Here is a 144,179-nt window from a genome sequence, read left to right on the forward strand (position 1 = left end):
GTAAATTCGCCAAGTCGAACTCCCTCATTAACACTAATAAGACTGCAAGAGGTCATGCTTCAGCTCAGTGCAAACTCTGCAAACCCCAGCTGCCCCTCTACACACACATACACAACTGCGACTGGTACAGGCAGAAGCGCTTCACACACAAATATCAGAATCTAATCATTAACACTAAAACTAATTAAAATTAACAGTTATTCAGTAAATCAGTAATTTGTGTATGTAAACCTTCCTTTCCTAATTCTGTATTCTAATTTTTGGATTCCGCAAACTCTCTATCACTCTTTCTCTCACCTACCTACCCGCCCCCTCTCTTTTTCTCCCCATCTCTGACTGTCACTTTGTAGCTGACTCTATGTGAATTCTCATGATTTACAAATCAGTAAATAATAATCCAACACACACACACACACACACAGATGTTCCCTCACTCACTTTGGCAAGTGAATATACAGTATTTCCTTATGGAATATGTTTATAAGAGTAAATACAGTTTCAAAATATAGGAGTATTGTGTGACTACGCATATAAGGTGTTAGGTTAACTGAATTACCATTAATCCACAAGTTGAACAAGGTTACTGTCAGAGTTATCAACCCATATGGAAAACACAAAAAGCCACTAAATATAACACACCATTATAAAAGCAATAGGAATCAATATAAATCTGTAATGATTATTAGTAGGGTGCTCATTGCCTGTGTGTTCTATTAAATAAAAACCATGAAGTTGTCTCAGAAGCAGAGTGTGTGTTTGTGTGTGTGTGTGTGTGTGTGTGTGTGTGTGTGTGCATGCATGCATGTGTGTGTGTGTGCGTGTATGTGCGTGTGTTTTGTCACAGACCTTCATACAGCATGTCCTTACCAGACCAGACTGTCATCTTCATTCAGCACAAAGCCTTTGTGTAGACTTTTATTTCACTTTTAATAAACTATAAAGGGCCTGTTACTTTTTCAGTAAACTATAAATAAGAAGTCTTAAAAAGGAAGACAGTTAGGACTGCAGCCAGGCCCTGAAAAACACTGTACTACTTTACAGCATGAGTGTGTTTTACAGAGAGAGGGAGAGAGAGAGAGAGAGAGAGAGACAGAATTGAAATTTAAAAATCCTTTATTACAATTACTAAAACATTGTCCCATTAATTCTCAATGATATATATATACATATATAAAATTATAAATTGTAAATTACCATGAAAGGGGACACAAAGCCCCTTTATATCACCAAATCAAATCAACAGAAACAAGATCATTCATGGCTTTAGAATACTAAAAATCAATTAGAATTCTAGATTTCACAAGGTTAAAAATATTATTTCTTTTTTCATTATTTCTTTTCTCAATTATTAAATTGTAGCTTGAGTTTAGTTTAATTTTATTTTTCCTAGTATCATAAATATAAAAGTATATATATATATATATAAAAGTATACTTAAACCACAAATAAAGATTTCCAGTGAGAATGTTACATCAAAAGAATCAAATAGACTCTTTAAAACAATAAAAAAATTAGTTTTAGTCTATTACAGTACATAAAAGCACAAAAAAACAAAATGGACATTCATGGCTAAAGCCAATGTTTACAACTGAAACAAATGCATTAACCGCAATTGCACATTGAAGAATTGTCCACTGTAAGTCTCCCACGTTCTTAGATAAGGCTCTCCACTCTGGTTTCACATTCTTCCGCAAAAGGAGGACAGTACGCCAGGGTGTATCAACCCTATTGTCTAGAAACTTCCTGTTAGGACTTAAAACAACTTTTATACGAGGCTTTTCCAGAAGCTGGATCAGAACCCATGAACATCAAACTATCAGAGTGCAAGAAAACACCTCTACACTAAGTTGGGTAATAGACACAGGTTAGGAAAAGGGTCATTACAGTTTTTATTAATTAATCCTACTGTATAGTCCTCTAGCAGTTTGATTTTCTCTGTTGTAAAAGCTGACCTCCACTTTCAAGTAGTTTGGCCACTTGAGAGAGAGAGAGAGAGAGAGAGAGAGAGAGAAAGAGTGTCTGCCAAATGTCATAAATGTGAATGTAATATAAATGTTATATGTTATATCAGGGATTCTGGCTACAATGCTAGTAAAGATTGCATTGGCAGACAGTGTAGAGACACTACAGACTTACATACATACATACATACATAAAATCAAGCTATCTCTATTTGTTCCACAAATCTAGGTGGAACATGATGGTTTTGCCTTTAAAAAAGTATAACCCTGTTAAAAGGATAGAACAATTAACCATTCCAATGGTTAAAATGTAAAGGGTCATTTTCATTTATATTTCCTATTTTTTCCCTTTAATTCTGACTTTGACTTTATTGCACACTCACATGAATTACATGAGCATTTACAACCCATTTAAGAAAACAAAAAATTATCAGAAGGAAAGTATATTATTATAAGTTTAAGTTATAAAAATTAAATAATTAACGTATATAAAATTATTATAAAAATATATAAATCTAAGATAAATTGAAACACTATAAGAAAAAAGAGAGAGATAAAATTCTGTTCTGTATCTCTCTGTCCTCAATTTGGGGATCTGTAATTGGTTGCACTTCTCGGTTTGGCAGAATGGCCTTGAGCGGTGGCAGCTATTTTTTTGAAAAGGGAATTGAGAAGGAAAAAGGTTTTCTGAACTGGTATTCACCTTCCTATATTAAATTTTAATTTTGAATGAAACAGTTGTATATGATGTAAACCCATGCTCTTAATGCAACCTATGAACTTATTTATTATAAATATAAAACAAGATATTATTGGAGTCTGACCTCTGAAAGAGATAATAAAAGTAAAAAAAAGAAATCTGTGACCAAGAATACACTGATTGTTGAATCAGTCAAATATCCAGGATATACAGTATTTTGTCTGTAAGTAAATGAAATGATATATCTTAATGGAATATTTGCCAGCTTCAAGATAACCATGAATTAAGCCTAAAGTGCAGGATCGATACAGATAGAAGATGGTAGGTCTATTGAATTGCTATTAAACCACAGCCTACACAACGTTTCCATCAGAGTTATCAACACAAAATGTCATTACAAACCATTACAAACCCAACAGAAACCAAAAATAAATCTGTAATGTTTTTGAGTAGTGTGCTCAATGCCTAGCATCTAAAAAAGCAGGAAGTTTTCTCAGGAGCAGACGCTACTGTGTGTGTGTGTGTGTGTGTGTGTGTGAGAGAGCGAGAGAGTGCTGTAAGTGTTGTAAGTGTTGTAACATATGATTACAGTTCCCAAAGTGTAGACAGGCAATCTTTAAACTGTGTTTCTTCACTACGCACATAGGCTACTCATGATGTCTATCTCTCTTTCTCTGTCTTTGTGAACCCCACACCTATCCAACCTCTCATTCCCTCTCCTATTTCAGTGTTTCACATCACTCTTGGAGGTAATTGAAGCCTTGCTCTCAGTTCCTCAAAAATCAACAATCTTGGAACTCTCTCTTGCGCTACTCTTTTCTTAAATCGTGTTCTGTTGAATCTCTGCTCTCTCCGTCTATCTATAGTGTTATCAATGCTGCTGAACTCTGAACTTTCTATCTAATGGTCATTGGGAGTTATAGTTAGAAAGGAATAGTCTCAAAGGTGATACTGAAGTTGAATGGTGAATGGAACAGCAGTCATTTCTCAGAACAAATGCCAGGAAAGTAGCATCTAGCCATCGCTGGAAACTGCTTCTGTTTGATTACAGTCATCCCTCTCTCCGTCTAATAGGCCTTCTTCTGAGTTAATTTCCTGACAAAATTAATCCTGAATGCAGCATCAAAGTCATAATTCTAGTTTGTACATCTGACTTGACTTGTAATACAAATCCCCTATGTATTTTTTGTAAATTTATAGTCTACAGGTTACCATATTTCTGCACAAGCGGAGTTTGATGGGGCATGTTGTTATAGGAAAATAATCAGCAATGGGGTAGTGAGTCATCACAGCAATTTGCCAACACTACTATTTTATATTTATTGAAGACTAACACATTGTACATTTTATCTATTTAGTGTCATTGTTAATGTATTGGAACTTCCATGAAAGAAGGTAGTTCCTGATTTCACTTATAACTTAACAGCTATAATCATTCCCTCACCAACCTCCTTTCTCTCTCTCTCTCTCTCTCTCTCTCTCTCTTGAAGTTAATAAGGCAAAAAAGCACAGCTTGTCATGTTACTGTAAAACTGCAAAGTGCAAAGTACTGAACACTTTCCCAAGGAAGAAAACTCCAGAGATTTATTTCAAAAATGCCAAATAAATGTCTCCTCAGAGAAAACTTCACCATATCAGCAACTATACATGCTTTTCAATCAATTTATGTGGAGTCCCTGTGTGAGTTTTTACTATACTGATATAATGTGAATGATAATGTATTAGAACAAGTGCATTAATATAAACCTGTGATTTGCCAGCCTAAACTATTGTCAGAGATGTGCAGTTATAGAAAATTAATCAACACCGTTTGACCAGGCAAGGATTCAGTACCGCTCTGGTATAAGCTAATGTGATTGTGTATGACTATGTCACTGTTGCTTTTAAGGGAAAGTCATAAAGCTTGTGAATCCAGTCCAGGGTCTGCTCTTTTGTTCCTATTGTTACAAATGGAGCCTTAGATGAAAGAGTATATGAATGTTGAAAGCAGTATACAGAATCTCAGTGCACATGCACACACAGACTCACACACTCACATTCACATTCACATTCCTTATGAGAAGCTGTGTGTGGGTGCAGTTAGCTCCTTCTTTACTGGAGCGATTGGCACATCCTCAGCTATACTAGAAGAAGGGGGAGAAAAATAATTGCCCGTTTTGGAGAAGTGTAATGTATAAAATCTGTGTGTTGCTCAGTACAGCTTCAAAAGGCCTTTGCGACAGCGCCAGGGAGCGAATGTTAGTGTGGAGCGTTTAGGACTTCAAACAGCTCACAATCAACAGCCTTACAGAGAGCTCCCTCCATGTTCTTCACTGCAGAGTGAAAATAACCTGCCTAGCTCCTCTGGAACTTCAAACAAGTCATCATGAGAGAGAGCGGGGAGGGGGGTGGGGGTTGTAGAGCTGAGCTGCAACTTCAAATGAAGAGGAATCAGAGAGAAGACAGAAAGGAAACAAGCAGCGTGATAAAAATGTTACAAATGTTTAGCTGATAAGTTTTGCTCTGGTTCAGATTCAGGATGTCCATTCGCTCAGAGTAAGAGCGGTTCATTGAGCTCGGGATGATGCACCTCAAATTATGTTTCCATACCTACTTTTAGTTCTCATTTTTAACCTCTGGTATATTTGAATGCAATCACATAGCTTAACACAATTAAAGACCTAAACATAAAGAATTATGGACAGTTATAATGATTTTTATAATGAATTACATATTGTAATTATTATATGATGCACATCCTTACCTGGTTTAGGGTTACGTCCTTTCTCTCACTTAATGTCTATGTGAGTGAAAGAGTGAATGTCCAGGCAAATAAGCGAAGAAGTGAATGTTTATGTCGGAGTGACAGTTCAATAACAAAAAGGTTCTCTTTTTTCTGTCTCATCATCAGAATACTCATTTGTATTGATGGCGGGTCCTGATATTAGATGTGAGGTGTAAAATCAAATATCTATCAATAGCTTGACAATTAACCTATTAGGGTTGAGCAGTCACAAGGTTTTATTGATGGAATAATAAGAATGATGTGGGGCAAACTATCATACATTTTCTCAACAAGTGTTTTAAGTGCATAATGTTTTACTGGGTTCACGCTGTGTTTCCACCAAATAGCAAACATAATAAACAGTGAAAAAAAAAACCTCCAGAAACCTATGGTTCTGTCGTCTGTCCTTTTGTGTAATTTGTACTTTCAGTGGACAATGTGTGGTTAGTCTATCTACTTTTTCGTTTTTAGAAAAAAAGTCAAATTCATTACACCTATGACGTATCTCACATGCACTTTCTCAGTCACTAATAACATGTTATTAGGATGTGTCAGCAACATGAGATATATTTAAAAATATATATATATCAGCCCAAATGAAAATCAAATCTAGGACCATTCTGTGTAATTCACTTAAACATTCACTCTGTGTAATCATGCGACATGGCTGTCACTGACAGGTTGGGCTAGAAAGAAAAGCAGTCTCACTTCTTTATACCATTCTGTGTATTTTTCTTATGACCTTTGGTGGTGCTGTTGCACTCAGTTCCACAAAAATACAAATGAATCTGCCTTAAGACATTTGTTAATAGCAGATAATCTGATGTGGAGGCCAAAAAATGAACTTAATTTTGATTTCTTGGGGCCCTGCTAGCACATTTATACGAGTCACCCTTGCTCATTCTCTTTCTTTTTTTCCTTTCATTCTTTCTTTCTTTGGCCCTCTTTCCTTGCCTTGTCCTTGATTATTGAATGTAACAGTTTCTTCGTGCCTCTAAGTAATAGTTGATTTGCATGCAAATAGCACCGCCTCTTAAGATTAAAGAGGCTGGCAAGAATAATAAACACAACCAGTCAGCCACTGTGGATGTGTGTGAGAGAAAATATATGTGTGTGTGTGTGTGTGTGTGTGTGGGTGTGGTGTGTGTGTGTGTGTGTATCTATATATGCTTGAGAGGGTGAGAAATAGACAGAAGAAGGTCTGTGTGAAAGAAGAGAGATCATGGAGTGAGTAAATGTCACATACAAATGAATTTCAGTTAATGACTAATGGATCTCATTCATCTCTCTTTTTTCATTCTCATCTCACTCTCTCTCCTTCCTTTTAAACTGTGCTGCTATAACTTCATCATCATCAGTCCCATAATAATCTCTCTCACTTGAAGTCTCACTCCTTCTATATGTCCAATTTTCTTTTTCTGGACGTTTTTCAGATTACATTATGTATCATCCTATACATTCATTTGGACTCTTAATTATTCCAAGTACCAACTGCATCTCTGTCTGTCTGTCTGTCTATCGCTCTCTCTCTCTCTCTCTCTCTCTCTCTGTCTCTGTCACACATACACACACACTCTGATATTTCTTCTGCAGAGATCTGACAGACTCTGCTTAGAGGTGCAAGTGTCCCCGCTGAGACTCATGGGAGGCAATGGGAGTCTGAGCCCATTCCCGGGACGCCCACACAGCTGTGTACAGAGCCAACTTGCCCACAGAAACACTGGTGTGACAATCAGATGGGGCATCCTACCCCAGAACTGGCCCACACAGCATGATGTTAGTTTTGATATATCTGTGTAAGGAAAAGAATATTGGGACCTAAGTGTGTGTCTGTTAATGTTTGCAAATGGCCTCTGTATCTATACAGTGTGTTTGTATGTATGTGTGTGTATGTGTATGTGTGCATTTGTGTGCACGTGTGTGTGTTCATGTATGTGGATGAGAGCCTCTAACCCCTCTCATCCACAGGCGCCATGATATTGCGGCACTGCAAAATGAAAGTCAGCCACCAGGGACTATTAGTCTGGGGAGAGCAGGCTTCTGCTCAGCCTACCCAAATAAATAAGAATTTTTGATTACAGTAACAGGCCCATGAATTATGCAGATGTAGGGATGATGCAGTGGAGATGAAAGATGGGCTCTTTAACCTTTCACTGCTTCACCACCGCAAGTGCTGCTAGCTAGACGGTGCCGTCTCCTTCTGCCAAAGCTGTCTGGCCATGAATGGATCATGATGCAGGGAGATGGTGCCTCTCAGAATGATCCAGCAACATCGTACTATGGACACCTGGCTTGGCTTTAATAGAAAATTCCTCTTCTGTATTTTGAGATTTAAAATACTTTACACCTACATTCTCGCTCTTACACTCTTACACATATCAAGGTCTCAGTCTCTCTTTCCAAAATGTTTTAAATACACACATACATTCCCACATTCCACTTGATGCTTATTTGGCACAGCCAGACAAGAAAGAGAGAAAGAGAGAAAGAGAGCACAACTAAGAAAGACAGCATACTAGCCATTGTAGTCAAAGCTGTTAATCAGCTCAATATGCTGCCTGTCTGGAATGTGTGAAGAGGAAAAGGACAGGATGCATGCATGCACGTACACACACACACACACACACACACACAAACTGCCCTAAAGCCAATGTGGCAATGGTTATGGAAGATGGAAGATTACTTGATTCAATCATCTTTGTTCCTTACTCTAAATACCTAGTGCGCCAGTTGGACGTTTCCAACAAAATGCTGTTTAATACATTTATTTAAAAAGAGTTATATAAAGCCTAAACAAATCTCATTAAGGACAACAGTTTTAGGTCATACGACAACACTAATTTTTCGCATTGCAATTCAATACAGCATGATTAAAGGAGTATGATGAAGACAATGTGCAGCCAGCATAAATCAGCTAATCAAACACATCTGCTAATTCTTTACTTGTCATCTCATCAGGGCTTGGTAAATAAAGTTTGTGTGTGGGCATGCTTTTGCAAAGGGGGTGCCTTAAGCTGGGCTAAAGGCCATCTCACGGGTGCAGGGAGCATCTGGAAAGAAGGGATGGAGGGAGAGGAGAGACATGGAGGGAGGAAGCAGAAGTTAACATACACCTGCCTTGTAGTGCTTTTTCACACTCAAATGCCTGGACATTATGGGCATATGGGCATCATTCAAACTGTTATGGGCATTATGGGCATTTGCATCATTCAAACTGTTTTTAACAGGGATGCAGACATTCACATTTATCATAATGTCCAATTATATAGGATGTGATGATACATGCAATGGATATGACACTTGGGTTACCTGTGTCTTCTCTCTACTTTAATAGCATTCTCAAAGCATGTTGGTGTTACATACTGCATACCGTGATGTTCATTTGAAGAAGTTTTCTAAATTGCTCCATTTTCCCATCATTTCTTCTGTTCTCCTTTGTTCATGTTAGACTTTTCTTTTTGTAGTCACTTTACTGTACTAATATTTTAAACCAGCTGCCTCAAAATGTGTCAGAGTGTCATAGGATAAATACATCACCGAGGCAGCATCTTTCTTCCTGATTATGTATTGACGTTTGTTAACACACAACTCCTGCAAAAAGTCATCATAAAAACTAGACATTATCCTGGTTGTTTGCAGTATCAATTTTGTCTGTATTTTGACTCTGGCTTGCCTTTACTTGTAAACCCTTACAATTAATCATCATTGATCCTACAAGCATAAAAGTGCATGTGTGAAAGTAGCTTTACAGTCATTTGTTTCATCTCCTGCAGACCCACACCCACACCACACACACACACACTCACACACAGAATACAGTATACTGTAGGTCCTGGCCACTTAAAAAGGGCAGGATACATATGGAACTGGTTCACACCCAGACTTCACTAGTATTTCCACCCGTCTTCCTCAGTGCCTTTAATAGAGTTTTGCGGTAATGTTCAGGGCTAATAGCGGACAGCCAAGCGCACTCTAGGCCCGAAGCTGGGTTTAGGGGAGTGTCGAGGTTTTATTTAGTCTCAATTACAACTCCATATTCAAGTCAGTCTGTGGTCTAGTGGGTGCTGCTAACAACTATATTAGTCAAGAAGTACAGCAATTGTAATCCTCCATGGCCCATTTCATAATTGCTGAGGATTAAGGTGCAGAATTATCACAATAGCCTCCTTGTTTGACTTTGGTTTGGCTGATTTTTCAACTGTTTGGTGTAAACCTATTTTGGTGTAAACCTTGGTGCTCTTTGTACCAGCTATTGTTTAACTACTAGCAGAGGCCATTGAGCAATCCTGGATATAAAAATAAAAACCACTAAGGACTCTAAACACTCATTTTGTTAACAGAAGTCATGTACTTCATCCTCCTCTTTTTGTCTGATTTTTCCAAATTCCATTCCTAATGTGCTAAAAATCTGTCTAATAATCTATAGGGACTATGGGGCAACCTGAAGTAAATTATTGTATTTTTATCATCATCAATCTTGACAAAATATCATTTTTAATTTTAGAGAATCTTAGCCAGTGTGATCATTAGTTTTAAAAAGTCTCAGAAATCTTTAATGACCAGTGCTGTACAGCTTGAATGGCACATTGTAGGGGTATAACGCAATGCCATTGTCTGTATCTTTAGTGCTCCAAGTATCTCCAAATGTCTATATTCAGATTGGAACTGAAAGTATATACGGTCTAAACAAAAGTCTAAATGTGAACACTACCACTATTTCCCTGGAAAAAACACTTTTCATTTAAAAAATAAAACAACCAATAGCAAATTGCAGAACATAACTTTCAACTTTATTTACCCTGAACACTTACAGTTCCTCCACTTCAGCTACATCACTCGAGTTCGTAATTGGTCTCAACCCAATGCCCTGTGGAGCTTTCTGGAATGCTTTCTATCTGAAGTCACTGATTAAGATCACTAAGTACCTTACAAACAACTATCTCTTCCACAAATCAGAGAATTATTGATTATAGCTGACAACAGTTGCCACCTAATAATATTCCAGAAAGATCAAGTCAAGTCAAGGGGCTTTATTGTCATTTCAACCATATACAGCTATTTAGTTCACAGTGAAACGAAACAAAGTTCCTCCAGGACCATGGCGCTACATAAAACAAACACAGAACTACAGGAGACTACATATATTTACTTAAAGTGCACAGTGCAAACATGTGCAGACAGCACAAGACAGTACAAAAACTACCAAAACAAGACAATGGGCACAGTAAGTTACAGTGCAGTGCCGACTAGTACACAGTTCTAGTAGAACGTGAATCAGATGACAGAAGTGCAAAAGAGTAACAATATCAGTTGCTGTAAATGTAAACATAAGGAGTAGCAGCCAGGTAGAGAGTATAAAGATTATATACAGTATATAATAAATATTGTATCAGCAGAAATTGAATACAGAGATGTGCAAAAATTGCAAAGAGAATGGTGTGATGTTCAGTTGAATGTGTGTGTGTGTGTGTGTGTGTGTGTGTGTATTGTCAGTCTAGTCTCTGAGTGTTGAGAAGTCTGGTGGCTTGGGGGAAGAAATCAGAAATGTTCTCTGGACATGCTGTTAAAATCTAATATGAAGCTGAGATGCAATGCTGCTGCTAGTCACAATCGTATCCTTTAAGTGGCATTTCATTGTAATGTGTGTTTGATTTTCACATAAGACTTTCATTTTGTAATGATGAAGAATGTTCATTTAAGAATGAAGAAAAACAAGTGCAATTAACTTAACTAAAGTTAATTTTTTCTACCTTTTTTTTTTTTTTTTTTTTGAGAACCCAGCTGAGATATGCAATAGATCGGCTGCTCCAATTGAGTGAGAAGCTGGGACATCTTTGTGGTAGTAAGTTCCCACTCCTGTCTGAGTCTTGATGTCTGTTCTTATATCCGCCTCTACTCACCTGTTACCTTGCGCTGCCCATTACCTGCTTCAGTGGACAGATTTAGAGTTCTATCACACCAAAAGTGGCTCATATTAAAAAAAAAAAGCCTGTGTCTCAGGCTGAGGAGCTCCAAACTGTTTGGGTTTTGCTCCTTTTCCCACCACCAGTTCAAAGCCACTTTATAGTCCTGATGGGTGATATCTCTTGTCGCATAAGGCATTCATGTGTAATGCACTCATTTTTTCCTTCACAAGCATACACCACAAAGGACAATTCATATAAATAGGTCTGTAGAGTGTGTGTGGATGTGTGTGTATTCATAAACATACCTGAATGCAGGCCTGTTGTGTGCAAAAAAAAAAAAAAAAAAATGAGTGAATGACTCATTTTGTCCCTCTCAGCAGTCATTCGGGTTAGGCCATTTTATCACCATACAGAAGATCAGTACAGGAGTGGTGGAAGAATGCTTACAATAGCAGGAGCTGTTCCAGGACCAGTGGTCTGAATAATGCTAATAGTGATGGAGGCTGGTGAGTGTGGTGATGCGGTGCAGAGGAGAACACTATAATTAGTGTCAGCTCCCTCACAGGGGTGTGTGACGCCAAGGTGCATATTAAGAAAAATGACATAGCAGCCAGGGAATGAGCTAGACAAAGAGAATATCACTCCGTCATTCTCTCTTACAGCACACACACTGACCTGCACAGAAGCCATGCCACTGATGGCTAGAACATGTGCAAGCATGAAAAACGCTAGGGTTATACAGTGAGGAAAACTCTGACCCTATTGAAAAGGTGTTACATACGTATAATATTATGTATTATAAAGACAAAATAGACAGTACATTTAAAAAAATTTCAGAAAAAAAATTTTTCTTCTGTAAAATACATATTTTTCAGTCATGCACTGTTTGTTTTTTTGTTTTTTTTTACATTAGATAGCTTCAAGGAGTTGATTAAAATTCCTAACTAGTGTACAGATGTGACAACACCAAAAAGAAAAAAGAATTAATAAATAAAAAATTCTGACATTCAATAATTATCCTTGAAATCTAAAAAAACATATATAGAGTAGCAAAATATTTGGCGCTACAAAAATCATTATTTATATTAGTAACAACTAATTGTACTTATCAAGACCTTATGTTTTGTATAAGCTAGCAATTAGTATATAAGCTATCCTCAGAGTTAAGGTGACATTAAAGCTAGTTTGCGTCAGCAGAGTAATCAGGCCTGATAATATCTGAGAGATTAGGAATGTAGCTGTTGCTAGTAAACGATGTTGTTTTCATTCGTTTTCAGCTACTTAAGTGATGAACAATTATGACTTTTAATTTATTAATGACCAACATATTGTGCTTTTATAGTTACAGTACAATGAATGTTAAGGAATGTCCATGAGACATTTCATTGTTTGTTCCTGTTATCACTTATGTTGTAGCAGCTATAAACAGTTGTTCCCTTTCTGGCCTTTTCTTTTTGAAGTAATACAGAGAAGCCAGAAAGCACCAACTCCTCTGTTCTGGGAAACTTACTACCTGTTACAAAGCGCTGACATCCGAGACTCCATAAATATGAAATAAAGAAAGAAAGTTCCACCATATAAATGTAATATGTTTTTCTTTTTTTACATTTTTTATGCATGTATTATTAACCTTAGATTATGTCAAGAGTCCAACATACATGAATGAATGAGCTGTGAATGAGCTGTTACTACAGAAACGTATGTAATACGTATGTAATAATAATGTATTAGAACAAGTGCATTAATATAAACCTATCATATGAATTACAGATGGTGCTAGTATCAGAGCCTTGCTACTTCAGACAATTAATCAACAGCTGCTGACTAATTCAACAGCGCTGTGGTATAATAATAATTAATTAACAATAGAAATGTTCCTACAATGTTGCAACATTTTTGTAGGCATATTCACGGTAATGTTATTTTTTGTCTAACTGGGGATATTGTATGATTAACATTATAGGAATTTTATGAAGCAGCTATTATTACAGCAGATGTTTTTAGAGCACTGGAGGAAGGTTTTTGTGACACTACAGGCTAACCTTTTTTTTTAAAACATTCTCTGTTAGCTGGGACCTAAATTGTGTGTATCCTATAGAATACTCTAAATCTTATCCAATATGTATGTATGACAGAATATACACACATATTGTATATATATATATATATATATATATATATATATATATATATATATATATATATATATATATATATACATATATATAGAAAATGCTTTTTCAACCCTGAACATTTCGGTATTCTGAATCCAGGCCTGACAGAGAGAGAGAGAGAAGGAGAGAGGGAGAGAGAGGGAGAGAGGGAGAAGGCATGAGGGCAAGCTTTAGGCACAGTTGGCACACAGCTGCCACCCTATAGCTCCCCCAGGCTTTACTCTGCTCCGATGGAGAGAGGAGAGACCAAGGGGGATGGGTGTGTGTCTGTAAGTGTGTGTGTCTGTACACCGTACTATTCACATATGTGCATCTCTTCACCTGTGCCATTGTCTCTTTCAGCTCGTCTCCTGTCTCCTCGCTCCCCTCCCCTCTCTCTCCTCAGACAGACGAACATGGGTCTGATGTGCTGTGGCAGTGAGACAGGGTGGAGGACTGTCTGCCTGTCGCTGTCTCCATCCCCCTCTCTCGTGGTTATTTCTGTTTCGCACGCAGTCTCACCCATACTCCCACTCTCTCTGCCTGGTGCTCCTCCTCTGATCTTGCCCTCCATGCAGGGCGCACCCACCACTAGCCTTGCTTGACCCTTCTGCGCGTCATGAGCGAAAGAGAGAGAGAACTAGTCAGATAAAGAGAAATTGACTAAGAGAGAGTGTGTGTGGTTTAGGGTGGGGGTTTCTCCTCATTAGTTACACACACGCAGCAGTGGGAGCTTTTACAGGCCTGGAATTATTTTACGCTTGGGCTTTTTACTACACCGCAGGGCGGCTGGAGTCTGCCATGCTGGGCTTACTCTTACACTGTCTCTTTTGCTCTTTCTCTCTCTCTCTCTCTCTCTCTCTCTCTCTCTGTCTGTCTCGCACACCAGTCCAGCCAGTGCGGTCAGCATACACAGACAAACACAGAGGTGTCAGGCCATGAATTAACAGCTGGATGAAAGTACATAATGACACCCAGACCAACATTTCTTTGTTTTCTTTTTTGCATCTTTGCATCTTTGTTTCTCTCTATCTTGCCCCTTCAGTTAAATCTTTCAGGTAATTTCAGTCAACTCATCTCTGTCTATTGCCCACATGTCTATATGCAACACTTGTTGGATTGTGTTTCGGCTATCTTAAAGGAACACACCAGCATTTTATTTCTGTCTTGCTTATTTCTAACTAATGCATTTGTAGGATATGTGTGATTATCATGGACAAGAGTTCTGACACATTTCTCTGTACTGAGAAAAGACTGAAAAATCTATTCACTTGAAACTCACTTATAATGGAAGTCTAAAGGCAGTTGTTGAAGCAGTCGATAAACATTTATGCAAAACCTATTTCTGTTGAATTCTTTCTTCTGTAAATCTTGAGACACCAAATCAGAAACGTGTTACTTTATTTCTGTTAAGTCGTACTCCATCAATTAGTGCTAACTATTTAGCTCACTTGTTTTTGTCCCCACCAAAAGTACCCCAATACTTTAGACACATCATCATCAGATACTTGAAGACTCACACTCCTGTGTCCTCAAAGCTCCCTTAATGATTTAGACATGCAACAACACATCACGGTTTAAAAAAATAAGTCAAACAGTGCGACACAGAGAGAGTGAATACTTGTCCACATGCCAGATTCTTAATAAGGACACATGTAAGTCATTACAGAAACACTCTGGGCTCTTTTCTGTCAGTGTGATTCTCCATGTGAGTCAGTGTATTTTTAAATAACGTAGGGGAAGAGAGGAGATGTTAAAAAATGCAGAGAGAGAGACATAATGATTATAGGCAGCACTCATTAAAAACATCTACAAGTTGCAGTTAGGGAGGTTGAGCTCAAAGCAGCAGTACAGACAGTCTCTTTCAGAGTTGGATCAGTTGGATAGAACTGTTTGAACATGAGATATGCTGTGCACCACCAGCCCAACCCCCTCCCTCCCCCACCCCCAAACTCCCTGTCTCTCTCTGTGAACCTGGCTATTTGAGACAACCTCCATGGATGTGGTGACTGAACTTTAAAAGTTGTTAGTCCATATGGTTGTGACGTGGCTAGCCAACCAGTACGCCCCTTCTTTGCCAAGCTCTTTGTATGTGGCAGGAAGTGCAAATTTGCCACCACTCCGCTGATTTTCCTTTAGTCCTTTCGTCTCTCTCTCTCTCTCTCTCTCTCTCAGAAGAAGAAGAGGAATGGAAGTTGTGAAGGGCTTGGTGGGGAGTGTGGGGTATTGAAGTGGTGTCTCGTCGGAGACAGTGAGGCTCGGAGAGAACAGCGTCTGGTCTGAAGAGCTCAAAGTCCCCCCGCAGGCGCTAGTGCCGACTCTCTCCCCTCTTTCTTTCCTGTTCTCCTATCCCAGTTTCCCTTGCTCTGATGCATTTCTCTACAGACCTGTGTTCTCTTTTTTCGATTGCACTTTTTCTCTTTTCCATTCATCTCTTGCTTTAGACAGAAATCATTACCGACTGTTCTCTGCCTTTAGCACTCTCTGTGTGTCTGTCTTTCTATGTGTCTGTTTGGTGCAACATCTCTCTCTCTCCTTCTCTGTCCGTTTCTCCATTTCTCATGGTGTGATATAGAGAGGACAGAGGGGTCATTGGCGAGGACGTTCTGAATAAAGCATGGTCATGTTCTGCAGATGCCCTTTTCATGATGACTTTTGAGCTCCTAACACTCACTCACTTATACCTTACTTGACCTTCTTTACCACCTCTGATGTGTCTATGATTTACAGATTGTCTGAGTTGACAGCAGATCTCTCACTGCTTATTACTTTTTCCCCTCAAATATGCAACATTAATTGGATTGCATCCTGGAATACTATGCTAGAGTGTAAAAAAACTTTGAATTTGTGTTATATGGTACTTACAGTTTTTTTTTAACTGCTTATTGAGTGTCCCGGCAACTGCCAGTAGACTGTCCTGTGCTTATCCCAGAAATCCTTTTCATGATATATTCATACTGAACACACTCATAATGGTTGCCTTTACTCTTTTGCAACTGTATATTCTAATGAAGGGCTTCTAATATAGGGGACATGACATCATCTGGGGTCAGTTGATTTACAAATGGGGTCATAAGAGAAACTCACAATTTCCTCTTCTGTTGAAATCATTTATTTTTTATACAAATTATTACAAAATGGCACTCTAAATATGAAGACAGAGTTCCAATTAAACCACATTTAAATGGAGAGTGTACATGCTATTTTAGTCTTTTTCACTATCCTGACATTCTGCGCTAGCGTAGGAGTTCAGCAATAAAAACGGACAAATTTCTCCATCCATCTACTTTTGCTAGTTCCTCAACCACATCAAGTGACTCTGACTGAGTGGAACAACAGAAACTGAACATGAAAATACGCAGAAACATTTACTGAACATGAATTTACAGGCATGATGGTAAATAACAAGGAGAAAACAAAATGCCAAGGCTTGGAGTGGCAGAAAATTCATAATGTCTATTTTGGGGTAGTTTGCCCAACAAGTTTGGGAACCAATGCTATAAAGCTTTATAATCTCAATATCTGATGTTTACTTGAAAAGACGGGTTCCTTTTTGAGTCTGGTTCCTCTCATGGTTTCTTCCTCATGTCATCTCAGGGTCTGTCTATTTTCAAAAGCACTTTACAAATAAAATTGAATTCAATTCAATTTTCTGACAGTTTTTCCAAACTTTTCAAGTACAGGAAAACATGTTGAAACAATTGTCAGTGGTGACTGCATATACACTGCAGAGGACTGCAGTTGTTTGGTAAACTGTGTTCTGATTTCTACCAAATTCATATACTTCCAAAGCAAATAATCTGTTATTGATATTGAAAATGGCGACTTAGGTCGGTCCAAAGTCCAACGGTTACATCAATATTTATGCACGGAAAGCGATGAATAGATTCAGAGAAGGGATAAGCACCTGCTTAAGTCAATTTTCTGGGTGTGCAATTCAGATTATGCAACTTCTATATTCATAAAAAAAAAAAAATTGGCTTTCGCAATAAACAATGTCTCCTGTTAAGATGCTGTCTTTCCGAACTCCATGCAAAAAAAAAAATCCTTTTCATGGTCAATACTATTAATTAATTTATATTGTCATATTTATGTATTTGATATTGGCCTCAAATGGCATTCCATAATTTTTTTTTTTTGTATTTACATCCCAAAACATACATTTCAGTAAGACATATTGAGATTACCTCAAACTGTCAGCCAGTGGAGCTGGACGTAATATTGGTCCTTGCTTGAGCTGATATCATGCAAGACAAATGTGCTTAAGTTCAAGGTCAGAATTGTGCATAACTGAGACATGCCCATTTCAGGCAAATTCTATCTAAACTCATGACTCTATGGAACTAAAGAAGAAAAGCAAAGCTGATTTGAGCACTTCATTCTGCTTGAGATTAGCGACATCATAGGCTTCAGTTTGGATATAGTGCATGCTCTAATGAATTTCTCTACCATACGTATGAAGGGTGTGTGAGAGAGTTGGTGTTCTGATAGCCTGAAAGAGATATAATTGCACAGTGTATGGATTCTTGAGGGGGTGTAGTGAAGGAGTGGTGTAATGGAGGCAGAGAGATGGGTATAAAACAAAAGGTGAGGCCTTTCCAGACACATAGGAGTCAGAGGAGAATGGTGAATTATAAAGGCATGGAGATGAAGACAATGAGATGATGAGTGAACAACACTGCTCACCAGTATGGTCGCAATCTTTTGTTTTTTAATCCTGTCCATTGCTCTCTCTCTCTCTCTCTCTCTCTCTCTCTCTGTACCTCTACCATTCATTTCAATCCCATATTTAGACGCATAAACAGCTCTCAGAGGCAGAGTCAGCATTGGTGGTTTAACACAGATAGCAACATTGTTTCTGTGAGCAATTAATCATCACTTCACACATACAGTTTGATGTATATTTAAGATGCATGTGCTAATATATTAGACATGTTTGAGTCAGATACTTGAAGGCAAAAAAAATGCAGTTAGGAATTATTGATAGTGACAAACCCTTACAACATGAACAAAAATATCAGCCTCACACTTCCATCTCCCCGGCTCCCCATTTTAATCAATGCATGACAAATCTAACGGCCTCACTAATATCATCTCGTTGTCGCTAGTTTTTCATGAGGAGACATTCCTCTGACGATAAACATCTGCACTGGCTTTAATGATATGCTGTCTGAGCTCCACTTGTAATAACTGCTGTTCAAAGGTCTGAACAAAATGATGAATTAGCCAGGTTCGCTGCAGTGGAGGCTGCAGAGAAGCTCTCCTTTCTTTAGCCAAGGCAGGGAGGCATCAGAGCTGGCACCTGACAGCTCCACCTATTATTTGATGATGGTTAGGGGGTGCTTTTTGCTCCGCTCAAATTGGATCCTGTCTCCTGGAATGAATTATCAAAGGCAGTGGGGAGGATTAATAAATCATCAGCCTGTTTTCTCCCACATGTTATGTTTATTTCACAAACTGAATGGCTCCTCTCGTTCTGCCATGCTGTCTCTCTCTCTCTCTCTCTCCCTCTTGCTCTCCCTCTTCCTGTCTTTCCTTTGAATATCAAGTAGCTTCCTCTTTGCCCCAGTGCTGCCTGCACAGGTGACAGGGATGATGGGAAGTGTTCTTGTGCATGCGTGATGCAAGTTTGTGTGAGTGTGTGTAGTGTCATTGGAGCATGACGTGTCCTCAGACGTGGTTGGGAGCGCGAGCACTGGCTAGCACAGGTCCGCCTCTACCATTTCTCCTGCTCGTGGTGAGAAAAGGCCGCCAGGGTTCTGGCCCTGATTAACAGTCTGTTATGTCCCTTCCTCATCAAGGGTATAGGGAAAGGGAAGGTCAAACAACTGAAGAAAGGGAGGGGGGAGTGAAAGAAAAAGAAAATATTAATAATCACAGACTCCCAGTACATCCTAAATATTTTATCACTTCCAGCTGTTTGATGTTATGGAGGCTCACTAGACACTACATGCAACCCCCCCTACACACACACACACACACACACACCCACGCCCCACACTCATACATACACATACACTCACTAATATCTACATAGTACAAACATCAATATGGGTCAGCATGGGCTCTTGCCTGGTGTGTGCCCTTTCATTCCAACATTTCCACACAACTGTACATTTCTTTACTAATCACCCATATAACTCATATTCCTCCATCTTCAGCCCTTCAGCTTACAGGTTACAGACATATAAAGAGACAGATGAGAATCTCTGTACACGAATGACAGATGTCTTGATTGCTACCATTTTAATGCTCTCAGTTGTGTGAGGCACAATAATTGTACTTCACCACAATCTTATAACACAAAGTGTATTATCATTATTTATATGCCAATAAATAATCACACTGATATTCATTATGAACTTTAAAATAATCTGAATGAGAAGCATTTACATTTGTCAGTTTCTTGTTGGGTAGAATTGAGTGCTTCTTAGTCTTCCATAGTTGCATGTTCTCCACATGTGGGTTTCCTCTGGGTTCTCCGGCTTCCTCCCAATTTCCAATAGTTAGATTAGCTACTTTAAATTACCCCTGGCTGTGAATGAGTGTGTGATTGTGTGTGCATGGTGCCCTGCGACAGACTGGCGTCCCATCCAGGGTGTATTCCCACCTCACGTCTAGAGTTCCTAGGATAGGCTTTGGATCCTATAAAGGATAAAATGGTTACTGAAGATGAAGGATTGAACGAATATCTTAAACGTAAGCTATTTTGCCATCTCCATTTTTGTATAATATGTTTTTGTATAAGTTACATTTCTTTTTCTTCTTCAATTTGCTCTAACTGTATGCAAACTTTTCTTTTCAGGATCAATTTTCTTTAAAAAAAAAATCAGCTGTGGGCTAGAGAAACGTATAAACTATTTTCTGCAACTGTAACGTGGTGCTGGACTAAACTGTGAATAATACATTTCCATGCACAAATATTTCTCAACAAATTAATGAGGAACTCAGCCCAAATGCATCAGGACACACTTCTTGTTATTTTTTAAACGAGAGAAGGTGGCTCTGTGGTATTGCAGCTGTAGGCTGGTCTACAAGTTGTGAATACAGTTCCAGCACTCTGTGGTTACCTTTGTGCCCTCCTCCAAAACTGTTTTTAAAGCATTATTAAACATGTACAGTATTCAAATAGCTTTACCAAATGAACAAATTTACAGGCAGTCTGTGAAGAGTTACCGCATGGCAGCTTTGCTATAAAACAAATATATACATAAAAAAAAAAAAAAAAACGAAAAAAGAAATGTCAGGAAAGGGAGAGGCAACCATGAGGCCTGCAGTCCATCTGGATCAAAACTGGTGTTACCTTCTCATTTCTGTCTCTGTCCCTGTCTTCCTCTTCTTGGTTTTGTCTCTTGGTCTCTTTGGCTTTCTCTGTGTATCTCACTAGCTCTATATTTCAGCAGCATTTTTAAGCACAGGGTGAACTGGCTAGCTGATAGATGGAGGGCTATAGGGCAGGAATATGACGGCTGTTGGAGGGCATGCTGGGTTTATTTATTGGAGTGAGGCTGTCGGGTCTAGTGTTATTAATAACAGTGATAGACTGGACCTCACATACTCCATCACACACAGTGTTGTTTTACACACACACACACACACACACACACACACACACTAGGTTGATGAACAGAGAAATACAATATTGCCATATTGCTCTAAGGAACATGGATTATCTTGTATTTATCTTCAAGTCTAATTTTAAGTACGGTCTACTGAAAATATACATTTATTCACTCTTTATCTGTACATTGGCTGGCTGTGTACATGCTTATCCCATGATGCAAGTGCATTAGTGCAATATGCACAGAAATATGTAGAGCAACTGTTCTTCAGGTGACTGAGAATGTCAATGCAGGGCGTGATAGAGACTGCCATCAGGAACTGTCACAGAGTTCTACATAGAGAAGAATGCTATATTCGGATTGTAGTGCATTAACTAAGACATGCATATTCGAGAATTCAGTGTTGCAAAAAGTCACAGGGAAAAAACATTTGTAGACGAGTCAAATGTGTCATCCTTTACCATATTAACAACATGTGGGTGAAACTGTCTGAGTGCTTGTTACTATATTACCTCCCCAACTGCGTGTTTGGACTGATGGTATTCTTAGTCTGTGACCTAGCGAACCAGTATCAGAATGTATTTATTGATAGAGACTTCAATGCATTTCTCTAAGTTGCTCTGGATAAGGGCATCTGCCAAATGCCATAAATGTAAATGTAAATGACTGCATGTGTGGCATACACCATGACTGTAGTACAGGCATGACCTCTAAAGTGAAAGGTCTGGAGGCTCTGATATGCTGTGGTGGGCATTTTGCTGGCATGGTTTGGGTCCACTTGTCCCCCTAGTGGAAAGGGTCACTGCAAAACAATACAAACTTACTCTGTTGATCACCTTTAACCTATAATAAAACATAGCTAGGAGTACTCTCAGTTCCTGCATCTACAGGGCACAAGGGTGCACCTAATGGTTTGATTTGTCTAAAATTATGAACAGATCCCAACCTAATTTAGCAAATTTGGGGACATGCACAAACACAATCTATATACTATATACTACAGCACTGCACTATGGTTAATATCTCTTATGGATATTATAGTTCATAGCTGTATTGTTTATGTTTTTGATCACATTAAGCTGGTTTTAGATTTAGGATTAGATAATTTATGCTAACATTTAGGTCAACATCTTCACAAGCATGGTTATACAAGTAATGCTCTGTGTCTGTGTGTGTGTGTGTGTGTGTCTGTCTGTCTGTGTGTGCATGCGTGTGGTATGCCTCTCCAGAAGGACCCCAGATCAAAACCATGCCCCCCCATCTTCAGCCTCCATCTCTGTTCTTTCTCCGCCCCCTCACTCATTAAAAACTGCAGCTCCGGCTTCTACTTAAATCCCACTTGCCTAAAAATATTAATGCATGGGTCAAAAATACCTCTTTCTACACCATGCTATAGCAAATCTATACATCAAAATAAAAATTAAATTCCCCCTTTACAGATCAAGTATGGTAGACACACACAAGCACACACATTTTCTTGGCCATGACAGGAATCTGATGATGGCAGGACTGTGGGGCCTTGCACATTGCATTGCTTCCAAGAGAACAACACATGTGAGAGCACACTGAGATCCAAAGTGCTGTCACAACAGTTAGATCAGGCTAACAGCTTCAGCATGATGGCTAAATAGACCTCTAGTGAATGAGTATGAACAGCAGTCATTAAAAAAATCTTCAAAAAGACCCTTGATTTGTTTCAGTAAAGTGAAGGAGTCACATAAGTGTACTGCATAAGTGGGTTTGTCCTGGCCCTGCGCTCCTGAAAATAAAATTCTGATTAGGAAGTAATCGACTATAAGGAATTAGACAAATTACCATGAAAAAGAGTGCACATGTGCTTTAGCAGGTTGCTTCTGGTCATTGTCTTCTGAGAGCAATATTCACTGAGCTGTAAGGCATTCAGCAGCATCAGAAGAGTTAAAATATTTCAGAATTCACCCCACTGCATGAGTGTATCACAACACACAATAAAGGCAAGTGAGACAGTTTTATCTGCAGCCATACATGCCCATAGCAGAATGTTTCACAGCTGAGCTGGTATGCACGTAGCATATTTATCACAGAAGAGCTTCTGGACAAAGTGAAGCCATCTTTATCTGCATGCCATGATTTTAAGTGGTCATTTTGCAGTTCATTTCTAAATAATTTCTGATGATGACCTCTACTTTTCATGATAGGCCTTTTAGGGTCATAAAACATCGTGACTGGCTGTGTAAAAGGAAAGCAAGAGTGACCCCTACTGCAAAAACAGGGATCATACTCAGAAATGATTTCTACTGTCAATCAGTATTGTACTTTTCCTTCACTCTTATTCCGTAACATGCATTATGATACATGCATTTACATTTTAAATTCATCAATTCGTTATTGAATAAAACTGGACTTATAGGGATTATTGTGTATCAGTATGTCTCACTGAGATTCTAGGGTGTGTGTATTGCCTGTTAATGACACAGAGTGACTCCTGCTATGGTCTGGTTGATGCGATGGGGCCCGACAGGCGTGAAGCAGCTCAAATCAGGCGTGTAGACGGCAGCAATTAACCACTTTTAGTATGTGAATTTACTCCACATTGAGCCTGGAGAAAGAGGGATGCTGATACAGACACTTGTTTAGTGCTACTATCACTATCACTAAGAGTGTCAGTAACCTCTACTGCCTACTGCTGTTTGGGCTAAGCCCATCAGAAATAGTGGAACATGTTGTAGTATGAGGGTAGCGAACATTTTTTATAAGCTCAGTTCATTGGTGTGTTAGCCTGCATAAGAACGCTGTCCTTGAGACCTGCAGGCTACAGAACTTCACAATTAGTTCTGCATCTACTGTAATACTGTATCTTGATATTATGATTAATTTTGTTTTGTGAGGTGTAAAGAAGGTGCAAAGAAAAATTATAAGGGAACTGGAGAAAATGCTAAGAAATAATAAAAAAATTTCTCACTGTAACAGCAGGCCTATAAGTAGATCCATCTGCTGCTAAAATCAGAATTATTGATCACTCTCTAATTGAAAAACATATATAGAGTACATTTTCATTATTTAAGCCTATTTAAGAAAGTATTATAAGTATTATACGTACTAGTAGGCAGGTTTGTGTGGCAAAAGCAGACCTTATAGCCACTTAAACTGTCCCACGACCATCCCAATGGCCAAAGGAAAGCAGTCACCAAAACTAGCTCAAAAGAGTACACTGAAGCAACTGCAGTGTAGGGGAGAGTGGGGTCAGTTGTAACATTATCAACTGCTCCAATCAGCAACAAGCTGCAGTGGTGTTACTCACTCTGCACATGCTCACTAGCATCCTCTGTCTGCCAGCAAAAGAACAGCTACTTAATCACAGCCCTGCAGAACCGACTGTCAAAAGTTTGATTTTGTGGTATGAATGTAATTTTCCTCATCTGGGGAACATTTTGAATAATGCATTAATTTTTTATGCAAATGGAAATAAAATTCTAAACCCTGGGTTAGCATGACTGACAGTTGTCAATGCTCAGGTGGTTAGCTGGCATATCAGATTTCAAAGATGGATAGCACTGTGGAGACAGCTGTAAGAGTGTGAAGTTTTACTTTAGTAAACTTTGACAAAAAGAGTGGACAAAAGAGAAAAATAAAAAGCCTGGCCATCTCAAACAATACAGAAGAGTCAGAGAAAGAGGTGACATTTTGCCTTTGTGTCTTGAGAATTACTCCCAGCCTGGAGAAATGTGAAGAAGAAGAAGCCAAAGCCTTTATTTGTCACATATACATTACAGCACTGAAATTCTTTTCTTCACATATCCCAGCTTGTTAGGAAGCTGGGGTCAGAGGGCAGGGTCAGTTATGATACAGCACTCCTGGAGAAGAGAGAGTTAAGGGCCTTGCTCAAGGGCCCAACAGTAGCAGCTTGGCAGTGCTGGGCCTCAAACCCCCAACAATCTACTCAGAAACCCAGAGCCTTAACCATTGAGCCAAACGTGGATACGGTGCTCGTCATGCACACACTGAGGGTGCAATAACATACAGCTATCATAACTGTGACTCGGATTGATAGATGTTTTAGCCTAATTCGCAAGTAAAAATTCATGCCCGTTTTCAAATCTTGTTATATATGGATTTTTAAAGCAATACAAGTTTTTAAGACATTTAACAAAATATAAAATAGATTCCACTTCCTGGAAAACAACTGTTACATCTTACCCCACTCTCCCCTACTTCAGTAATGATAGTGGATGTAGTAAAATAGTACAAGTTAATCCTAGTACACAAAGTTTCCAGAGAAACAGGACATTTCAGAAAAAATTCCCATCAACTGAGGCTTCAGGACATGAAATCTGGTTTTGTTTGAAATGTCCTGTTTCTCTGGAAACTTCTACACTCCTGTAGATTGCCAGGTGCAGGGGAATATTTACACTGTAACAGCACAACAGTATTAAATCACCTTTTCACTCTTCCACCAGAGTACTAAAAAGTCTCATAGTACTACATATATTGTTATAAATCTATACAATGACTAACCATAATACATTAATTGTTGTGTTTTCTTTAAACGCCTTGACTCTGGGATTTAATACAATTAACCTAATATAACCTAATGTAACCTAAGCCAAGCCGAGTCGTGCTCGTTAGCCCATTTCAGAGGGAAATCCCTGGACCTGGCAACCCAAGCTTTCAGCCTCTTCACGCACGCGCCTCAATTGAGCACGCGCTTGTTCAGTGTTAATGAATCCCTCAGCAATACATGAACTATTAACAGCGAATTATAGTAAAAACTTCTGAGTTTACTTCTGAGTTTGCTGACAGAAGAACATAAGTGATGGATGTAGACCTGAAATGTTCCGCTTTATTTATTTATTTGTTTAATTTGGACGTTGGGTAAAGCAGAATCCCATGTTTGTGGTCACTCTCGGTGTGTCCACTAGGTGGCAGTAGGAACTATTTCGTGGTGGAATGGTACAGAAGAAGAAGAAGAAGAAGTGCAGTCAAAACGTGAATTCTTCATCAACACAAACCACTCGCTTGGGAGTCATGAGCTGCCTGTGGATGGGTAATGTGAGTATGTTCTGAATGGAAAGGAGTGAGGTGCAACAGCTGACTAAAACACTAAAAAAATGTAACTAGATATCTGAGAACTTGTTCATGCAAGATTTTTATCTTTAACTGAAAGATGGAGCTGAAATTGGAATGATGCTTTCATATTGCAGCTTTTCAAAGAGTAAGGAGATTTTGGCAGGTAGAAAAGTTACAGCCCAGGCAGGCAGTTGTTAATACTTTCCCTGCTGTAAGAGCCAAGGCATTAGTGTATTGTTTTACAAGTCTTCTTTTACTGTTGACAGGTTGATCCCTACATGGATGAAAAATTTGTCTCCAGGGCTTTTGCCACCATGGGAGAGCTTGTGGTCAGTGTAAAAATTGTTCGAAACAAAGCAAACAAGTAAGTTTGCAAATTACACACACTCTTTTCTTCCTCTTTTCAGATATTTTTCTCTTTTAAAAGTGGACCATTTGTCATTGGCCCAATGCATATCATTTTCTGCCATGTGAATATATTGGGGACTGAATTACAGGTCTGCTGTTGGGTATTGCTTTGTGGAGTTGGCGGATGAAGCTACAGCAGAGAGATGCCTCCGTAAAGTCAACGGGAAACTTCTACCACGATCCATGCCGGTAGTTCACTTGCCTCATTTCCAGCTATAGATAATACACTATATGACCAAAAGTATATGGACACCTGACTGTCACATCCATACATGCTTGTTGAAAATCCCATTCCAGAATCATAGGCATTAATATGGATAATATTCCCCCTGTGCTGCTATAACAGCCTCCACTGTTCTGAGAAGGCTTTCCATGAGATTTTGGAGCATGGCTGTGGGGATTTGCTCATTCAGCCACAGGAGCATTAGTGAGGTCGGGCACTGATGTCAGGAGAGGAGGCCTGGGGCGCAGTCAGCGTTCCAGTTCATCTGAAAGGTATTCAGTGGGGTTGAGGTCAGGGCTCTGTGCAGGTCACTCTAGTTCTTTTACACCAACCTTGAAAAACCATGTCTTTATGGACCTCGCTTTGTGCACGGGGGCATTGTCATGCTGGAACTTAGGCTCCTTAGTTCCAGTGAGGAGAAATCTACAGCATACAAAGACATTCTGGACAACTGTGTGCTTAGAACTTTATGAGATGGTCAGGTGTCCACATAATTTTGGTGTAATACTCACTGAATAACAGTAACATTGATGACTTATACAAAACACCCCATAAGGGACAGCTAGTTACATATGTTATGAAATGACAATAATAATTAATTGTTCCTTTTGTTGCAGTCATTAATTGTGTACATCATGTACTACTTTTTCTGCATGTAGACAATATGTACAGCTTGAAAAACTTTATTCTTGAGTGATTTATATTCATGGGTAAATTACAGTTTAATCAAACCTAATTTGAGGTGCTTATTCCACATTTCTAGAGATTTCAGTTTAGACAGCTTGATGACTTGAATTGTGTGTGCCAGAATATGCCTGAGGTTATTAGTTCCCAAGCCTTTGGTCAATATATGCTAGCAAACAATTGGAACTGTAATAATGAGCAAATATTTGGACAAAAAAAAAGTTTGTTTGCGAGAGAATAAAATGAAATTCCTTTTAGCGAGAAAGGTGTTCGCTTATGATAATTGGGTGACTACAAGGCTGTTGCTTCTTCTACAGTCATATTGGGACACACTTCAGCCCTCCTGATTTTTCCAAAGGGTTCTTTAATTTTTTAAACAGCATAAGCAGTGTTCTTTTCTGTCTTTCTTCCATATATATATATATAAAATTTAATAACTGCTGTGGGGGACATGTTGGTATTTTGCATATAGCATCTAAGACAGAAGCTGAGCTCAGGCACTGCACACCAGCCCTGAAGCAGTTTGAAGGCTTTGCCTCAGGGTCAAACAATGGGAGTTCGACAGTTCTTGGATTTGGTTCTTGGATTGCATTTATCTTAATGGCACAGAACCTTAAAATGCTACATGTATTCTGATTCATAGTTCTCAAGGTTGTAGATTACATTACAATCATCTGTAAAAAAAAAAAAAAAAAAAAAATCTAGACAGCAGCCCCTATATTTCTGTTAGACGTGGTTCTTTTGAACTTAAATGCATAAAACATTTGTCTCTGGTCCTCTTGTAATAATGATTCATGATTTTGTCACTGAAAATTCATCTCTTGTTCATCAGGGGATGCTTTAAATTAATTTTTTTTTACTTCTTCAGCCCAGAAGATTCAAGTTAAAGATGGCTGGGAATACTGGGAAGCCAGGAGATAACAGGTAGACATCACTTGCCTTTCTTTTTAGTTAATTGCTTTTTTTCATAGTACATAGTATGTAGACAGTATACAATGCTGTGTATCTGTGAAATTTTCTATAATGTGTACATGGGCTTATAATAATTAATGTATTAGTACTTAAGCAGACTTCTTTTCCCTTGAAAAAAGAAATGTACAATTAGATGATGTCTGTCCTCAGAGCCAAAAAAAAAAAAAAAACAAAACAAAAAACAGTTAAAAATGTGATGTTTTGTGGTCATAGCCCTTCTGTAGTAAAATTTAGCTCACTTAAGCACATCTTAATTTTGATTTGTATATTCTATATATACAGGAAGAAGGCATAATTATACAGCCGCAATAATTCATGTTTTTCCAAACACATTAATGCTTTGTTCTATAAATGTAAAACGTCTAGAGTATCTTACTAAGAGAATCAGAAGGTGTACTGTCGTTGTAGTCTTGTAAGCCAGGTGTCTAGATTTTGCCAGAGAGTTTGTTACTTTTCTTAAGCAAGCATGGGCAAAAGATGTTTAGCCTGTGGCAGAATTTTGAGGCTGCGACTAGTGTTATTGCATTTGCATACTGGGCAGACTTGCAAACGTGTGGTGTCACTGTTATTGTCACAGAAACGACAGTGGGTATTTTGATCTCACCTGCTCTCAGCCATACACATGTGACAACAACCAGTACTATGATTTCAACTGCTCTCAGCCGTACACATGTGACCACAACCAGTACTATCAGCAGTGCCCTAACTACTACTCAAACTGGGGATATGATCAGAGTGCGAGCAGCAGTTCATATAACTGCTATAATCAGGTAGGTTCTATCCTCCTAGATTACCTCTAATTACATGCGTGTAAATCAATTTTAGTTTACTCCATAAATATTGCAAATATCTGGTAACATTCACAAGCCTAGACATTACTATGTAAATGATATTTTCCAACATTTTAGGCTTATGAAGACACAAGTGAAGATGATGGGCTTGAAGGTAAGTGCTGTCCGTACGTTGTGTCATATTACCCATCTCTTTAAGTTGATATTCTTTCTTTGCTCACTTTCCTTCAGACCCCAGTTTAAGCTTGGATGTGGGAGAAGCAAACAGACAGTTCATGATGGACAGTGAGGAGCTCTATGATGCCCTTATAGACTGCCATTGGCCTGCTTTTGAATTTCCTGACTCTCCTGAATACCCTCCTGAATACTCATAGCTTGAGTAGACAGACTCCATATCCTCTGGTGTGACAGAGGACTAACGTGGTCCCTTCAGAAGATCCTGTGTGAAGGTGTGAGGATGAAGCTGTTTTATGCCATCTTCTCCAGTGTCCTGAGAAATGGGAGTGAGTTTAAACAACAGATATCTGAAACATGAGGATATAACATGGACTTTTATGCAGTGCTTGAAAGGATGCAATCCACAGAAGCTGTTCCGTTTCCTTTTCTTTCTGGTTCTTTTCATTTTTTTTTTTTAATGGACAAGCTGCACAGCTTGGTTACTCTAAATTATTTTATGTCTTTTCTTTGCTATGAATCAATCTCCTGATACTCCTGATTTTGGTATGGGGGCAGGTGCATTATTAACTGCTGGCCATGTTAAAGGGTATTTCATACTGAAATTGATGTTTGTCAGATCAGATGATGTGTTTGCCCCAAGTGTCTTTTGCACTGTTGCCATTATTATCATTATTGTAAACAGTAAGAATCTTTTGAGGTTATGCAGCAGTCTAATTTTACACACGCACACCATTGTGCTCATTGATATAGAACTTGTTGATATTTCTGCACTGTTTGTGTTCCTATGGAAAATATGTCAAAAGAATGGTTTCTTGCTTTTTGTAAGGAATATATTTTCATCATTGTAATGAACACTGCTGTGTCTCTGTTGTTGCAACTAATTGTTTCCAGAGCCTTCACTTTTTCCATCCATCCTCCTCTGCTATAAATCATCACTTACATTTATTCCTCACGGTTAATTTACTACACTTGATTAACCTGCAACAAGATAATTTATCATTACTATGATATGAACTGAAGACAGTGTTTTTTGCATCAAACACATTGCCATAATCTATTCTCAAGTCGTAATACTTGCTTTGAAACCTACATCTGTACATGTATCCCTTGTCATAGGTAAGAGTATTCTATGGGCTTGTTACTGAGATTTTTTCTAAGCAGAAGTGGGTAAGTTTGAGGTGTTGCTACTTCCAGCTACAACATTTGTCTTCAGATCCTCTTACTTGTGTTGCCAATGAATTTATTTTAGATATACTGACTTGTTAAAGAGAAAAAATTCCAAAGTGGAGTTTGTAATAAATACATTCATATTTTAAATTACCTGTGGGCTGTAAGCCTACAGAAATACCTTAGCGCAAGACCTTAATACATTCCGGATCCTACTTGATTACCATGCTAATATTTGAGCATAGTTTGCTAAGAAGTGAACACGTATGCAGAAACCACGTGAACATTCATGTTCGCTCACTTCCACTGGACAATATTCTTTTTTGTTACTGTGAGAAAACGAAAATCTATTTTCTATCTTCCCTTCAAGGAAGTCTGTTTAAAGCTTAGAAGCACATGTAGTAGTTATGCTGTCACTGATAATTTGCAAAGAATATAAAATTTACATCATGACCGAAAGGCAGCATATAAAGACTAAAATCCATCTTAAATACAAAAACAAATATTTTTGTGCTAATATACTTGTACTTTCAACACCTGATAGGTTGTCTGTTAAATAGGCTATAAAGTATGCAGCACATCTGAGCCCTGAACAATTTCAGCTGTGTGCTTTCATGCATAAATAATGCATCACATATATATCTACAGAATCGTTACCTAAATGCATAAATGAACCGTTCCAAATACTTATACATACCATTACCAAGCCAGTATTAGCCAGATACATTCTCTTTTGATTACCAAAACCAAATGATGTATACTATTGTAAATGTTTTGGTATGCACTGACTCCCATTTGCAGCACCACACACACCATGACATGGAATTTGGATAAAAGCACAATTACACAACTACTCAACATAATGCTTCTGGATTTTCTCTAGCAGTTAATCTGAATTGGCACCAGTCAGTCAGTTACCATAGGATTGTAAGGGGTATTGGTAAAAGCAGTGTGTGTGTGTGTGTGAGATGACTGACACATTCCTCAGACATGTGTTTGTTTGTTTGTTGAAAGTTTTGTAACTCTCTCAAATTCGTCCACATTTCCAATACCTATTTCACAGAATGGTTTGATAACCTGGAGCTAAGCAACTGGCGATTACCCTGCTGACATCCTGCTTTATGAAATACAACTCAGTTGGACAACAGAAATACTCAGAATCTATTTTGGTACTTATTACTTACTGCTTAACAGATATTTGAGCCAAGAAGTGGTTTTGTACATGAAATTTTAATTACTAAGCTGTTATGAATCAAACCACATCTTACAGTATGTTCATGCCTTTAGGCTTAACTGAAATATTTCTGCCCTTTTATTACTCATTGACATCCTTGACTGCCCTACCCATGTACTTGCTTGAACATTGCCACCAGTAATTGATTTGGCAATGATTTATGCCAATAATTCAATTTAAACTAGGTTGCTTCAATGATTTGCTTTAGACTGTAGTTGCATAGTTTAAATAATGTACTTTAAGGTGTTTAGGTTTAAGGAGGCAATTATCTACCTATTTACATGAGTACTTATTCACACAAAGTCATAGTATGCAAAACCAAACTCTTTAGAGTCCAATTAAATCTCTGGGTCTAATATAGGCTCAAACCCCAATCCAGTAATAGAAAGTAATAGAAAAGCAACAAGTTACTGTAGAAAAACTGTAACGTCAGTGAGAGCCCTTATTTATAGATGTTGTTTACATGCCAATCTGTACATATTTTGGCCTCTGTTCATTAAAAATGTTTACAGTGCAATCTGATCATAACATGAGCATACACATATTCCACCAATAGTTTTTCTATTCATCAGTTTAATCTGATGCGTATCCATACTATCAAACTCATGTCTGGTCTGAGTGTGTGTAAATTTGAGCATATGGTTTTAATGACCTGAAAATTGCTTTATTTGCAGTTAAAAATATGCAATAGTAAGTACAGTAATATAACAATAACAGTAACTATATGAAATAACACTGATAATCACAATCTCCCTTGTGATAACCGTATGCACGAATATAGGTAATGGGTTTTAGTGTTCTAAATTTTCTAAATGTGAATAAGAATGGCCAGATGTAAATGTAACTTGTAAATAAGGGAATAGTGAGTGGGAGCTTAAATCACAAGTTTTGATGTCATATGACAGTTCCATGAATCAGATGCAGAGTCATTTGTATGTCATCCCACGCGCTTGAATCTGCACTCGTTTCTATACAACTATGATGAATAAGTGCCACTGTATGTACACATGTTTCAGCATAAAGAGTGAGATTAATCAAAACAAACATTTGCTTAGATTTGTATGTATAGTTACAGAGTTACAGAGCTGGGGTGTTAAAAATGGGAGAATGTCACGTGTCATGCCATTTGGAGAGTGCAGTGCATACATAAAACATGGTTAATTGCCAGCATGTCTGTATTTCCCTGAGCAGTGAATTGCACGAGCATGATGCCTAAACGATTGGTATTTATAAAGATTCATTACTTACACTTGTGTGTATGACCTGCCTATGCACATTTGATGAATCTCAATTTTATTGCATGTATGGGAAGTCTATATTTTGTGCATGACATTAATTAGAAGGTTTTCTATGCAATGTTGATAAATGAGGTCCCAGGATTCAAGTATGTCATCATTGCTGATCATCACATCAAATCATCACTGTGATTTTCTTAGTAAGTAAGGACAGAACAAGTCATGCTTCTCAGTATCGGTTAGCAGTTTGGGGTGGTGCTCCTTATTTTATTTGGTCTGACACACCAGCCTACCAACACATGAAAACACTGTCTTTATAAACTGCCATAAAAGTTTAAGAGCACCAATTATGGTACTTCAGGGTTTTTAATCTGTCTGCAAATGCATATGTGTAGCATCTTTGGCAACTACTGCTATATATAAAAATTAGGTACAAACATATCTAGGATGTAAATCAAAATTACATCTAAATCTTTATTTGAATATTTTAAAAAAAATACTGTAGCAGAGACAATACACCTATGAAAAAATGGCTGTAGCTTTAGGGACTAAACATGAACCAGCTGCTGTAGTAGATCCTCTGTTGCAGCTCATCCAAACACATGCATTTACTGTATATAAATGATTTAGCTTAAGGCACTTCATTGGACACCACCTTAGCTACAGGGCTAGAGACATTACCTTAGAAAGGGGAGAGATTTCATAGACATGTTATTTACCTTCTTTGGTATAATTAGAGAATGAATGACATGGCTTGTTGCTTTTGTTGATCTTAAGTTTTAATGTCAGTTTACAGATAGAAGAGTCCACTATGAAAACAGTTTAAAGACGACTGGAAGAAGTACTATTCTTATTCTAAGTTCAAAACAGTCTCATCTCTTCAGACTCAGTGGTGCTAGTCAAAAGTGGTCACATAGAGTGGTACTAGGAAATAAAATTTATTTAACTACTTGAAATTGTCTTATGTGTAAACAAATCATTAACGGTTTGATGATGTTAGTTTACAGATTTTAGCTGGAGATCCCTGGACTGTAGTGGGTCAGATCTTGAAGAGTAGGCTACACAGTAATCTGGTTCATTTCTGCCCTGAGTAGTCCTGAGTGGTCATGTGAGTGTGGCTGGAATCGTGTGGAAGTCATGGGACGCACACAATGCAGTCACGTCTCCAACAGCCTGGGCTACCTAGTCTTCACTCCCTTACACGAGCTGAAAGGATGGAAGATACGACTCTTTTATTCCTAATTTCTGATTAATGTTCAAGCTGCTTTACCTGTAGCCTAGCGCTCAGTGAATGTTGTATTTCTTTCTTTCTGATGAAGTGATGAATATATCTTTATTCTTTCGAATGACATGACAGGTTTTAGGTTAATATTCACACATTCAGACTACTGTTCTTCCTGAAATTTAGTGACAACAAAGGAGTGAAGGAAACAAAACAAAAAACAAAACAGTGTCTTTTCTCTGCTTTTGTACGTGAAACACCCCCCTTCCCCCCTCCCTCTTACACCCCCCCGCCCCCCCTTTCGGTTTGAGACACGCGCCGGATTAAATGGGAGCGGCTTGACGCGCGCGCGGGCTGCTGGGTCTCCACAGCAACATCGAGCAACGACAGAAAACTGTGCTGCATCGACGCATCGTAAGTAAACCGTTTATCATCGGTTGCTTTATTAAACCGTTAATAACTCGTATTTAGGACCTTCTGCTGTATTTTTGGTGGACGAATCCGGACATTGGTGCCAGCCGGTGGTATGATTCGTATGTAAACATTAGCCTGAGCACATGAGCGCTGTTCAGGGAAAGCGGATGTATCCTCCTCTTAGCCTCAAACAGCCCGTTATAAACAGCCAGTCGCTTTTATTTTAACCCCAAATAACACGTGGAATAATAACACCAGGCAGTACAGACATGGCCTTTTCCATTCGCTGCAGTTTTATGACGGCTAACAAACAAAACCCACACACACACACACACACACACACAAATCGAGTGTGAAATGCGTATTTGACAGGTTTGGAGGAAACGGCCGTTTCGTAGCTCACAGCAACTCCTTAAGGAAATAATATTCGAATAAGTTAGCAAAGATAAACAACATTTACAACAAATGACAAAACCATGAACCTTTGACCCACTCAAGGCACCATTTAAATTGTTTTGAGTAACATTACTAGTGGTAACGTTATTTATTGCTCCAGCTGAAACGCCGTGTGTAGGTTACAGTTCCGGCTGCACTTACTGCTGTGTGTGTCCCAAAGCGTCAGCAAAGAAAGATGTAAAGTGCACAAGAAATATATTTGGAGGAAGATAGAAAGCTCTGCCGTGAGAAAATGAGCACATGACCAGACTTTTCATTACCCAGAATTCCATTAAAGGGCAGGTTCAACAAAAAGAGTAGCGTTTGTTGTGTGCTTCTTTAGGTTTGCACTGTAAATATGAGGATAATGCAGTTAATAAGCAGCTACAGTTGCAGCTACCAGTTTAGCACCATAAAAATGCAAGTCATCACACACTTGACTGGGAGCAAATTTTTCAAACAATACTACTTAGTACTATTTGACATAATATTTAATAATCCCACTATCCAGTGTCACCCAGAAGAGGATGGGTTCTCTTTTTAGTCTGGTTCTTGTCAAGGTTTCCTCCTCATGTCAGCTCAGAGAGTTTTTCCTGCTGTGTTGCCTCTGGATTGCTCATAAAAGATCTCGATTTTGACCTGGATTTCTCTAAAGCTGCTTTGTGTCTTGACTTGAACTGAACTGAATTGAACTGAACTTTTGAACTGAACATTTGTACTAGAAGCTACTGGTTAGGGTGCCTGTATACAGAATGCAAGCATGCCTGCCATAATGCACAAAGGATCATTATGTACTGACATCCTGTTTATTCATGTGTTATTAAGGAATAATAATAATAATCCTGTTCTGCAGGGCTCTGTGTTCAGTCTCCAACATGTCGTCCGGAAAAATGGGGCTGTATCGCTCGCAGCCGCGAGACTTCAGCAACCTCTTTCAGACATGCAGCTCTAATATTCAGAAAATAACACACAACAGTAAGTATCCTATGTAGCAACATTTGTGCCACAGTCAATATTTCAACAAGGAGCAGTCATGTGACTTTTCTGAATGCCCTTAAATACCGTGATTATTATAACTATTATATTAATTATCTACATGGAGGAATAGACTTAGTGCCAAATTATTATTCAGTTGTCTCTCTCCAGGATTAAACCCCCCTGACATTCATCACTTCTATTACTCAGTATGAAAAAAAAAATCAAGATTAGGTTTCCAATATAACCATCACTAAGAATAATACATGGAATTTTTTGTTTCTTGATTGTAGTGCTCTCCATTAATTTTTGTGCATTTTTCTCTGTCTTTTGTGTTCAGCCGGCCAAATCAAATCCATGCTGTTCCAGCTTGGTAGCAGACCAGACACTCCTGAACTTCAGGACAGACTGTGAGTCAAGCCTGTCTTTGTTCCTAGCACATTCATCTATCACCCTCTTCTAATGCCTTTCTAAATCCTTGATCTGTCCTCCTGGACATAATATCCTGCACAGAACAATTTTATAAGAGCATTTTCTTTCAAAAGAAAAATGCAAGGAAGACAGTGAGTCTAATAGTCAAATCATATGTATGTCCTTAGACTGTCTCGGTACAGTTAACTCATTACAACAACTCATTGTTACTGAATTAATCCTTAACTATGAGTGTAATGTGGGCTATTTTAGTTGCCTGTCTTAGTGCTGTTGAAATAAAATGCGGTTACTAACAGAGCTTCCTGATTTTTACAAGTTTTCTTTTATTGTAACAAACTTGTTAACAGACAGATCTGTGTGGTTTTCAGTCAGCAGATGCAGCATTACACAAATCAGCTAGCCAAAGAGACCAACAAGCACCTGAAAGAACTGGGCTCTTTACCTCTACCTCAGTCTCCTTCAGAACAGGTGAGCTCATTTTCTCCCCAGAAAGCTGCATTCAAGCCAAGAGCTGTTGAACACATTCACATTCTTCACACAGCGGCAGCAGAGGATCCAGAAGGACCGGCTGATGAACGACTTCTCAGCAGCCCTCAACAACTTCCAGGTGGTGCAACGTCGAGCAGCCGAGAGGGAGAGAGAGTCCATGGCCAGGGCTCGAGCTGGCTCACGCGTCCTGGTATGATGCAGTGGAACGTACAAACCCTCTTCTGTCTTCCAGAGTCATAGTATTGTAGCAAAAAGCTTTTTTTTTTTTTAAATGTGTGCACTTCTATGTAAAATATAATTATCAACCTATAAATCCAAGGTTTCTCTGACTATGTTCTCTTTCTGTTTTTGTAGGTTGAAGAAAGCAACCAAGATGAGCAACTTGTGACTTTTGAAAAGTAGGTGAACGTATAATTTCAGTTTGGCTGAAGTGAACCATGAAGTCACTTGTCATACATAATGAAGATGCCAAATTTATGTTGTGTAATAAGCAAGTTATTCCAACTGTAATAAGGAGCAAACTGTGCAAGATGTTTAAAGAATGGATAGGCCAGATGAGATCTTTGGATAGCACTAGCAAGTGTTGTGCTCTGAACTTGTAGGAATGAAGACTCAGGGCCGTTCCAGAGTCAGGTTGAAGAGGAGCCCATCACAGAAGAGGACTTGGAGCTGATCAAGGAGAGGGAAACCAACATCCGGCAACTGGAGGTGACAGTTGGGGTTATAGAACTTGAGAGTAAACAACCACCATACAGTGTTCAATTCTAGTTCTTCACTGCAGGCTCTGATTTTATTCTAAGCTTGCAACGTTGCTGATCTATTTTTGTGCAGATCAAGAGTCTAGTTGATATCTTTAATGTTGGCAAAGATGAGACCTCAGTGAGTTTACAGTAACGTCGAGATACTGCAAACAAAGGAAAAGTGACACGTTCTTTTCTTGCAACACTTGTACAGAAAATATTTTAGAATGCCACATTGCCTTCTTGGTGTTATTTCCTTTGTGATACTTTTCCTATCTTCTACTTTTCTCCTTTATTTGCAGTTCAGTTTTGTTTCTCTTTTGACACAGGAGAGGAATGTGTCATGTATGCGTCATGTCTTTAACTTCACAGTCTACCAGTTCTACTCGTAGCATTATGGTCAATCTGAGGTTTAAAAAAACATGACCAAGGGGGGGCACAGTTTAAGTTTATGTTAATTGGCTTAATAGACATGACAGACAAACTTTATTTGGTTACAATCATGAAAAAAAAAACTTTGGTTATCACTAAGATTGTCATTGCTCATAAACACGAAATAATCTAAATGGTTGTCAGTCTACAACATACTGTCATACATTTATAAAGCAGAATTATCTCTACAGTCTGACCGGGTCAGCACCAGTAGGTGCACAGAAAGAAAGAGTAGTCACATGTATAGTTTTACACTCACTGACCACTTTATTAGGAACACCTGTTTGAACAGTTTGAACCAGTCTAGCCATTCTCCTCTGACCTCTCACATTAACGAGGTGTTTCTGCTCATAGAACTGTGGCTTTGTTTTGTTTGTTTTTCACACCATCCTGTGTAATCTCTAGAGACTGTAGTGCATGAAAATTCCAGGGGATCAGCAGTTACTGAAATACTCAAACCGTCTCAAAAGTCGTACTGACCGAATCACATTTTTCCCCAGTCTGAGCTGCTCGAGGTGAACATTAACTGAAATATACTATGACTGTACTAATAATTCGCAGTTGTAATTACATACCAACAGCAGTGTTTCAGAGCCATCTTCAAGTGCACAACAAAACTGATTATATCTGTTCCTCATTTACTTTTTCTTTGTTGTTTACAAACTTACTATCAGTATATAAGGGACGTGGTGGTCTACTGTATTATGATGCAGAAAAATATAAATCCATTGTTCATCAGTCTTCACTAGCTACTAACATTATCCCTAGTGGAGTTTATTAAATACTGTTAAATAAACAGAAGTATAAACAACACATACCTGTCATCCTGTGTTGTGCCTTGGGTTGGCCATAAGGTAAACTATTGTTTTGCTGTCTGTTGGCTGAAGGTAAAATTACACTTACAAGGCACACATTCCTCTCACTCCTTTTCCTTTCAAACCTATGCTGAAAGAGAATAAAACTGAAGTACAAATAAAATCAAGAAAAAAGCAAAAAGTGCCACCTTGAACCTTGAAGTAACACAAAGAAGTGAAAAGAAAAAAAATTGGTATTGCAAAAAAAAAAAAGGCAAAACTGTATTGCAGGAAAATAGTGTCTCAAATCCTTAATTTTCATGCAGTATCTAAATATTTTGCAATTCACTGAGGCCGCATCTTTGCTTCTTTTCTTCATCATCACTAAAGACCTCAAGTTAATCCCATACATTTCAGGTCCCAGGGGTCAATTGTATTTTACTCTTGGCTAATTAATGGAAACATCATCTTTATAGAAATATACCTGAGCTAATTTATTATATATATTATTAAATATTTCAATTATGATATCTTAATTGTTTTAAGGCAGAAAAAAAAAATCTAACTGTTAATGTTATTGCAGGCAGATATCATGGACGTGAACCAGATTTTTAAAGATTTGGCAGTTATGATTCATGACCAGGGCGATATAATAGGTGGGTATACCCATCAATCATACATGACATGTTGTCCTCTTGTGTTTTAATCAATCGACATTGTTCTGGTATTCATGTCTACGGTGTATGTCACACACAGATAGCATAGAGGCTAATGTGGAGAGCGCTGAGGTGCATGTGGAGCACGGGACTGAGCAACTGCAGCGTGCTGCCTACTACCAGGTACAGCAGCGTTGTTTTAACACTGGCCTAACCTTATTTTATTGTAGCACAATGAACATCATCAGCGATTTGTCTGTCTCTCTTTGTCCTCTCCAGAGAAAATCACGCAAGAGGATGTGTATTCTGGCTTTAGTGCTGTCCTTAGTGGTGACTGTCTTTGCCATTATTATTTGGCAAGCTACCAAATAAGGTGACATCACTCATTTGAATTTGGTGCACTTTAAGATATCCAGTGGTGACTGGCTGGTGAGTGTTTTGTTTGTGTATGGAAATTAACTGCAAATAATTGCTTTTATTATTTAGAACATCCATATTTACACTAAATATTGACAGCATCTTGCATGTCCAGTATTGCTTTTTACACCTTTGTAGGGCAAGTTGAGTCTTGTGCATTTTCCAAGTATTATGCAAAATAGTACGAGGGGTGATGGTTCACTGATAATGGATTTGGTGAACAAATATGAAGTTGATTAAAATGAAAAGTGAATGAAACAGTGATTGATTATTTTATTTGATTGAATTGCGATTCGATTAAAACTGCAAGTTTTATAAAACATGAGCCATATTTTGTTATCACTTTTTCATTTGGCATACTTCATTGTACGTAACAAAAATGGCTATTTAAATGATAAAATGATGCAGAGATTAAAGAAAAGTAAATGATTACTGCTCAGTTCATGCTTTTCATTACCCATTATAAATGTATTTATCAAAATGATAGTAATATTCAGTAGTGAATATAAATGGTAAATATGGCTAATATTTTTTAGAAAATCTTCACTGTTCTGATCAGATTATTTTGAATTTATCATAAAAGTTTTTCACTTTTATTTTCAGGTGAATGTTTATTTTTGTTCAGTTTTTACAGTTATATCCATTATTGTTTGTTTCTTTAACTCCACATACAATAGCAGTGGGTGGCATGATGATATGTGGGTGATGCTGCATATGTCTGCCATCCAAGAAACAGTTAAATGGCAAATTCTCTATTTATTTTTGGTCTCATACAATGGTAGCAGTATACATAAAAAAAAGAACTCTCATCCCTACGTAATTTTACCCAATGAAGATGTACAAACTACCAAATTAAAGCTGTTCTTTAATGTCATTCATGGTTTCATTTCAAATCTGGTGTGCTGGGGTACAGAATTAACAACAAATCTGTGTCATTGTCCTGATGTGAATTGCTCTAATGAAGGTGTGGCACATACTGTACAGGTAGTTCCTGATATTCTGTTTTGTCTCTGAAAGCATACTGTAAATTCCAAAAGTGGCTCAGTGATATTCTTTTTGTATAATAACATTATTGTTATCTTAAAGAAAATGCTTTTTTTCAACATGTATGTAACATTGGTGGTACAAAATGTATATATCATATATTGGTGGCTGCCATTCATATAACGAGGCTACTGTGGGGCGTTCTTTCAAACGATATAGATACTATGTTTATGTATGCTTGTGTGCATGTGTGTAAATGTGTGTGTGTGTCAACTCATTAATCTAAGCTCAGTAACTGAAACTCTGAACTCTGCTACAATGATCTGTTGAGATTTGGCTGAACTGTGATGAATGTATGACGAACTGTGAGAATGTATGGGTTTTTATGTAAAATCTGATGTTAGCATTAGTGATGTTTTTGATTAAGTTTAAGTACCAATATGTAGTATGCTCTTGTAACACGCACACACGTGCACACGTGCGCACATGCACACACAGTTATTCTGGTGAACACAAATCTTCCTCTCATGACTGGTACTACTCATATTTAGTAAAGTATCATCACAATAGGATTGCAGGCGCAGCTTCTTTCTCACCATGAACTTCTTTAACGTTATCTATATTTAAAATCTTTTTCCACTGTTTTTTGTTTTCTGAAAATTACTAGTGTGGCTCTTACAGTAAACGTTAGGTACCAAAAACTAGAGTGGGAAATATGAAGTCTAAGATTTCATTATGATCCACATGATGACGCCTCTCACTTTACACCTGTCTTTCTGTATATATTAAATAAATGAGAATGTCCATCAAGATGTTCGGTCTATTTTTCTCCTGCAGTCTCTGGTCCACTTGAAAACAGTGGCCAGTATTTTTGTAGGATTTGTTTCATGTGCACAGAAGTGAGAATTTGTGAGTGCAAACATGAGTGCATTGATCAGATCCTGCTGATGTAGGTTCATGCCAGTTTCACTCACTCACTCACAGTCACTTTCACTAAGTGCTTTATCCTGATCAGGGTCGCAGTGGAACCGGAGTCTATCCCAGGAGCTCTAGGCATGATGTGGGAATACACCCTCACTGGAATGCGTGTGTTTCTCAAGGCACTGTGCACATACATTCACACACAGGTGCAATTTATCTTAGCTAATTCACCTATTGGCATGATTTTGGGAGATAACCTGGAGGCAACCCACACAGACAACCAGAGAACATGCAGAACTCCACACACACACAGTCACCTGACTCCAGGATCAAACTTGGGACCCTGCAGCAATGATGCCTGCTGTGTCACCGAACCACCGTTCATTTTAAGGTGAGTGACGGAGTGTATGAGCAAATAAGGGATGGAATGGCCTATCTATTGTGCTACTGCAAATGAAGTGAGATATGAATTAAATAAATTGGCAAAACATTTTTTAAAGTATATGTTGCTTCTGCATGCAGTTGTGGAAGAGTCATTATTTATTTTAACCACTAGGTGGCATGGAATATACAGAAATAAGATCTTCATAGTCCATATTTACAGATATGTTGATGGAAATGTACATAACAAGCATAGCCATTAAATACTTGTAACCATTCTGAGCTTTGCCAAAATAAATTGTGATTTTTGTTGGGGACATTGGGACAAGGACCTGGCTGATACATTATTTATTCATTTGAATGCTTATCGATTGAAGGCTTATTACACTTCATATGTTGTTATAGTTGTATTAAATATGTAGTAAGTTTTGAATATGCATTCTAATAGTCTACTTTATAAAGGAGTCCTTATGAGTAAGAGCAGCAGGCAGTGCTGTAGCTTTCAAACAACCAGCTTAATTAATGTTTTGTCTTGGAATATATGTGGAATATATGTCTTTGGAGTGATTTCACTTGGAAATCGTTTGCTGCTGCTGAGGATGGCCACACATGGACAGCCTAAAGATACATGAGATTACTGTGGATGGTATCACTTAGAAACCATGAACATGGCTTTGGACTGCAATTGCCATGAACAGTTTTGCACTCAAGTCTCCATCAGTGAACAGCTGATAACTTCGACAAAATAGACTTCAAGTGAAAACTATAAAGAATTTCCTGGTTGCACAACTGCACTTTTTGACCATGTAGTATACAGTTATACAAGGGAATTATTTATAATCACACAATCCAGTGTCACCCAGATGAGGATGGGTTCCCTTTTGAGTCTGGTTCCTCTCAAGGTTTCTTCCTCACATTGTCTCAGAGAGATTTTCCTTGCCACTGTTGCCTCTGGCTTGCTCATGAGGGATAACTTTATAAATTTAAAATGTATGTCCTGAATGTATTTATTTCTGTAAAGCTGCTTTGTGACAGTGTCCATTGTCGAAGGTGCTATACAAATAAAACTGAATTGCATATATTTTCTTATATTTGTTGAAGAGACTGTTATCTAAGCAGTTTGCCCTTTGGATAGAAAATGAGCGTCCTGGAATTCTGAGTCTTTGACAGCCAGAGCTTGTGAGTTGGAGTGATCCTTGAGGTGCTGTAGAGTGCTCCTTGTTCACTTTTCATGCGTCATGTGTGGTATCAATCAGCCAGTGACCACCCCCGCTGCCCTTCACAGCTCAAAGCATGAAGAGTCTAATTACTTAGCCATGCACATCTCTCATTTGATTCGGTGTGATTAAGAATGATTTTAATGATGATTGAAGTGGACGTCCTGCTTTATTAATGTTAAACCAGCTCTACCTAAACTAAAGGCTCACTCTGTTTGCAGGAGTGTGTGCAGGATGTATTTGTGGTGAACATTACATTACTCATCACAATGACGCAAATGAAATTACTGATCTCCCTCTTAGAAACTTCACTGTTTTTACAATAAACGTAATATGTTTTGATCTTTTCCTTACACTGAAATCACACCTACTGCAAAAATCCATTATTACTAAACTTCATTATTTAAAGCAGCATTGTGTAGGTTTTATTCTGAAATGCTAAATATGTGCAAAGAGCTCAAAACGCCTTCCTGCTCTTTCTCTATATGATTATAAATCCCTATTTCTTAATGATATTTTTATGTGGATTCTGAATTTAGAATATATTGTTTGATGTTACTTTACAGTAATTTTTGAATTCTGAATTATAAGACAGTGGTCACGAGTGTAAGTGGAAATATGATCCCAATCTATAGTAGGTGAATTCCTGTCTATCCTATAAGTATGCTAAAGATGTTATTTTGAATGAAATACCTTAACAGTGATCTTTGTTCTTTCATGATATGCTTTTATTACTAAGTTTATTTTGAAAATGAAGAGATTTACTTCCATAAACTCTTTTTTACAACATTCCTAAGCATGTTCAGACTGAGTAGCAGAATTTTTTATATATTTATTTATTGATTGATTTTTTAATTATAATAGTTCATAGTGCCAAGTGGGCTAAGAACACTGTGTAGGAAGTGCTAACTAATTCATAATCCATCATGTTCATAGCTTGACTGGAGGGTAGAAGCCAAAACAATTTCACCATGCCAACTCAACCCAAGTATGAGTGGGTTTCATAACATGAATATTTAGCAATATCCACTTTGATGGATTTAATATCGCCCTGATTGCCGTTTCTATCAGACTATTCATTAAGTCTGTCCAAAAGAGGTGTTAGAAGTAGTTTCTCATGTTACGTGTAGATGTTTCACAAATCTAACTAGAAGTTCATTAGATCAAGGGTGAATTCCCCCACGACCACAGGGGTGTCCTGTACACCACTGTCAGTAATGGGTTTAAATGTCTCCTGAGCTAAAAGAGAAAAACAGGACAGATAAATGTATCATTTTTTCTCCTTAGAATGAAAACAGGTATATTTCTTCCTTATTTTCTATTTTGTCAGAGATAGCTTTTCCTCTCTTACCTGTCTTTTCATTTCCTCCTTCAGAAAGCCAGCCCTGATTCCCAAATGTGATGGACACGTCACTGACAATAATGACTCCCAGGTTATAGCTGACATAACATAAGAGAGAAAATGAGATTTGTGTGTGTGTGTGTGTGTGTGTGTGTTCATGTGCTTGTGTTTGTTTATCAGATAGGAGGGTCCTTTTTAATGTACAATGTGTACAGAAGTAATAGGGCAGTTATTAAAACAAGCAGATGTCAAATTTTTATTATTATCAGTTATACTGTATTATTATTTCAAATATTAATTGATTTTGTCCAGACTATTGCTGAAGGCATTTTAGAATATTGGAAACAAAAAAGAGAACTATTGTAAAGATCATGTTCCACAAATACATTGTTCTTTTTCTTTTTTTTTTTTTTTTAAATACTTTAAATGTGAAATATTTTATTGCTTCATTACATCTGGATGTAGTTTAGGTTTTTAGGTAACTGTGTGGCATTGTTCATTTTAGCCTTTACCCCAATTACATTTATAATGATAATGATATACTTTATAAAGGGCAGTAGTAGCTTAGTGGGTAAGACATTGGACTTCTGATTAGAAAGTTGTGAGGTCAATCCCCAGCACTACCAAGCCCTTGAGCAAGGCCCCTAAATCTCAACTGCTCAGTTATATATATATATATATATATATAAATGAGATATAAATATAAATTGCTCTGGATAAGGGTGTCTGCCAAATGCAGTAAATGTAAATAATGCATGAATTGCAAGTCTCTTGGCTAAACTCTGATATCGCAGTCTAATTTAGTCTTTGATAATCACTCACCAAGCTACTTCTCTGGTAACTGGTCTACAGTGGTGCAAATAAAACATGAATTGTGCAAATATCAATAATTTCAGGTGAATTCCAGCAGGATTCTAAATGTTGTGATATGTGGTTTCTTAAAAGGTGTAATGCAACAATATGTAATAATAAATAGTTTTTTTTTAAATGCTATATCAGCTGTTTTAAGGGTACCGCCCAATTTTGACCACAAACATCACATATGGAACAGGAAAACACACCGTTTGAACATTATAAATCTATACGCTTTTAGAAAAATGAACCCTTCAGGATTTCTTTGGACAGTTAAGGGTTCATAGCAACCCGAACCCTTGACAGAGAAAAACTCAGTTCATGTTCCTACACCTTTAAGCTTCCCCAGAGGGACAACCTAAGAGCCCGTAAAGGATCTAGACTAAATTTTTTTTTCTTAAAGTGCATAATGTACACTCTTCAGCCAATGCATTTAAAGCAAATCATTAAAGAATTTAATGCTTATGGAACTGTGATGTCAATTACACCAACATGGCAGCAAATCACAGCACATTTTTAAAAGTTTTTTCATATGACAGGATGTAATGTTTTTTGCTATATGACGAATTACAATAAAGCTTCAAGAACATTATTATTTCCCTTTCTCTTCACCCTTCTGAGAGAACGAAAAATGCCTCCTAATCCTTATATACACCATTCTGTATCTGTGCATATGCTCATGTTTGGCATGTAGCACTACTGTGAAAAAGGTTGAGCAGGAAGGTCTGTCACATATAACGCTGGGTCAGCATGCAATGTGCCATCAGTGCTAGTGACTTAAGCCTAAAGCAAATAGGGTTTGTTAGTCAGTGCTTTAGTGAATTCTGAATGACTTAAGTGACCTACAATTTATACCCTTACCCCTCAAGTGCATGTTTCTCAAGTGCATGGTATTAATATGTCACATTTATGATGTTATCAGTAAAATAACTGAAAAGACTTGGACATGTTAGTAAGACACGTATAGAATAGATATATGTAATGGAAATTCTGTATCATTCCCTTGGAGAGGTGACCAAGGAGAGTAAGTACAAAGAAGAATTTCTCAATCCTGCACTGCACATTTTAATAAGTTCCTCTGTTCCGAATTCACACAATGGCAGCTTTGTAGCTCTGGTGAAATGAAATAAGCTGAACTAAAACAGACTTTTAACAGGTTTATAGCCACATTCAAATAATTCCTTTGGTATGAGTTGTGGAGAGGGAAATTACTGCACGTTTCTTTGCCAAACATCATAGCAGAATGTCTGCTACAAAAAAAAATTAATTTACTTATTAATATAATTTTACTTTTTTACTTGAGAAAAAAAGTACTTAATTATTTGGTGAACATGCAGTACATGTCTTTTCACATAAACACACACACACACACACACACACACAAATGTGCAAGCAGACAGCTGGTCTCTGGTTCTATATATAGATGTGTTGGGTGTCTGATATCCAGCATAAAGATAGTGCCAGAGGACAGCCTAATCTTGAAGCTCATGTTTGTTTTGCTCAGTAGATACTTCCACATTCACAAAATAGTCCAATGAACACCATTTTTGTATGCATGTTGCATGTTCGATTATTCTTCATGTATAATCTACTGGAGGAAAGGGAAGCAGGTCCATAATGGTTTGCGGATAGCAGTGGCATTTTACTGTTGCGCTATAGGAGGCTTTACTCCCCGGAGATTTCATATAGTAAGAATGTGACCTTATTTTTATGAGATTTAGGTCATGTTTTTGGGCCTGGAGCAGATGCATGTCCCCAATCTCTCACTCAGGTGAGCTCAACCGAGACTCAACCAAAGTCACCTTCCTCTGTCAGGTAACCTACAAGGACCTAGGGAAGCTATTTTAGTCTAAAAATGGTATTTCTCTGACACTGATTTATCTCCCAAACAGTGCTGAGCAAATGTCACTGGCACATACAGAGTGTTTCATGCTTCATTAATGGGAGAACTCCTAGCACATGGACTCAGTCGTCCCTCCATACACACTTCAGAGGAAGTGAACATGCTGCTCTGTTAACATGTCATCTCTAACTTTCTTTCTCTGATGGTGAATCTGTTTGTTGGTGATTATTTGGTGGACACCAGGACCTCGGAGATGACCTGAGTAGTCTAATACATTACATAGATCCCAGTTTATTTGAAGCTGTGAGTAAAAAAAGAGCATACTGACTCATGCTTTGGCATGTAACTGGAGACTAGTTTCACATATTTTGCGCGTAAAGCCTACTCCAGTCTTCTGTTCCATACTTATGAACATAATGTAGATTCTTCTGTTGGAGAAGTGAGCACATATAACCCGCTCTAACGTTTCCCAGTGGTTATTTTTGGGAAAGCATTTCTGGGAGAGCTCTGCTTAACCTAACAAAACACTGTTCCAAGGGGAACATGACTAACGCGCTCTCATGCGTCCGGGACAACTCCGAAATACCAGCTGTTTTGCGCTTTTATTTTGATGAATTAACCCTTCCAGTTTGATCTAGTAGGCAATAATAGGGGCTGGAGTGATAATCTGTATGTGGGACTGGACACCTGCGGCACTGGATGTGATTTACAGAAGCCTTTCTGCGATTAAAGAGGTGGGATTATGGAGCCTGGGATGCTTCTGGAGCAGAATGACTCTAGTTTGAGCGCGGTGCCACTGGCACATCCGCTGTGCTCAGAATGGAGGAGAGACCCCGAAGGATCTGTTTTTCACCTCGCTAATATCCTGCTGGTGCTGGGCTTCATGGGCGGTAGTGGATTTTACGGATTGATCTACATGTTTAGTCTGATGTCGCTCGGGTTTTTGTGCTACTCCTTTTGGGCATGGTCCAATCCGTGCACCACGGACTCCTTCTCCTGGGCTTTTGTCCTCTTTGTCATTTCTGTTGCTCAGGTCGTCCATGTCGCGTACCGCCTGCGGAGTGTGACTTTCGAGAAGGATTTCCAGGATCTCTATGGATGCATGTTCCAAAAGTTGGGAGTGTCTCTCAGTCACTTCGCCAAGATCGTCTCTTGTTGCGAGCAGGAAATCCATACTATTGAAAAAGAGCACTATTTTGCAGTCGAGGGCAAAACTCCTATCGATAAACTGTCTGTTCTGCTCTCCGGGAGGTAAATATGGACATCTGTAATTCTACACACTATAAACTGATGTCTGGATGATCATTTAGGGCTCATTCAGTTCTCCTCATAGACAGAACCCTTAAAAGTGGAACTTTAGGAACCTTGTTTTTGAAATATGAATGGTTCCTCAAAGAACCCTACACTCTCAGAAATAAAGATATCAAACTGCACTTTTCCTTGTAGTGGTCCTTGGAGTGGTCCATCTTCTGCACCTTTAGTGTGTAAATGCATGTGATTTACCTTTAATTAGCTTTTAAGCTAAAGCTTTCAAGGTAAGCCTACATCCCTAGGTGGCCTTTAAGGTCTAATTATGTACCTTAAATCATTTTTAAAGGTGAAAGATACATACTGTACCCCTGATGATACCATTACAGTTTGGCAGCTTTATTTCTGAGTGTAATTTCAATAATATTTCAATAAGCGCCCTCAGGGTATATCAGTCGGATCTTTTAGAGGTGTCAGAATCACATATGATACACATCATAGGATATATGCCTGGAAAATCTTACTTCATAATGCACTTCTGTAGGGAGTAAGGCACCATGAGGGATTCAGTCAGTGAGGAATTTGTTTGTCCCAACAGAATCCGTGTTACAGTGAATGGAGAATTTCTACACTACATCTACCCTTTCCAGTTCTTGGATTCACCTGAGTGGGATTCACTCAGACCGTCGGAGGAGGGAGTTTTCCAGGTTTGAGCAAATAATAATAATAATAATGATAATAATAATAATAATAATAATGATAATAAGACTCTTGCGCAATGCGTTCTTGGCATATTACACCTGCTTTGTTGTTTGTTGTTTTTCTCTTTTCTTTTCTTTCAGGTTACACTAAGAGCAGATGATCCCTGCAGGTATGTGGCTTGGAGACGCAAGAAGTTATATCTGCTCTTCGCCAAACACCGATACATCGCCAAGATATTCGCACTGGTGGTGCGCAATGACATCGCCGATAAGCTGTACTCTCTGAACGACAGAGCTCTGGACGCACACGGCTTCCGCTATGATATGCGTTTACCCAGCTTCTGCCACACGCCACAGGCACCGCTAGAAAAACCACACACCAGCTAGAGAGGTCACGTGACCCCGACCTGGAACGTCCTCCCACTCATCCAGGAGAAAGGAAGTCTTAAAGAAAGCAGAAGGAAATCCACGAGGTGGTGGAGGTGTATTTCTTATACACACTTGCCTTTTGCAATGTGTGTTAGTTGCACATCGTGTGTTAGTCCTGATGTTGGATGTTCAGTACATCAGTCATGCCTCAAATACAAGCTTTATTGTGATGCATTCTTAGTCTATTATTTGCATAAAAGAAAAAAATGGTCTAAAGTTGCCATTAGGATGAATGTTTGAACAGCTCTTTGAATGTTCTGTCTAAAAGACATTTAGCTCATGCTTTTGCAGATCTGAATTCCCAAATAAAGGAGATTTTGTAATCACCTTTTGCTGCTCGTGTCTTGATTACTCGTGGTCCGAAAACGCGTCATGATAAATACATCATTTCCGTTTTGTTCTGTCGCTGACCGTGGTGCTGATTTTCATTGTCGCACTTCAAACCGAACCCTGTAACACACTAACACAGGGGTGTCCAGTCTTATCCAGAAAGAGCTGGTGTGGGTGCAGGTTTTCATTCCAACCAAGCAGAAGCCACACCTGAGTCTACTGAAAGCCAAGATCAACTGATTAAACAGGTGGAATCAGGTCTGGTTCCTGCTTGAATGAAAACCTGCACCCATGCTGGCCCACTGTGGAGAAGACTGGACACCCCTGAGACTAACACACATTGAATCATATTTCCCAACCTAATCTATCCGATCACCACACTCTTAGAAAAGAAGTTCTTCAAGGGTTCTTCAGTGGGTCCTTGTCTAAGTTCTTTGCACTGAGAAAGGTTCTAGTTTGGGACCCTTTCTGTTGTAGTGCTCTACATAGGAGCTCTCAGGGTTTCCCAAGAAGAATAAACTCTTAAGGGTTTTAAGTTTCAGCTTTTTATTTCTAAGAGTGTACGTGATGACAATCTAGAGGAAAAAGAACGCATTTGGAAACAGTCATAAACAAACAAACAAACAAAAAATGAAAAATAACAACACAATCCCAAAATAGTCCATCTATAGGCTACAAAAATCTAAATCTGGAATGGGATGTGATGATCAGGTGTCCACAAACATTTGGTCATATAGTGTAACATAATCAGGAGTCTCATGCTTTTGTCAAAACGCAGATATGAAGTGTGTCGTTTGCTTTTGATGAGCTCCTTCTAGCGGTGTAGGTGTTTGGAGTAAGTGTGTGTGTGCACGAGGCACGGCGCTGTTTGTCAGTGTGTGAGCTTCTTGCCCATTTTAGTCGATGGCTGTCAGCAGGCTGGAATGCGCGACTCACACTGTGCAGCCCCCTGCTCTCCTGCACTCACACACACTCACTCACCTCACTCACACAGCGCCTTCTCTCTCTCCTACTTCAACCACCAGCGAATCATTCATACACTTTCTTTCAGCAAAGACGGTAAGTGTTTAAAAGCTTTTGTATTGTATTTTTTTCTCTTTTTTTTGCATTATGATCTGGAATATAATAAGAAACTACAGGCTGTTGATCTGGTGGAATCTGGCTTTTTTCCTCCTCACAGACTTGTTTGTGTTAATCTTAAATTCTGCATATAGTGTTCTTGTTTCTGTGTTGATTTACCTATCTACTGTAAATATGCTTTGTCCAAATGTAATGGGGTTTGAACTGTCTTAGCATACTCGAAGCCTGCACTTGGTCTCAGACTGAATACAGTAGAAAACACACAAGCTCAATGAAGGTTGTCCAGTTTAAAAGAAGCATATTAAAGTAATGTGGGTCTACTGGCCAGTTTATACCAGACACGTTGATATGTGTTGTGTGTGAGATTGAGAAATGTAGACCCATGACTAAAATGCTCGATGAATGTCCTGAATGTCCATACACTTTTTATGGCGTGGCGTTTTATGGTATAGTTTCAGCTGTGGTCCTAAAACAGTGCCATTTTTCACTTCTTTTCCATAAATTCCACTCCAGCTTATTGTCCTTCAGAATGTCAGCCATGCCAGATTTAACCATGACCATGACCCCACTGGACTTAAGTGTGACACCAATCTATGGTAACTCAGCGATGGCAGAAAATGTCACATCGTGTCAGGAGTGGGAGAAAGCTCATCACCTCCTCTTCCATCTGGGCAACCTGAGTTTAGTTGTGGGCCTGCTCATTCCCACCACTGTGGGCCTGCACATGATCCTCCTCAGACTTCTCCTGATGACAGGTCAGTTTGAGCGCACTCTGCTGGCCACCACGCACACACACACACACACACACACACACACACACACACACACACACACCTTGCATGGTAATTTGTTGACATGTCCTCGCTGCAGTCTCACAGATGTAGTCAGTGTAGACTACATTCATTATGCTGCTGAAGTTATTTTCTCCCGCATTAACAGATTACATGTTTTCGCCATCATTAACAAATTACAAAGAGAGAAAAAGGTTGCAGAGGGTGTATATTAAACAGAACTGAGCTCCCAAGATATTTTATATTTTAGATAGATGTAGACATATTTACATTATTGATCTCCAAGGGGATATTTGGGCACTATAGTAGTCAAAGAACATAGGGCATAAAAAAATACACATAGTAAATACAACTATTATATATCCTGTACTATACATGCATACACAGTGCAAAGACATTAGTGGACAAAACACACACACACACACAAAAAAAAATCCATCTATCACATCGGTAGAAACGTCAGTGTGTAAGTTATGTGTTAAGGGTTTAGTGTTATAGCAGGAGCATTCATAATTGTAAACATTAATGTGTGCAAGAATTAGGCTGAAATTTAAGAAAAATAGTGGTTTATTATAATAGTGGTGGGATTTTGTCTCATTGTACATTTTGAAAGAAAGGAGACAGGATAGCATGCTGGGAGGAAGTCATTTTGAAATAATTTGTAGAGCAATGTACAGAGATTCCAGACACATAGCGCATTACTACTAAATCATACAAACCTTTTTAATGCTGTCAAATGATTACCCCTTGGAATTAAGGCTATATTACCCTGAATGGAAAGTTGTAAGCAAAGCTTTTCTTTCTGTTTTAAGTGTAACCTTAATTTATTTGAATTTGATGCTTGCTGTGGATTTTCCATTGTTGCCCAATGACTGCGGAACGGTTCTGTTAATTAATCCCTATAGATGCCTAAAATACATCAATGTAAATCTGCTTTTTGTGTGGCCTGATGGGACTGTGATTTTACCTCATCGCAGAAATGATTTAGAATTAAACTATATTGTAGTGCAGCACTTGTTAAGGCTTTAAAGTGAACAACCATGTTTTTACAAATTAAAAAAAATTCAAATCATAACTTTTTTTGCAGGCTGCTGCTTGTTTATAACCTGGGCTGCTCTGTACAGGTGCACGCTAGATGTGATGGTTTGGAATGCCGTCTTTCTCATAGTCAACTTCATGCATTTCTTCTACTTGCTGTACAAACGCAGACCTGTGAGTACTGACTGCTGACGTACATTCTGTGATTTAAAAAAAAAACAACTCTTTGGCTCTTCATTCACTATTTAGCCTAACAAAGTTTTTATAAGGTATATTTTACCACTTTACAGTACATTCACATACAAAGCTGTAAATGAAAGAATCAAAATTAAAGTTTTTTTTATTTATGTTACCTCTCAGTCCACTCCTGGCTGGATTTTCACTGCCTCGCTGGTTTACTAACCCCTGACCCCATATCATCATTTAATTCCCCTGAGCTTTATACTGTAGATGTATATACAGTCACGTTTATCTGCTAGCTTTTACTGTGGCAAGTCTTGTCTATTTAGATTCTTAGCGATCATAATGTCTGCAATTTTCTCCCGTCCTTTGCCTCAATGTTTTGTAACAACTGATCATATTGTAGGACTCTATATGTATATATCTATATCTATATCTATATACATATATATATATATATATATATATATATATATATATATATATATATACATATATATATAGAGAGAGAGAGAGAGAGAGAGAGAGATAGACAGATATAGATATATACATATAGAGTATAATTTGCCTAAACATACATATATATATATATATATGTATGTTTAGGCAAATTTACTATGCAAAACAATTAACACACTGATAATTTTGCAGCTTCAATAGCTTCCATCGCATATTGTTGGATCTCAATGGAATAAAAAATAATTTTCTGGTTCGATGACAGATCTTAAAGGTGCTATCTTCAAAAATAAGAGAGAAATGCTCAGGATTTCATTATTTTAAGAATTCTCTTCACATTCTGCATATACCTTACATCTTATATATTTTCAATACATTTTGTACATTTTATTTTGTACTGTATGACTGTAATGATCAAAATCCCGTGTTATCCAAAAGAGAATGGGTTCTCTTTTGCCTTTGGAGTCTAGTTCCTCTCAAGGTTTGTTCTTCATATCTCATATCTCATGGATTTGGTGTTTTTCTAAGGAATTGCCACTGTTGCCTGTGGCTTGTTCATTATTTAGATCTACATTGAGATTTCTGTAAATCTGCATTGTGTCAATGCCTGTTGTTAAATCTTCTATACAAATAAATTTGAGTTGAATAATGTCAACTCACAGCACGAGACAAATTGTTTCCTGTTGTTAGCATAATTTCAGCAGTTTTGTGCTTTGCAATTAGATTGGGATTCATTTGAGTGTGTAATTTTTCAGCATGTATTTGTGCTTACAATAGTGTTTCACAAAGCCACAGTGATGGATGTCTATGATTGTTTAATTTGTTAGAAGAAAATCACACTGACCCTGGCGAAATGGGAGGCATGATTCATCTTTGGCGATGCACCACATTGAGGCTGCAGGGTCACCTGGAATGTGAGGCTAATTTTTGTGCTCTGGAGGTTTTATAAAACCAGGTCATGCCTCTGAGATGTCATGCATATCTCATACTCTGTGTCCTTCACACCTCATTGCTCTCTTCTAAGAAGCTTTGTGGACACAAAATCTGGGATACAAGATGCCTTTTTGCTTATTTTTCAGTGATAATCACTTCAGTCTGAAAGTTGATGTGGTCATTTTTTTTTAATTCCTAGATTAAGATTGACCGGGAGCTGAGATCAGTGTATAAGCGGATGTTTGAACCCCTGCATGTACGTGAAGCTTTGTTCCAGAGGCTCACTGGTCAGTTCTGCACCATCCAGACCCTTAAGAAAGGCCAAGTGTACGCTGCCGAGGATAAGACCTCTGTGGATGAGCGTCTCAGCATTCTCCTGAAGGGGAAGTATGTGGCTGAAGAGAACACTAGCCCTGTGGGAAACAAATGCTTAGAAAGTGAAACACCTTGAATAAACCAACACTTCCTCTTTAAGAGATTGGTTTTATTAGCTAGAGCTCCACAAGCTAATCTTACCCTTCTGCAGATCATTTTTGTTTTGAGCATTTATTTCTTAAATTCTATGTGTTTTTTCTAGCAAGATAATTTCACTTGATAATCTTATATGGAGAGGAAATATTTTCCTTCATTCAAACATTTAAGTTTCTAAGAGTCATATTGTTTTGCACTGATCATGTTTGCTTTCTGTAACTTTGTATAATCACCACAATGTTTCCTACAATTTTTTGTCACTATATTTATTTATATTTATATATATATTTTTGTCATTATATTTCATGAGCAAGCCTGTGCTTTTGTTACAGAATGAAGGTGTCATATCGTGGCCATTTTCTTCACAACATTTACACCAATGCCTTTATTGACTCTCCTGAGTTCAGATCAACACAGATGAACAGGGGAGAAAAGTTCCAGGTAATATCCTTAAAACTGAACGTTGAATCTCTGTCCACATCTAAATTAAGTATGATTAAAAGCAGTGCCTTCATCAGAGGGTGTAGGAGAACAGGTCGTTCTTGTGGCAGGATTGCTGAATTCAGAGCGATGGACTCATGTAACATGGTGGTGATGAGTAGCTTCTTACTGACAGGTGACAATCACAGCTGAGGAAAACTGCAAATACCTGTGCTGGTCTAGAGAGAGGCTGACTTACTTTCTGGAGTCTGACTCATTTCTGAACGAGGTGTTCAGGTACCTCATCGGCAAGGACATTACTAACAAGCTGTACTCCCTGAATGACCCCACTCTTAGTGACAAGGTAAGATGACCATGAAGGTGATGATAATGATTCTATGCGACTGACTCTGATATAATTATGATACTGTAGATGTACATGGCATGGATGGACATCCTGATAGTAGTTGTTACTATGATGTCACTGTTTCTCAGGCGGTAAAGAAGATGGAAAGGCAGCCGAGTTTGTGCTCTCAGCTCTCCATGATGCAGATGAGAAACAGCATGGCCAGTACCAGTGACACAGATGACGTGCTTAATCAGATTCTGAGAGGCGGATCAGGCGGTTCATCAATCCGTAAGTCGTACCCTGCTAACGCCATCTGCTTATGAGCTTTCAGCACTAATGCTAATCTTGCTACAGCTTTAATCAAAACTTACTATATATGTTCAATTGCCTTATAATATGCCCACTTCCACATATATATCATCCTTTCTTCCTATATCTCTGTTTCTTACTTTCCTATTCAAATATGAAACATTTTCATTTCCATTTTCGCTTATATAACCTAATGATTTCCACCTCCAGCATGGTCCATTACCATCACCTGAATGTCTGGTGCTCGTCTCCTTCCATATGGGCTCATGTTATTGTGTCACTGTTTCTCTGATATTATTTCCTCCTGTCCCTCCTTTAGCTCTGACCTCAGATCGCACCTGATGGGGCTGTAAGACCTTTTATTTTCTCTCACCATCATTTTTTTCCCCAAACCCCCAAATCTCCCAGTTATCAGCTCAAATATAACCAAGTGACTTGATGCATTTTCCTGTAAATTCCTAACTGCCTCCCAATGTACTTAAAGTGTGCCAATTTGGTCATCTGTCACGGACCTCACCTCATTAACTTCATCACGCATCACAAGCCACAACCCTATAACTCAACTTATCATAGACCCATTGCAACTAATGCTTAGCGTATGTACAGTTTCACTATTGTTCCGGTGATGACTGCTTTAAAATAGTATTGTATGCAGTAACATGATATTTCAAATCAAGACATCTAAATACCCCTCTCCCTCAGTTACATACACATATATTTGAATATTGAGTGTTACACAATATGGGCAAAATATAATGTTCTATCTTGTTACATTGCTACATATTGAATTTATGTTATATTACAAATACACCAGTTGTCAATAAGTGTGTCATCTGTGGTTAATGATCAACCTGCATGTTTTTAACCAAAATTCTCACATATATAAATATAGCCATCACTTTTTAAGGGACTATACATCCGTATGAATTGTAAGGCTTCAGAAGAGTCATGACAAATGCATCTGAGCACCAGTGTGAATTTCGTTCTCATATCAAATGTCCAAAAAATCTGAATACACAAAGATGTCTTTATGGAAGTAAAATTCCAAACAATGTATTTAAAATTGTTGTGAAAGCCACAGTGTTATCCATTTTTCATAAATGTGATTCAAAAGACCACAGTTTGTTCAGCCAAAAAACCTTCATCTATAAAATGTGCACGCAATATATCACCATCCTGCACAAGCTCCCTTAAATCACTACATGTATGAATCTAATCAACAATAATTAGTAAAATACAAACCCTCTTACTCTTCAGGGCATTTTCTGGTAAACTGTGACACATATGCAATTTATTTGTTATAATTTTTATTAATGTCACTGCATGTGATTGAAATGACAAAGTGCCAAGGTTAAAATATATAAATATTTAAAATATATCCTAAAAAATAAGTATTGTCAATGCATCTCCGTTTTGACCTTGGGCATCTTGTTTTCAGAAAAAAATCCACTCAGCAAGCCCTCCACGACTATGAAACCAATCGAAGAAACCATGGAAGATGATGTTTTTGAAGCGTACTCAGCTAATGACTCCCAAAACAGCCCAGAACCGGTGTAGGATGATACTGCAGGTGATTTTCAGCCTCAACTGATATTTGGTGGACCGCTGTGTGAAGATGGTGTAGACTATTACGGATCAGAAATCACATCTCGGGCTAGGTTACTATCCTACATGTTCTCTATGTAGTATACAGAATAGACAGCATGTCCAGGCAGACATTCATGTCACGAAACCGGGATTGCATCTTATCGCAGCCTGTGCTTGTTCTGGAATGGCTTAACAAATTCATTGTGGTTTTTATTGAGAGCAAGAGGCACATTTAGCTTTTTTCTAAGTATATCAACATGTATTTGAAATCAATATTTAGCTTATTATCACTTTGGTACGTATCATCTTTGATAGCAAATGTAAACACAGTGTTTAACTTTTTTCCCTGTTGCTTTCTTTTACCTATGGATTGTACTTTAATTAAATGAAACATACACCCTGAACGACGTGCATATTGATCTTTGTAATTAACATGTGGTCTCCAGGGAGCTCCCAGAAAAGTGGTCACCATATCGTCAGGAGATCAAGAGTTCGAATCCCAATAGTGCGACAGCCATCTGTGGCTGGGAGCCAAAAGAGCGAAACTGGCCATGCGCTCTGGTTGGGAAGGATGGCTTTCTCTCTGTCCGCTCTCAATCACAGTAATCACCAGCCAGTCATGGTGTCTGGGATCTTGTGTAAGCGGACTGGGGCAGATAGCGCTTTCCTGGCTGACTGCACGTGTCTTGGAGGAAGCACATGTTAGCGCTCCCCCTCCTCAGTTAGCAGCTGTTGTATGGTTTTAGGGGAGAGTAGGTGGTGGGTGGGAATTTTCAGGTGAATAAATTGGGGAGAGAAAAATGGAGAAAAAACAAAAATCATGTGATCTTCAATGGCGTCCAACACTCATTTTATAAATGAGGGTTCTGATTTCTACCTTTTGTAGTTGAAAATTCATTCCTCGACATGTTAGTCTATTTTCACTTTGATTAATGGTTTCCTACATTACAATGTTGTTTAATCACCTGCTGATTGCGGTGCCAGTGGCATTTATTACTTATCACTATCTAAGGAAAGCATTCAGCAGCAATGCAGCATCGCTTTAGTCCATTAGTCTGTCCAGATCTCTCATCTTCTCATCTGTACACACTACTCAAACAAATCAGGTTCCAAAACTTCAAGTTTCCTGCTAATACCACCACACTTCTTCTACATCATCCTGCTTGTCAACTTGTGGATCACCAGCTACACGAAATGATTCTCTGCTCTGACGCAATTGTCTTCCAGCTGCATTGCATTCTGGAACTTTGAATCCAACATTTGCTGTCTCCGCTCTTTCTACATTGGATTTCTCATTAATATGCTGTCGCTGGAAATCATGAAAAAAGGCTCTTTCTCCTTTTATAGGGAGCTAACTGCGAAATTTTCTGACTAATCACCACTGTAACTGCGTTACTGGAGGTAATGTCTCCTGTGATGTAAGAATGGAAACACAACCGCTAGGTTCTCATGGTAATAACAAAAATACAACACCAACCAACAAAAACTGCACTGGAATCGCTAAAAAATTTTTAAATCACAAATATTTCAATATATAACTTACTTAATGTGTTTCAGGGTGGAGAAAAATATAACCATTCTGGCACAAATTGCCTTTTGAAGATTAACACAAAAATCAATTTTGGTTAATTTCAGTTTTATACGTTCAAAGAAATTTAATTAAGAAATGTAATTATTATGTGAAATTAATTACAGATAAAGACTTCTTCTCTTGATAAGGGCCTCTGGCAATTTATTAAAAGATATGGTCTTTATCCCACATCACACTTAATCCTGACAAAAAATGATGGTGTAATGATGCTTCTAAAGCTTTGTAATGACTGCACATAAAATATCACAAACACACTTACGTCACTTTATTATATTTAAAGTCTGGCACTCTAAGAAGACAAAGATTCCTGAGAACTTCTCTGTGCTTTTGCATTCAGTCACATAATGAAGTGAAATTGCTATCACAATCAAAATGCAACAAACCAAATAGACAGTTAAAATCTTTGGTTTGAAAACATACACATGAATATTAACAGTCACAACAATTTTATCAATATCTCTGATTCATTTAATAAGTTTAACAAAAAAAAAAAAAAAAAAAAAAAAAAAAAAACATTAAAAAAAAAAATCACAATAATTTGCTCATGTTTATACAGAAAAATAAATCACATCAGTAGGTAAGTTTACAAAAGAAGAAAAATTCTAGATCTAAAACTGTCAGGAGAAAAATTGTTTAAAATTGTTTGCACAGCTGTGAACTGTCTCCGATCAAAGACAAGCAGGACATTTGTCTTGTCTTTAGCAGTGTGACAGCAAAGGCCTAATAAAAGGTAAATTACGCACACGTCATTGTGTGTATAACAGCGGAGGCATTTTACAATTCATTGCATTTAATGTCATTTATTTTGCCCATCTTAGTTACAAATTGTCAAAGGCAACAATCCCTCTTTTGTGCAGTAATCTGACTTTTATGAACAAAACAATTGAGGTAGGAGTTACTGTAAACTGGGAAAAAAAAAAAAAAAAAAAAAAAAAAAATCACAACCATCAAAACCACTACACTCAGAAGAATACTCTCCATAACCACTAGGAGGCACAAATGTTTCAAAACAGCAGGTACAGTACCAGCCTGGTTTTGCAGACCGTGAGATATTGCCTGAACATAGAGCTTCCATCACTACAGTTTTGTCAGTACAGTAAAGTCCAGCAAGTCATTGGTTTGTACTTCAGTAATAAATTTAGAAGATGTAAAAATCGCAAAATAGTACTCAACAGCTTTTGAGAAACAGTCCTGCTTCTCTATGAACTTTTCCAATTTTTACAACCTCTATAATTTCACACAGTTAAACAAATACAAGAAGCCTGTTTAGGAATAAACTAGCTGTAAATTATAGTCATAAGTTATATATTTGGTAAGTCCCTGAGAGGAAGCTTCTCACCGAGAAGCTCATTGTTCAGTTCTGTGTAACAGTCAGGGATTCAGCTTGGCTTGTGTTTGATTGTGGTGCCACAGGTAACAAATTTAATAGCTGAGTCTAGGAAAATAAAATAAAATAAAATAAAATAAAGGTTTGCTCATTCATCACTATAACTCCACCTTCTGTTAACCTGAAAAGAGCTACATGTAAGATTGTATAAGTCATTTGTAAACATATAAGTGCCATGAACTTACTTCCCCTTAGACTGGCTAGCTGTCAATCATGGCAAAACGCCACCTACTTTCATTGTTAAAGAAAATACATTAAGGTGACACAAGCATTCTCTGAACACTACATGACCTGAAGACTAATCACGTAATATCTGGTTCTGAGAATGCAGAAAACTAGAAAACTGGAAACAGAACCTAATTATTTTATCCCATTACATTATTTAATCTTACATGTAGCCCAGGACAAAAAGCAGCTACTTAAATTAACAAAGCAGAACCATTTTTGTTATTACCATGAATATATTAACTCATATGGCCCATATTTAAGCATAACAGTTAATCACATTAAGATGTTCAATCTAAGGGTAGTTTTTAAATTCCTTCAATATACATTTAAAATATGCAACTCTATAATGCAACTACAAAGTTGCACTCTATCTCCAGTGGTGCTAAGATGAGGCAAAAAATTTGAGAAAATCATACCAATTCTGTAGATTTATACTAGTAAATAATTTCCAACAGTGGAGCAAAAGCGTAACAAGTCATTCTAGTCACTTCCACTTTCCCAAAGGTTTTGTGGTATCTATGCATGATTAGCTGGAAACTGATTTGTTAACCACTTCTCTCTGAAAGGGTACAAAAACCATTTCACATAAATGTTTCTTGCCTGCCCTAACAACTGCCTCAGACATCCATTATAAAGGAGTTTAGAGTATAAAAAAAAAAAAAAAAAAAAAAAAAAAAAAAAAAAAAAAAAAAAAAAAAAAAAAAAAAGCATTGTTCTTTTGTCATTAAAAGAAATTTGATGGTAAACATCTAACCAAAAAGACCAAACATCTCTGTAGACATCTCATCATCTCTACAGTTCAACCTTGTCCATTAATCACACATATGCTACAAATGTAGTACATATAGATTAGGTTGGAATATTCAAATGCTGAAATATTCCTTTAAAAGCTTAAACAATATCTGTTTTACAAAGAAAGGTTGCTTCTTTATGAAAATATATATCAGGTCTCTTGTAAAATCCACTGTGCTTCTTCATGTCTGCTTCTCCACTATATGGATCAGTTAATGCTGCCATGACTGCCTTACGTAGAATTTAGCTACTGCTTTTATATCATATCCTTCATGTCTGACTGCTACATAAACATAACTAACAAGAGATCTGTTATTTCGGATAATACGGTCTGATATTGTGTGCATGTGCTTAAAATCCTGCACTTAATTACACAAACACTCTTAGCTTTAAATGGTCTCTGACTTTTTCTTACCAGAAAGATACTACCATAGTAACCATGGAGTCAACAGTAACAGTATCACGAAACAGTACATCTATTCAAGCATCTAATCTGAACTTGGACAAAACAGATCAATACTATGAGGGTTAAAATTTAGAACCTGATTTTAAACATGTAAACAATAAGTCAAAGAAAATAAAAAATCTCTGTAGATGTCTAATGATTGCTATCACGTTCGTGTTAATTAATTAGGTGGCAATAGAGATTTTTGTGGCTTTAGAGCAATGGAAAGGGGAATTAAGCATACCAATACAGGAAGCTTGTTTAAACCTTTAAAAAAAACACGTAAGAGACCTCCAGTCTCTTGTTTTCTTTGGCTCAAGATTGTACAGTGTGCCTACAGAAGCCGAGAATCCCTGCAGCTGTTTTAAATGTTTTATACTGCATTCAAGTTGGATAATATGATTTAGAATAAACAGCTAAGCAATAAAATTAGTAAAATGCATTCTGGCTAGATGTATATTGTGCATGAGGTATCAGTCTCTTAAAAGCGCTGGAAAACCATTTGCGCTCCCGAAGTCGTTCACAGTGCAGTTGATCGTGAATAAAGAAAGCAGTGCGCATTCCCTCTCTGTAGGTTAAAGAGATCCAGAGATGTCAACCTGGCCTTTAACTCATCGCTCTGAGGTAGGGTGAGTTCTCCTGATGAGGAACTGGGTAAAACTAGGCAGCCTGAAAGACTAGTGCGCCGATCATTTTTTCCTCTTTTTTCTTTGTGATGAGGCAGCTTTTGGTGTGTGCTCCTTGGGAGAGCCGGAGGCTTTGCTAAGGGTGGAGCTGTCCTGAGATGTGTACGAGGCTCTTTGAGGACTTGGGCTTTGGATAGAGCTCGAGCTGGGTGGCTCTAAGCTGCATCTTCCCTGAGTGGCCGAGGGCGATTTGTGAGGACAGTGTGCCACCATATGGGAGGCACTCTGGCAGTAGTGGCACTTCTTGGGTTGAGGAGGGAGGCCACACTCTTTGGCATGATGGTCCAGACCACCACAGTTATAACAGCTGCTGGAAGAGACAATCTGAATCAACAATCTGACATAAGCCTAATATCAATCTGTTTATATAGGGTGATGAAGAATTCAAAAGAAGAACGAAGCATTCAAATTCTTAATGATTCTTAAAGACAACACATTTCAGATTTCGAAAAATGCAATTCAATGTGTATCAAGATAATAATTCTTTATTCATTCATCTTCAGTAACCTCTTTAACCTGGCCAGGGTCACGGTGGACGCAATGTGGAAATCCACCCTGGAAGAGACAGCAGTCCATCGCACACACACAAATTCACACTCATTTACAAGTAGGAGCAATTCTGCATAGCTAACTGCTCGCAAGTGAGAGGAAAACCGGAGAACCCAGAAGAAATCCATGTAGACACAGGGAGACCAAGCAAAGATTTAATGCAGCACCACTACCCCCTGCTGTACCACCATGCCTTCCTCAAGATAATATTTTTTGCTTAATAATAAATGTATCCTGTACAGCCTATAAGTATATACATATCCTGTAAGTCACAGGTTCCTGCCCATGCATACATCTAGGATCTCAACAACATCATGCTGATGGTTACAGCTGACAATATCTTCTGTACACCTCACTCACTTTGTAACAATCTCTGGTCCAGGTTGATCAAAGAGAGAGCCAACCAGGGGAATGTCTGTCTCATATTTTCCCCCATCAGCCAATTTGTCTTTCAGCATGACACACATTTCAGGCTGATGTTCTTCAGCATCGTGTCCTTGATTTCACAAACCTCCACGGTTCAAGCTCTGCTGCTGTATTCATGCCAAGTATGACTTTGTATTTCCTGTTACTTCATTTAAAAGCTGATATCTTTAATGGATTTGCCAGCTCTTTTTTTTTTAAACGAAACAAACTTCTTCATGGTCAGACATGCAGCGTGTAGGGGGTCCTGCATGGCGAACAGGTAGGCTGAAGGGCTGTGGAATTTGGGACATCACTTCTTTTCCTTCTTCCCTTTTTATCTCCAACCACTTTCACAAAAATGTTTAAGCATGTAGATTTTGCCATGTCCTATTATTTTCACAGTCCCTTTTAAAGGTATTTGTCTTGAAAAGCTGCACAAAGATACACAAAGGTGATCACCTCAGAGAGGACTGATTTTAGAATCCACTGAGAGAAATAATAATAAATAAATCTCTAGAAGAATGTTTTAGCAATACTGTAGATTCGGCAGGACCAAGATTAGTTAGTAGTTTTGCATTTATATCAATGTCCTGACGGTGAGCTCTTGCATAGGATCATATTACAATCATTTCCAAATTAATGTGTACAACACGGTATAAACGTACACAAAAATGTTATATAATCCATACATAGCCTTGTCAACAGCAGTTGGAGGGCATGTTATAAGCATTTAGAGGTTATGTTTAGATGCCTGGCTTATACAATGTAAAGTAATAAATTATAAAGATTCTGTCTCTCAAATCACTAACCTGCCATGGTGGTATATTACTGAACAACAAGGATTTACCTGACAGAACGTGGCACCTTTTTGCATTAGGAATTCTTTTAAAATAAATACACAGCACAGTCAGGAATCTCGAATTGATCGAGAGATTACACATTATTACCAGAAAAGCAAACTGTACACTGGCATTATGACCAAACACATTAAATACCCCTGACTTCTACAGAAATTAATATCGGGGTTATCATAATCCAGGATTATGGGATCGCTGATCACTTCTCTACAATACATACAATCAAAACCTTACTTGTGTGTTGAGTTCTTAGTAGGATGTCATATAGTTTTTTTTTTCTGCCACACTGTTAAGAACCAAAGTGATGCTACAAAGCTTTACCAAAACCCAAGCAAAAATAGAAGCAATTTAGCAGGGGAAAAAAAAAGCTCTTGCACACAAATGTGATAAAACCATGGCAACAGACTCACAGAGCACAGAGCAGCCTCTCTCTTGAAGAATGGAATCGAACGGACTACCCCGCTATCACAGCTCGAAATACTGCATTGTAATAACAAGACCTTCTTCCAACAAATATGATAGCTCGGCTATATCACTTATTAAACATGAAACAGGTTAGTCCTCATGATCCATGCCATATCAACCAGTCCTTATACATAATTCCCTTCAGAGTGGCCTGGAGAAGAATACTGTCCTTTGCAGGAAGCACTCTGGAACACTGCGACTCACTCAATCAGTCACACACTCACTCACACACTCACCGGTCTCCCTTTGGCTTTCGTTTTTGCTGCATGTTTTTCCCTTTAGGTCTCTTCTCGCTGCCGACGCAGTACACTCCTCCAGGCCCGGTCACCCTCACACACTCCAGGCCCTTGGAGGACTTCTTGAACGTGAACTCAACCTCCTCACCTTCCTTCAGACTCCGAAACCCCTCCATGTGCAGCTTACTCTGAGACAGCAGATAGGAACATCAAAACAGAAAGACAAACAGAACATTTCACACCACTTGATGAAATATATATATTTATATGGGATTCAAATATTTGGTAGGTGGAGGATAATAAAAACAGTAAGTAAAAACAAAACAATACTAATATACATACATACAGTTAATACAATCTTAATATCTCCAGCCGTGTATGTGTAGACATCTATGTGCGTATTACTGCATATAACCATGACAACCAACACAGGAAACAGTACCAAACAATAAGGAACACGTCTGGTCTATCACACTGAATATTTAATGTTCTTATAATGTCAATTTATTGGCCTTCAGTTAAAATGAGTACTGAGAAGGAATAGTTAATAAATGCATCTAGACCATAGCATAAACATTAACTTTATATTAATGACTATTTTAATATTTAAAAACTACCTGCATGTTAAACATATATCACAGTACAGCCTTTAAGGAGAGAGTGTTTATGACAAGCGGGTGATGAAATTGTATCAGGTTTATTTAAACAATTTATATTATTTAAATCACCTTAATGCAATCATTTTAGACATGCTTGCATTTTAGCAAACAAACTGAGAAATAAACATACATTTTAATTAAGAAGATTTCGAATTTAATTGGTTCTTCCTGACTGATAAACTTGTATTCATGAAATTATATATATATATATATATATATATATATATATATATATATATATAAAACTCTAACTACAAAAATGTAAAAATATAGTGATTCTATCTGATTTTACTGATGCAGATTAATTTGTATTATGAGATAAATAATGTAATGTAATCATTGAAATGGCAGGAAAAAAAAATTATCCTATAAAACACTTACTGAATAACAGTTCATTAACAAATTACCAAATAATATATAATCTTCATATTTAGTTACATTAACAATTTTGTTTTAAATTGTTTTAATACTTTTAAATCAATTTAAATACAGCTTTTGTTAGTGTCTACATCTAATGTTTAAGATTCATTTTTATGGTATGTTTCAAGTAGAAAATAAGGTATGAATTTTGTAATTATGATTACAAAAAAGTAATCATAATGAAACATGCAACAACTATTCTATTGCATCATTATTTCAACTTGAATACAATTATCAAATTAATAAAAACATTATAATGGTGTACATGTATTATGTTCAAATCTTTTGCAAAAAAATTATATAAAGAAACTAACATCATTAATTACTTAATGTGATAATTAATGTATAATTATTACCTATTATAAACTAACAACTATAAAGTATTGCAATTCACCATGGAATCATTAACATGTCATTTTCACGGACAAGAATCAAATGTTTTTTCCCCTTTATATTTTTAATCAATATCAATAAAAATTCTTTTAAATAATTATAAAAAAATATTTGTAGGAAATCATTATTTGTAGTAAGATAAGAGTGTAAAGTAAAAATATATATAGTTGTATTATTTTACTTATTATTTTTATACTTTTATATTATATATTAATACAAAATAAAAAATCATCAGTGCACAGAAAAAGAATTTAAAACCAAGTTAAAATTCTGCATGATAAAGAGCATCAATAATAGAGCATAATCTATAAATACATGCTTGCTTGCAGCCATTTTGGCTGTTTGAGTTAAACGACAGTTAAGCAAAGTAAAGAGGTAGTAGCTATACCCAAGATATGAAAATTTATGAATGAGATGAGCTCTAAAACCTTTAGAAGTGCATAACCACATTGCTTATTTAACTGAACAACTGAAAAAAATGATGAAATACAACAGCCTCTTATCAATAAAATTCTAGGTGCCACATGAAAAAGGTGTCCCAAATGCAAAAATACATAAATAAGGAGAAATATGGCTTAAAGAACAAATGCAAGAACATCCTGATTGTTGTCTTTGCAAACTAATTGCAAATGGCATTCTACAGCAGTGTTTCTGGAACAGAGGAAAATAATGACAACAAGAGATTACAAACTGTTTCTGGCAACCATGAGAGGCCACTCACTCAGAGGCATTTCTGCTCCTCCCAGTAGAGATCAAGCATGTATGGACGACTCACAAGAGGAAGTCACGTGAACAGAAGCTACCTTTTTTCATCCTTTCTTCTTTTTTTTTTTGAAGGAACAGAGAGAAAAAAAGCCCACGAGTAAGAGAAACAAAGCCTGGTATTAGCCGAGAAGGGTGGGGCCTACATGCCAAATGGTGAAATGGGCTGTTGGTTAATCTTACCAGGGGCCCACACAGTCTTCCCAACACACTAACAAAATCTAACCATCTCTGTACAACACAAACATGTGAGAAACGTGTATTATCGCCCAGCTGAAGCCCTTACTGAGCTTGCAAGCTCCATCGAAGGAGCACGCAATCCTGAAGCTGAAAATCATTTTTCTATTTTTTTTTTTTTCCAAACTTGTTTTCCCCCTCATAGTTTCACCTCAGTGAAAATGCATTTAAAGAAACCCTTCCCCCACAACTCATATACCAAGGCTGAGCACAATGAGCAGACACGTTTCAGCGGTGCCTAGACATTGTTTTTCTTGCTGAAGACATTACAGAACAGCTACTGTTTCTACAATTAAACAACACGACAATGAAATTTTCACCATCTCATGTACAGGTGGAATTCTACACACAGTAAAGAGACCAAGCGAAGCAACCAAACACACAAAAAACCCTCGCAACAACATGGCTGCAAATGTGAAATCTGAAAAAAAAAATTATTCACTTTCTCACACAGTCACGTAAAGTAAGATCAGAACAATGATGGAGGAATATGCCAAGATGTAAAATGAGACATGGGCGAGGACAATCAAGAGTCAAATGCTGCACCTATCAAGGTGATAAGAGAAAAACACTAGTGCTTAGTCATCTCCACAGAACTAAAGCAGACAGAGATGTATGCGTTTCATTAATGTTTGATTGTTCAGTGTTACCAAAAAAAGAACCAGTGCAACTAACTAAACCTTTCACAACATTTACGACAATACTATAGTATAACCTTTGCACATTTATTATGGTAGTACAGCATAACATTAACAGATTTATTATACTAGCATAGCATAATATTAATAAATTTACTATGGTACTATAGCATAAGCATTAAGATCTACTGTGCTTTACAGATTACACTACACAGGCATAATAAATCTATAAATGCTTTACTATAGTATCATACACTATACTAGTATAGTAAGAATCTTTAGAGATGTATTATGCTAGTATGGCATAACATTTGCAAATTTATTATGCTATTATTACAATATTTGCTGATTATGATATACTAGCATAATAGAAACCTGTAAAGGTTATATTGTCGTATCATATGCTATGCTAGTATAGTAATAAAATTTACAGATTTTATTATGCTAGTATAGCATAACCTTTACAGGTTTTATTATGCTAATATAGCATAATCTTTATATGCATATCTCTATGTTTGTACAGTATCATTTTTATAGATTTTATTTGGCTAATATAGCATAATCTTCACTATTTATTATCCTAGTATTGTGTAACCATTTCAGATTTGTTATACTAGTATAGTGTAATCATTTCAGGTTCATAATGCTTGTATAACATAGTCTCAACAGGTTTATTATTTTATTATAGTGTAACTTTACAAATGACTTGGATTGTTTGAATGTTTAACATGAAGGCTACGACTGTTCAACCATGAAAAAGACTGAAAGACAAATCACCCCAGTACTGCCAGTTAATGCTCAGTGAAGCAGCTTTTTTCTCCAACATGATGAAATGAAGAACAGCAAATGCCAAACATATCTAATGTGCAGCATAAATGAAAGACAAAAAAAAACTCACTATCCAAACTGAAATGCAACTCACCATTCTGTAGCTAAGTAGATTTCCTCTAATATTTAGCACAACTGAGTTTTTTTTCTTTTTTTAAAGAGGTGTCTGGTGTGATTTGGAGTATATACCCTGTATATACCCCGGCTGTATGAGTAAAGGCTGTAATCATGATTAAATGGTGAGAATGGAGGGAATATTTACATATGCATGATACTTATGGGATGGTGTTGGAACCCTGCTCAGAAAAAGCAGCTCAAACAAATAAGACAAAATGATACAACACAATTTTTGATTGCATACTGTTTTAATAACAATCAAAAAGTAATAATTAAAAGTCCAATATTTAAGGATTGACGTGAGTAAATTTTGTTTATGAGTAGAAAGACAATGCTTACGATCTTTAATAATAGGCCTATATATATATTTTGGTTTTTTTTTTGGATCATGGAAACAATTGAAATCAGATCAGCCTATATGTCTGACCTATGGTGAACAGTGTGAAATATGAATGAAGTGAAAGTTGAATGAGGAGGCATAGCTGTGTTATTAAACGCCCTTTTCAGTTTCAGGTTCAGCTTTAGGTTGTGAGAAAGCATGGCGTTTTTTTTCTGGATTAAACCAACGTGGTGTTTGGGACTTAAACATGTTTCAGGGTTGTGAAAAGATGGGTTAAATGGGCTTGTAACAACAAAAAAATCCATGAATCTGGAGTGTAAACAATGAGGCCTACGCTAACATGAGCCTGATCCTGTGACCCTGTAGTAATCTTTTGCTGGCAAATCGAAAGGCATGGAGGTGTGAGGCAATGTGAGTGGAAATGGGGCTTTCTCTGAAACAAGGCCTTCCTTGCTGAGGAGTGAAACAGAAACAGAACCAGAACCAGGACCAGAACCAGGACTAGGCCCAGTGAACAGAGCACAGAACCACGAGCGTTATCTACGCCCTCAAATTCAGGGGTTTTATTATTATTTCGGTGGAAAGTGGACTTACTTGGTGAACAAATACGTCCAATGGAGGATCAAGAGGAGTTCCTCCGCGATTTGTCATCGATATGAATCCAAAGCCCATTCGTACATTAAACCACTTACAGTGGCCTGAGCCGTGCATGGGCGAGGAGCCAGTGCCTTCCTGCGCCTCGGGACGAAGGCTCCCTCCACCATTCCCCACTCCTCCTGACAGGGTAAACAAGACACAAGGTTAGCCTGGGCTACATCACCAGCAAGCCTCAGATACCATCATATATTAACATCACGGGAATGTGCTTCCTTGGTCATTTTGTCAGACTTATTTTGCTATTCATTTCAGTGGATGTATTTTGGTACTGCTTAGGAGGTGCATATGGAGTCAAAAAAAAAACATTAGGCTTACTACTGTAGTGTACATAAACAAAAACAGGTGTACTTCTCGTCCTAAATGCCGAGCTAAAACGCTGTATACAAACACAGTCTGCATATTTATATCTCCAGGGAATAAAGAGAGGATGCAGGTTTAAAAAGGCATCACACTAGTGAACTAGCCACAGCACAAGTGAGAGAGCAGCGGCGCGAGCGCGCTGTGCAGCACAGGCTACGTTGCTACAACCATAGGATACCTTCGGCCATGTTTCCTTTGGCTCCCTTGCTCCAAACTTCGGAGAGTGTAAATCCTTCTGTGAAAATATTTGGTCCTCGTCATAAATGTAACACAATGCTTTACACAAACCATAATGTAGCCTGCATGGTCTAGCGTGCCCTCCAAACAGACAGACGTTTTTCTCTTTTGCATCTAGTGCACTCCCCCCCCCACTACCTCCCCCCTTTTGCTCTTTTTCGTTAGCCCTGCCCACTTCAGTTCACATGCTCCTGTAGACCAATCACAGACGCCCGATTCTCTTCGAATTCAGGTTTAGGGGCGGAGCCTAGCGAGACTCGGCAGCCAATCGTCGTTGAGTGCACACATTCCCGGAGAATCCTCAGTGAAGCAAACATTTAGGCTATTTTTCTGCGTTTTCTCTGCGTGTGAAATGGTTTTCTCGGAACGAACTTGATTGCACAACAAAGCCTAGGTGATTGTTAGTGTTATTAAAATATCTTGTAGGAGTATTTACGCTTTAAAGAGCACAGAAAAGTAAGGACCATAATTTAGATCTTTTTAAATATATATATCCATATACATTTCATTATTGTTCTATATATCCCTATTTTACTGGAAACTTCCTTAGTTAAAAAAAAACATGTATTATATTGTATTTATAAATATACATTCTCAATTCTGGTATTGGTTTGAATCTTAAGAGATTTCTAAATCCAAACTGTAGACCGTTTTTTTTTTAAATGTGTTGTTAATACAATACAATAATACTATTCCTAAGTAGCATTGAGCATTGAGTTAAAGATACCAGACTAATGCATGTGGCCCTTAAACAAACAGCAGGCTACAATAGTCACAGATCAGCAACATGTTTCCTACATTAACAACAAACTAACAAACTGCTTGTTTTATATGGCTTTATATATAATTCCAGTTTTATAAGGGTGAATGATCATTTATGTTATTGTTGATTTATTGCACAGTAATTTACTGTATGTCTAAGGTGCAGTGTAACAGTAAATAAACACAGCCTTTACTTAAAGGATTGTTTAACCTATTCATATATATATATATATATATATATATATATATATATATATATATATATATATGTATACACACACACACACACACACACACACACACACACACATATATATATATATATATATATATATATATATATATATATATATATATGAATATATATACATAAATACTGTTGCAAATTATCTGTGGATATTTTCTCATCATAATGGACTCACTACAAAACCTAAGATTTATTCTCTGAAGGAAACATTTACCTTGAACATTTTGCCTGCACAAATAAACGATTAGGTCTGTAAAACCAAGTGTCCCACACCATTCATCCCAAAGAAACCACCTAAATGAAGTCCAGACAGTGAGCATTAATGATCATTAGGCTGATAACGAGGAGATGTCCTCCTACAAACCCACTGTTCTATAAGTTTTCTGACTTAACTATAATGTACTGCATGGCTACTCCTTTAAGGGTAAAGCACGGTTTCCTTTGTTATCGGAAACGCACTGACTTGTCGGGTGTGTGTGTGTGTGTGTGTGTTACCCACTGATTCTCTGATGCGGATGCTAAAACACACGGTGGGGGTTGGAAAGCTCTGCATAGCATACATGTTTCTCTCTCTCTCTCTCTCTCTCTCACACACACACACACACACACACACACAATTAAAAAAAACTCTGAATTTAAACACATTTGCCACAAACTGCATACATCAGAAAATAAAGGAAAGTGTTTTCAATTGCACATTTATGAAGTGCCATTTTTCTAAAGCTTGTATATATTAAATAAGCTATATTACCCTCGTTTATTCTCAGACAGCCACTTCATCAATCTCATTCCCACAGTTAAAGGGAAGAGGATTTGCAGGTACAGTAGCTGTGGTCAAATCGACTGCATTAATATTATATAAGGACAGCCTATTCGTGGTATAACTAAATATATTATATATATATATAAAAAATATATGTTTCAATATATAACCCAATAGGCTTCAGGTTTGTTGCCTTGCACTGAAATTTATTTCATTCTTCATATTTCGTTTTGCAGAATTTCCACCATGCAGTTTTGATCCTGAATAAAAGACGTGCATAAAGCACCTGAGTAAAAGACCCATGGACTGGGTTAACAGAAATGCTCTGCATAAGTACACACAGAAGATGTCCTGTATACACTCAGAAATGTTCAATCTACAGCCCTTCAGTTTGAGAAATCCCTTAAACCCTTTCACTTACACTACTTTCCTAACAGACAGAGATTCAAGTAAATCTGTTTCAGTAAGCTAAAGATCTCTTATATAACATAACTCTTAAACAGATCTTTTTAGAAGGATATACTCTCAGTATAAGGAGTAGGGAAAAAAATCCTAGCTCAGGAAATGTATAGATCAGTTTTCATTCCAGAGCTGCTTTCGACATGCCTGGCGATGTCCAGGTTCTCCTCAGCTTTGGCAGATTTTGACTCCATTTTATTAGAAATCTAAAGTAGGTCATTAATCATGATGAGCGCCCCCTCGTTACTGGCTCTGGGAACTGCACACACTGAGCACTGGAAAGGGTTACATTTCGCAAACGAGCCCGACCCCGACCTTTTTCAGACTTTATTCTCAGTCAGAAAAGCAGAAGCATAAAATGAGTAAATGAGTGTGTGTGTGTCTCCATAATGCGGGAATATCTGCTGGATTAGAATATAAATATACAGTAGTCTGAGTGTGAGCCGATTAATGAACCTGCAGCTTATTACATGGGATCCCGGAAGAAGAGGTGCCTATATACCATATATCATTCATTTCCCTAATATTACTGCTACTACTACTACTGCTACTGCTACTACTGCCATTACTGCTACTACTACTGCTACTGCCACTACTGCTACTACTGCCACTACTGCTACTGCTACTGCTACTACTGCCATTACTGCTACTACTACTGCTACTGCCACTACTGCCATTACTGCTACTACTGCTACTGCTACTACTGCCATTACTGCTACTACTGCCATTACTGCTACTACTACTGCTACTGCCACTACTGCTACTACTACTGCCACTACTGCTACTACTACTGCCATTACTGCTACTACTGCCATTACTGCTACTACTACTGCTACTGCCACTACTGCTACTACTGCCACTACTGCTACTACTGCTACTGCTACTACTGCCATTACTGCTACTACTACTGCTACTGCCACTACTGCTACTACTGCCACTACTGCTACTGCTACTACTGCCATTACTGCTACTACTACTGCTACTGCCACTACTGCTACTACTACTGCCACTACTGCTACTACTACTGCCATTACTGCTACTACTGCCATTACTGCTACTACTACTGCTACTGCTACTACTACTACTACTGCCACTACTGCTACTACTGCCACTACTACTGCCATTACTGCTACTACTACTGCTACTACTACTACTGCTACTGCCACTACTGCTACTACTACTCCCACTACTACTGCTATTACTGCTACTACTACTACTACTGCTACTACTGCTACTACTACTGCCACTACTGCTACTGCTACTGCCACTACTGCTACTACTACTCCCACTACTACTGCCACTACTGTTGCTACTACTGCTACTACTGCTACTACTACTGCTACTGCTACTACTTCTACTGCTACTGCCACTACTGCTACTGCTACTACTACTCCCACTACTACTGCCACTACTGTTGCTACTACTGCTACTACTACTGCTACTACTACTGCTACTACTACTCCCACTACTACTGCCACTACTGCTACTACTACTACTGCTACTACTGCCACTACTGCTACTACTACTGCTATTACTGCTACTACTACTACTACTGCTACTACTGCTACTGCCACTACTACTGCTACCACTGCTACTACTACTGCCACTACTACTGCTACTACTACTGCTACTGCCACTACTACTGCTACTGCCACTACTGGTACTACTACTTCTACTTCTACTACTACTACATTTTACGGAAGCTGTTAGGGAACTGCAGGCTTAAAAGGTTTCTAAGGACTTTTTCAGGAATTTCACAGGTTAGATATTGCACACAAGGAATGTGGTTCTTCTGGTGATTCTTGCCAGCAACTCAAGTAATTCCTGTGTCTTACAGCCATACAGTAGTGATGCTCACACAAACACCAGCACTGACAAATTAACAAAACTGCCCTAAATATTGTCCTACCTATCGAAACATCCTGAGGGTTTCTGGGACAGTTAAACTTAGCAGCAGTTTATTTTCTGGCAGGTAAAAGAAAGTCAGAACTAATGCTACTTAATTCTCGCAGTGGAATTGCTTGATAGAAGTAACATAACTTAATTTGTATGATGTCATCTAAGGGGGTGTGGTCAGCATCCAACAGGAAGCTGACCCCGAAAGTGTTGAGGTAGGAAAAAAGACATCAGCTTTGGCTTGCTTTTTTGTTTAATGTTATAAAATTGTCATGACTAATATATTCTACATATAGTTATTATGCATACATGCATATGACTTCTGTAATAAAATAAGCATAAAATTGTTCAAATAATGCACATATGTTTATTTGTACATTATTTCATTTTCTAGATGTCCCAAATTGGGACTGCATGATTCGGAGTAATTGGGTCAGTCTTAAAATACAATAAGTGGAGAGAGGAAAAGTAAAGGGATATAATGGATTTATGAATAGATGCACAAAACACCTCTTATGGTTACATATTCATTATATGCATTTTATAGGCATTAAATTGTGTTTTTATGAAACATCTTAAGAAGCAGGAATACAGTAGACTGGGAAATATCGAAAGTTAGATAGGTCTACTACTTAGTACACAGAGACATTTAGTTTGCTGTGTTCATATAATTTTAATGACAATGATCTTTAATTTTTTTTTTAAATTAAAATTATAATTTATTTTTATAATTTATTCTCTTAATTATATGTTGAAATAAATCAACATGCAACTTGGTGGTTTTCTACTTTGATTTTTAGTTCATCTTGTTCAAACGAATTTTAGAAAAGATTTTTTGGAAAGGTTTTAAATTTTAAAGATTTTCTAAATCTTGTTATTGTTGTTACTGCTATAAGAAATTAATTACAGAATGTCACTTAGATCAACTTATTAATATGCAGTCATTTTACTTAGTGGTCTGTGTTTATACAGTATTAAAATATGTTGATGGTGAATTTGGACATTTCAATATATATACATATGTTTTCAAATAGTGGAAGTTTAAAAACTGTCCCAATATTTCTGAATTCACTCTATTTTTGTACCCACCCGAGTTATTTGTGTACCCACCCCAAAATGAAAGAAATAAATAATTCAGGTTGCAGCAAATAAATATATCTACTTTATCTGAAGATGGACGTGTGAATGCAGTAAATAAGCTGTGTAGAAATATTTGGAAAATACTCGAATAATTTCATTTCAAACTTCATAACTATGTTTATATACAATTTTGGTGTATTTATACTTTTCTTGAATTTAACTGAAATTTACTCTTACTTAATTATATTTGAAAGAAAAAAAAACATTTTTTTTACTCTTTAAATTTTTATTTAGATATTCAAAGTACTAAGTTACAAATATTCTCTTCTTCTCTCATCCAGCCAATGAATCAATCGAATTCGGTCAAATAGACTTCTGTGCATTTTATTTAAATTTCAGTTTGGCATCCAATGAAGTGTAAAAAGAATTAATTCTAATTTGTCATCTGTGCTGTCCTTCTCATGCTACACAATGTAGTTAGCACTAGAGCCTCATCTAAAGCTGGATAAGCCACCAGACTGCAATGTGGAACTTATCTACCTCAGTAAAATGTTTAAATACGCTGGAGTAAGCATATAAGACTTGTATAAAATGATTGCAGTAACTAACCTAATTGACTAGGCAGCAAGTCAATTCTATTTAATTGTAAATTTTGGATATTTACAGGATATTTTATTTCTGATAAATTATTTAGTGTAGCTCATGCATATTGTGCATGACCAACTCATAAGAGAGACAGCAAGTTAGGACAAAGACAGCAAACTTACAGAGATTGAATGTTTTCAGGCGAAATTTACATTTACATTTACATTTACATCAATTGGCAGACGCCCTTATCCAGAGCAACTTTCAGAAGTGCTTTGAAGTCTATCAAAAATACAGTGAAAATCATCTTCTAACAGTTTTAAGTTTATTACAGTTGAAGTAGTAAAAGTTAATTTTCGCATGAAAACATCTTCTGTCAGTTGAAACATATAATTTTTTGCTTTTTAATTCATGAGAAAATTTTAAAGTAGCAATTTTTTTTACTCTTACAGTAGAGTTTTTAAGTAATACTTTGACATATTATCCATACTTCCGTTCTAACTTCTCAGTGCTTTTTCCACCCCTGATAGCATTGCACAAGCACTTCACCAACTCCACTGTGCTCAGATGTTAATCAACATTACCTTTTCTCTTGTACAGCAAGTTTCATACCGTATCTGAAAGCCCTCTCCCACTCACATGAGATTACAAAAGAGAAAAACAAAAAAAACATCTGTTCTTGTGTCTTAGTTCCCACAGGATCCCAGTCCTGATGCACACCTCTAGGCTAGCTGAAGGCATTTTCTGATAATAGGATAGACTATCAAAATATTAACATTTACATTTTACATATCAAAATATGAACCTTTACATTTTACATTTCCAGCATTCATTTTTCATCCCCAGTGTTTTTAAAAACACAAACTCAATCAGGGTTATAATGAAAAGAGTGAAACAGAAGAAAATTTGCCTGAAGTTGGACACATAAGCATCGTTGGTTATGGTTTCAAAATCAATTATTAAACGCCACTTTCAGCAAGAAGATTGGTTAGAAGGGCTGGATGAAAGAAGCCTTTCTCCGAGAGCCTACAGAATGTAGTGCCTGAACTTCTTGAAGTATCAACTGTCACTGAATGTTGTGTTCAGTCGAAATCAGAATTTTTGGCCGTGCACAACCTGGACATAATGGCATGGTTTGGCAAGAAATGAGAACTGCATACAACTAAAAACACCTGATGTCCACTATAAAATATGCTGGGGATCAGTGATGCTTTGGTACTCTTTTAAGGCTAGTGGTTCACTCATACGGTCTTGAAAAAAAAAAATATGTTCAATATATATTGAAAAAATTGTGGTCTGAATTGAACATGTGCTGGAAATTTATAGATGATGCATGGATGCAAATGTAATAGTACTAATAAAAGAAACAGAGATTCAATTAAAACGTTAAAAACTTCATCTTAACATTGTATCGCTTTATAAAACAGGGTGGAAAAGTGAGGGAGCATGTTTGATACAAGAGATTTATTAGGCAAAATGTAATTAAAATTGATCAATTAAAAAATATTACGCATATAGAACATAGTAGTTCATTTAGATAGGTCATTGTACTAGTTATCTGATATTGAAGTCTTCTGTATCATGTTCATGATACAGTGGATGATACAATATGGTATTTACAAAGAAATTGGGCAAATTTAAAACTTTCTAAACCTAATATACAAGTGTCCAGGATTACATTGGTATACTCTTAGAAATAACAATAATAATAAAAAAAAGGTCTTGTGCACTAAAGGGTTATTGAATTATCCCTCTGAGAGAACTCTGAACTGCTAACCATTTCTAAGAGTGTAGCTGTCCCAGATTACTACATGTAGGCTGGGAAAAATGTTCTGGCACAAAAAAAAAAACAAAAACAAACAAACAGAAAAAACAACTACATGCTTGATCATGTCTCCTGTGTGTCTGATGTTTTTCCTTCTAACAGCCTATGATTAAACAGCATCCTGGGAATTTCAGAAAGGTCTAATATGTGGTCTAGAAGATTATATTAATGTCTGCAATGACTGACTTAGATAAACATGGAAGAAATGTTCAGGTTATCTAGGATCACCCTAAATATACATTTAAGAATTTAGCAGGGGAAGCGCTACAACTACATTACCCAGTGTGCACCGCGAGCAGGAGTAAGGAAAACAGGAAGCGAGCGCCAACAGGGAAGTAATGTCAAATGGATCAGAGGGGCGTCATGTCTCTTAATGCTGGATGGAAGTGTCCATTGCTAAGCCGCTTGATGAAATGGATCACCTAATGGATTTGGGTGTTTAAATGTCGTTAAAGAGAGGCGCAGAAGCTTAATTCCAAGCGCTCCATCAAGGAATTCTCTGCTCGTATGATGGAAAGGGCGATGGAGCAGTTAAACGTACAGCTGAACCGGCTGACGCGCTCTTTACGCCGCGCCAGGACAGTGGAGCTCCCTGAAGGTACGGCTGGATCATCTCCCTTCACTTCTGTCAGATCTCAGTGCTGAGATTTCAGTTTACACACCAGTGGGAAGGTCTACACACTGTACCTTAATGCTTAGATAAGGATACACAGGAATGTGGCCTAAGCTCTGTGTGTGGGTGTGTGTGTGTGTGTGTGTGTGTGTGTGAGAGATCATGACATGATGACACACACATACACACACACAGACCCACCAACCAGGAAGTCACAGCCCAGTTTGCCTTTGAGAAACAGATGTTCCTGGCTGCTTCCCAAGCATGCAACTGGACGTCAAAATAATGTCACCAATGGTGGAGCATTGCTTTACCATATTTAGTGTGGTAACATGGGGTTAGGGTATAACCTTTTATACTGGGTGGTTGCTTTATGATACACTCAACCACTGTATTAAAGTACGCTTACTTTTCATCTACATACTTATTGGACATTTTAGCAGATGGACTAGCCATGTAGATGCACTTTGTAGGTAAATAATTACTGCTGGCATGTCATCTGTTGCTGTGCAGGGTTTATCAACCACTTCTGCTCTGTCTGTCAGCAGAAAGGATCTGTCCGTCTGTCCATCCATCCATCCATCCATCCTATTCTCCTTTGTTTTTCACTGTTCCTTCCATACCATCCTTTCTCTGTCCATCCGTCTGCCCATCTGAACTTCCTTCCTTACGTTCATACTTCTGTACTTCTTTTCTTCCTTCCATATTTACTTCTATACTTCTGTAACCACTTTATCCTGATCGTAGTCATGATGGAACACTGGGTGTGAAGTGAAGTGGGAATACACCCTGAATGGGACACCAGTCCATTGCAGGGTGCCATGCACACACATTCACACCTAGGGTCAATTTATTATAGTCAGTCCACCTACCGGCATGTTTTTGCAATGTGGGTGGAAGCACAACAGTGTTAACAATGCATGTTAGTGTGTGTGGTGCTAGTATGAGTCTATCAGGGACTATCATGTTTGTGTCACTATTAAATTCATACTATCACCACACACACTAACACAGATATGTTAGTGTGTGTGGTGCTAGTATGAGTCTATCAGGGACGCTAACATGTCTGTGTTAGTGTGTGTGGCGCTAGTATGAGTCTATCAGGGACGCTAACATGTCTGTGTTAGTGTGTGTGGTGCTAGTATGAGTCTATCAGGGACGCTAACATGTCTGTGTTAGTGTGTGTGGTGCTAATATGAGTCTATCAGGGACACTATGTCTGTGTTAGTGTGTGTGGAGCTAGTATTAGTCTATCAGGGACGCTAACATGTCTGTGTTACTGTGTGTGGTGCTAGTATGAGTCTATCAGGGACACTATGTCTGTGTTAGTGTGTGTGGAGCTAGTATGAGTCTATCAGGGACGCTAACATGTCTGTGTTACTGTGTGTGGTGCTAGTATGAGTCTATCAGGGACACTATGTCTGTGTTAGTGTGTGTGGAGCTAGTATGAGTATCAGGGACGCTAACATGTCTGTGTTAGTGTGTGTGGTGCTAGTATGAGTCTATCAGGGACACTATGTCTGTGTTAGTGTGTGTAGTGCTAGTATGAGTCTATCAGGGACACTATGTCTGTGTTAGTGTGTGTGGAGCTAGTATGAGTCTATCAGGGACGCTAACATGTCTGTGTTAGTGTGTGTGGTGCTAGTATGAGTCTATTAGGGATGCTAACATGTCTGTGTTATTGTGTGTTGTGCTAGTATGAGTCTATCAGGGACGCTAACATGTCTGTGTTAGTGTGTGTGGTGCTAGTATGAGTCTATCAGGGACAATATGTCTGTGTTAGTGTGTGTGGTGCTAGTATGAGTCTATCAGGGACACTATGTCTGTGTTAGTGTGTGTGATGCTAGTATGAGTCTATCAGGGACACTATGTCTGTGTTAGTGTGTGTGGAGCTAGTATGAGTCTATCAGGGATGCTAACATGTCTGTGTTAGTGTGTGTGGTGCTAGTATGAGTCTATCAGGGACGCTAACATGTCTGTGTTAGTGTGTGTGGTGCTAGTATGAGTCTATCAGGGACGCTAACATGTCTGTGTTAGTGTGTGTGGTGCTAGTATGAGTCTATCAGGGACGCTAACATTTCTGTGTTAGAGTGTGTGTTGCTAATATGAGTCTATCAGGGACACTATGTCTGTGTTAGTGTGTGTGATGCTAGTATGAGTCTATCAGGGACACTATGTCTGTGTTAGTGTGTGTAGTGCTAGTATGAGTCTATCAGGGACGCTAACATGTCTGTGTTAGTGTGTGTGGTGCTAGTATGAGTCTGTCAGGGACACTAGCAATGCTGGGACGTTTAACTTACTAGCCAACATTATTAGGAAGTTATTGTTAATGCAACTTGTGGGTACAGTTAAACACTATAGCTCTTCATAATGGACTACAGGACCACTGGACTAGATATTTTTGTTTGGTGGACTGTTTTTGACTCACTGAGGTATTTGAAATAAATCTCAGTAAAGCTGCTGCACCTGCTACACATATGCACTGGAGTGGAGGATAAATTGTGCAGAGAGACATAAGGGTTACAGTCAATAATTGTATACACAAGTGCAGCTATAAGCCTAGGATGTAGGTAGGTATATCTAATAAAGTGGCCACTGAGGGTACCTCGCTTGTGAATATATCCTGTCTACTGGGATTCCTTTAGTCCACAGATAAGCCTGCATTTACAAGCCATGTTTGGCTCTTCATACTATGTTAATGCTTTGTAGAGTGAAAGGAAACGAAACCCTGTCATTGTTCTGGGATAATTTGACTAACCCACATTAAGTCATTGTTCTCACATTCTGTACAGACAATGAGACAGCTGTCTACACACTCATGCCTATGGTGATGGCTGATCAACACAGGTACAGGACCAAAACAAAAAAGTAAATATATCGTAATATGATGAATATGCTGGTGCTGAAAATGTTTTTTTTTCCCCACACTTGTAGATCAGTCTCAGAATTGCTCTTGAACTCCAAGTTTGATGTCAACTATGCATTTGGACGAGTGAAGAGAAGCCTCCTTCATATAGCGGCCAAGTATGTTGATGTCTGAATGTCTCATTGGCAGTGTTTTACTCTTTAGCACAAATGTTCAATTCACAGATCTTGCTTCTAGTTTAGTGCATCACAGCGTCCTTCATTTGTTCAGTGTATTGACTATGTTAAAACCACATGGCTGTTTGCTAAATTCACAAAGAAATAGCTGAACATTTGAATCAGCTAGCTTTGCTGTGCTGCACATCTGATTTCACAGCAGGTCTTTTCTCCCCATATCTTCTCAGCTGTGGGTCAGTGGAATGTTTGGTCCTCTTACTGAAGCGAGGAGCAAACCCAAACTACCAGGACATCTCTGGATGTACCCCACTCCATCTGGCAGCAAGAAATGGGTAGAGTATTTCTTTTGAAACTGATACACTACTGCCATCTCCTGGCCACAATACATTCCTTATGCCAGCCCCGCTGCACTGCACGGTTTCAGGATTTCCCTGATCCAGCTCATGGAGACATGATTATCCGCTAATGAGCTGGATTAGCTATGTAGGAAGCAGTGAAAAACTGAAAATCATGAATACAGTGGATTATTTCTCTCAGTCTGGGATCCCTCACTTAATATAACAAATGCTGGAGTTAGTGCATACTTAGAGGAAAAAAAGCTTCTCTGGCTTCACCAAACATTTGCCTTCATTCCTGTATTGTTTGTAGATATAATGTAAATTATATGCATACCTACTTTAACAGGCAGAAGAAGTGCATGGGTAGGCTGTTGGAGTACAATGCAGATGTCAACATCTGCAACAATGAAGGCCTAACTGCTGTAAGTATATGTTGATTATGATGATAATTATTTACACTGCTGTTATTCGCTGTTGAACATTGTTGATTTATCTGTGTTGTGCTGTGTTATGGATTCATCTTCTCTGTTTCGTACACTACCTCCCTCTTTCTGTCTACAGATTCACTGGCTGGCGGTTAACGGGAGGACGGAGCTGCTTCATGACTTGGTGCAGCATGTATCCAATGTGGACGTGGAGGATGCCATGGGTCAGACGGCCCTACATGTGGCCTGCCAGAACGGACACAAGACTGTAAGGCAATATTTAATTAATTAAATGTGTGAGATTGTAGTGACCCTGGTGAGGGTATTTAAGTTTTTTTGTCATTAGTTATAGAATACATGAGAATTCTTATTATACAACTTGTTTTACAAAACTAGAACAGAAACATTATCATTAAACTCTGATGATGTTTTTGTTGAAAGATCTTATCCTGACTGTCAGTATTTAGGCCGATATTGGCATGAAACGCTGGACTGATATTGAATCGGAATTGACATTTTCCTGTCTTGGTGTTTAATGCTGTGAACGCTAGGGATGAGAAAATAACTATTTCTTTGATATCCTTTTCTTTTGAATGAAGCCACGTCAGTTCACAAAATATTATAATTGGGCTACAATATATACTTGTGCATATTTATTTAAATAAAAAAACGTATGGGGTGGCATGGTAGCTGAGCGGCTAGTATTGCCACCTCACCTTGCTTGATCCTGACCTCGACTGTTTTCCCACTTCACACTCAGTGTTCTGTCAGGTTTCATTTTAATAATTTTTAAGTAAGAGGAGAAGAAAATAACTTGTGTTAAAGGGCTTTGAGGACATCCAGAGTTTTTTCACCCTCAAATTTATAATTTGTGATTATGACTAAACCCTTTTTGGGGAATTAGTCTGAGTGTTCAGGTGGGTCAAATGTAAAAGTGCAGCAGTTTTTCGGTCTTTCTTTTAGGCATCAGTGTGGAGCTGATATCCTGATTGGAAAATCTGAAGCTGATCTCTAATCATATATTTGGTGTACTACAGTGTCAGTAGTGTGTTTCACAATTCTGCAAAGAATAGTCTACTATTTATGGATGCACCGATCCCATTTATTTTTAAATTTTTTTTAAATATGATACACATACCTGAGTGCTGGGTATTGACTGGTACCAGATACTAATGGGACCCTGATCCATTTGCATGTACGATTCTGTTTCCAAGTAGTATGTGAAACATGAGGCATGATGACAGCATGCCTTAAGACATGTTCACTTGCAAAATCTTTTCTCGGTCGACATAATACATGTTTACGGCATAAAATCCATTCAGAAGTGTCAACACCAATCCAGCATTTCAGACCAATATCATCCCAATGCTGTTACTCTGCTACTTCCTCTTTACTATTAATAACCATGGAATAATGTATGTAAGTATGACACTCTATGTACAGTTTGATATTAGCCTAAAAAATCAAGGTACTATATAATCATGTCATCTGAAAATATAATGCTTAGTTTGTTATTTGAGACAAAGCTTTTCTTAATATGAATCACATGGCGAGTGATATTACTTCATAAAATATAAGAGGCTTTCAGGTTCTAGTATACAGAGCCATAAACACTTGTGTATAGGGTGAAGGGGGTGGGGCATATAGGGTTGGGAAAGTTTGCAGCTTATTTAGTTATAGAATTTGGATGATGGTAAAAATCTACTTATACTTCTGTCCTTACTTGCAGAACCTCCACATCAACCACCATCACATCGTGCATTTTATTATTCTGTACAAAATGTTCTTCTGGCTGTGTTGTAATATATGCACCATAATTAGATATTACTCATAGGAGATTGTCTGTTGATTGTGGTGATGAGCACTGCTGATATTGTTTGTTTATGCTGTGTTATTCAGACAGTGCTTTGCCTTCTGGACAGTGGAGCAGACATCAATAGGCCCAACGTCTCTGGAGCGACCCCTCTCTACTTCGCTTGCAGGTCACTAGGATAATTATCTCCCTCACGGTTAATACCAGTAAAACAGCTGCTGTGGTACAAGATTTGAAATGACATGCCTCCAGTTTGAAGGTCTGGAGTCCAGAATCTGAGCACCTATCTGACTTTTAGTATCCTTTTTACTAACTACTGCTGCCTCTCCCAAATGTGTGTTTAAGGTAGAGAATTAAGAATAACAAGGAAAACTATCAGTTTCTGTCTTGGGCTAGACTAATGAGACTGCCATTTGATAAGAATACAATGACTGAGGAGCTGTTCAATTTACTTTTTTCTCTTTTGTATCATGCTTGATACACTTGGATGAGTGGGTTGCCTAGCAACAATGCTCCTCTATTCTCACATTTCAATTACAAATGGCAGTCAATGGTTGTCTACTTGGACTTGCTTATACATGCAAGCGAGGCAAGCGAGGCAAGAGAAGCACCTTTTCTAATAAATAATTCAGACACATTATTAAGTAACTGTCTATTGATGAAGCTCTGAACGCTTTATTGTCTGCTTTGTGTTTAATATCACATACTGTCAATCAAGACATGTTTGTGTTGAACTTACCAGCTGTGTTGTGTTGGGTGATGGCAACTGGGACATTAACACTCTACAGAAATCCATGTGCTACACTGTCAAGTACATTCTGTATCTTGCTACATAGTGCAAGATTTGAGACATGGTCTTTGTTAGTGTTGAACAAAGTGTATGTCATGAAGTAATGTGTCAATATTGAATACAGGTGACAGGCATGAGATTGCAATGTGCCGATAAGCAAATGTAGCCAACATCACTCCAAAAGGCTTTGTTGCATGTAGGGTCGGTGGTCTTCCCATGTTTCCATTGCCTGATTGCAGCTGATTGACTGAGTGATGCATCAGTAAAGCAAAGCTGATGAGCCCCTTGTGCCTTTAGTGCTAAGCAATACCATCTGTCACAGGGTCTACAGGCAAATACGTCTGGCCACAGGGGTGACACCCAGTGATTTACTAATTTGGTCAGGCATCTACACAGTTATATATTAAGTCAAGTGATTATTATCTGAAGCATGTTGATCCACCTGGAAACACTCTAATGACTAATCTTGAAAATATGCAAAGGCAAGTGCCATCTGCTTTATGAGACTGACAGCATTGGTAGTACTGACATATGGGGAGATTTAAGAAAAGGGAAAAGCAATCAGGTGTAATTAAACAACAGTATCCTCTAGTGTCCACTCGTTTCACTTCAGGTGAGATTATGACCTTGTTGGTTTTACTGTGGTGGTACTTTGGTGATGTGCAGATGATATAATAGTCTGTACACAGATTCTTGTATAAGACATGTGCTCACTCTGTCAATCTTACAGCCATGGCCAGAGGGACACAGCCCAAATCCTGCTCCTCAGGGGTGCCAAGTACTTGCCAGACAAGAATGGAGTCACCCCACTTGACCTTTGTGTGCAGGTAAGTAGTGTATAGAGCACAGATGCTGGTCATCTCTGGTACTGGAGGGCCTGGGACTGGCTCATTGTTGTAAATGTTGATGTGTAGTTTATATTCAGGTACAGATATTCTTATTAATTCTCACACATTCTTCCTTCATTGTTCAGGGTGGTTATGGTGAAACATGCGAGATTCTCATACAGCATCATGGAAGGCTGTTTCAGACACTCATTCAGATGACACAGAATGATGACATAAAAGAGAACATGGTGAGATGTTCCCCTTGTCAACATACTATCTATATATATATATATATATATATATATATATATATATATATATATATATATATATAGATACAGTGCCTTGCAAAAGTATTCATACCCACTGAACTTTTCCACATTTTGTCACATTACAACCACAAACAAAAATGTATTTTATTGGGATTTTATGTGATAGACCAACACAAAGTGGCACATAATTGTGAAGTGGAAGGAAAATGATGAATGGTGTCCAAAATTTTTTACAAATAAATATCTGAAAAGTGTGGCGTGCATTTGTATTCAGCCCCCCTGAGTCAATACTTTGCAGAACCATCTTTCGCTGCAATTACAGCTGCAAGTCTTTTGGGGTATGTCTCTACCAGCTTTGCACATCTAGAGAGTGAAATTTTTGCCCATTCATCTTTGCAAAATAGCTCAAGCTCAGTCAGATTGGATGGAGAGCGTCTGTGAACAGCAATTTTCAAGTCTCACCACAGATTCTTGATTGGATTTAGGTCTGGACTTTGGCTGGGCCATTCTAACACATGAATATGCTTTGATCTAAACCATTCCATTGTAGCTCTGGCTGTATGTTTAGGGTCGTTGTCCTGCTGGAAGGTGAACCTCCGCCCCAGTCTCAAGTCTTTTGCAGACTCTAACAGGTTTTCATCTAAGATTGCCCTGTATTTGGCTCCACCCATCTTCCTATCAACTCTGACCAGCTTCCCTGCTGAAGAAAAGCATCCCCACAACACCATGCTGCCACCACCATGTTTCACGGTGGGGATGGTGTGTTTAGGGTGATGTGCAGTGTTAGGTTTCCGCCACACATAGCGTTTTGCATTTAGGCCAAAAAGTTCAATTTTGGTCTCATCTGACCAGAGCACCTTCTTCCACATGCTTGCTGTATTTGCTTATAGCTTTCTTTCAACAATGGCTTTCTTCTTGCCACTCTTCCATAAAGGCCAGATTTGTGGAGTGCACGACTAATAGTTGTCCTGTGGACAGATTCTCCCACCTGAGCTGTGGATCTCTGCAGCTCCTCCAGAGTTACCATCTTGGCTGCTTCTCTGATTAATGCTCTCCTTGCCCGGCCTGTTAGTTTAGGTGGACGGCCATGTCTTGGTAGGTTTGCAGTTGTGCTATACTCTTTCCATTTTCGGATGATGGATTGTACAGTGCTCCGTGAGCTGTTCAAGGCTTGGGATATTGTTTTATAACCTAACCCTGCTTTAAACTTCTCCACAACTTTATCCCTGACCTGTCTGGTGTGTTCCTTGGTCTTCATGATGCTGTTTGGCAGTCGGTTCCTGTGGATTTAGGTTAGGGGTATAAGAGTAAAGGGGACTGAATACAAATGCACGCCACACTTTTCAGATATTTATTTGTAAAAAATTTTGGACACCATTTATCATTTTCCTTCCACTTCACAATTATGTGCCACTTTGTGTTGGTCTATCACATAAAAGTTTCTTTTTTTTTTTTTGTGGTTGTAACATGACAAAATGTGGAAAGGTTCAGTGGGTATGAATACTTTTGCAAGACACTGTATGTATGTGTGTGTGTGTGTATATATATATATATATATATATATATATATATATATATATATATATATATATATATATATATATATATATATATACACAAAATGTAGTAAGTTTGTATTTGCTTCCATATATGACTTCAGCTCCGGCAGGTTCTTGAGCATGTATCTCAGCAGAATGACTCCAATTATCAGAGAATCCTTACCAGCCTGGCTGAGGTGGCCACCACCAATGGACACAAGCTGCTCAGGTAGGCTTCATCTCCACTGTGGAGGTCCTTTACTATGCTCTCAACCACAAAATCTCATCCAATACAGCATTCTGCTCCTGCACAATCCGTTTCTTTTTTCCTTCTTAGTTTGTCTAGTAATTATGAGGCCCAGATGAAGAGTCTGCTCAGAATAGTGCGGATCTTCTGCCATGTATTCCGCCTGGGTCCATCCTCTCCTAACACTGGCATTGACATGGGATACAATGGGAACAAAACCCCACGCAGTCAGGTCTTCAAGGTCAGTGTGTGCTGCGTTCAGCTGAGCCTCCATTATCTTTTCTACAGTGAATTCAATCCATTGAAAGAGGTGCACTGGAGTGATTCATCCTGAAGAGGGTGCTCGCTGCTTAAATTTGCGTAGATGATTTCATGTTCCTAATCCGATGTGTCTCATTTACCCACTATTATGTTTGCTAAAATATAACGTAGCTAATGTCATACTAAATATAAGCCACAGTTGGGAATATTTTGCACATAGGCTGTTTGGAGGTCTTTAGATTGGTGATTAGATGACGTTACATTTTTATCACTTTCTCATGGTAGATGAGGCACCATCTTTAATATGACACATTAAGATTTTTAACATCTGAATTTACCTGTGTAGTTCATGCCTCTGAACTTGCCATATTTTTTGGCAGAGGTGTTAGAAACTGGGGTTTTAAGTGGTGTAACTGCTTTTAAGCCTGAAAAAATCGGGGGATAGAAATGCAGACTAAAGAGGCAGATTGCTTTTTCTGCTATCTAATGTAACACAATGTGACATAAAACAACTTAAAAATTAACAAATAAAAAGACTAATAGGATGTATGGATAAGAAGATGCCAAGCATTAAAATCCACTATGAAATCCACTAGTACATTGCCAATATAATGTTGCATGAATGGTTCCAGTAATAATTTTCATGTTAATCATTTTAGTTTAATTTAGCAATATTGCTTCCACCTTCATTATTTGGCAGCTTATAAAATAGCACTTGATCCACTTATTTTGGATTTTATTTTTCATAGGTTAATTGTGCGCACAACTTGAATGCAGCCACGAGATACTAAATATAGGTCATGAAAGCATAATGTGTGTACAACATGTAGGCAATTTTATCATACTTTTAAAATTCACTATCTTAAGTTATCTAATAATATAATAATGTCAATGTTTTGGTTAATGTGATGTGCACTTCAGTGAAGAAGTGGGACCGAATGTTTATTGTTTTTTGTACTCTGCACAAATACTGCTTTTTACAGTTGTGATGTTGTGATTGTCAGACATTCCTTTTTTTTTTTAATCAATTTCTCATGACATATGAGGCACCATCTTTTATACAGCCCTCTCTGAAAGTAATGGAATGGCAAGGCCAATTTATTTATATTTTTTTTCTATACACTGTCATTTGGGTCTGAGATCAAAAGATGGAAATGAGATGATCGATCAGAATTTCAGCTTAGAACATGACACCTTTTGTTTCAATCCACCCATTTTTCAAGTGATCAGAATCAATATTGGAACATGCAACTGACAGTCAGAAAAGATGGAAATTCAATCAAAGCCATTGCACAAGCACTGGGCATAGCCAATACAACAATTTGGAAGGTCGTGAAAAAGAACATAACCACTGGTGTACTAATAACCAGAGATAAAACAGGTCATCCAAGGAAAACAACAGCATTATGAAAGCTGTGAAGAAAAAAACAAAAGCAAAGGTCAGTGACATGAACAAACTCCACAGGGCAGGGTTGAAGGTATCACAATCTACTGTTCAAACAAGGCTTTTAGAGAAGAAATATAGAGGCCAAACCACATCAGCAGTGAGAATCAGAAGTCCAGATTGGAATTTGCAAAGAAATACAGAGATACATAAAAATTCTGGAACGAAAATTAACCTCTACCAAAGTGGTGGAAAGGCCAAAGTGTAGAGAAAGAAAGGATCTGCTCATAACCCAAAACATAAAAGCTCATTGGTCAAGCATGGTGGAGGTAGTGTCATGGCTTGGGCTTGCATGGCTGCTTCTGGAAAAGACTCACTAATCCTTATTGATGATGTAAATCATGATAGTAGCAGAATGAATTCAGAAGTCTAGAGAAACATTCTGTCTGCCAATTTACAGAGAAATGCTTCCAACTTCATCATGCAGCAAGACAATGACCAAAAACACACTGCCATCACAAACAAAGGACTTCATCAGGGGGGAAAAAAGTGGAGGTTTTTAGATTGGCCAAGTCAGTCACCAGACCTTAACCCAAATGAGCATACATTTCACCTCCTGAAGAGGAGACTGAAGGGAGAAATCCCCCAAAACTAACAACGATTGAAAGAAGCTGTGGTACAAGCCTGAAAAAGCATCACAAAAGAAGAATGCAACAGGTTGGTGATGTCAGGGGGTCGCTGGCTTGATGCAGTTTTTGCAAGCAAGGGATATGCAACCAAATATTAAGTGTTATTTACTTTGATTTACATTAAGACTATCTGTTCCTATACTTTTGCTCACCTAAAAATTGGGTGGTATGGCACCAAAAGTGCCACGTTCTAAGTTGTTTAACATATCTAGATGTAAATATCAGGAAATTACAGCTGAAATTCTGCTTTATCATCTCATATTCATCTTTTGATCTCAAACCCAAATGTCTTCAGTGTATAGCAACAACAACAGAGTGGGACTTTCAGATTGGACTGTGTATTAAGATGGACATTATTCATTCAGCAGCTGAATTTCAGCTACATGATTGATTTGTATGTAAAGCAGTGCAGCTCTGAACAGTGTAAGCAGTGTAACTCAATCAGTTGTACATCTCTAATTTTTTAGATGTATAAGTAATGCGTGAGAAAGTTTTCCATTTTTTGATGTGTGCGTGCTTGTTCTCAGCCTCTGGAGCTGCTGTGGCACTCTCTGGACGAATGGCTGGTGCTCATCTCCACAGAGTTGGATAGAAAATGTGGAGACACCGCCTCTTCTTCTCCAGGAAGTGACATTGCTTCGCTCCTCCTGAAGCAGCGGGAGGCTGGTCCTTCCATTGCTGCCGACACCCCTGACCTTCTGCCCCCTTCGCTGGATCCTGAGGTGGTGATGAAGACACCCAAGGCTTACGTAGATGGTCAGGATGTGATCTCCATGACTGCCAACCGGCTGAGTGCAGTAATCCAGGCCTTCTATATGTGCTGCTCATGCCAGATGCCACAGGGGTAAGAACGACCTCTTACCTTTTACAAATGAATTCTTGAGATTTACCTAATGAAATTGACTAAGTTTTAAAGCTACCATAGTGTAACTTCTCTGATATAGGAAAATGTATACAACCAAGAAGACAATGCGTATAACACATTTTTATTTGTTGCCAAATGTCACTAGACAGTTGTATATAATTTTTCTCCCCTTAATACCTGTTCATTGTTTAAACTAAAAAGAAACTTAATTACTCACGATGTTTTGAACCAACTGTGGCATAATTAATTGTGCATTAGTGGATGTCACGGTGTTGCCTTCTGCCATATGCTAATCATGAAAGGCAGCAATTAATACATTGTATTAATAGGATAAATAGCTTATCTGCATATTAAAGTTATTGTTTACCCAGCTTCATTTTTATCACCTGGTAGTTTTTGTATCTATTATATCAGAGTAAGCGCTTTAGATATTGTGCAAGGCATTACAGCACCGAAGATTCCAAAAGGTATCAAAATGTCTCTCAAACCATAAATGATATCTATATGCAGATGATCAAGATAATGATGATAATAAATAATGAAATATTCACTGTTGTTTATTAAAACAATGAAATGCCTTTCATGCCATGAAGTTGCATATTATGATTATATATGAGTCAGGGTTCTGCTGTAGGTGGGTCTGACCTTTGCAAATTGGACTAATAGCTTTTATTTTTGCTTAAACAATGGTAATGGACATTTTGAACCCATTTAGAAACCTTCTTTTATTCATGCCCTTAAATAATCCTTATAATAATTGGAGATAATTTGCCATACTCGAAATAAACTTTATTTTTAATTGAAGAAAGCAGTTCACATGCTCAAAACTAAGAATGTAAAGGTCCTTGAAATGTTGAACTGTGGTTAGAGTGTCTTCAGCGTTGGTGGATGTTATAGGAAGAAGCCTAATGCTGTTATTCTCTCCACGAGAAGCTTCACCATGTAGCAATGGTTGTATGCCGGTAACTTTGAAACCACTGTTCTGCTAAAAGACTTGTTCTGCACATGTTAAAAATATTTTGTTAGAATAAAACTATACATCATCACCATAAGGTGAAAATCTAAATATTACTAATTTGTTATTTATTTGATATAGTAATATTTGCTCATTTTCAAGGGTGCAAATAATTCTGGAAAGTGCTTATCCCAGCAGTTCTGGTAAAACACGCTGCAGTAACTTTATATGTATAATTGATGTAAAGTGAATGATAGCATTAATTATATATGGTCTACTAATGTAATTATGACATTTTAAAATAAAGCTTTAAATAGTTGTATAGTCACAGTTGTCCAGTAATCATAATCCTAAACATTTAATATAATCACAATTACTGTTTATGTCACAATTCTGTGGCTTTAACACTAGTCTAAACACTAGACACACTGCAAGGTGGAAAGCCAATGCAGAATATCAAAACACAATAACAGAGTGGTTTGGAAGAAAGATGCAAATAGTAATATTAAATCTTCCTCACCTGATTTTTCTCTTCAGCAATATAATTATTTTAATCAGCGCTCAGCTTTGTATAAGTCGCTGAAATAAACAAGAAAAGAATGCTGTCTCACACTTCTGTTACCGCTGAAGCTTTCTAGCTGCATGTAATTAGGAAATTAAATAGGTTTTTAATTACCGCAGAATTGACGATCTCTTGGCAGGTTCTAGTGAGATGTCTCTTGTCTTTTTGTATATTTTGGACTGCCCTTGTCATTAGAGACTGGAGTGATGATTTTGGAAATCACCCTTTAAATAATTCAGCTATATTGTGTTTGCTAACGGCTCAGTGGCTGTAATGAGTTTGCAAACTGTGTAATTAAAGTCCTTATACAAGTTGCTTTTCTTAGCACTTTGTTACTGCAGCTTTTTTCTCTCAGATATTATCTATCCATCTCTCTTTTCTTGGCTAGCATGACGTCTCCTCGTTTCATCGAGTTCGTTTGCAAGCACGATGAAGTACTTAAGTGTTTTGTAACTAGGTAAGTCAGGACTGACTCTCTCTAACTATGTGTTCTTGTCCATGACAAATTTTTAACCTTCCTTATAATATTTGCCCATTTTTTTCCCCACAGGAACCCAAAGATCATCTTTAATCACTTCCATTTCCTGCTGGAATGTCCAGAGCTCATGTCTCGCTTCATGCACATAATCAAAGGCCAGGTATGTGGTCTGATTCACATGTTAAAGCAGCACTTCCAGTGTAGCCCCTCATCTGATTTCACAGAAGTGACCTTTTGTGCTGCAGAACTCTTGGGACTTGTGTTGATAGACTTTCAAACACCTGTCTCACTCAGCTAGGATCATTTAACTGTGTTATTATGCTGTGGATAACACTTGTCTTAAGGTCCGTTATATGGTTTCATAAATTTTAACTGCTGCTTTACTATGTCGTGTTCACGAAGTTTTTGGTATTCATATTTGAGCTACTGCATGCTCAGCCTCGTTACCTCCAGATTATGGTCCACTGGGGAATGCGCTGCCATTTTAATTACAGATTTTAACTTGCCGAATCCGATTTCATCTCTTGATTTTCCTCTTCGCATGCTCCAGGTGCCCCTGGAGGAAAGAGTTCCTTTCAATCTTATTAATTTGTACGTCTTGCAGTCTTCCCCCTCCTTGCATCATGAATAAAGTCATTTAAATATTATGCAAATGGGTTGCAGTCTCTCCTCTCTGTGTAGCTGAAGTGTTCCTTTTCCCCATTATCCCCACTTTACTAAGGCAAGGTCTGTAGTTTATAGTGTAACGAATGGGTGATTAATAGGCCAGACGACTGCTCTTTGGGCAAAGTATAAGACCCGAGTGTCTAATCAATATGACGAAGTTTAAATTATCCTTTTGCTCCACAGCCATTTAAGGACAGGTGTGAGTGGTTTTATGAGCATCTCCTGGCTGGACAGCCCGACTCGGATATGGTCCATCGGCCTGTCAACGAGAATGACATTTTACTGATTCACAGAGGTACTAGAATTCCCGTCCTGAATGTTAGAAAGCTCCTACCTTTATTTACACTCTCATTGTCTAGATATAGATCATGAACATGGCACTTTGTCTTCCTTTCTTAGAGTCCATATTCCGCAGCAGCTGCGAGGTCGTGTCCAAGTTCACCAATGAGAAGCTCAAGCAGGGCATTGCTGTACGCTTTCATGGTGAAGAGGGAATGGTCAGTTTGAAATTATCTCTTCTGTGTCATCAGCAAGCAGCTTGCTCATGTTCTCAGCTATTTTCAGCTGCGCTGGGCTTCGGTACACAATACAGTGCTCTCTAATCTGGACTTGCTGTGCAAGAAGTGCTGCGGTCTCGGGAAACAGATCTTATATGCTGGTGATGTTGGCAGATGGTACTCACATTGTCTCTCTCTGTCTCAGGGTCAGGGGGTGGTGAGAGAGTGGTTTGACATTCTCTCTAATGAGATCATCAATCCAGACTATGCACTGTTCACCCAATCGGCAGATGGTAAGCAATATTCTAACTGTAACTCTGCAATGTGCTGACTATTAATATGCGCCTTTGTTGAGATTTTCTTTGGGTTCTTCAGTTTCTTCCTTGTGTGAGTGTGTATGTGTGTGTTCCTTTTTCTGTGTGTTTGATGTATCTCTTATATATCATGCTATATGAGTGTATTTTTGGAGTGTATGTCGGTATGGGGCAGTGACTTTGACTCACTTTGTCACTGTACCTCTATGTAGAGTAGCTAATTATTGGATATTGATTGCACATGAGTGTTAAAGATTAGCGGCTTAGTCTATAATCATTGGAAAAAAACACTGCTGTGTAAGTACAATCCGTTATTTGCTTGACCTGTATGTGTCTTTTACAGGAACTACATTTCAGCCCAACAGTAACTCCTCTGTCAACCCAGACCATCTGAACTACTTCCGGTTTGCAGGTCAAATCCTCGGCCTGGCCCTGTACCATCGCCAGCTGGTGAATATATACTTCACCCGCTCCTTCTATAAGCACATACTGGGTAATGCACAGACAGGCACATTGACACATTAATATGCGCAAAATATACATGTAAAGTACAAGGGTGTTCACATATTCACGCAAAGAATGACGTGTGTGTGTGTTTATCTGTCCAGGTATCCCAGTGAATTATCAGGATGTGTCTTCCATTGATCCAGAATATGCCAAGAACCTGCAATGGATTCTGGACAATGATATCAGTGACCTGGGCCTAGAGCTCACCTTTTCTGTGGAGACAGATGTGTTTGGAGCCATGGAAGAAGTTCCACTCAAACCAGGAGGAAGTGGTATTCAGGTCACCCAAGACAACAAGGTGAGGACATAAATGCAGGTAGAAACAAGGATTACTGTTCACACATTGTGATCCCACAGTTTGACTTTTATTATTTAATAATGTGAGTTGATAGTGGTATAAGGATTTATCTCTCTCTCTCTCTCTCTCTCTCTCTCTGTCTCTCAGGCTGAATATGTGCAGCTTGTAACAGAGTTGAGGATGACTCGAGCCATTCAGCCTCAAATCAATGCTTTCCTGCAGGGCTTCCACACCTTCATTCCTCCCTCCCTCATTCAGCTCTTTGATGAGTATGAACTGGTGAGTAGCTTCCCAATTCTTCTAATGGTCCTCATTTTGCTTCTTCTGGCTGATCTTTGTGTGATATATTTCTACATAATTTAAATGTTCTTCTTCTACTCTTTTCCTTTCTTATAATACTTTCTCTCTCTCTCTCTCCCTCTCTCTCACACACACACACACACACACACACATCATTCTCAATAGATCAGTTCAATTTAATTTTATTTAATTTTAACAAAATTTTACAGAGGCCTAGGCATGAAATCCCCTGTGGGCAGAAGACAGCAGTTACAGAGAAAATCTCTAACATGACTGTGGAAGGGGATTCAGCCCTCAGAAGTAGGAATCAATTCTTCTCTGGCTGAACCTACACGGAGAATCAAATATTGTGATATTAGGAAACTCATGCTGGAAGCAACTGTTTATATTACAGTCAGTCAGTATAGATTAAATTAGAGTGAATGAAAAGTAGAGTCTGGAAGAATACAGTTTAAATATTATGAGATGTGTACTGTAGAGTACTCCTTATAATCTGTTTTTAGGCGCAGTAGGTTTTTAGAGACATTATATTGATGCAACCCTTGTCATTGTTGCATCTCTAAATCTCATTGGCCTGTCCCCCAGGGCACATAGAGGAAAATTAAAGATGTGCATTAGTTATGAATGTGCAAAAGCAGGAAATGACACAGACAAACATGACAGCAGAGAACTAATTAAGAATGAGGTATATGAACAATAGAGCAGGCAAACAGGAAAACAGGACAGACCTGGACCCTCCAGAACTGGGGCTTGATGGGTAAATAGCTAAATAAGCAGGACTGTGGGTAATATGACAGTAAGGATGGATGGGGCAGCTGAAAGACAAGAAAAAGGGATTTTTTTTTTTCAACTTATAGCACATTAGAAAACTGTGGCCAGTGAGCAGAGTTGATATTATGCATCTTGAGTTATGGGATATGAACTCTCAACCTTCCACAATCACATGTTCTTTAAAAATGAGCTACCAATGCTCCTTAGAAGAAAGTGTTTTATTTAAACATTGACCAAGAATTGTAAATGTGTGTCCCGCATGACCTGCAAGTATTCAACCACTCAATCAGGCTCACTATGATCATACACTAAAAACAAAAATTTAAATATGATTTTGCAGGCTTCCCTAGAAATCTGCGCACCTCTCAATCTTGATGTCAGTGAATGGAAAATGGTGAGGGTGACAGCATCATTATTTCAGGTCAACAGGACTCTCTAAGCCCAAGGTCAACCATCCACCATACGGCTTTAATATAGAGATGGAAACCAAGTGGAGGGAAAGAGATGGATTTAACGATTGAGACTCTTGTATGTATATACATATGAGAGTGGCGTATATTAACTAGGAAAGGTCTTCCATAATGGACGATGCAAAAGCTCTTTATCTGCCCTGTTTTATCTCTGTGCTAGGCACTTCTAAAAAGCTTACACCTTTTGATTAAATCCTGAGTGCAGGATTAAGATAGTAGTCTGATAAGAAGGATCAGTTAGCCAGTAAAATATAAATGACTAAATGGGATTATTCTGTGAACACTTTCCTGAAGGAACTTACAGGTGCTTGGTTTCTAGACATAATAATAATAATAATAATAATAATAATAATAATAATAATAATAATAGTAATAATCCTTAAAAAGTAACTCATGGGGCATACAAATATTCCTCAGAGAGGATGGGGACTGTTGGGGGAAGGGGAGGTCTTTGCCACTCCTCACTTCAATTGCAGTATTTTTCACAGGAAGCAGAGAGGCCTAAAATTTAAAAACGACCTCTTTAAGTTTAGACGAGGCTAAACATCCAGCCTGTGGTGCCTTAAAGAGGAAGTAGTACAGCCTTAAAGATAGAAGAGCATAAACGGATTTCTGTTTCATGCACAGAAGGAGTGCAGCTGGAATAATGTTAGTCTCTTAAAGTATAACACAAATGATTTATCAGGAAAAATAAGAGTAGCTGTCACTCTTTTGTATTTCTTTCTTTGTTTCTTTTTTCCCTGCCTAGGGGCCTCAGGCTTCACACTGACGTTCCTTCCTCTTACTCCATGTCCTTCCTCTGTTTCTGTCTCGGCACACAGGTGGCCTCTCTCTCACTCACTATCTCTCTCTCTCTCTCTCTCTCTCTCTCACACACACACACACACACACACACACACACACCCCATTCTCCCACAGATTGATGCTCTCTCAGGGAAATTACTGTGCCGAGGGCCTCCAGCATGCATATATTTGTAAGCCCATGTGTCGTTCCCACAGCCACGACTAGCCCACTGACAATCCTCAGAGGGACTATTTAATGAGGGCCCATGTTTCAAAGTGCTTTTTTGTCTCACACTCTGTCCTTATTATCTGCCTCTCACTTGTGTAATCGGAACATTGAGCAAACCCGCAATATTCTTCACATGGAGTGTGTGTTCAGTGATTAAAGGCACTTTTCACAGCTCTTCTCCGAGCCATACTTCGCGCACACGTCCTTTTATAAAGGGGTTCATGGGAAATGTCGAACGCTGTGGGAGTGCTACCTTAGCCGTGCTATAAGTCAGCCTGAGCTGGATGAGTTATTGATTAGCTCTGTTGTTATGGGGTTCAAACACACGTAGCTCTGTGCTGTATTTCTAGTCTTAAATGGGTGTGTGTATGTGTGTGTGCAGGAGCTGCTGCTGTCTGGCATGCCAGAGATTGATGTGATGGACTGGAAGAGAAACACAGAGTATACAAGTGGCTATGACCTGGAGGAGCCAGTCATCCAGGTTTGCAGCTGCCACAACATGAACAACATGATCACTCTCTTGAATGAAAAGACTATCTCAAATCTCTTAGCACAATCTTTACCGATTTTTCTTTCTTTTTTTTTTCTGAAAACACTTTTGGGTTCTCAGTGTGCTTCTTTTTTTTTAAGATTAGGTTTTAAACCTATCTTATATTGATTAGATATATGAGGGATAAGCTTTCATAGAGGAAATTGTCCCAAAACTAGCTTGTTTATTCTCTATTGTCTTATTAAACTACTATCTCAAGGTTTGTATCTTTTGTACCTCTAGGTAGAGGACCTATAGACATTTTGTCATTTAAACTTCAGAAAAGACCACTGTTGTACCTCTGTGGGTGTTTGTTTTAAACAGGTCACAGGAATATCACTAGGCAGAAGTTAAATCTTTGCGTGTGTTTTCTTGCTTTGCAGTGGTTCTGGGAAGTAGTGGAGGGGCTCACTCAGGAGGAGAGGGTTCTTCTCCTACAGTTTGTCACTGGGAGGTAAGATTTCTGTTCAAGCCTATTATTTATTTGATTACATTAATTAATGTTATTCATACTGATCGACTAATGCACAGCACTCATTTCTCTTTCTTGTTCATCTCATTTTTCTACCTCTTTCTCTTCTTCTCTTTCCAGTTCCCGTGTTCCACATGGTGGTTTTGCTTTTCTTATGGGTGGCAGTGGCTTGCAGAAGTTCACTATCGCTGCTGTGCCCTACACATCCAACTTATTGCCTACCTCTAGTACCTGGTGAGTATTACAGTGCTTTTGCAGTTGGTTTCCTTTCTTGCCCATGTGAGCAGATGGGTGAAGCTAGGGAATGTCAAATATAATTGTCATAGAATTGTCCTGGATAGAATGATTTTTCTGACAGACTGTATGGCACAGCCGTCTTCAGTCATAGCGCAATAAAACTCTTCCAAAGTTGTTTCAGTCGTGTTTATTTATTCATTCATTCATCCACAGTTACTGATATTAAGCTCAAGTTTACATTCCTTTACATGATCCACATAAAATCCATCTTCAAATCCCCAGTGACTTTCTATTCACTGTTTTCTCACTATATAGGGTATAACATAAACACACTGTATAAACAACTATAGAAAATGCACAATTTCTTGTGTGTTTGTTGTATTTTAATGTGAGATGATTGATAGGTTCAGGCACATTTTAATATGGAATGGGATTCGTCTGTTTAAAGGAAAATTCTTTTATGAATTTGAGTAGTGTTTTATTAAACACTCCCATCACTAATCCCTAACCCATAACCTCCAGAGACCTCTTCCTACTTACATGGATAGGGTTATGGAATGAGGAACTGATACACACATACTTGACCAGGTTACAGATAGTCCTGGGTTCTGATCTGTCACCATGCCATGCCTTGGCTGCGTTTTGGTATAGTGAGGCACCAGAGGGCAGTGTGGCTCTTTTGAAAGATTCATAGTGGTGCCACGTGAACATCAGTGATTGAAGCAGAAGCTCCACAGCATGATAAAAAATGTCAGAGACATAATCACACATACTGGAAGAAAAGGCAGAAAGACATGGAACAAAAAAAGAAGCATGACACCCTGAGCTTAAAAAGGCATGTTCTGTGTAAGGGCGGGAGTTAAGCATATGCAGCTGTATGACTTGTTCTGTTGCAATCCATGAGGGAATAATTCTGACCCGTCTGTCTATCTCTCTCCTCCAGTATCAACATGCTGAAACTCCCAGAATACCCCAGCAAGGACGTCCTGCGTGACCGGCTGCTGGTTGCACTGCATTGTGGAAGCTATGGTTACACTATGGCGTGATGCTTACCCTGCTGTTTTTGGCTGGGATGCTTGCTATATAGACACACATACTTACGCAAGGGTTTGTGTACTTCACTTCAGGGTTATCCTCTGCACTCATTCCTTTGGTACTCGGAAGCCTTTGCTTGATTTCATGGTGTTACTTCAAATACTCAAATCTAAAGACAAGGGAAACATGAGTGAGGGATATATAACAATATGTAATGCTGAAAATGTGGTATGTCGGTTTGCCAGTCTGTACAGCCAGTGTTGTGTGTCAAAGGTTATTGATATATATAGTGGATGAGAGCACTCCCATCAAGATAGAAATGTTCCATCATTGTGATCCGTCAGAATAACTTTGTATACATTTACAGTCACCAGGGGACAAATGGACGCAAACCATGCCAGCAAAATGCCCCCACAGCAAAATAGCCAAGATATTTTCCTTCAATTTGTCGTTCCTCTGTAAATGCTAACCATGTAAGCCATGTCTGTATATATCTGTGTGCTCATGTATTAGGATAGAGAAGGAAAAGGGAACTACAAAATATTACTGGAAACAAAAAGAGATTGTCTGATTGTATTACAGCACTGAGCAAGGACCTTCATACTTCTGTAATGTCTGCTCCATTGTAGTTTTGTAATGCTGGTTTGTTTATCATAGTCATAGTTAAAAGTCTTTTAATATGTCATTTTTTTTCAATAACTGTGTGATATTGAGAATGCAAATTGGATCAATGGTGCCAAAAAATTTGCTAGAATATGTAAGTTTAAAGATAAAGACAAAAAAATATAAAAGATAGAATGTTTGTGTATGCTAGCTACAAGTGTTTCAGGAAAAGGGATGCCACTTTATTTTATGAATGCGATGATTATGTCCAGAGAAGGAATAGATAGAATATTGTGAACATATGTTTGTATTTCTTAAATTATCACTTTGATTTGGTTGTATACTTTTTCTTTTTCATTTGTAAATCGACTGCATATTGTATACACAAACCTGAAGGACCTTTTGCAAAAATCATTGAAATATTGAAGTATATATTTTACTATATTCAGAGTTTTATTTAATTGTGTGTGAGTGTGTGTGTGTGTTCTCAAGATAAACATGGGTGTAATGGGACCTACAGAAATTGCTCTTGCACTGCTGTCAGCCGCACACGGAGCTGGTGTCTGGTGTCCTTTAGCATATTTATGTACTGTATTCATCAGTCATCACTGAGCTACATTATTGCTGCTGTTATTGGTGTCCTATTTTCTGTTGTTCTTTTTTAGGTCAGACTCATGATATTGAGAATTATAGCGAATTCTTTTCCCAAAGCAAGCATAAGAATGATATGAATGATTTAAGGAATAACTACATTTCATGCTTAGATAAGGAGTTTAAAAAAGATGACCAATTTATCAGCAATTTATAGTTAGTTTCTTTTTAGGAACAGATCAGTGCACGTGAAGTTAACAAACTCTTCTGCTGTAACCCTTCAGACACACTCTTTCCATTCTTTTGGTTTCCACAAATAATACTAGGTTAAGATAGTCCTCTACCAATTTATATCTCTGAAGCTTTTCTCTCTAGTTTACACAAGAGCAAAATTAATAAATAGGACCAGTGGAATGTAGGAAAACAGAGTAACTTCCATGTGCAAAAAAAAAAAAGTTGCATTTTTTTTTATTAGGTTTTGTATACCAGTGCAAATATCATGTTCTACCTGCTCTCTATTGAGACACCACTTTCTAGATATTACCTGCTCACTATGGCAACGCTACTGAAATTATTGCTGGCTCTCCATGGCAACACAGCATCCAAAAGCCACTCAGCATGGCTCTGGACCTGGACTGGGGGGCAGGTGAGCTCAGCATATGTCATAACGACAGCTGAGAAATGGAAAAGGAAACGGGGAAAGATAGAGTCAGTGTGTGTGTGTGTGTGTGTGTGTGTGTGTGTTTGAGGGAGTGGGTCTGTGCTTCACTGGATACAAAGAGCAGATCTGAAACACATTGTGTGTGTCATTGTGGTTTGGTCGCCACCTACTTACACACACTTGTGAATTTAACATCCAATTCCAGCTCTATCCGTTCCAGTTCAACTGAAGTTCCAGCCCATGAAATCAGAAAGATTGGGGGGTATCTCCCAAATCCAGGCCACACTCCTTCATCTGGCTCAGCAATGATTAGATGTCGTGTTGCCCTCTGCTTACATTTGTATGATAATCAAGCATATCTGTGATAGTCACTCAAGGTCAGAATGGGTGGCTGCTCTATTTACAACGAGCTAATACAGAGATCTCATAATAGTATGTGCATGATCCAGTGCTTGATGCCTGACCTTTGATCCTGTAATTCTGCATCAGCTGGACCTTTGACCCCTAACTGTCCATTAGCCATGCAATGCTGATCCAGATAAAAATACAGAATTCTATTCAGTATAGTTATCACCTCTAACTCAGAATACAGTGATTACTTCTGAGAGAAAGATATTCTAAATCATAAAGTACACAAAATGTAGCTGAGTGACATGCTCGATCATTTCAAGCTACCACATTAATAATATATTGACATGTTGACGTAAAATGGGTATCTGACTCTCTATTTCAATCTGGTTTGAAGACATTGATTGCTTTGATCTAACCATGCTGAAATGTCTAATCTGGGGTCTGAATAAATGACTTGAAGCCATCGCAGGATTGTTTTCTTCCTTGTGAAGACATCCAGTGGGAAACTGGGGGATGAGGGAGCTTCTGATGATTGAAAACATAGATGTTTTGTATGACATTTGTCATAAAGCAGTAGCTTTTTCCGTACATCATGTAACAAACTGAAACTGGCTACAAGTACATTTTAATGACATTAACATTCTTTTATAAAGTCTCTCCTAAACACACACACAACTATACACATTTTCTTGCATGAGAAAGTCCAAGAATCTGAGCTCTATTTTACAGGAGCACTAATACAGTAAAGCATAAAGACCCACAGAATCACTTGAAATGTGTATAAAAATGGTATTTACTGACATTATGTAAAGCTATCACTATCACACCTCTTCTGCCTCACCTAATTATTGCTGTGGCTAGCACAATTTTCACTTGGAGAATAAATTGCTATTGAGTTTCACCTTGTCCCTGCAGTCCATTTGATCAAATTATGGGTGAAAGTTGGAAGGGCCTATGCAGATAATTCAGAGCTTAGTAAGCATTTATAGTTTGGGCAAAATTTATCATGCATGTTAACATAATAATGAAATGAAATGAAACATAATAACCCTAAATTAGGATCATGCTTCTTATTTCTAGTTTCCATAATTCATTTCAAACATTTAATATAGTAACTCAGTCAGCATTTCTCAGTGCTGATTATTGGATATAAGGATATAATATTAATATAAGTTTTTCTGCACCTGATCATTCACTATCCTTAATCTTGGCCTTGGGGTCAGTTCAATAGCATCAACATTACCTGAGAAAAACAACATATATACATATATAGACCAGTAAGCCAGATAATAAGATGCAAGATTTTTTTTTTTTTGGCTAGACTGATGCAGCACTTACAGTGGTTAACAGCTTGCAATGTGTAAGCCATTTGTTTTGTACTGGTCTTTATAGTAATTTGGCATCTAGCTTACAGCAGAGTGCCAAGAATGACACAATTCAAATGATGTGGATGGTACAAATTGAGCAAAGAGAATTTAGTAACCAGGAGACCAAGGGACCAAGGGAACTCCTTCAAAACAAGTTTCAATTATACAAATTGCTTCCTTCTTACATCGTTTTCACTGCGTTAATGAGAATTATTAGGTGAGAAATATGTGAGGGGCCGCAGATGGGGGAGCTCCTCTCACCTTCTCTCGCTGCAATGTCCTGTGGAGGCAGACTGCAGTGCTCACAGACGCTTAGCATGATTGGACGGCAGCCCTAACGTGCTCTGGCATCCTCATTACAGGGGCTGCTCTTTCTCGTTAATTCACTCGGCCGCTCCTGCTTGAAGGCTGCCTGGGTGCCGTGGGCCAGACGGAGGGAGCAGGGGAAAGAGCCGTGCCAGATTGTATCGTTTGCTGTGCCATTGAATATGCACCGGCCGTCCTCTTGTATGAATTGCTTTTGACATGCTTTGTGAATGTTTGCCCAGACCATCTTCTGAGGCCATCCAGGAATTCACAGTGTCATGCTGTTATTTAAACAAGGGTAACTTCTCTGTCTCTCTCTCTCTCTCTCTCTCTCTCTCTCTCACACACACACAAACGTACACACACACACACCTTTTGTACAATGATTAACATTTCATTTTGTCATTTTTTGGGAATTTCCTGGCAGAGAAAATAGGAGTTCTCATTCGCTCTATAACACTTCGCTTAAAGCAATGGCAGTCTTACTGAAATCACTACTTAGATAACAGTTCCATTCTGTCCATTGCTTAAAGATTTTTTTAAAACAATTTTTTAGAAACTTTCTCTTGGGAGAAAATTATTGAAGATCAAACTCAAAAGTTTACATTATACCTACAAGCAAGGCAAAACTTCATCCTATAGTTGAGAAGAAATTCACAGTTCATTATCAGAAAACTTTGACCAATTTCAGAGGAGAGCAGCATACAAATTAAGCCTTTCATCTTCTCCTTCACCTTCCAAAACTAAACAGCGTGGAGTGTGCAGAGGAGTGCGTGGGTTGGGTGAAACTCAGGGTGAAGGTTCTCTGAATTCGCTGCCAGTAGGAGCTCTGGCTTGCTGTGGGCAGATTCTACATTTATGTAGACCTATGGAGACCTATATACTTCATGTCTTGGTTAAAGTACACAGTCATTTTTAGCATTGTAGCTTCAGATACTGTGCATGGCATTGCATATGCATGGTATATTCTAAACTACAGCATCTGGCAAGCTTTGGACAGGATCTAATTAGAGCATTAACAAATGCTTGTAAGCGCAGTGCTAATATCTCAGAATTTCAATCGCATAAATGCAAACTGATTTTTATACTCACTGAGTTTTTGATCTAGAGCCATCAAAATTGGTTACTTTTGACTTCCTTTAAAAAAATCCTAACATTTTATGCACAATTTATATTTTAGTTTCCATGCTCTTATTTGAGGGATTTTGAGGCCACTTCATTATTTTTCCCACAAACCTTATAGCTAATCATTCATTCTCTTTGCTAATCCTGTATCCGACATTTGTTTGTAACAGAGCTTGTTGATATAAAGTGAATATATTTTAAATTAATGCGACAACTTAATACTTAAGAATTTTATGCAACATTTTTCAAAATACAATATGCAACAAAATGCATAAATAGATTGAATAGATCAATATTTTAGCCTATTTTTTAACAATTAGACTAACCATAGCATTTAGATGAGTTTGCCTCGTTGTGTACTAAAACACTTGTACTGTGTTCAGTGGGTTACAATACAGTGTTATTGTTTATGTATATATACTATATATACACTGTACAGTGTTGACTAAGTGCTGGAACTGTGTTGTGAAGATGATCTGTAAGTTTTTTCTCTTAGTTTATTCTACTTGCCCGCCTGCATTTCATAATGAATTATTCATAGTGAATTCATAATTCATTCTTCAGTAACTGCTTTATCCTGGTCAGGGTCACTGTGGATCCAGAGCCTATCCCAGGGACCACTGCATGTGAAGAAAGATCCCACCCTCAGTGGGGCACTAGTCCACTGCAGGGTACCGTGCACATACACACATTCATTCCTATGGCCAGTCCACCTACAGGCATGTTTTTGGAAATTGGAAGGAAACCAGAGAATGTGGAGGAAACATGTGGGAGAACATGAACATGTAGGAGAACATGTGAAACTCAGTGAGTGTAACCCAAGCTCTGGACTGTAACCAATCTCTGAACCAGGAACCTGCAACTGTGAGGTGGGAACACTACATGCTGTTCCACCATGCCACTTCAGGCATAATAACATGTAAAGCTTAAATACCATTTCAATATATTAAGCGCACGAGAGAGTATAAACATGTGTGTGCATAAGTTTAGTGCTAGTTCAGGGGTCAATACACTAACTGTGTTTATTTTCCCTGCACCACTGTCTGACACTAGCTCTGATCTTGAAGGTTATGAGTGCAAATCATTGTTACTGACTTGCTCTACATGCTCTTTATCCACTTGTGATTGGAGATTTGCTCGAAACGGCTTTGTTGCCTGCCTGACACATCAATCAGGTCTCTCTGTTTCTCCAACTCAATGTCAGAGTGTTTTATATTGGATACAAATTATGAATTTAATAGTTTACAACAGTCCAATGAAATGATAATTTATGGAAGTGTTATCTTCAGCTGCTTTTTTAAATCTGTTAACTGCTGCTGCCTGAAAAATAAGTAGAAAGAATGAATTTCAAATAACAAAGTTGGTCCTTCCTGTATCTTACACTTGAGAGCTTATAAGGTGTAATATCTTCTTCTAGGTTATCTTTGGCTACTAGTGAAAGGGATAATAGCAAAAGAAGGTTATAATAAAGGTCATATACCTTTAGAATAACTGTGAGAAAAAGAGTAGGTGCATGTGTTAAACATAATAAAATCCAAGGAGGTTATGTGCTGTACAGTGTCAGTGTTGGGGACATTTATCTGCTAAGATGTAGATGTGGTTAAACAGGACATTTTATGACCTGCATTTGCTAGATTGCTCTGTATTCGTCAAGTAAACAAGGTTCTCTTCATTCCATAGACAAAAACTACAAGGTACGTAGGTCTTTTTCATGATTAATGTAAGACTTAATTTGTTACTTTTGTAAATTTGTTGTTTGGCAAATTAGGCATTCTGTAGTATCTCTGTTGGTGTGCATGTGGCATTGAAGAGTATGGCAAATGGGACTAAACCTGTGGAAGCTTCAGAATGTGAGTAACATATTAAAACATAAATCTACCTATTGAAGAACTTTTGAAAGGACTTTCTCCTGTACAATCATCTTGAAATTCCAAACCAGCTCAGAGAAATGTCCGCTTTACAGGTTTTATCTGGGCCAGCCTGCTGCTTCTGATAAAGTATGCAGGCAATTTTGTGTATAGAAAAACACACAAAGCTTCTAATGCAGACATTAGAAAATAAAGTTGGGTGCTCATAAGAGCAAAAACCCATAAGCTCAAGCAGTTTGAAATCATTTGCTTTTTCAAGCTTAATACGTGTATGGCACTATCATTGATTGAAGAGAAAGACTGAACCATCAACAAATCAAAGAGCTGAGCGCTTTTGAGCAGTTATGGATTTCTTTTCCACACAAATACTTCTGCTTCTGAAGGAAAAGGAGACATTGTGCTTTGCAAGATGTATTGTGGTTGCTGATAGATGTTTCTTTTCACCTGTTGTTCTTGGCAACACTAAGGCACTGCATTAAAACTGCAGCTGGTCAGTGAGAAAAAAAAAGGAAGTTGCAGGTAACTGTGATCCAAACGTAGCCATTTTCAAAAGCTGTGAAATGAAATGTCCTGTTGCATTTTATGAAAGGCAACACATGTTGGTCCACTCATGATCAATAATATTTGACATAAGACTCTGGAAAGAAAGGGTTTGTCTGTCTGGGATTTTGAACTTTTGAACTTCATTCTATTATTTGTTTGTATGTCAGGTGGAAAAATGCTGATGAAAGTGCCGTGGTGTGCGGAGTTTTTTTGCCAGTCGTTCACTATGTGAGGTGATTATATAGTAAATGGGCCTTTTGTTATCTTGGGGAGGCAGTTAGTTGTAAATAGCTCTGAAGTTATCGGGCCAGAACAGTCAGTTGGAGAGGAGTAATTGGATAATTAATTCAGCCTCGGACAGGTCAAACGGATTTCCCTCATCTGCATCTCAGCAGCTTTGCAAGGTCTCTGGAACTCATGATTGATGTGTGCCACAGCTGGATAATTACAAAGCCTTCATCATTTCCTCCCATGCCAGATAAGGGTGGGGATGATTTTGGTTTAGGATTATGATGATTGGTGAAAAGAGAGAGAACAGATAACTAAACCGGTATAATTCAGTTCAAGAAGTTCAAGATGTTTTCTTCTAAAAGTGAATTTTTTCAGAAATGACTGGCTTGGTATATTAATTGCAATTACAATTGCCTCAGATATGCAGACATGTCTGCTGTTAAATTTATTGGACTGTAAGCATGGTTGGTTAATAGTTAATAATGGCAAAGAGCCAGGGAAATCTTCAAATGAAATGCATTAACATATATAGTTTCACTCTGTATACGAAAATATTTGTCCTCATGTCCTGAGAGATGACATGAGAAAGAAACCTTGACAGAACCCATCCATTTCTGGGTGAAACCAGATGGTAGCATTGTATTTTTTACAATATACAGTCATACAGAGAAAACAGTACTAAATGTGTTGAATGGGATGTTTGGTATAGTCATATTGATAATTTGATTCCTGGGATGAGCATAAGATTTATCTGTGTTCATTTGTGTAATCAATGTTTAGCCAATCATATATTGCTCTCTGTCATTTCCAGCTGAAGCACAAGACCTTCACTGTTTTCTTCAGAAGTTAAAATGAATGGGAATATAATGTAGGGTTGTCATATGAAATAATGACATATAATGTTGTGTTTATTTGTGTGTGTTGTTATGTGCGACTGCCAAAGTCTTCTAACTGTCCTTGCTTCACACAATCATATTATACGTAGTTATTTGATATCTACTGTGACATTCAGAAAGCAGGTCAGCGGACTTACGATAACACATTATCATATGTCCATCAAAGCAAAAATAAAATCTGCCAAAGAGCTGCAGTGGCAGATGGAGGACATAAAGCGATGCTCTTGTGGATTTGCTGTTGATTACATTTCTGAAGAGGGAAATATGGGTGTAAAAAAATGTCAGTTAGAAATAGCCTATGAACAGCATCGTTAACAACAAGGCATATGTTTTTGTGTGCCACTTTCAGGTTAACAACTCTGAGTGGGATATATGACAAACAGGAACTGCGCAAAACAACAATCAGTGATGAGTACAATTTAAATGAGTTATGGGTACAATTTAAATACGTTTTCTTAGTGACAGAGAAAGCATGCTCCACCTGAAATGCACAGTCTGCCCCTACTTAAATATTATTTAACAGCCTCTGTCTGACAGCATTAAAATACTCCCTACTATGTAACACTACAAGGACGTCCCCTAATTATTTTCATCTAAGCATAAGCGCTATTAGCAAAACGGTTTAACTAGGGCTATTTGGACAAATTGGAAAATGCAGTTTCACAGATTTGTCACATGCTTTTAGCCTCACAGTGAAAGCAGTTTGTGTATTCATTCCTATTTGAATATGGCTGTGTGCTTTTACATTTGCTTATTTGGCTGACACTTTTATCCAAACCAATTTACAATTGAGACAGGATGCAACTGAGCTGTTCAGAGTTAAGTCTTTCTCAGGGACCCAACCATAGCAGCTTAGTGGCTTTGGGATTTGAACTCACAACCAGTCCAAAGCCTTAACCACTGAGCAACCACTTCCCCATAAAGTAAAGGGGCATTTGCTCACCTGCAAATCGAGGATTCCCTGGGACAAGTGCGCTTGCCGTTTTTTTTTAACCAGGTTATGACTGTACCTCCTATATTTGTGTATTGTGTTAGCCACTCTGTTAAACTGTATGTTGTATACTGGTGTAATCTATTCCTTGACATTTTTATCTAGGGTTGAGTTTTCTCATCACATGATAAAAGGGCCAATGAGCACCTGTCTTTCCCAGCATCAAATCTGCATGATCATTAGAACAATGTTTCTGAACATTCTCCAGTTTTACTCTGGAAAGAGTATTGGACGTATTTATTGGTAGCATATCTGAAGCACACAGTTGTATCGAATGTCTTTGTATGCTGTAGCATTAAGAATTCACAGTCCATAAAGATGTGGTTTGCCAAAGTTGGTGTGGAAGAACTCAAGTGGCCTGCATAGAGCCCTGACCTCAACCCCACTGAACACCTTTGGGATTAACTGGGATTAACTCTGACTGTACCCCAGGCCTCCTCACCCGATATCAGTGCCTGACCTCGCCAATGCTCTTGTGGCTGAATGAGAAAATCCCCACAGACATACTCCAAAATCTAATGGAAAGCCTTCCCAGAAGAGTGGATGTTGTTACAGCAGCAATAAGGGGGACTAACATTGGAATGGGATGTTCAACAAGAACATATGAGTATAATGGTCTGGTGTCCACATACTTTTGGCCATATAGTGACATTTCACACTGCCACATTGCTGGAGACAGCAGTGTGACAAAGGTACTATGCTTTTACTGGATTTACAGCTGACTGTATAAAACAGATTGGTGGCAGTCTGAAATCAAATAGAAGATCAGAAAAGAGCACAAACAGAGTCAAGAGGCTGAGGGATGGCAGCTGCTTATCCTTGGGTGTGGGAAGAAAAAGTCATATTTTCTGGTAAACAGATACAGACTTTGAATAAAAAAAAATGTGTTCAGGAGTGGAACACTGAGTGAGGGTCTGATGTGCTGATAAAAGAGGTAGGAGAGAATAACTTAAGTCTCATGCCAAACAGTAAGCGCTAGTTGACAATAGTCAAGTTGGAATCTCATACATATCTCCCACTACATTTTCAGTGACACATTTAAAAGCACATGCTACAGTCCCCTCTGAAAGTATTGGAACAACAAATCCAATTCTTGTTTGTTTTTGCTATTCTCTGAAGACATTTGGGTTTGAGATCAAAAGATAAGTATGAGATGATAGATCAGAATATCAGCTTTCATTGCCTGATCTTGATGTGTTAAAGACTAAGAACTTGAGACTAAGAACATGGCACCTCTGGTGGCAGACCACCCAATTTTTAGGTGAGCAAAAGTATTGGAGCAGATAGTTTTAATGTACATTAAAGTAAATAACACTTAATATCTGGTTGCATATCCCTTGCTCGGTATAACTGCACTGACATCACCAACCTGTTGCATTTTTCATTTGTGATGCTCTTCCAGGCTTGTACCACAGCTTCTTTCAGTTGTTGTTTGTTTTGGGGGGGTTTCTCCCATCAGTCTCCTCTTCAGGAGGTGAAATGCTACTCAATTGGGTTAAAGTCTGGTGATTGATTTGGCCAGTCTAAAAACTTCCACTTTTTTCCCCTGATGAAGTCTTTTGTTGTGTTGGCAGTGTGTTTTGGCTCATTGTCTTGCTGCATGATGAAGTTCCTCCCAATTAGATTGGATGGATTTCTCTGTAAATTGGCAGACAGAATAATTCTGTAGACTTCTGAATTCATTCTGCCGCTACCATCATGAGCTACATCATCGATAAAGATTAGTGAGTCTTTTCCAGAAGCAGCCATGCAAGCCCAAGCCATTACACTAACTCCATCATGCCACACCATGTTCTAAGTTGTTTAACACAGATGTAAATATCAGAAAGTAAAAGCTGAAATTTTTCTAAAATCCATCTTCGCATATACATCGTTTGATCTCAAACCTAAATGTTTTCATTGTATAGCAAAAACACCAAAAAAATATCAATAATCTAACAGGGCTAATTGTTAGGGTAATCAATTTCACCTGATTCCTTGTAGACTCAGTGTATATAAATGCCAGAGCTTTCAGTGTTCAGGTTGAAGTCTTGCCAATTTATTCATTGGACTAAGCTTTTGTTTGTGTTGCCGGTTCTGAGTTTCGACCTTGGTCCAATTACCCACTTTTGACTTTAATTACCCTTGGGACCTGTTTGCCACTTGTTAAGAATTTCATTCTGTTTATTTCACTGTGAATCCTGGGTAGTATTTTTAGCTACTGTGTACCCTGTTTTACTCCTGTGTGTATTCAATTTACACACATGGATCCTCTAACTCCTAGTCTTGAGTCCTTTTGAATTCAACAAGACTCAATCCTGTAATTGGTGCCAAAGGTGCTTCTATAAAGTACTGAATAAAGGGACTGAATACATAGTTTCAGTTTTTTTTATTTCAGTTTTTGATTTTTAATAAATTTGCAAACATTTCTGAAAACACGTTTTCACTTTGTCAATATGGATTATTGTGTGTAGATTATGCCCAAAAAGTAAATAGAATTCATTTAAAATAAATCTATAATGCAATAAAGTGTGCACAAAGTTAAGGGGTCTGAACACATTCCCAACCCACTGTATATCAACCAGAAATAAAGTAGTACCACTGGTTACCTCCAAAGTGGAGAAAAAAGGGGAGAAAAGAGAGAAAACTACATTTAAGAACTTGACCCTGCCCTGTCTACCTCTACATATTTTTACTGAAGCTACTTATGGAAAAACACCATTACTGAAACATGTTAAACTGATATTTTGATATGATTATATATATATGATTATCAGCCTCATCCACATTTGTCTCTGCCTCATCAGAAAGAAGGCTAAATAAAAACAATTTCACGTTGTTTTGGTAAAATTACTTGAAGTAGAAATTTTAAAATATATTATTGGCAGAAAATTTTGATTTTGTTGCAGTGACATCCAATGGGTTATAATAAAGTAGACAGTGAGAGTGTACTTATATGGTGTTGTACAATTTTAAAACAAAAGATCTAAATACAAAACAATAGTAGTTTATAGTGAATACTTAAATAAGTCTTGTCCTTCAATAAAGCTCACACTCTGTTAAAGAGTTGCTCATTCCTTCACTAAGGCTATTACTCCTCTTCTCCCCAGCAGAGTCTGTTTATGGCCTATATCTCTTTTGTAACTTCAGCCAATATCACTGTCCCTGATAGTTTCTCCTCCTGTTAAGTTGATTTGCACCCTAAGGGCTCTATTTTGTTAGCCTTAGCTTGAACCTGGTGTGTTAGTGAAAACTGTGTGCAGCCAAGCTGCTAAACGACCCTTTGATGAATCACCCTTACTCCAACTGCTGATGTAACCCCCAGTCGCCTTTCCCCTATCTACCTCAATCACCATTACCTTCATGACTGTGCACACCCAGAGGTCATACTCAGCAGGGAGAACTAAAATTACTCTCCATTTTCTATCTGCAATTTGCTCCCCCCACCTCTCCTCTCTGTTTTTCTCTCAAACTGACTCACCTTAATTTCCTTCCATTCGTGTTGTACATAATGTCTCAAAGTAGTGAACTCGCATTGATTTGAACCTGAATAGACATAGCTATCATAGGGTGCCAACTAATGTTGGTCTGGAATTGTATGGGATTGTGGAGGTGCTCATAAGAGGCATGCATTTATGTGCAAATGCAGTGTGTTAGCTACTGTACAGTCCCATGGTGATTTTATTCATAGAAAATCAAGTCCTGTGGGGTTTCTGATGGCTGTCGCTAGCAGCTACCCTCAGAGTTATTCATGGCTTTTTCAGCCACAGAGCACCATCAAAAAGCAGTTTGTTCATAATACACACTAATATCACCCTCCGCCCTCCTCGGCAAGCAGGGTGGACAAGCTCAGCAAGTTGTCAATATACAATCCTGCAATGCAATTAATGTGAATAGTTTAACCTTTAATTTCAGCTTCCCTGAGAAATCATTGCAACTTCATAACCCAGGTCATCAATAACCCCTCAACACACAGGCCATTTTCGGAAAGGTTAATAAGAGTAACCTGCTTCCCCCTGCGCTGTCTTAACCTATGAGCTCTCCCATCCGTGTTTATTCTGCTCAGCGGTTCCTTCTTTCCCCATTTGTTTACGCTTTCATTAAGGACACGCCTTTGTAAGCCTGAGGGTGCACTTGTAAAGCCATCAATTCTGCAAACAGTTTTTTCCTTACTTAACCCAAATGAGGAAATCTGATTTGATAATATCTCTTCTTATAATTAGGCCCTGCTGTGGTGCTGCATGGACAGTGAGTGAATTGGCCTGGGTGGCTTGGTGCCATCTGGTATTTAATTATTTTAGTCCAGACTGAGTCCTGCTTAGGAAAGGATTATATGCATGTATAACTACTACTATATTCTACTGTTTAATATGAAGCAATCGATACATTATAAAGAGGGTTATTCAACTAAAATTTGTACGGATCCAGTTGCATAAAATTCTTTGCGTACCAAAGTCTGGATAAGCAACTAACATGACTGAATGGCCACAATTACCTCTTAATACTTAACCACTAATGATTAATTCATGGCTATAAAGATGACACTTCAACATGGTTATGTTTTGTTACCCTTTTGACTTGCGCTATAGACTTAACAGACGAGACGTACCTTTTGAATTTGACACAGAGAGAATAAGCTCATATCTCTGTCCATTTTGTTGACTCTTTTTAAAGAAGCCATATTGTTACATACCCCATAGTGTAAATAAAGTGCAGGCTTTGACCATACTGAAAACAGGCTGACAAATCTAAAACTTTAGGCTAACTATAGAGTCATAATCACAAAACAGGTGAGGAACAAGTGATCAGCAAACAGATTATCAAAGAACAAATCCAGAATCAAAAACCAGGTACCAGAACGAGATCCAAACCTAGAATCATGAGTACACAGAAACAAAAAGTTTGTGAGTCCAGGTTATGTGTGTGTGTGTGTGTGTGTGTGTGTGTGTGTGTGTGTGTGTGTGTGTGCTTGATTGAGTCCAGGTGTGTGTAATCAGTAACCAGGTGACCTTGAACACGAGAGTGACTGTGTGTGATGGGAAAGGCAGTCCAGGTCAGCCATGTTGTGATACTGTGGAGGATTCTGGGAAATGAAGTCCATAGCTGAAGCCACCGCTGACATGACATTGATGACCCCTTTTCTAGAAAATTGTGAGTAAGCACACATAAGTTTATTAAAGTGGATTTTCATTAATCCATATCGTTATGATCTGTCACTTCTGTAAATGAATATTGCTTTATTAACATATATGTACTTGTATAGGACCTAAAACATGCAAATATTTTGACTTTCCAGTTCATTTAGATCCCTTGCACACACATTTGTGGAAGAACTGTTCTTCTGTTAATAATAATGCTTATTACAAGCTCTCTGGGAGCTTTTAGCTAGGCAATTCGTGGATTATGCAGAGTAAGTGGTAGCACAAACCATGGCAAAAAAGCAGCTGATCATTATTCATCTTAGTGTGAGTTCTCAAACATAGCTCGACAGATTGCAGATACAGACACAGCCCGCTTGGTTTTGCTGATCTTTCAACTTAAGTGGAGCAGAGCGAAGAGATTAATCTTGTGAAAACAAAGAGTTTTTTGGAAATTAAATGACAAGACATAATTTTCCACCCCACTGGCCTGCTGCAGGTGCTGGAGGCAGACGGGTCAGAAGATGGGTGGGAGTGGGGAGTGGGATGTGTGACTTCAGGCTTAGCAGTAATCCAACTATTTACATGGTGTGTGTATGTGTGTGTGTGTGGTATAGGAAAAGGAAAAGAAATTTTCTCCATGCTGCCACCACATCTCACTGATTCAGAAATCTGCTTTGGGAATTATCAGTTACGTGATAAAAGAAATTAATTAAAAATATAGCGTTTGATTTCTTCCATTCGCTTTTAGTACAATCCGGTGATTTTGCGTATAGGATCTGCAGTGTCGTTTGGTGGTTGGTGTCTGACATATGACAGGGTCTGTAATGGTGCATGTCCTCTAATCTCCTTTGCTATGGATACTCTTTCTAAAAGCCCCTCACCCACTCCATGTCACTCAGAATGTGATGACTCAGATGCTTTTAGAAAGTCACACCCATAAGGCCATTGACTGACTACATTAAAAATACCAGGTCTTATGATAAATTCATGCAAATTCTGGAATGTTCACACACTTAGATTCCCATGAAATATTAATCTTTTCTCCCTGTGCATTTTTAAACAAATTTTTATGGGCTGAATATTTGAGATTTTCTTCGCTTTAACATACACTATAGAAATGCCAGCCTAAAAATGTCATAACATAACCTTATACCAAGAAAATTTAATTGAACTGAAGTGTTATGTTAGCTTGACATCAGACTTCACAAAAGCATTCTTTATGTCAGCTGACCCGTCCTGGAGTACTCCTTAAAGTATTAAAGTTTATGTTTATGTCAGTTGCCATGAAAAGTAATTATGTTTTTTTTTGAATACTCAAGCCCAAAAAAAACAACAACAACAACAACAACAACAACTCTCTCTCTCTCTCTCTGTGTATATATATATATATATATATATATATATAAAATGTCTTTTTTGCTCTTAATGGAGTCCTCCAGATCATTGTAAATGGTAGATAAATATTATATTTTATTCGTAATTTATTCATTTTTGGTTTAGTATTTGAATGATTTTCAGAGATAGTTGTTCTGATCGTGTAAAAAATATATGCCCTATTTTTTTTTTCTTGGCCTATTAGAAAAAGCTGACCTTGACAGTAAACCTAGCAATTTCTGACATATGTGAGCTTAGGTTTCATCAATTCCCAGGTGTCCTGTAATAATTAGCAAATGTCAATAAATAAACAATAAAACATGACTGGGTGTGCTGTTATAGGAAAATAATCAATGATGGAGAAGTGTACTGCATTATCACCTGGAAGATTCTTTTCCTATAACAGCACATCCGAAAAGTGTTGTATTCCTCTGATACAACAGCAGCTTGTCAAGAGTGATTATTATTATTATTATTATTATTATTATTATTATTATTTATTAAATAATGACGTCATTTAGTTAAGTTTAATGTAATAATGTAATTAACCTAATTAGCACCTGTTATAGCAGCTATATACAGTTATTTAAAGACAGAAAATCCAGCTTATCATATTACTAAGGAATCACAAAGTGCAAAATCCTCTATCCTGAGGACGTTCCCATGGCAGAAAGCTCAAAAGAACCAGTTTTAACCTCTGACTCATTACCCGGTAAGTGCTGACACTCAGGACTCTTTCCGTAAGTGTTAAGTAAACATCTACTTGCACTTTTCTTTGTTAAATAACAGCACATTAAAAAAATCTGTTTATTCGGTTTGGTTATACGGAGCATCTACTATACAAGTCCCTGTGACTCAGCTGTTACTACAGCAAAATACCATACTGAAACGAGTGCATTACTATAATCCTGTGCTTTAGCTTCCAGCTGGCACTATAGTCAAAGGTACTGTTAAATCAATCAACACCTTCTGACCAATCAGAATTGAGAATTCAAGACTGCTGTGGTTTAACGCATAGTAATAGACATGGTGGGTTATTATGGTTGTTTTGATGTAATATTTTCCATAGCCAAAAAGATAAAGTGTCATAGCAGCTCATGACTTTGCCCCCACCTCGTTGTGATCATTGATGTTATGACCTGTGCTCATTACTTGTTTAGGTGATTGGGAATGCCATTTGCATTGTAGGCACACTTCTTTAACAGGCGTAATTAACAAAATCCTGTCGGCTAGAACAACCAATTAAAATATTTAAATAATGAAAGATAATGAGGAAAGTGGAAGCTTCGGGCCACATTTGCACTGTTTCCCTTGCCTACTGCTCAGACCGACTTTACCCTTCCCTCAGATAACTGTATGTGAAGTCCTAATGCAGATGTGATCCGTTAACCCAAAAAAAAAAAAAAAAAAAAAGAACCCTCCCTGGCTATATTTACACTACATGCAAATGTGGCCCAAATCTGATTATTTTTGCTTATATAATATCTGTCTTTTTCATGGTAATGAACAGCAAAAGTCACACTGAATTTGACATTTTCAATTATGATTTGGGCAACCTTCATATGCAATACATCTGATATGGCCATGTGACTTCAGTCAGAACAGACAAATTGGAATTCATGCAACTTTAATGTCAATTAGCAATGTTTTTGGCTGAATTACAACTGAAGACTTGTTTAGTATGACCTAGTGTTTGATAGTGGCCAACTATAAAAATATAATGTGAAGAACCTAACAAAACAAAACAAAAAATCTGAATTGTGTAAATCATAAATTGCATCGTAAAATCGTAATTGCAATCTAAACAAGCTAGTCCCTACACAGAGGATGAATGCTTTGTTTTACTTATATTTGCTTTATTGTTACAGTTATTAAGTTATATTGTTTAAGTATATTGTTGGACTCATTACTATTTGGGATTTCTATTTCTGGGATCGATCTTTTTTGGGATTCCATCTCACCCCTCAACTCATTACCACTGTCATGGAGCCAACTAACAAGAAAAGAAAGAAATTGACAAGCTGCATTTTATATACACATAGTAGTGGGTTGAATCCTCACTGACTCTGCTGCTCACTGTTTCTCCTGCTATGGACTCTGACCTTAAACCCCAGCTTCACACCAGACACAAGGATAATGATGGACAGAGTTTCCAGGATCATATGTAATGTGAGTCTTAGACAGTGATGACTGCTGTGTGCACACAGTCTGTGACCGGTAGGCACTGAATTGGGGCTAAAAAAAAAAAAAAAAGCTACCGAGGTTGAATTACCTGTTCACATTGCAGCTTGATTGCAGCAAAAGATAATCTTGTATGAGCTTTCTATGTTTTGAACTCACTATTACATTTTACATTGGGCATTGACTACATTTAAAAAAAGCATTTTGTCTTTGAATGGAAGAAGTAGAGACCAAATATCTTTTGTGATCTTAAAGTCATGGGAGGCTAGGATAGGTAGCTAGTTGCTAACATAAGCACCAATTACTGTAATTATCTCACCACACACCCAGACTGCCTGACATCATGTCATCTAAAGAGTGAGAAATGACATGGCCAACAGAACAGACAAGGAAATTGGTCCCCTGGAGACCCTCTCAGGCAGGAGTGCATGTGCACACACTGCAAATGGCTGTGCCTGAAGTCATGTTGCTAGAGTTTGTTTCACATTTCTTTACATTACTGAGTTGCTGACAATATGTTTTTCTTACACAGTCTGCTCATAAAATTGGCCTAGTTTACTGCCCAGGTAATGCCTTGGCTCCACCACACCCACCAAAAAAAAAAAAAAAAAAAAAAAAAAGCAAACAGTGGACAAATACACAAAACACAAGGCATGCTAGGAGAAAATCTATGTTGGAACAGAAGCCAGAAACCTCATTAGCAATTATATAGTATTATATATAGCAGTTATAATCTGCTAGACTATTTAAGATTATATTACAAACTTGTTTAAGTTAAGGGATTGATTAATGCTGATTTTGAAGTGACATAAACAGTAAACACATTATAATACCTACAATTGTTTGCCTAAATATAATCTCTGTCATGTTCATGCCGGAACTGGCATTGAACTACAGCTCCCAGAATACAGCGTGGCCTACAAACATGGCCGCCAAGGACTACAACACACCGTCATCACAAACACTATCATGTTCATGTTCACCTGATTATTGATTACATACACCTGCGCACAATTTCAGCCCCATAGTATAAAAGGACTTTCAGTTCACACTCCAAATATAGGCTCTGTGTTGATTTTTTTTTTTTTTTTTTTTTTAACTGGTTGTTACCAAGCCTTTGAATATTGATGGTTATCCTGGTTTTTGATTTTGTTCTGGTTTCCTTAACTTGCTCCTGCCTGACCTAGTTTACGCTGCTTGTTGATCGTCTGACCTTTCCCTGCACCTCGACCCTGTTCTTGAATCTCGTCTTTGTTTTGATTGCCACGATTATTATAAACCTGTCAACCTGCACTTTCATTCTTATCTGCTTTCCTGAAAATCTCTGTCTTTCTATAGTGTGTGAGTGACAAAAAGAGAAAGCAAGAGCAATAGAAACAACAGAAAAATAAAACAGCAGTGTTTTATTTGTGGAAAAAAAGATCACTAATGGACAGATTATAACAGACTGAATTGAAACTAAAATGAAGTAAGCATCTTGGAATGGGCTTTTGAGTCTCAATTCCCTGATTTCTTTAATAGTTTCAGTGCAGATCCATTTGGAGTTATAAGTTAAATTGTCTGAGAATGCTAGCGGGAGACGTTGCTAAGTTGCCTTATAAACCTCCTAGAGAGACTTGTGAACAGCCCTTTCTAGCCCTATTTGGCAGTACCAGACTTCTATAATTTCAGCCATAACATTAAAACCACTGACAGGTGAAATGAATAATATTGATTATCTTGTTACAATAGCACCTGTCAAGGCATGGGATATATTAGGCAGCAAGTGAACAGTCAGTTCTTGAAGTTGATTCTGTTGGAAGCAGGAAAAATGGGCCGGCTAGACGACTGGGTCAGAGCATCTCAAAAACAGCAGGTCTTGTGGGGTGTTCCTGGTATGCAGTGGTTAGTACCTACCAAAAGTGGTCCAAAGAAGGACAACCAGTGAACCGGTGACAGGGACATGGGCACCCAAGGTCCACTGATGCGTGTGGGGAGCAAAGGCTAGTCCTTCTGGTCTGAATCCACAGAACAGCTATTGTAGCACAAATTGCTGAAAATGTTAATGCTGGCTATGATAGAAAGGTGTCAGAACACACAGTGAATTGCAACTGGCTGCTTATGGGGCTGTAGCCGCAGACAGGTCAGGGTGCCCATGCTGACCCCCGTCCACCACCAAAAGCACCTACAATGGGCATGTGAGCATCAGAACTGGACACTGACACGTACCACCTACCTAACCATTGTTGCAGACCAAGTACACCCCTTCATGGCAAGGGTATTCCCGAATGGCAGTGGCCTCTTTCAGCAGGATAATGTGCCCTGACACACTGCAGAAATTGTTCAGGAATGGTTTGAGGAACAAGAGTTCAAGGTGTTGTCTTGGCCTCCAAATGCCCCAGATCTCCAAATTCCCCAGATCTCAATCCGATCTGTGGGATGTGCTGGGCAAATAAGTCTGATCCATGGAGACCCCACCTCACAACTTACAGGACTTAAAGGATCTGCTGCTAACATCTTATGCCAGATACCACAGCACACCTTCAGAGGTCTTGCGGAATCCTTGTTGGGTCAGAGCTGTTTTGGCGGCACAAGGGGGACCTAACCAAAATGTATATATATATATATATATATATATATATATATATATATATATATATATATATATATATATATATATATAATGTATGTATGTGTGTGTGTGTATTACTGTATTGTGTGTACTGTATACTGCATTGCTTGTTTGTTGACTGCTTAAAGTCTTACCAATAAATAAAATAAATAGCTCCACAGGTTCTTATTCCAATGCTGTAGCAACTATATTTACAGCTCAACAAGGTATATACTTAAAGATTTACTTTGTTATTTGGTCAGAAAAAGGTGCAAAAGTACATAAGTGTGGATCCATATGCTGGAGTTTATTCACTACATCCAGGTTGACAAAACCCTGGAACATATTCCAAAAAGCGTATCTAGAAAATAGGTAAGTGTCAAACTACACGACTTGCAACCAAGACTCAGGGACAATCCAAAAAGTACTCAAGCATGGAAGGCAAACCCCTGGTCAGCTACACTGTTAGCTGAAGCATAATTACAAAGGCTTAGAACCTACACAGATACTAGTATTGGCAAGACTTAGCAAAAATATATGAAGCAGAAATTCTTCTCATTTCTTTTCTCAGTCTCTTTCCTTGTTTCCCTTCTCGGCTTCTTAGGACGTGAAGAAAGGATGCAAAGAAATGTGGACAGGAGGAATCAAGAAAACCATATTTAACAAATGAGACATGTTTGCTCACTGAAGGTTATTGATTTTGTATTCTAACTTCTTATTATTGTATCATTTATTATAATTTTTTTGGGAGAGATGGAGCCTTTATATTCTAGGATTATGTCATGTTTCAAAATAAAAGTCTGTGTAAGAAGCACCTGTGTATCCTTGATCCAAAAGCGTCTTTCCTCATTCTTGATTCTTCTGAGTACATTTTAAGAATATGTATATTCTTAAAGATGGTGGACGTTGATCAATTTCCAGGTGACAGTCTGCAGAACATAAGATCCAAGAATCAAAGAGGCATAAATTAGAGATTTAATTTAATATATAATTATTCTGGGAGCCAGAAAGAAATGCTGTTCAGTACTTGGGAGACTAAGACCTCTGCTGCCTTGGGCGATTATAACCCATTCTGTTTGTAGCATGTTAAAATCACAATGTATTGCATTTGTTTAACAAAATTGTTACATGGAAGCATTTAATTTTAATGGGGACACATTTATTTGCTCTCACTCTTATGTCCAGACAAATTATAGTCTGGCAAGATTGACCATCACCAGGATATAGAAAGCTGGGCACTCTAGGAAACTGCAAGCTCATGTGGCTTTAAAACAAATCAAACCTTTTTTTAAAAAAAAAATATATATATTATAAGACATGAAGGAGCCCGTACCCAGCAGATTCTTCTGTGACCATAATTGTGAAATACTGTATATTTTGTTCATACACGTAATCTGCTTGAAATAAAACTCATGTTCCTGTTTTATATGAAGGCTTCAGCTACTTGGAAAATGCCTTATGTTGTCATAACTGGAAAAGGCCCAGGTATAGATTTTAACACACTGTGAGGAGCTCACACTAAATAAATGCCAAATAAAATAAAATAATATAGGCTAAATAAATACATTGAACCATATGTTGCAAATAAGCAGCAAGACTCTGCCCAGTAAATTGGCAGTGTAGGAGGCCACCACTGGGCCAACAGCTTTGTGGTCAGCTGGCATGACAGCTGCTATCCTTTTGCTACTGGGGTCAGTAAAGTAGCCAGCAAATAAGGGAAGCTGTGAGAGTTAGCATCATGCAAGCTGCATGCTCTAGGCCTGGACTTGGGAACCCCTGAACAACAGAAGCAAAAACACATGCAAATATATATGCATTTATGTTGAGCTTAACAAAAGGAAATGTAAACAAAACCTTGTTGCAATTGTTGTATAGACTTTTAGGTACAACATTATCTGAAAAGTCAATGTAAACCCAGTACTATGCTTCCACATCTTTACTCTAGCCATTTTTTCTATGGTGTCCATGCTTGTGGACAGTTGATATTAGTCCATTTTAAGGCAAATTAGATTTGATGTATCCTCCAAACCTATAGATGACAGAATCATGTGTTGTTGCTGTAATGCAACAACAGCAGAGTTCTAAATTTTGTTGGTTTTTTGAGTGCTGAGGTTTTGAATCACTGAGCGTACCAAAAGTGCAGCAAATGTCTCTGGTACAGTTTCTACTCAAAAAGTCCAAAAAAAAAAAAAAAAGACAGACAAAATCATTACAAAATATTTTTATGTCAAACACTAATGAACTTATTAGAAATGAATAAATAAATATATATATATATATATATATGATTTTTTTTTTGCCTCAAAACCAAACAGCTACAAACTGAATAGCATAATATTTGTGCATGTTTTTTAAAATTGTGTATTTCAATAAATGGTTGAATAAAATTTTGTACAAAATTACATTTGTAGCAATATTTATCAACAAATATGAAAACAATAAAAATATTACTTTTAATGCCTACCGAGCTATACATTTTTGGTAGTACATTATATGTACTGTTTTTCAATCAGGGGCAGTGTACATCATCCATAGCACAGTATAATGTGATTGAAGAGATTCCAGAAGGAAGTGGGTCCCAGTGCAGTGACACTGACTGACAACAGTCATGGGGAGCATGAGCTAGTTGAGAAAGAGTCCAGTTCTGAGACAGGGAGTGAGGAAGTGAGTGAGCGAGGTGTAGACAATCATTGCCAAAGACAGCAGAATTTCAGAAACAGAATCTGAAGATGCAAAGTTAATGATTGCCAACAGGCTCCACACCTGTTCATGGGGGATTTTGAAATCAACACTGAGAGTGAAGAACCCATAGAGTTATTTACATAACATAACATCCTCATGATGTTGCGCAAGGGTGGAGTGAAAAAGAGCGTTCTGTGATCCAAATACTTCTTCCATCCGAATAACTTCAGTTAGTGGATTGCTGCTCGGTGTAGATCCACATAAAGAAAATCCACAAGAAAGAACAAAAGATGGTATATGAAAATGTACTACCACTTCCTGGATGTGGTGTGTGTGAATACATGCTGACTTCACCAGACAAAGAACACACATTCTTGTGATCAGTTGAACTTTAAATCATCAATTGCCAGGCACTGATCAACACTGAGTCCATGCAACAATGCTCTCGGGGCGGACATGTCATGCTCCTCTTCCCAGAGAAGGAACCAGGTCAACACCCAATGTGGAAGGTATTGGAGTGCTGTCACAAGGAATGTCATGAGATGTTGTTATGAAGTGTGCACAAGAAAAATAAGATACGTCTGTGTCCAGTCTCAAGTTTCCCCCTGTCCAGACTGTTTTGAGGGATTTCACAGCAAGAAATATAAGAAGACTATCCCACGTCTTAGTGCCAATATCTACCTGTCTCTATGGCAGGACTTAAAGCTCCATGTTAGTCTGAACAGATTTATTCATTGTTCTATTAATTGTTCTATCCTTAAGTGTTGTTGCTTTCAGGACTATTTTAATAAAACAGAAATTACTTGTTTTAATAGAAATATTAAAATTAAAATGTTTTTGAAGAATAAAAGGTTCACAAAATTATATACATTAAATTTATTATGTAATATGTCACATCTAAAAGTTAATGAGTGATACAAACATGCTTAGAAACACATTGTATGTATTTTTAAACAGTATTGTTCTACCCTTGTTTGACGTTGTTTATGCATGGTGTCCACATACGTGCACTACTGAATAACTTTTTAATAAAACTGATTTTCAGGTAAAATGAAAATTCATACGACGTTTTATGCAGAACTGAGTAATAAAATTCATTTAAAAAAAATCTGGACAAAATGTTTAATAATTTATGAATGAAAGGGCTAGAATAATGATGTTGTGTCCTTGAGTACCCAGGTGTAAACAGCATCATCTGCAAAGTCATTAATGTGCTGCCCACCGCACACTCTGCACTTTTTAAATGGCCCACATGACAGCAAGGTCCTTGTTTTGTGAAGTGGAGTTGCTATTTTTTGCTATCTTCTGGAGGTATTGTTAGGCAATAAGGCACTTGTCGCAATGTCAAAGTTTGTAATGTTTGTAATGCAGTGTTATTGAACTCAATATTCTTTACTGTTGCCACTGCTCTGAACTCTTATTTAGATTTTATTATTGATTGATTCATTCATCTTCAGTAACTGCTTTTGGTCAGGGATTCAAAGCGTATCCTGGGACCATTGAGAGCGAGGCAGGAATATACCATGGACACATTCATACACTCATTCATACCTAGGTGCAATTTAGCTTAGCCAGTCCACCTACCTGCATATTGTTGGGAGGTGGGAGGAAACTGGAGAACCCAGAGGAAACCCATGTGGACATGGGGAGAACATGCTTATTAACTCTGCACAGACAAACTGGGGACCCTGGATTTGTGAGGCTGCAATGCTACCCACTCCACCGTCCCACCAATTTGGCTATTATTTATAGTTAAAATTAGGTAAAACAAACAAACAAACAAACAAACAAACACAAACACACAATAAAACCCAAGTAAAATAAGAATTCTTGGTTAGGCAGGGAGTATCTTGGATAATCATGATAAACATTCATTTTTTTAGACTGCTTTAAAGTTTTTATTATTACAAATAACTTGGAAATATCGGTGAACAATTAGATCAAAGCAAGTGTTTCGTATACCTGAGAAAACAGGGTGTAATTAGATGCTAAATTCTTCAGCATCGCCAGACATTAAAAGATGATCTGTTGCAAAAAAAAAAAAAAAGCGTAATAACACCAAAAGAAATAAAACCAGAATAATTAAAGGGGCTGCTTTTCCAAATTAATAAACTGGTTGTGATTTCTGGTTGTAAAGGCGAAGTTGGACACTGAATCAGCTACAGAGCTGTGAGAAAGCTCTTCCTTATATTTTTGTCACATTTAATTGTTTCAAGTCTTTAAACAATCTTTATATTTATTTAAGAAAAAAAAAGTTATCTAATGACAGCTAGCCCCGTGTGAAAGAATACTTAGTCCCCTTAGTCACTCAATCAAACAATTAACCAAAATTAATTAATAATTGGGTTCATTTAGACTTGACACACACAGGGTTGATTACTACCAGTCCTGGTGAACCTAAACATGACTTAAACAGAACTGTTCCAGCAATATGAAGTTACCTAATATGTCTAGACAAGCAGCACACTATGCTGTGATCAAAAGAAAATCCAGAAGAGATGAGAATGAAAGTTATTTAGATATATCCATCTGTAAAGGGTTACAAAGCAATTTCTAAGGCTCTGGCACTCCAGCGAACTGCAGTGAGAGCCATTATCTTCAAATGGAGAAAACTTGAAACTGTGGTGAATCTTTACAGAAGTGGATGGCCTACTAAAATTCCTCCAAGAGCACATCCAGGAAGTCATGTACATCCATGGACCTCCAGGACTCCCTTGCCTCCTGAAAAGGTTAGTGGTCATGATTCAATCATTAAAAAGAGACTGGACAAAAATGGTATCCATGGGAGAAAGGTGAAAAATGTTGCCAGGTGAAAATCAATGCAAAAATCAAGCAACATAAAGCACCTTACATTTGCCCAAAAACACCTTGATGACCCCCAAGCCCATTGTTCTGTGGACTGATAAGTTGAAAGTGGAACATTGTGGAAGACATGCTTCCTGGTTCATCTCCAGGCATTCCAAAATAGGAACATCATATAGTCAAACATGGTAGTAAAGTAATGATCTGGGGATGCTTTGCTGCTTCACGGCCTTGATGATTTCCATAATTGACAGAACCATGAATTCTGCCAGAAATGTCTGAAGGAGAATATCTGGTCATCAGTCCAGTGATCTGAAGTGATCTGAAACAAAATTAAGGTTTTGGAGTAGTCTAGTCAAAGTCTTGACTTGAACCCCATTGAGATGCTGTGTCAGGACCTTAAATGGGCAGTTCATAATTGAAAGCTCTTCATGTGGCTGAATTAAAGCAATTTTGCAATGAAGAGTGGGCCAGAATTCCTCCACAGCAAATGTGGAACACTCATCTCCAGTTATCAGAAGCATTTGTTATAAATATTAATGTCATAAACTTAGACTGTTTAGATTCATAACCAAAGCAACAAAGCAGTAAGTTGTTTGGTGTGTCAGTATATTGAGTGTTTATAGCTAACTCTATCATATCTTGCCACATAGAATGAGATGAACAGTGCTTGTAAATAATTAACGGGATTAAGAAAAGATGATTCATAGCTCTGCCATCATGGGAGGAATCTGGGGAAAAGTTGTCCCAGGTCATGTTAAAATGTGTTGTTATAAAATATACAGACAAATGACCAATTAAAGGACAAAGCAGTAGCTCTGTTAACAATGCCCCCATCCACAGAGCACGAAGGCTCACTGAGTGGTTTGATGAGTATGAAATTGATGTAAATCATATATTATGGCCTTCACAGTCACCAGACCTCAACCCAACTGAACAGGGAGATTTTGGACCAACATGTTAAACAGCGTTCTCCACCACCCTCATCAAAACACCAATTGAGGTAAAAAGCATTACCCAAATCTCACTAGATGTTTTTTGTTTTCTGCGCCATTCTGTGTAAACTCTAGTGACTGTTTTACATGAAAATCCCAGCCCATATGGCACCAAAAAACATGCCACAGTCAAAGTCCCAGAGATCACATTTTCCCCCATTCCCCATCCCCTCTGTTTGATGTGAATATTAACTATTGCTCTGGACCTGTATCTGCATAATTTTATTCACTGCACTTCTGCCACATGATTGGATGATTGGATAATTGCATGGATTACAGGTGTTTCTAACAAGTGGCCACTGAGTTCATGAATACAATATTATTATATGTTGATGCAATATTATTATTATAATGTTATTAATATGTAATATATAATACATATAATATAATACATATCATATCATATATATTATTATATGTAAAATATAAGTGTATATGTGTTATAAGTGTTATGAGACAGTCAACTGGTAGTAGCTGAGCTATGTTGATTACGTTATTTTAAAAGGGTACAGCATCTCAAGCAAAAAATCTCTTGTGTCACCCATACAGGTGGGTTATATAGTCATAGTTATATTTTTATGTACAGTCCATGGACTCTAAAGGTTGTTGAGGCTATAAAAGGTGAAGGCAGTACTTCTGTATCAAGCTTCCTGTAAACAGTGACCCAAGTTATTTATGAAATGATACTAAATACTACTAACTTTTTTCTAGTTTTATTGCAGATGGCCTATTAATGTTTTTGTGGCTAAATCTATTTTATGCTGTTTCTGGAGCTCTGGTTCAGGAGTGTGTGTGTGTGTGTGTGTGTGTGTGTGTGTGTGTGCGCGCACATAGTGTGGTCCTTATCGGAAACAATGACCACCCTCTTCCTGTTTTCAGTGCCTCACCCACCGGCAAGGTGCTCCTGAAAAAACACTCCAATATTGACTTTCCAAAGAAGATTAGCATACACAGAATAATTGGTAGAGCTGGAGGTTCCCTTCAGCTCCCACCTCCCTTTCTCCTGACAGCAATAGTTTCAATAAAATGGGCAAAAATGGCCTGGAGCAAAGTGACATGAAGCAAGGCCAAGAGAAGCAGGCAATGACACTCATATCAGTGCTGCCCCTGCAATGTAAACAAAGACTATTAATTACAAGCTGAAGTTTTAATTAAGATGAGGTTGCACTAATTACAGCTCCTGACAGCGATGATTGCCGATTCCTTGTTCTGATTAGCTCAAACTGTCGGAGCCTCTTCCGCTCGGGTGGGAGACGGTAATGAAATTACCTGCCCAGCACAGTGGGCTCCTTCCTCACCACAACTCATCTACCAACCTCAGCTTGCACTCCTCATGTGAAGCTGATACAAATTAAGTCCAGACACAGAGACTGATGTGTAGCTGATCTGTGGCATATCAATTTATTTTGCACTCCTTACACCAAGAGAACTTTTGTGCTCTCAATCAGAACCATGGTGCGAGGTGCATATGTGTGTGTCTGTGTATGGGTGTGTCTGCGTTCTAGCAATGAGACAGACAGAGTGAGAGAGGCACTCATTCATTTTTGTTCCGCTATATGATAACTTCTCAAATTAATTTCCCCTGTATTCCTCCAAAGCACTATGTGCTCACAGGCATTGGGTGTGAATTTAAATTATTTCAGTGCATTATAGTTATTATCTGCTTCAGTAACTATAAGATTAAAAAGAGGGCAAGGGAGTTCTTGAGGAGAAACCTAATATTTAATTAATAAGTGATGTATATAACAAGGTCATGTCTATTACATTATGACTAACGCATATAGGTTCTCTTTGCTTTAAATGGGAAAATTCTAAATAAATAGTAAATAAGGAGCACCAAGATTTAAAAATATCATTTTCACGATAATGAAATGAAGGCGAAAACTAGTATATTAAAGGTATAGTGTATATTATTTCTATATTAAAATTAAATAAAAAAAAGTACTTGCACAAACATGATCTGCATGGAAGAGTCATCAGAAGGAAACCTTACCTGAAAACCTAAGACAAATGTCAACATATGATCTATGCAAATTAATGCCTAGATAGCCCAGAGGGATTTTTGAAACCAGTACTATAGACTGATGAAGTAAAAATGAAACCCTTTGACCAGAATCACCAAAGATATATTTGGAGGAAAAAAAGAGCTTTGATGAGAAAAACACCTTGCAGACTGTTAAGCATAGTAGTGGATCTACTATGCTTTGGGGTCATGTGACAGCCAGTGGTAGAGGAAACCCTGAACAGGTAGATGGAAGAATGGATTCCAGTGAATATCAGCAAATTCTGAAAGTGAATGTGATACTGTCAGTCAAGAAAGTGAAGCTGAAAAGAGATTCTACAACATGCCAATGATACAAACATACCTCAAAATCCACCATGAACTACTTCAAGAAACACAAGCTTGATGTTTTTGGAATAGCCCCCACAGTCCCCTGACTTGAACAGCATTGAAACTATGTAGGTAGATCTTAAACATGCTGTGCATGCAAGACGGCCCAAGAATATCTCAGAACTAGTGGCATTCTGCAGGGAAAAGTAAGTGAAAATCCCTAAAATAATGTTTAAATCCACATTTTAAGTGATTAAATCCATCAAATATAAAGTTTGCTGCAGAGATTGTGTGAAACACTGTAAGTAATTTGGCCAGGGTGTCTAAACATTTTGTATACAACTGTACATATATACTGTATATATATATATATATATATATATATATATATATATATATAATGATTTTGAATATCTACTTGTTTGCCCTCCTACAGCCTCATAAGAACTTTTGCATGCACAACCAATTTGACAAATGTTCTTCCACAAGCAGCTAGCAATAACATTTTTCTAGAGCTTTAATTTTTCAAGAGCTTTAATTAATAAGTGCTGTACATACAGTACATGCGTACATACGTACATACATACATACATACATACAGGCTCATAAGCACTTTGCTTATAAAGGACATTTGTCTGAAATGTCCTGTTCCTCTGGAAATTTTGTGTATGCAAAACTTTTACCACATCCACTATATATCACAACATCATGTACACTACTGCATTACACTACTTCACATGTTTCCTTTCAACACAAAACAACTAGGATCACAATGTGTGTCTCTATGCTCATCAGTAGGTCTGCTTGGGCTTTGGTTTATTTATCTGAATACTTAATGAATACCCCAGTAAACAACACTCATCAAAGAACAATGGCTCTTTTTTTTGTTATTTTTGTTGTTATTTTTTTGTTGTTCATTGTTGTTCATTGTTCATCATTATTATTACACTGATTTGCTCTAACTGAATAAATAGTTAAATTTGGAGTTGTGCATATAGGTGACTGAAGCAGAGCTGGAACACAGTGGCCTGTCAATGCATTATTCACAACTGTTTACTGCAGTAGTCCAGATGTCTTTACTAATGAATGAGGCCTGTGATGTGCTGCTGAACCCATCAGCCATGAATCACCGGCAGCCATAAATAATACTGGATTAACCTCACTAGAACTGTGGCTAAGCAGATGTGCCAGATTTCAATCTACAATCAAAGGAGGGAGGAGGCTTTTCTTATCCATATATCAGTGTATCTGCATGAACACTGTATTGATGTCGTTTCTACAGGAACATCAGAATGCTGCATGTTTGTTAAATGTTGGTTTGGGGCAATAGAATCTTGTCTTTGAGTTCTGCTGTGTTATGTCTATAAAGTCATGTCTATAAAGGCTGCTTTACACTGTGCGATAACAGTGACCTTATAGTGATCTTATTGCATGTCACACTAAAAGATGATGCCAATAAAATCTTGGTCAATTTTAGTGGCAGTCTGTGCAGTATTAGATATGTTCACATGTGCTGCAAGTCAGATTCACACGTGCCGTAAGTGACAACATTCTGCTACTGGCAACATTTTACATGTGTTTTAGCAGCATTAACATATCAAGATACAAATTTTCTGACATTGCAGGACTTGTTTTTTGACCATTTTTGGACCACAGAATTAAACTCATGATGAAGGATTTCTTTTACAAGTTGCAATTTTTACCGTAGAATGTAAAGCTAGCCTGGGTATATTTCGTGTTAAGCAGCTTTACATACACAGTGTAAATGCCTGGATACACCACTTTATTAGCCTGCTAGCATCAACCCATCAAAATTTAGCATGCTTCTGCAATTATGGTAGGCTACATAGCAACCATTAGTGCTTCCCTCTTCCTGCTAATTAAGTGACTGGTTTAAATCTGATCTGATAAATATACTCAATTAAATAACATGAATTAGTACAATTTAATATATTGGCTCTTAAAATGTAAAAAAAAAGGTTGGTTTGACCCTTGAGGACAGATGAATTTGCATGAGTAGCAATAATCAATAATTTAGAAGCTTCCTATTCTAGTCCAACAGTACTTCCAGCCATACAGTATTTTCTACCATATAAATCTGTTGGTCTACCAGCTTATTTGAACTCACTCTTTATGAACCCTTACCCTCATCAGAGTGTGCATTTCTGAGCCTTAATACTTATTATACTATATAGTAGTGTTACTGCCCTTTGTCTGACTCATTAATAATAAAAATACTGGCACTTGAACCCAAGTCTCTGCAAACAGTAATTGCAACAGATGATTGAAGCTGTGAGTTACAGGCATATGAAATATAACAAATGTATCTTATCAGAAAATATATATAACAGAAAAACTGAGAAACAGAAGACCACTATATCAGCAATCACGGCTGCTAAAAAATTATCCCCACATCTAGTTCCATAAAATATTTGAAGGGCTCATGGTAGTGGGACAATTCCAAGACATGAACACACATGGTACTTGAGATCCATAGTGAGGAATCAATTTAGTGGAATGACTTTGGTTCTCTGGGTACTCAGATTGCTCAGAGATCATGATTGATCTACTTTACACCACTGCAGAAGTCTCAGAAATCCTCCCCACCTCAGTGCTTCTCCTGAGACTTTATTTCAGACTTTCTCAAGAACCTTGTTCAAATTATTCATATACAATAATAAACCGTGCCACAAGTGCCTAATCCAGCTCAACACTGCTGTTGTAAAGCCCTATAGGAGCCTTGCAGACTGTGTCTGGACCAATATATTAAGCTTCCTAAATCTTCAAAAAGGTCATTTGATATAGAAGCACCATTTGACCTTTTCAATAGGAACCTCTCAATAAAACCCTTAATCAGCTGGCAAGCAAGTTACTGCCAATGCCAATGCCATTGATTTTTCAGTCATTTAGGAATAAATGTTTATGTGAGAAAATCTAGCTTGTGATTGGCTTTCATGTTGCAACTGTGAATTGGATAAAAAGGCATCTGCTATGTAGAAAGGGATTCTACTTGTAACCTTTTCTAAAAGAAAAACAAAACGTGTTGAAGAGTTTTACACAGAATCATTAAAGGTTCCCCTAGAGGAAAAAAAACATAATGGTGCTAGACAAAAAAATGTTTTCTATTTATATATTGTGAAGAACAAAGGTGCAATGCCTCTCTTTAGCGGCTGTGATCTGCACATAAAGTGTCCACCTGACTATAATGTCCTTTCTCCTTATTCCTCGCCTAGTCCACAGTCGCAGGCCTCCACAAATCTAACCCCGTCTCTGTGGCAGCTTGTTATAAAATGTTAAACAAACGATTCTTTATTGTAATAGTCTCCTGCGGCAGCAATGCCCTGTATGTGGTGAAAATTACAGCCATTACGGCGACTGGTGAGCAGCTGGGGAGCCCCTTCTCTCCCTCTTCTTGTTTTTTCTCTCTCACCAATCTGAAATAGTAACTGAATTCCAAATGGATATCCAGGCCATAACTAAATGAAATTGATATCTTGAATGCTAAGCGTTGCATTACAGGGATGACTATAATGGCCTGGTGTTTTACGAGCTGGGCCATCTCAACAGCCTTGTGTTGCCTTAATCTTACCTTTGCCTGAGGCTAAGATAAATCTTGGTGCTGTAAACTCTATGGTAATATAGCTGCTTCTAAGTATTGATCATTTTTCTAAATGTCATTCATTGAGTGGCTCTCTCATGTTTTATGCCCTTTGTTGGGTAAGGCTCTTTGTGCACTGTGTGTGCTTTACCAATGCTGATCTCTAAAACAGCTATGTGTTCCAATAAAGAGGTGCAAGACACCTTCATATATAAAAGGTAAACCAAATTATGGGCGCTTGGCAGTATATGTGGCATGCCCATACAATCCACGTGCTGCTGTAATATCTTAAAAGGAAATGTAAATTCCTTTAGAATGTTCACTGCTTGAATGTTCTCCTCTAGGTTCTCCAGTTTCTTCTCAACTGGTGTTCCATCCAGGATGTATTCCCACCTCACCCAGTGTGATCCACTGCAAGCCTGAACAAGAAAAAGCAGTTACTGAAGATGAATGAATGAATGTTCACTGCTAAATAAATATATAAAAAGTTCCATGTTCCAAACAGAAGTTAAGTGCAGATGAGGAAAAAAGAAAAAAGTTGATGTGTCGTCACTCTGTGTACTTAAAAAACCCTCAGCTGCTCTGTTCTTGGTTAATGGGGGTGCTATAGAGGTTATCAGCTCTGAGAAAAGGAGGCACACACACACACACACACACACATAAAACCACATACAAACAAACTCACACCTGATTGCCACAAGCCCCATTGGTGATTGGATCTGGAATGTGTTTACTTTCTGTGAGGAGGTGACATTGTGATGAAATGGTGGTTGAAAGAACACACTCGGATGTTTTTTCCCTGTTTTACTCCACACTGAAAAAAATGATTCGCTGGTTCAGTAATTACGACAAAAACAAATCTGCGAATTTTAGAATTGCTTAATTGCTTAAAGCTCTGTACTAAATTTACTCATATAAATATGAATTATCCTCTTTGTGTTTCTCTGTCAGGTGTATGGTTTGTGTGTGTGTGTGTGTGTGTGTGTGTGTGTACACAAGTCAGTTTAGTTGTTGTCTTTTGATCTGCCAGTTCAGTCTTTATGAAGGCTGGTGTAAGTGCATTTTCCCATTGGAGTGCTACTTCTGCTTGCAACCATTGAAGGTGTTAGTGGCCTTTAAGTAGCAAAAACAGAAGCAGCAGAAGCCTTTATTTGTCACATATACATTACAGCACAGTGAAACTGTTTTCTTCACATATCCCAGCGTGTTAGGAAGCTGGGGTCAGAGCGCAGGGTCAGCTATGATACAGCACTCCTGGAGCAGAGAGGGTTAAGGGCCTTGCTCAAGGGCCCAACAGTGGCAGCTTAGCAATAACATTTTAGCTTAGCGTAATGATAACATTTAGAAGATGTGTATTTTTACAGTGTTTGGGGGTGGAAGATAGCTTCATTTAATGTTACATACTCATTAGATCTAGTCATTAGATCTAATCCAAGTCTAATCCATTAGATCTAGTCATTAGATCTAATCCAAGTCATAGCTTTCTGGTGATGATTTTAGTCAGAGCCATGGAGGATGACCTCTGTTTGCTGCCTTAGGTGTAAAAACAAGAAGCTGCAAAAAGGGAATGGAAACCATATAACCAATGAAAATGAAAGCCCAGAAATAAATGATGATAAAAACATTTTCATTTAAATGCCAACACAGGCAAGAATCTCCTGCAAACATTTCAAAAACAAGAACTATGTCACAGGAAGCCATAAGAGCCTGGCAGCCTATGATCAAAACATATCTGTGATTTTTACAAAAAAAGCAAATTATTAGAATTGCTTAGTTGCTTAAAGTTCTGTACTAAATTTATTCATGTAAATATGTAGCTAAAACCCAGTGTATATTTTCCAGACCTTATGTATTACATTGGAAAAATGGCTCAAGAATAATTTTCTCACATCCTGGAACTAAGGTTCACTTCGATTTCAGTTGGATTTCAGCTATTTAAGAAAATGCACCCAAATGTTCATGAAATAATCTTATTAGGGTGAACCACCACTGCATTGCAGAAGGCGTATTGTCACATTCAAAAGCATTGCTAAAGACTTATATTTTTTTTGTTAGATTCTTAGCTTACATTTATATGGAGCCCTGGAGATGCCAAGAAATCGTTTTTATTTCATACGCACGACAGAATGTAGAAAACTAAATTGTGCATACAATTTAGCTGCACGTTTTTCTTTATTCATGCTCTCAGTTTTTGCATTTCAAGTTCCTGAAATAAGATTGTTCCCACATTTTCATGAACCTAATTTGTGCTCTCTTCTAAAGATAACATGTTCAGGGAGCTTATGCACACATTACAATTTCATGTCCTTGATTTTTTTCTTGTGGTCACAGTATAAAAAATCTTCATGGCCTCTCTAGGGCTCTGTACATTTGCTTTTGCAGTCCCTGAAAATAGGACTAGTCATGTAACTGGATTTGCAGCTTGTAATGCTTTATTTAACTGTCCCATAAGTTCTAGCTGTCAGCGAGGTAAGTGCACAAACTCCAAAGTACTGAGAGCGTGATGTATTGAGCTGTTTGAGCTCATTTCTGATGCTATTTGGCTGAATTCTGCACGAAACAATCTGCCGTGTTATGTATGAAACTGGCGCACACAAGCCTAAACACAGAGTTGCTACAGAAGTTGTTTCTCTCATACATTTTATTTTGTGGAAGAAATATAATTTGAAGTGGGAAAGTCAGAGCAAATATGGGTGGAGAAAAGGGAGGTACGATTGATTATGTATTCAGTTCAATGTCTACTAAACAGACACTATTATGTCTGCCACGGAAAAGTAGGTGTAAATTAGTGCCCTTCGTGTTGCTGTCAGCTGTGTAGCCAGTGTTGCTAGGTGTGAGGTTACTACAGAATTGTGATATTTTACAGCAACCGGTGCATGTTGATTTGCAAGACCAAAGTACTAACTAGGTAACTACAGTCAGGTCCGGAAGTATTTGGACAGTGACAGAGTTTTTGTGATTTTGCCTTTATACACCACCACAATGGATTTGAAATAAAACAGTCAAGATGTGATCGAAGTGTAGACTTTCAGCTTTATTTTAAGAGGTTCCACAAAAATAAGGCATTTACCATTTAGGAATTACAGCCATTTTAAGCAAAGTACTTCCATTTGGACAATTGACTGACAAGAAGTTAATTGACCAGGTGCGGTCTATTCTCTTGTTACTTCAAGACAAATGAAGCAGATAAAAGGTCTGGAGTTGATATCAGGTATTGAGCTGGCCTTTGGCAGCTGTTCGACTGGAGCTACCAATATGAAGTCCAAGGAGATCTCAATGCAAGTGAAGGAGGCCATTATTAGGCTTAAATCTATAAGAGAGATAGCAAAAAACCTTAGGTGTGGCCTTTCTTAAAAAGAAAGAAAGCACTGGTGAGCACAACAACATTGAAAGCCTGGAAGACCATGGAAGACAACTAAAGTGGATGATCACAGAATCCTTTCCTTGGTGAAGAAAAACCCCTTCACAACATCAACAGAAGTCAAGAATACTCTGGAGAAGGTAGGCATATCATTGTCAAAATCTACAATCAAGAGACGCCTTCATGAATGTAAATACAGAGGATTTACAACAAGGTGCAAACCACTGGTAACATTCAAGAACAGGAAAGCCAGGTTAGACTTTGCCAGAAAACATCTAAAAAAGCCTCCCATGTTCTGGAAAAATATTCTTTGGACTGATGAAACCAAGATTAACTTGTACCAGAATGATGGGAAGAGAAAAGTATGGCGAAAGAAAGGAACAGCTCATGATCCAAAGTTTCCACATCATGTGTCAAACATGGTGGAGGCAGTGTTATGGCATGGGCATGTATGGCTGCCAATGGAACGGGCTCACTGGTGTTTACTGATGATGTGACTGCTGATGGAAGTAGCAAGATGAATTCTGAGGTGTAAAGGGCTATACTCTCTGCTCACATCCAGCCAAATGCTACAAAACTGATAGGATGCTGCTTCACAGTGCAGGTGGATAATGACCCTAAACATACTGCGAAAGCAACTCAAGACTTTTTGAAGGCAAAGAAATGGAATATTCTTCAATGGCCAAGTCAGTCGCCTGATCTCAACCCAATAAAGCATGCTTTTCACTTACTGAAGACAAGACTGAAGGCAGAAAGACCCACAAACAAGCAGCAACTGAAGGTGGCTGCAGTGAAGGTCTGGCAAAGCATCTCCAGGGAGGAAACTCAGAATTTGAGTTTTGAGAACATGGGGTCCAGACTTCAGGCAGTCATTGACTGCAAAGGATTTTCATCCAAATATTAAAATTGTGGTTATATTTACAATTATGTCACTTTGTCCAAATACCTTTGAGGCCCTGAAAATGGAGGTACTCTGTTGAAAATGGCTGTAATTCCTAAACGGTAAATGCCATATTTTTGTGGAACCTTTTAAAATAAAGCTGAAAGTCTACACTTCAATCACATCTTGATTGTTTTATTTTAAATCCATTGTGGTGGTGTATAAAGGCAAAATCACAAAAACTCTGTCATTGTCCAAATACTTCTGTACCTGATTGTATGTGCTTTATTTGTCTATTAGGCTGCTTTCGTCAGGCAGATATGCTAACCCTGGTCATAACATGTAATCTACATCACAAGCACACGTTAATTCAACAATTCACACTTTGTTGACACTGCAAACGTTCTAACTGTTATGGAGGAATAGACTCCGTATCTTATTCTGTACACGGCATTTTCTTTTCATTAGGGTAAAACCAGTTGAGCATTTAATGGTATATCAGCTGTATTAATGCCCTTCACACTGTTTACTTGTACATGATTAGGGCGACTGAAGTACTAAAATAAATGGATAACTACTTGGAAGTGGAAAGGTAAGAGGACATTCTCATGAAATTTAATTGTAATGTTACATTTTACCTATTAAGTACGAAAGTAAAAAAAAAAAAAAAAGTAGCAGAATATTATGTCTGTATGTGTTTTTTTTTAAATAAATATGTGATAAGGGAATGTGAATTTAAGGAATAAAATAAATGAAACTGGTGATTCAACTAAGTTAAGAGGTTCTAGATTTATCAGTCTTTTTAAGCTTACGCCGTTGCATCTCTTAACTCTGACAGACACAAATACTTTTCTGGAACAACAGCAAAATTGCATACAGTGTTGGGAATAAGTCCACACTATCGAGCTCATTTGATTTGAACAATTATTATCTTTACTTTGTGGAAACTGGAATGCTAGGGCATGTTTTCTCCAAGACAGATGAAGTCAGAACATCCATCCCACTCATTTGGACATGAAGTTATGAACTCCTAATGATGGCACAAACACTCAAACAATGACTTCCCTCAGGGACCAATATATATATATTCTTTCTTTCTTTCTAAATGGTACTTAGAGAGAATTAGTTTGTTTTAGATCTGATGAACCTTTTTTGCTCTCATCTGCATGCCCATATGATGCACTTCAGGATGTATAAGCTGGATTCTGTCCAGGAAAACAATCCTTTATACATTGCAGCTATTCTAGTCCATTTAAAGCACCTGGGATCATGCTGCTATATAGAATGATGTGAGCTGCTACATCACTACTGTTCACACATACAACTCTCACATTCAACATTCCTGAAAGAGGTTTATATCGTATACACAGTGAGTATTATAGAAAGTGTGAGAATCTGGTGAACAAGTATGTACTCAGATAGACACACATATAAAACTAGATTTTTTCAATTATAGGGAGGAATGATCAGTAAAAGACATTTTACAATTCCAACTATAGCATATTTTAATATATAGTAAAAATAATATATATAGTAAAACTCTTTCATTTTATATAAGATATAAAGCAGCTTTCTACACTGAATGTTTTCATTGACTTTTATTCGAAAAAGCTTTAAAGCATATAAAAACAACTTTTTAATCTTTATACAGTATCATGACACTTTTCGCTAGTTTTCAGTGTTGCATAAGAGGTCAGTCATGAGTCAGAAACTCATGTTTGTTCTTGAAATTATCACAAGATTGGCATATCATATATAGACATGTAACATTTTAGGGACATTTTATTTTTGTTATGTGTGAAAGCACAAAAACATAGAAACTGTGCAAAAAAAAAACAAAAAAAAAACGTTGTGCCGAAATGGACATTTCAGGATATTTTACTGACATTTAATATCTTTTGAAGCCCCTTATCCCTCATCGACGTGTGGTGTATAGACCACTCAGACATATCTTACTCTTACCTGCTAACTACACTTTCGTAAGAGCATATGATTGTTAACTGTAGTAACACCTGGATATACCTGCTCCTTTATAGGATCCCATGAACCTTGAACTTGAATTTCACCTTGAATTTGTGTGACTGGTGCCCAGTGTGTGTGTGTTCGCGGAATGTTGTTTAAAAGACACCATGATGCCGGGCAGATCAACTCAATCAGGCTTATAGTGGGTGTTTAAGAAATCCTTAATTAAACCCATAAATCAAACATTTTATTTACTTTGCTATGTAGTAGCATCTAAGTCATAAAATCTTTTTATGCTCAGGCATGTTGAGTTTTTTTGCTGTGAAGTTCAGGAGAAAGCTGATGTACATATTAAAATTGACCTCTGTCCTTTTATTATGTCTATTTGCTTTTCTTTCATTTTTTTTTATATAATTTTCCTGGTGTTTGTTGGTTTATTTATTTATGTTTAATCATTGATTCAAATTGTGTGACCAATAGTAAATGAGTGTTTAAGGCAGACCCACAATTGAGTAACAGGTGCTGATGTATAGAATATGTAAAATATTACATTTCTTATTTCTTAGTCTTATCTTGATGTATACTGTATAATAGCGTTGTAAGTTATTATTATTATGTAACCTCATTGAAAGTGTATGTATAAGCCTACAGCAACCTCTAATCACACTAAGTGGTAAATGTCTATTGAAGCGGCTCAGGTGGGTGCCCAAGTTCTCACTCACTTTCAGTAACTGCTTTATGCTTATCGAGGTCGCAGTGGATCCAGAGTCTATCCCTCAAACAGTGGGCATGAGGCAGGAATACACCCTGGATGGGACGGTAGTCCATTGCAGGACGCCATGCACACTCACATTTATACACTCACTCACAGCTAGGGGAAATTTATCTTAGACAGTCGACCTACTGGCCGAAGAAAACCACACGGCCATGGAGAGGACATGCACATATATCAAACTCCACACAGACAGCAACCTGAGCTCAGGATTGAAGCTGAGGCCCTTTAGCTGTGAGGCGGCAATGCTGCCCGCTGTGCCAGCACGCTGCCCTGCCCAAGTTCTGTAAGTGATATTTCATATCATGTCTATCAAATCTATCATATCATATATCATATCTCAGTATGCTGATCTTCTGCAAGTTCTACCAGTAGTACATGTAGATGTATTGTTGACTTTCTAACTGTATTCTGTGAGGGTTTTAAATCCGTTAATATCCAGGATTTGGAGTGGTCTATTCAGTGAACTTCTCCCATAGTTAGCACTTGGTTCATTATCGGGCACTAATGCTTCCTCCCTGTGTTTTTGTCAAGACTTTTAGACAGAGTTTAGAACTTGATCTAATTGGTTGCTTAGAGACATTAAATTAAGCATTTCCTTAAGGCTATTTATACACTGAATTGGTTTTGGCTTATACCTTCAGGTTACGATTGAGCTGCATGATATATTAATGAAAAAATAGAGTAAGCTGACAAAAAAAAAAAAAAAAAACCTGAAGATCTTAACCAGCTGTCAACCCTTTCTGATAAATGAATTTTTATTTTCTAAATTTCAGTTCTCAAAGTAGGTAAGACAGAGTGCTACTAATTTTGGTTTAACCAAACTCACCCGAAGGTGGGAATCATGCTTTCCATGAACACATACTTACAGTCATTAATCTTGCATACAACTCAATTTCAGTTACTCATTTGCCACACCAGAAGACTATATAGGTAAAAGAGACAGTGTGCATTTAAAACAGCCTTGTGCATGGACAGGTGGCTCTGTGAACATGGGTCTACACCACACTGAGACATGCACTAAATACAAAAAAGCGAAGAGCATTAATGACCTCTCAGAGGTCTGAGGCTGGTGCCCTAACAGCTCTGTAGGTCATGAAACATTTTTCTTCAACTGTCTAGTTCAGATTAACTCGTACAGCAATTATTGGTTTCCTTCTACAAAAAATCTTTTGCAGAACATGTAGCCTGTTTGTGATAATATGAGGGATATACATATATCATAATATACTGTATAATAATGTGGAAATAGAAAGTAGTATGGTATTATTAAAGGTTTAATGGCATCAGTATGCTAAGGAACACTATGCATTAAGGAATATAAAGGTTTAATATCTATATTTCTATCCCATCTTGAGGATCTCTTCCCTTGAACAGTGGTAAAGCAATAGACCACATGCGTAATCTTCCTGTAATGCACATAAGTACAGATCGCCTATTCATGTGTAGCATACACATGTCATTTGAAGTCTTCAGTGATAAACAGCTGGGGGCCATTAATCAAGGAGAACAGGCTGTTTTTTTCCACATCTGCTTCTGCACAGAGCTTTTTTTTTGTCTGTCACATCAATTCCTACAGGGGTTGAGCTGGTCTCCCTAAACCACAGGATATATTTAGACAAAAACTGCACCACTGTCTAACTTCATTTAATTACACCCTGCAAGGTGGGAAATTACTATTGTAGACATTTAAAGGCATCTATTGAAATTGAAGGTTATTGCATTTAGAATAGAAAGCTTTCAATCATAATGCCTGCAGCTACTCTGCTTAAATCTTATTCTTATTCAGAGATTTTCTTTTCTCTGTACATATTATTTTCTCTCTCAGAGTCTACATTCAACCTGAATTTACTTTCTTGATTTCACAAAGAAAAAAAAAATTAAATATGGATAAGTTTATTATGTTCATTGTGGATATTTGTCTACATTACTAAACCCTAATGTTGCTGCAGTGTGTTCTGGACTAAAATAATTTTAGCTGTCTCCTTTAAATCTACCTTCCAGGGAGCATCAACAAAAGAGGGGAAAGAAGTGGAGAAAAGGACGAGCTGTATACATGTAGGGTTGGACACAGAGATCTTTTGATCGAACAGCTTGATAGTATGAAAAAAAATACCTGTTGTGTTCTTTCACACTGTGTTTGTTCACACTCCACCCCACGTCTCTCACTTAGTATGAATAAGCATTCATAGTCTGCTAGAATCCCTATATGTATATATATATATATATATATATATATATATATATATATATATATATATATGTATATATATATATATATATACATATATATATCGATGGACTGCAAGGATCAGACTTGTTTGTCCAGCACATCCCCAGATGCCTATTATATTGTTTATTGTGTGGAGGATTTTATATACTTTATATTTAGATTAATATGAACCGTTTCTTACTGAAAGAATGACTGTGGTGATCATTTGGGTTGAAACATGCTCCTCCAGTAGGACTCTAACCCAATAGGTCAGTGACAGCAGGTATAACAGATCTCTCCTCCAAATATCTGCCATAATTGGGCAGCACATACACTCGCAGAGAGGTTGCCATGGCAATGGAAAAAGGTTAGAGTTTGGACTGCAATATGCTTTGGGAGCCCAGAGGCTATTTTCACTCGCCTGAAAACTATTAAACACAATCTAGGAGGGCCACTCGCTGCCCTGTGGCAGGTAATGGAAGGTGCACTGCTGGACAAGCACACACAGACTACACACACATCTCCATCTATAGCAGGGAGACTCACTGATTCATACCTCCATCTGTCATCATACTCAGAGCTTTTACAAGCATGTCTTTTAGTAAACTTTGTCATGAACACATTAGGTTCAAACAAAATTATACCTGGGTGCAGTGAAAAGTCACTTTCAAGGTGAAGCTTGAGTATAGGCTTATATTTGGTGTCCTGGTATTTTCTTTCTTAAGTCACAAAGATTTACAGTTTTTTTTTAATTTGTAAGAGGATATACACCAGATGCAACAAATCAATTAATTAGCAGGTCCTTCTTGAGGCAATGGAGG

The 144,179-nt window shown here is 37.9% G+C and overlaps 6 protein-coding genes across 10 annotated transcripts; 5 read left to right on the plus strand and 1 right to left on the minus strand.

Annotated features, from left to right (window-relative positions):
• Positions 1–25,717: 25,717 nt before the first annotated feature.
• Positions 25,718–30,650, plus strand: LOC113534038 (tRNA selenocysteine 1-associated protein 1). Of its 2 annotated transcripts, none has more exons than XM_026926614.3 (7): positions 25,718–26,074; positions 26,359–26,456; positions 26,590–26,689; positions 28,276–28,331; positions 28,957–29,149; positions 29,288–29,324; positions 29,402–30,648. In XM_026926614.3, the coding sequence occupies exons 1-7, from the start codon at positions 25,973–25,975 to the stop codon at positions 29,542–29,544; spliced, it is 729 nt and encodes a 242-aa protein (XP_026782415.3). In that variant the 5' UTR covers positions 25,718–25,972; the 3' UTR covers positions 29,545–30,648. The 2 variants fall into 2 exon arrangements, with proteins under 2 accessions (XP_026782415.3, XP_026782416.3); XM_026926615.3 differs by lacking the exon at positions 25,718–26,074 and adding an exon at positions 26,082–26,237 and having other exon boundaries at positions 29,402–30,650.
• A 3,843-nt stretch (positions 30,651–34,493) lies between these two features.
• stx12l (syntaxin 12, like) lies at positions 34,494–41,783 on the plus strand. Its single transcript, XM_026926896.3, has 10 exons — positions 34,494–34,619; positions 35,908–36,029; positions 36,370–36,439; positions 36,830–36,929; positions 37,003–37,140; positions 37,305–37,348; positions 37,553–37,658; positions 39,500–39,572; positions 39,673–39,755; positions 39,852–41,783. Exons 2-10 carry the CDS (start codon positions 35,930–35,932, stop codon positions 39,942–39,944), a joined length of 807 nt encoding a protein of 268 aa, XP_026782697.1. The 5' UTR covers positions 34,494–34,619; positions 35,908–35,929; the 3' UTR covers positions 39,945–41,783.
• Positions 41,784–47,638: 5,855 nt separating this feature from the next.
• On the plus strand, positions 47,639–50,233 carry popdc3 (popeye domain containing 3). The gene is made up of 3 exons (XM_026926624.3): positions 47,639–48,780; positions 49,376–49,484; positions 49,620–50,233. Exons 1-3 carry the CDS (start codon positions 48,272–48,274, stop codon positions 49,863–49,865), a joined length of 864 nt encoding a protein of 287 aa, XP_026782425.3. The 5' UTR covers positions 47,639–48,271; the 3' UTR covers positions 49,866–50,233.
• A 909-nt stretch (positions 50,234–51,142) lies between these two features.
• Positions 51,143–58,270, plus strand: bves (blood vessel epicardial substance). 3 transcript variants are annotated; one of them, XM_026926024.3, is made up of 8 exons: positions 51,143–51,296; positions 51,831–52,072; positions 53,196–53,320; positions 54,915–55,102; positions 55,519–55,627; positions 55,803–55,970; positions 56,102–56,243; positions 57,703–58,270. In XM_026926024.3, exons 2-8 carry the CDS (start codon positions 51,847–51,849, stop codon positions 57,819–57,821), a joined length of 1,077 nt encoding a protein of 358 aa, XP_026781825.2. In that variant the 5' UTR covers positions 51,143–51,296; positions 51,831–51,846; the 3' UTR covers positions 57,822–58,270. The 3 variants fall into 3 exon arrangements, with proteins under 3 accessions (XP_026781825.2, XP_026781827.2, XP_053091888.1); XM_026926026.3 differs by lacking the exon at positions 57,703–58,270 and adding an exon at positions 56,584–56,613; XM_053235913.1 differs by having other exon boundaries at positions 51,149–51,296; positions 51,846–52,072.
• A 3,459-nt stretch (positions 58,271–61,729) lies between these two features.
• On the minus strand, positions 61,730–71,272 carry LOC113533753 (protein lin-28 homolog A). Of its 2 annotated transcripts, none has more exons than XM_026926054.3 (4): positions 71,082–71,272; positions 70,481–70,662; positions 65,493–65,680; positions 61,730–63,287 (listed from the first exon to the last, which is right to left on the minus strand). In XM_026926054.3, exons 1-4 carry the CDS (start codon positions 71,089–71,091, stop codon positions 62,984–62,986), a joined length of 684 nt encoding a protein of 227 aa, XP_026781855.1. In that variant the 5' UTR covers positions 71,092–71,272; the 3' UTR covers positions 61,730–62,983. The 2 variants fall into 2 exon arrangements, with proteins under 2 accessions (XP_026781855.1, XP_026781854.1); XM_026926053.3 differs by having other exon boundaries at positions 61,730–63,290.
• A 7,800-nt stretch (positions 71,273–79,072) lies between these two features.
• On the plus strand, positions 79,073–102,011 carry hace1 (HECT domain and ankyrin repeat containing E3 ubiquitin protein ligase 1). The gene is made up of 24 exons (XM_026926808.3): positions 79,073–79,355; positions 82,163–82,217; positions 82,305–82,394; positions 82,640–82,744; positions 83,097–83,172; positions 83,312–83,443; positions 85,075–85,157; positions 86,509–86,605; positions 86,752–86,853; positions 88,538–88,644; positions 88,753–88,903; positions 91,524–91,840; positions 93,767–93,835; positions 93,929–94,016; positions 94,706–94,817; positions 94,922–95,019; positions 95,225–95,312; positions 95,677–95,826; positions 95,942–96,138; positions 96,286–96,417; positions 99,074–99,172; positions 99,604–99,674; positions 99,813–99,926; positions 100,873–102,011. The coding sequence occupies exons 1-24, from the start codon at positions 79,265–79,267 to the stop codon at positions 100,973–100,975; spliced, it is 2,727 nt and encodes a 908-aa protein (XP_026782609.3). The 5' UTR covers positions 79,073–79,264; the 3' UTR covers positions 100,976–102,011.
• Positions 102,012–144,179: the final 42,168 nt, after the last annotated feature.

Source organism: Pangasianodon hypophthalmus, chromosome 1, assembly GCF_027358585.1.
Source record: "Pangasianodon hypophthalmus isolate fPanHyp1 chromosome 1, fPanHyp1.pri, whole genome shotgun sequence".
Classification (NCBI taxonomy): domain Eukaryota; kingdom Metazoa; phylum Chordata; class Actinopteri; order Siluriformes; family Pangasiidae; genus Pangasianodon; species Pangasianodon hypophthalmus.

Bases quoted from the DNA above. Each gene is read 5' to 3' on its own strand.
- LOC113534038 (XM_026926614.3), top strand. From the start codon at position 25,973: ATGGTACAGAAGAAGAAGAAGAAGAAGTGCAGTCAAAACGTGAATTCT. The intron at 26,075-26,358 runs GTGAGTATGTTC...TACTGTTGACAG, and splicing joins GCTGCCTGTGGATGGGTAAT to GTTGATCCCTACATGGATGA. The intron at 29,325-29,401 runs GTAAGTGCTGTC...ACTTTCCTTCAG, and splicing joins TGAAGATGATGGGCTTGAAG to ACCCCAGTTTAAGCTTGGAT.
- popdc3 (XM_026926624.3), top strand. From the start codon at position 48,272: ATGGAGCCTGGGATGCTTCTGGAGCAGAATGACTCTAGTTTGAGCGCG. The intron at 48,781-49,375 runs GTAAATATGGAC...TTGTCCCAACAG, and splicing joins TCTGTTCTGCTCTCCGGGAG to AATCCGTGTTACAGTGAATG. The intron at 49,485-49,619 runs GTTTGAGCAAAT...CTTTTCTTTCAG, and splicing joins CGGAGGAGGGAGTTTTCCAG to GTTACACTAAGAGCAGATGA.
- stx12l (XM_026926896.3), top strand. From the start codon at position 35,930: ATGTCGTCCGGAAAAATGGGGCTGTATCGCTCGCAGCCGCGAGACTTC. The intron at 36,930-37,002 runs GTGAGCTCATTT...TTCTTCACACAG, and splicing joins CTCAGTCTCCTTCAGAACAG to CGGCAGCAGAGGATCCAGAA. The intron at 37,141-37,304 runs GTATGATGCAGT...CTGTTTTTGTAG, and splicing joins GAGCTGGCTCACGCGTCCTG to GTTGAAGAAAGCAACCAAGA.
- LOC113533753 (XM_026926053.3), bottom strand. The intron at 65,681-70,480 runs GTAAGTCCACTT...CTGCTGTCTCAG, and splicing joins TGGACGTATTTGTTCACCAA to AGTAAGCTGCACATGGAGGG. The intron at 63,291-65,492 runs GTGAGTGTGTGA...TGTCTCTTCCAG, and splicing joins CGAAAGCCAAAGGGAGACCG to CAGCTGTTATAACTGTGGTG.
- bves (XM_026926024.3), top strand. From the start codon at position 51,847: ATGTCAGCCATGCCAGATTTAACCATGACCATGACCCCACTGGACTTA. The intron at 55,103-55,518 runs GTATGTGGCTGA...CTTTTGTTACAG, and splicing joins AGCATTCTCCTGAAGGGGAA to AATGAAGGTGTCATATCGTG. The intron at 56,244-57,702 runs GTAAGTCGTACC...TCTTGTTTTCAG, and splicing joins ATCAGGCGGTTCATCAATCC to AAAAAAATCCACTCAGCAAG.
- hace1 (XM_026926808.3), top strand. From the start codon at position 79,265: ATGATGGAAAGGGCGATGGAGCAGTTAAACGTACAGCTGAACCGGCTG. The intron at 86,854-88,537 runs GTGAGATGTTCC...ATATGACTTCAG, and splicing joins ATGACATAAAAGAGAACATG to CTCCGGCAGGTTCTTGAGCA. The intron at 93,836-93,928 runs GTAAGTCAGGAC...TTTTCCCCACAG, and splicing joins CTTAAGTGTTTTGTAACTAG to GAACCCAAAGATCATCTTTA.